This window comes from Channa argus, chromosome 9, assembly GCF_033026475.1.
Source record: "Channa argus isolate prfri chromosome 9, Channa argus male v1.0, whole genome shotgun sequence".
NCBI lineage: Eukaryota > Metazoa > Chordata > Actinopteri > Anabantiformes > Channidae > Channa > Channa argus.
This window is the reverse complement of record NC_090205.1, coordinates 18834057-18978235: the sequence shown is the minus strand read 5'-3', so window position 1 is coordinate 18978235 and position 144179 is coordinate 18834057. Positions and strand designations below refer to the sequence as shown.

The 144179-nt window shown below is 39.0% G+C and overlaps 1 protein-coding gene across 4 annotated transcripts; it reads right to left on the bottom strand.

Moving 5' to 3' along the window:
• Positions 1-44944: 44944 nt before the first annotated feature.
• Positions 44945-136129, bottom strand: epha3 (eph receptor A3). Of its 4 annotated transcripts, none has more exons than XM_067516009.1 (18): positions 135933-136128; positions 128676-128740; positions 120052-120712; positions 86998-87153; positions 83833-84192; positions 78702-78826; positions 73943-74105; positions 73307-73412; positions 72778-72842; positions 71389-71514; positions 68048-68233; positions 64558-64619; positions 62545-62754; positions 60714-60863; positions 60033-60226; positions 54989-55144; positions 50443-50560; positions 44945-48821 (listed from the first exon to the last, which is right to left on the bottom strand). In XM_067516009.1, exons 1-17 carry the CDS (start codon positions 136024-136026, stop codon positions 50479-50481), a joined length of 2961 nt encoding a protein of 986 aa, XP_067372110.1. In that variant the 5' UTR covers positions 136027-136128; the 3' UTR covers positions 44945-48821; positions 50443-50478. The 4 variants fall into 4 exon arrangements, with proteins under 4 accessions (XP_067372110.1, XP_067372111.1, XP_067372109.1 ...); XM_067516010.1 differs by having other exon boundaries at positions 50443-50557; XM_067516008.1 differs by lacking the exon at positions 50443-50560.
• Between the last annotated feature and the right edge of the window lie 8050 nt (positions 136130-144179).

The following is a 144179-nucleotide window of genomic DNA, read 5'->3' as shown; positions in this document are numbered from 1 at the left end:
AAAAACACAAGGGGACAAATTTAGAATAATCACTGTGTAAGGAAAATGCCATTACATTTCATTACCAATCCTATTCAGAGAAGATTCCCCCCACACGCTCACTGAATATATTCAAGGTTATGTTCCTACATCTATCGTGGGGGCAGGTTAGCACAATAATAAATCAGCTCCCTGGTTGGTATTGTATTGTGTATTATTGTTGAATATTGTTGACCATAGCTAGGCAGTTAACGCCTCTGATCCATGAAGAGTGCCGGTGTGTGTCACAGTGATGGATATAGTCATTACCATGTCCTCCTTGTCTCTTTTTCTGTCCTTCTGGTCTGTGGCTTGTTCTACTTCCTATATTCTTTGAAACATCTTCTGTGTCACAAATAAACCCCTGTTCCAGGTGGTGCAACATACACTGAAAAAAGTAAATGTGAGATGATGCAAATGTACCATAGATAAATCTATGTTATTAACAGTAAATAATCCAGTTGTATGTTTACCTAAATATATCTAAGTTAGAAGTGAATCTGCATTTGTTCAGAACACATGCCATTGTGCTTTTTTCCTTAACAAAATGTTTTACATAATCCCAGACAATAGTTGTATGGACACAACAAGCAACCATGTTGATTTTATGCCGTTTAAATAAAACTACCTCCCCAGTGGGTGGGGCAGGATAGTATTCCATCTATCCTGCCCCACCCACTGCTCATCACCTGGATCCTGTGGATTCAGTGAATTAGAAGCTGAAAGATACCAATTTACATCGTCTTTGCCCACTTGACCCTCATTGGAGATGGTATCTTTCAGCCTCAGATTCACTGAACACACCTGATCCAGGTAATGAGCAGTGGGCAGAGGAGCTTGACAATCAGGATTGAGAATCCTGTGCCAAGATGAAGATGTGAACCAAAAATGTCCTCTTAGGTTCATAATCTCAAGGTCATCTTGCAAGCAAAAAATACAGACGTCAATGAAGGTAGTTACAATAATGTCTGTCTTAGAAGTTTTGCAGTTGTTAATGTTAAATTGCATTTTCTCATTTCACCCTACTCCTTTTTTTAATGCTGGTATTTACTTTATTTCATGTGGTGTGAATTCAGGACGAAGTGCAATTTGAAGGTACTGTGACTATTGAGGAGTCATGCAAAAAGTTGCCTTAATTGTTTGAAATAGATTTTGCTGGTTATTATTAGCAGAGTAGATACATGAATAAATGTAAAATCTCTGAAGTGTGTGCACAGAATTTTAACTAATGGGAAAGTGGTATCAGTAGATACAGACTGATGCTGAACATGTGGAGTAGTTTGTTGTAACATTCACTCTTAAGAAGTAAAAAATATATTTTACAAATTACATGATATTTTCTAATGGTTATGTTTTCTTTTAAATAGTTTGGAAAATAACATTTGAGTTTTAATTAAATTTACCAACATTATGCGCTTCCCCTCGATTGTTTTAGTTTTAGTTTTGTAATTACAGTGTACAGATCCACTGTAGCTGTTATATTTCAGCTGTTTTTCTTCTGTTCTGATAATTTGTAGTATAGAAACATGCCACTTTATTCACCTAAATAGCATCTCTTTACCTTTTTTCTATTTTTTGTTTTATATTTACGATAAAATGCATTAGGGGTTGATGCCAAAAAAGTTTTTTCCTTATAGCCATTAAGAAAAAAGCAACTCAAACCATTTATTTTACTGTTGACTGTTTTCAGCTGTTTATATAGATTTTTACTTATTGACTTTGTCTTAAGCCGCAATATCTTGTAAGGCTTAGGCTACACACGCTGACAAAAATTTAAATTATACATGTAGCCTCAATGTGTTTTCCGTGTTGTTTCGGATAATTGTGAAGCCCACAATCGTACATGTGGAATCAGTTTTTAACATTTCTTTCATGACACCCGTGTATCTGATGATTGCCTGTTTCTAACTCTCTAACAGACTACCGTTGTTTGAACTTTCACACCACGGGAAGGAATACCACATCAGAAGGTGTAAAAGCACCTCAGTTCACTCCCTGAAGGCTTTCTACTGACCTCAGTTTTCTAGGTGTTCTGATGCATTTATTGTCTAACACGTTTGGGAGCCCTGTAAATTAGTTTCCTCTCTATTACACAGAGGGAGCTTAGTAGACAGTGCACTGAAAAGTAGTATTGACCAAGAGGCGCTCCACTGCTAATGATCTCTACAGGGACAAAGAGGCCACACACACACACACACACACACACACACACACACACACACACAGACACATAGATGAGGAATCTTTGAGAAGCCAAAAATTATGATTGTTCTCTAGTACAAGGGTTCCCTTAAAGGCTCGATCATGAAGTCATGTGAACGACTATATTTAGGAAAGCAGAGAAAGAGTTACAGTAGCTCACAGCGGCCCTCAGAGGAGCCGTTACGCACCCTTCCAAAAAATAACAGCCACATGCATCAAACAAAGGCTCATAAGGTGAGCAGGGAAGCCTAGAGCTGGAGTTGGGCCAATGCCAAACATAACTAAAACAAAAAGCCTCAAGCTCACAGACACTATGTTTTTAGTATATAATTTGATGGTTAGAATGGGTTCACATATTGTGATAATCATCAGCATAATTATATAATTTTAGGGGACTGCTTTGCAAATTTGTGTAAACTTGTAGCAATGTTTAAAACAATTTGAAAATCAAATGAGGACAAAAAAACAAACCTGCAGAAGAGGTGCATTCGGTGCAATTCATTTTTTATATATATTTTTTGCCTTCAATTTTACTTTGTGGCCACAGGACATTGTTTTAAAATCAGAACTTCCAAGAGCAGTTAATTTCCAGGGGCTGAAAATGATTTTCCTTTTGCGCTCTCTTTGCACTCATCAGCTTCACTCTGATTTGGTAATTAAATCCAGGCTCATTGTGTTAAAGACACCCTTGCAATTAATTGTTAACTGAGTACTACTAATATTACATGAAAGATTCCAACATTACTGTTTTTGCTACAATGCAGCAAAGAGCAAACTACCCAAAAACTAGGGAGCAATATCTTTTATGCCATTTTGTAATGAGGTGGGTCTCATCCATATGTGTATGCTGCAGTGATTTTAATTGAAAATGGAAATTTCTCTCTGTAGGTCCTGATTATCATAGCAGGTGGAGAGCAATTAAAATAAATGAATGGTGATGTGCCTGTGTCCATGTGTTAAAAAATGCTGGAGGCATCTTACCAAACCTTTCTACACACATACACATCTTAGAGTCTCTTTCCACTCTAACCACAGATTTTATTTAACATTTGGCCCACATGCAAATGGAGGTAATGATTTTCAACTTTTTGGTGTGTGCTCATCTGTGTGCATGTGTGTCTTGGGTAGGGAAAGATGGTTTACATTTGGCTTCTGAGTACTGAACAGCTGAGAATGCAGGAAAGCCAGAGCAAGTGCTGTGTAGAGCGCCTGTCAACTACCACATAGAAAACTGAAACACTCGTGTTGTACATCATCATCATCACAGACACATAAATGCACAACCCTACAAATATTTAAAAGATGGTAGGATGCAGGAAAGGTTTTATAGAGTTTTATGGGGAAAAAAAAATTATATTTAAAAAAATAATAATTTGTGATATAGTTTTCAACCTAAAAAAAGGTCAATTCCGACTTGCATGCAATGTTCTGTGAAATACAGATATATTACATTCTTAAAGTAGATGAACGGATGAACACATCTACTCAGATTATGGTACACACAGTAATAAAATAAAATAAAATAAAACTTGTGTGATGTGGAAAAGAAATAGCACATAATTTCAGTGAATGATTATAAAGACCCCAAAACCCAAATGGAGTCACGCAAACGGCAGTGCCACTCATGCCAATGTTAACAATGGTATTCTTCAGGATCCTTAGACAGGATGGGAAATAAAAATTGCTGCCAAGAGTTATGGTGATGCCCTTCAAATTAAATCCAAAGATAACAAGTGTGTGTGTGTGTGTGTGTGTGTGTGTGTGTGTGTGTGTGTGTGTGTGTGTGTGTGTGTACACATCAGCTTCCGCGGTGTTAGAAGTTCGGCATAAGAAAACATTACCTCACGATTTTCTTATCACAGCGTAGACTTTGTTATGTCGATTTTTGCTACCACGCAGATCATCACTGTTGATGATAAAATTGACAAACACATCAGGTCAGACCAGCTGTTACAAACTAATGTTAACAATACAAGGACTAAAATAAAACACACTGCAAGTCAGTGAGAAAAGGGGCTTCAATGCAACATTGCTGTTTGTAAAGCCAAAAATTGTTCACGAGCCAACAGGACACTGGAATGCAAGATTACATTGAGCTGAGTCTTTCTATAGTTGCAACCCAAGTGAGACATGTTCTCTTGTAGAACCATCAGCTGATCTCATATCTGCTTCATACTCTCTAAAATTTTTATTTATGTCATTTCAAAATAATTTGTCAGATCAACTGCTCTGAATCAAGACCTTTGAAGCAAAATGCTATTGGAAAATAAGATGTGCCAAGGTCATTAGTTTTTTAATGTGTAAACACATGTTTAATCAACATTTGGTTGCTTGTCATCTGCTCTGCTGTATACAGTTTATTTTTACCATGTAAACTGAGCATTTCTGGCACAAACATACATTAGTTCAATCTGATTTCATTTTGAGTTTGCAGTTGCAGTTTGTGACCGGCTAGGCTGCCACTGAAAACTTTTAACAAAAGTTTTAGCAATTTAGCCAACGGGTGACAGCAGCTGGCTGTCTGTGCAGAACCAGACCAAATATGCAAGTAGTAATTTGCACAAAATTAGACTTGGTCGAGATTTAAACACATAAACCATCTCATCATCAGACTACCACAGCAATTAAAACAAAAGAAATCAATGTTTTTCATAACTTTATCATAACTGACAAAGAGAAGCAGTGTGTTTCAATGAACAGACAAAAACAATTTGCAGAAGTTGGGTGAGGCAGTAAACCTGTGTAGTCACAGAAGTGTGTATCCTGCAAGAGAATGTCAGTGGTTCAAATTAGAATGATTCTCTAAAAATACCCATAACGCATCAGCACTGATAATTATAATTCAGATTCCTCATGGAAAGTTTACATATGCTGAAAATGCTCAATGAAGTTTATAAAGAGAAAAAGGCCAAATGACAAAAGAGGCCCAACAGAACAAGACCATGAGCGAAGCAATGATGCACAAAAATGTTGGGGAGTTAGGAACAGATCTCAGAGGTGTGACAGGAAACGCAGCAATGGTGTCATGATATGCCCCAGCTGGGCGTCGTCTTTAGCTCCAGCCCCCATTGATGGATGATGAGACACCAGTGGGAGGCAGGGAATTGGAATCGGTGTCTGGAGCAGCCTCCTTTGTCATAAATTAAAACAGGACAGGAAGGATTGAATAGAACAAGTTGGTGTGCGTGTGTGTGTGTGTGTGCCATGTATTAACCACAATCTGAGGACTAAAACCTGTTTACACACTCACATTGTTGATAATGTTAAGGTAAAAAAAAAAAAAAAAGAAGGTTAAAATTATTATTTAGGCAATTTCAGTTATTAAAGATATATAGTTGAGGACCAACAGAGTGAATATACAGTAGTTGATAAAATATATCCTCACAAGATTGGTATCAAAAAACTTGTGTGTGTTTAAGTGTAAGACGTAGCGTAGCCGTCTGAACGAACAAGTCTGTGTGTATGCATTTGTGCGTGCTTGTCCATGCATGACTATCCAAATGTATTGACTAGCATGTGTTTGGAAGCTCATATTGCATCCAGATGTCACGGCAAATCAATTCAAGTCAAAGACAGACAAATGTGTTTCATAAGGCTCACAAACCCAGGGCAGGTGCGGCCCCTTCCACAGCTTTCAACAATGTGCTAGCACTTGGTAAGATGAGTGGAAAAAGGAATGCACAGAATCATGGTTAAAGTGAAATAGCAGCCTTATATTGGACAAAAGGAAAACGCTACAGCCAGTGCAGCACATCTGTTACAATCGCAAATATTTTCTGAATACAATTTTTATTTAGATATTATCAAACACAGTAATGTCAGTAAATTACGTCAAGTCTTAACATAAAATTCAATAAATTAAACTTTTAGGAAATTTATGTCATTTTTAGGCGACTGAATTTTTTTGGACATACACATATTAAACTTTTATTCGAAGCTGTTTATTGTATTCCTATGGCTTCCAGAGATTTCCAGCTATCATGGCTGGTAGTGTTTAACTGTAGGTTAAACAATTATTAAAAACATTTAATTTATTAGTTACTTTATTGTGTGTGCGTGTGTGTGTGCACGTGTGTGTGTGTGTGAGAGTGTGTGTGTGTGTGTGTTGCCAGCTAAGCTTGACCCCGTAGACCTAAGTATGAATACAGCTGTATATCTGACAATGTTCAAATGTTAATAAACCACCACTAACAATAAGTAAGTGCAGCTCTTCAGTTAAAACAAATACACTGAGAAAAAAGTAAATGATATTTGCAGTAAATGCAATAAATATATGGCATATAAACTGGTTCACCATTGATAAAATGCAAACATTTTAGTTTTTTACTGTTCACTCTCTGGCCACTTCATTATGTACACCTCTACAATCTAATGCAACCTAATTCTGCAGCTCGGTCATGAATTCTGCTTTTATAAGTTTAGAATTTGTCAATTTTTAAGCTGCAACTGTTAAAAATGTGATAATTCTCCCGTGTGTTTATTATTCAGGTGGTTAAGAGGTAGCTCCAATGTTTGGCCCCCTCATTTATTTTAAATGGGGTAGCCAAATTAGTGTATTAGTAGACTATGTAACTCGCATTTATGCAAGCATCCATCTTAAGTGTCACAATGTTACTGTATATTTACATTTTTTCCTTTTTTTAATTGCTTGGACTAAGAGCAGTTATATATATTGACACATTTGTTTTCTTTAGAGAAACTCATGGAAAGTCTCAAAGAACCAAGTTTATATATGATAGGAGAAGTTTGACGTAGAAGTGATTTATGCACCTTGCTTCACTCTACCTCTAAATCAAACTCATGTGCAATGAGTCCCTCAAAGGTCCTCATTACCAGCATGAACTTACTGTATGACCCACATACAAACTGGACACACTTGCACACACACTCGCTCATGGAGGTACACTGTGAAATGACACATTTATAAAAAACATTCTACCATCTGTAACAGTTTCAAAATGTCAAGTATGTCAAGCCTCCAGTGCCAAATCCTCTGTCATTCTACTACAATGTCATTTATTGTCCCAAATTTCTATGACAAATAGTTATAGCAAAGGTAAAGTGAAAGGTGGGAAAATAATTGCAAAATATCTCTGCAGGAGTAAAGAAGAGTAACAGAGAGATACGCGGTCAACTCTCTGGTTTGGATTAGGCTGGAAAGAAAATATACTCGAGGTGCACTAAAACAATAAATTACTCTCTGTGCTCCTCATTCATAACGAAGGATTATGATCCCCATTCCATACATCAGCCAAAGCGCATTTTGCACACATCCACAACCATAAGGAAATTCAGAGGGCTGAGGAAACATTGTACTGTACAGATATGCAAAGTTGTGAATGACCGCCAAAAACCAATAATTCACTCTGTGACTGGGAACACATCCAAATAGGGTTGTGTTTGCGAGTGCCTATGTGCATGATGCTGTGGTATGTGGCATATAACACTCAATCCACCATGTATACTAATATGATCATTACTCTGTCAGATGTAAATGCACCTTGGAGGGCTGAGAGAGAGGCAAAGGGATGATGTTAAGGTGAACACATGTTGACAATGACATGTTTTATTTTGCTGCACCATTTTTGAATCTCCTTTAGACGTGCTCTAAAGGATTAACAGGATATTAAAGTATGGAACCTAAAAGCTATGCAGTAGTACGCATGCTGTAACTATATGCACTATTTTGCTACAATTAGTTTATTTCCGTTACTTACTATGATCTCATCCCTTCCCAAGGAATTTCCGTCCATCCATTATCTGTAACCGCTTATCTTATTTGGGGGGAGTCTACCCCAGGTGTCATCAGGCGAGAGGCGGGATGCACCCTGGATAGGTTGCCAGTCTATCGCAGGGCCACAGAGAGACACACACAGATAGAAAACCATTTGCACTTATATTCACACCTATGGACAATTAACCTAACATGAATGTTTTTGGGGTGTGGGAGAAAAGCAGAATACCCAGAGGAAAACCACTGTAAGCACGGGCGGAACATGTGAAGTCCACACAGAAAGGCCACGGCCACAAACCTTCTCCCATCATTGTGCCGCCCATTTCACAAGGAATTTAAAATGTAAAATTGTTAATAACCAATAAATACATAGATCTTTGAAGGCCTTACAGACAAGCTAAGAAACATCAAATTCAAGCCTACCTCCTAAGTGATTTCTACATTCTGTCTTCTTCCACTGTCTTTAAAATTAGCCCCTTGCTGAGATAAATCAAGACAAACTGTTGTTACTTTCAAGATTGTGACCATTTTTCAACCGTGGTGACAAAATGTGCGACCACGTGTAAACGTGTGTGAATTGCGCAAGCTATCTAAAGGTCATTCAGATACCGGTACTTTTTACCGGGAAACTGATCCAAGTGAGTGTCGTAATAGCTGATCAGCCAGGGTGAAACATTTAGTGTGCAGTGATTAATGAACAATGACGTAATATTCCTTCAGGTTTAACATAATGTTTATATTTTAGGCTCAGTACATACGGGTGTCTCCATATTTGATGGTAACACTGGTGATCTTGGGAAATGTGATTTTTATGTCCAGCATGTTTAATCAACTTGACTGTTATTCATCACTCATCCAGCCACAATACTTTCCATTGAAGTCATGGCCAGCGCAATGTTCCACATCCCACTTAAAAGAACAAATTTACAGCCTCTTTGTACAAAGTGGACATAATATATCAGCAGGGGTTGCATTTGTTTTCAGTAAGTGCCAAGTGCCAAGTCAGTACTTTGTTGCCTTAATGGCTGCAGAGACTGTTTGTTTTGATTAAAATGTTCTACACCCTCAGACATTTCAGTCCACACTCATGCTCACTCAAAACTTGGCTGTGCCAATTGTTGTTTTTTCAAAATTATGTACCAAGAGAGTGAGTAAAGTGATGAAACTAAAGCAAACATAAAGTTTTGCCCAGTAAAACTAAAACAAGTTAACAAATGAAGAACAGAAATTATCCTGCAGAGCTGAGGGAAATTATGTGAGTCCATCATTCAGAGCATTTAATTAATTGTTAATATAGGTTTATTGATCAACTTTGATTAGGTCTAGGTGCTATTTGGATTGATTGGTGCCCATCAATGGTCAAATAGTCCCATATTATATGTAATAAAAAAAGGTTTAGCGTTTCTTTAATATTTAAATTATGCAATTTTACAAAATAACTTTTATAGTATTTTAAATGAGATCAAATATACTCAGTTGATAGCTCATTAGGTACACAGAGCTAAAAGTCAGTCTAATAAAGCCTCTCTTCATGCAAGTTAAATTCCTCAGTTTTGTGGAAAACAGTTAAATATACTGTGTACCGCTGAACTGTCTCATCTAAAACTGTTTAAAATAAAACAATGTCATCTTCATGAAGGAGGATATGATGTGGGACTCGGACAGATAAACTTATTTAAAGGATGTATTTCCCTGTAGGCGTCTCTAATGAATGGACAACTGAGTGAAAATTCATTATTATTTGTTAAGTTAAACATAATGAAGGACATAAAAAAAAAAAAAACAGTTACTGATCTTTGTCTGCCTCTCTCTGATTTGACTCACTGCTGTAAGTTTCCTAATCCTAATCTGATAGGGAATGACTGGGGGGGGGGGGGGGGGGGCAGCTGACATTCAATTTATTTTCTCTTTAAGGTGTTTAAGATTGTTCAACAATAGCTTTAGTATTTTTATTTAATTTTTACACACAGAGCTCTTAGTGTTTTACAAGCACATCTCCGTGTTCGGCCATAAGACACAGAGGAGACTGAATAAACTGCATTTTCAGACCCAGACCTATTGTTAGCATTTTTACTTGCACTTACTTCCACCAGCGCACCCAAATAATTATTCACTCGCACGTTCTAAATTTTAGTCACAGTGAAGTGATGCACCGTAGAGCCCTGAGTGCCACTGTTGAACCGACAGGAGTGACCCTAAAATGTGATCAGCAGCTCTCATTTAGTTTCCATTTGAGTGTCATTAATTAGCACAGTGTAATACTGCCAGCGTTTAATTAGCAGAGCTGTGGCTGGCAATTCACTGTGATGACCAAACACTAAAATATTTTGCCAGAATTATGCGTGTTCAACGAAAGCCAACCAAACACTAAGAGAAAAGCAAGCTTAGGTTCATGTCCATTGCAAAAAAAAAAACAATCAGTTCTAATTAGAGGCTAAGTAAGTGGGGTAATGTGGTCATATTTACTACTACAACAAACAAGGCACATTTGAAACATTGGACTTCTAAATGAACAAAACTAGATGAAGCTTGAGAAACTAGAGGACTAAGTATAAATATAGAGGAAGCACACTGTTTTTTTCATCCCCTTCTTTGGACCCTCACATGGACAGACGATGTGTCAATAGAAGAAAGCACCTTTTTTGTGTCACGAACATGATGGTGATAGCAAATCATACAGTCTCAGAGACCTGTAACACATCATTCTCAGCTTGCCTTTAGACCACATGCTCCCACACTAATTTTCTCCACCTGCTCCTTTTGCTCTCATCCACAACTCACACAGAGAAAGAAACACAAACGTAAAAGGTGAAAATAGGTGTGATTGGAGACAGGCAAGGAGACTACAGTGAGTGTAGACAATGGCTACTTTCAAAACAAGAAATTAGTAAAAAGCAAGAAAATAATAGATAAAACAATGACTGGAGGGTGTGAAACAAGGCTAGAAAAATAAAAAAAAAATGTGTTTGGTCTATTAAAGCCAATCAATTTCTAGCATGATGTCATTTTTTCATCTGTGTTCCTAAAGTCTATTAAAAATTGTACCCTGGCAACCAAAGAAGCGACTGAAATACAAATGTTGTTAGTGTCCTTTCATCACAGCCACTCTCTTTCTGAGCATACATCTTTCTTTTGCTACTAGTGCATCTCCCATAGAACAAAACCATATGTATATTCCATCTGCATAAGTGCATGTTGCACAAATTGTTTGCTTCCAGTTGATACACAGACAAAACTGTACCTGTATTGTCTTTCTATTCTATTATGTTTTTAACTACTAATTATCTTCTTGGGGTTCTGTTATGTGATGACCTCACTGTGCATGGGGGTAAGACAGGTTCACATATTTATCACAAACAAGTGGTGAAGCTCAGATTATACACAGATCAGGTTCAGTGTTGCAAATGCTTTAATATTGTTAGAGATATAAAACATAATATATTTATTATACCTCTATACAGTAGTTACCACATCACCACTGACCACACACAATTATTTTATAATTATTTTCATTCAGTCTGGCATAGTGCATCTGAATTCTAATGAGCACCAGGGGGTAGTGTAGGGCCATAATATGCTCTGTTAAGAATAATCAATATTTTGATCATGATATCAATGTATGTATGTAATGATAGTGTAGAAAATAAAAAAGAAGTGCATGAAGAAGTCCTTCTTTGTGTAATCACACTGAGCCAGATACAGCTCAAGCATCACAGCTCTTCTATCTGAACCAGTCAAGTTGGTGGCGTTGGGCATTTTGTCTTTTTGCAAGTATAGATTTTATTTCCCTATTCTTGACTTATTCTATATAATACTGACAAAACTTTTACTTTATGTAGATTACAAAACTACCACGAAACATGTAGGTGGGTGTATCAACAAGACTTAAGCAGGTAGTGTCAAATGTTGGACGTTCCAGATACATAGCATTAGTTTTTCTGCCTGATCTAGCTAGTTATTATGATTGTATTATGAGGTATCATAAGGAAACTAGTGTTGGATATTTGCCATTTATGCTGCAATTGTTGCCAACTGATTTAAGAACTTTTCAGATCTGTTTAGTGACTTTTAGAGTAGACTAAGTGTTTATGTGTTCTCCCCAGTGGATGTGACTACTGCACAGTATGCGGGAGGGCAACAGCATATTCAATTCACCAGTCAGTAATGAGAATATGAATGACCAATCAGGACTACTTACTGATAGGGTGTAAGTCCATTGAAGTGGAATTTGAATCTTTATTTATATTTTTGGTTGATGCATTAATCATGTCATGATGTTAGCGATTGGCAAATTCGTGTGTGACTTCACCGCGCAACTGTTTCAATGGTTTTAGATCCTTTCCATTGAAAATAGTTTAACTGCTTACTGTATACTGTATAATGTTTGTACAGCTTTTACATTTTCTTGTTCTTTGTAATTAACCAGTGCCATTATAGCCTAATTAACTTTCAATCAGAAACTGATCATTAGATAGCTTAACACACAGGGTCCACGTTGATCCTGAATGCTGTTGCTAACTGTGCTGTATGTGGAACAACATGACTATCGACATTACACATTTCGAGCTCTTCATTAGCGCTTCTACTGTATGTGGTTATGAGTTCTTTTCCTTTGTCTTGCTTTCTTTTCTTTTTTTTTTCTCTCTCCAATGAACAGACAAGATAGTCTATCAGTAGATGAGATGAATAGTCTGGGACAGTAATATAGATGGTGGCTTTGACCTGCACTGGCTCCACAAACTCGTTCCAAATCAATCTACCGTTCCATCACTGTAACCCAGATGTCCATCCTTCTTCTTTCTCCCTCTCTATCTCTTGCCAATCTCCATTCATCAGTCTTTCTATCTCCATTCTCTCCTCTCATCTTTTCTTACAAAATTACTACAGTCAGACCATCTTGACAGTCAGAAAAAGTTTGTCTTTGTGTGCAGTACTTTAGAGAAGAAAGGAATACATGAGAATGAATTGGACTTTCAAAAGAATTTTGCCCTGAAACCTTTTGTTCAGTGGCTCTCATGCAGTATTCATATACTTGATGAACTCTCCCTGGCTTTTCCATCGTTTCTTTTTTCTTTTTCTTTTTTTGAACTAATTTGGGACAAAGTTAATGACCTTGAGGCATTAAAAAACCAGTGTGTCTCACACCTGCCGTTTCTGTGCTGAGTGTGCATATGCATGTGTTCGAGGTTGAAAAAGAGAATTTTTTTTTTTTACTCTATTGCAAAATCAACCATAACTGTAGAAGCCACAGTTAGAGGCATCACAACACAAACACCTGATATTACTATTTGTACATCTTCAGTAAGAACTAATGGGCTTGGAGCGGAGAGTCACAGGAATTAAGGGAAAAAAAGAAAATACTTAGAGACAGAGTGAGACACGTAGCATTTTGGATTAGTTGACATTAAGAAAAAGACTTGAGTAATACTAGGCTTATTCTTAGATAATAAAAAAATACACGATTGAATGATGAACAACTGATTAAAACACAAATACAAAGTTTGTCATACATTTGTGGTGACCCACCAAACACTATCAACACTTACTGAACTGCCACAAATGTATTAGCTTTTTTTTTTTTTACCATTTAAAATGGATAAAAACTTGTTTTATTATAGAGCTGTGGGCTGTTTGATTGACCTTGGTGTTCAGAACCTAGGTTGAGGTAGGGATCATTTTATAAAAAACAAAAGCCAAACACTACAACACAACCTCCTGGAGTTTCAAACCTCCATAATATTCAGAAAGTTAACCAATCACCAATCAGTTTTTAGCATCTCCAAAACTATAGCCCCCAAGAAATAAAACTACAAATGCTGCAGAGCGTTGTTGTATCGTTACCTACAATATAAAACTCACTCACCCTCTCTTTGAAATCCTTATTACATTTTCTAGCTCTACAGGGTTTGGAGATCTTTGTCCTGCTGTTATTCCAGAGATGTCTGAACCTGATTCCAACCATCTACTTGCAGTGGTCTCACCTCCACTGTCAAACAGTGACGTTTAGTGCGTGAATGCCAATGACAAATGTGGTCTTCAATGGCCTCTACAAAACTGAATTTGGATAAACAACAATGTTAGGTGTGTTACAAAAACCCACCACACATATCGTAACACACTAAGCAAATTACACAAAATAATGTTAAAAACGTCTGGGTTTGGAGGGTTGATATGTTGTTATTAGTAATGTTAGAAATCTCTGTGGACTCTGAAATGGGGTTTTCTTGTTTCTGGACCACAACACAAAAGTACTGGTTTCACCTCAGCTTTATAGAAGAAAATAAAGATAATAAAGACTCTCATCTCTTAACAACTTTAACAGATATGAGCTGCTGGTTGCTGGTTAAAAAGAGCAAGGAGGGATATTTTGATTGAATGGAAAGTGTTTGTAAGGAAAGAATTACAATGACTATAAAACCATGACATTATGCACTGAAATTGAAAACAAACAAACAAACAAAAAAAAAAAAAACAGGGTCTTAAATCAACTTAGGGAAAAAAAGTACATAGAATTTCTAATTTCTTCATTGCTATACTTGGTGACTTGTGTGCTATAGTGACCAAAAAGTGTCTGATAAAGTGCAATAGAAACACATGCGCACATGACTTCAATGTCTCATATTTGCGAATGATGAAAACATCTTTGCAAAGCCATGAGAAAACTGTAAACTTCAGCAAATTAATCAACAAAAATAATTATGAATATCATATTTCATTCATTTGAGGTTAGACTGATGTTCTTTTAATTACCTTGTCTGGATGCCTCCTCGTCTCCTGAAATAACTTAATGGCACCCAACTGTATAAAATAGCACACCAACTGTTCAATGTACTTAGTCCTAATATTCACATAACAGTTTTGAATAAGTATTTACTAATTATTTAACAATTAGACAATTTCCCTGAAATTTATATTTGCCAATAACAGTTGCACTGAGTTCTAACTGAATATACCAAAATTATTTATGAAACCGAAAAAACTATTTGAAACAAAACCGACGTTTTACATAATTTGCATGGTTTGCAGCTCATCCTACAGGTGGACAACAGTAACATGCTTGTATTTATTATTGCAATTTTTTTATTGAAGGCCCTGACCAATGATATACATCAGTATGTGACTCTCCTCTGTAACAATAGTGACTTTTACACCCAAGATATATCAACATTCTTTGTAATTATTAAAACTATCACGGAAGTAATATGGCAGCATTGTGGTATTTTGTCAGGAGAAACACAAGATCATGGGAAATCCCATATTGTTCCTTTTGTAATCCCCTGTGTGCTTTCTGACTGGGTATTAGAGTCTTAGAGATGTGAACCGATGATTGTATTTGCACAGTGTAGATCACACTGCCCATCTACAACCAAAGAAACCCAGGGATTAATTTCACCTCCAACTTGACACTGACAGCTGTAGAAATAAGATGTGGTTGTTTTCTTTCTTTTGTTCCTTTTTTCTTGAAAATCAAAGTTCAGTGTTTCAGCTGATTATACAGTATAACAGCAAGAATAGGTGGACAAGAACCCTGTTGGACATCAGACAAGAACAAAGCCAAAACATTACATGAGGGTCACAAAATCTAAGAAAGACCAGAGAAGGAGAAGAGGACTAGGGCACAGGAAACAAATCCATGATTATGTTTTAAATATATCAGTTCATAAGGTATCTTTGTGTTAGGTCGTAACAGATTTGTTTCTTTGTTGCTTTCTTACAGAGTGAGTAGGTTAAGCACTGTAGAACCAGAACAAAGACTCACAACACACATCTGTCCTCGCAACTCTGCATGCAGTAGACCTCCTCCAGCTGTCTGCATAAAACACTTTCTAGTGTACACACAAACACACACACACACACACACACACACACACACACACCAGAAACAACCAAATATGCAAAACTGCATGCACGCAGAAAGCGCACAGCCATAGTTTCTTGTGAATGTTGCTGTGAGCACGAACATTAAGATGTTGTAATTTTTGGGATAATTAGTTGGCCTGTCAGTTTTATGGCTGTACCTTGCTAGCACTGAGATTAGTCCTCTGAGACCTCCTGCTCTGCTGCACACACAGCACTGTGCCATTCTCCGTGTGTGTGTGTACGTGTGCGTGAGAGAGGAGAAAAAAAAAACAGCAATTGGAAAAGAGAAAAAGGGAGGCAGGGTGAATGCCACAGAGAGGGAATTACAATTTAATTAGCAAAACCTCATTCAACTTTATCTCTTCCATCAGTGATTCAGAACTGCTATCACCATTAATGAGATTAATTTTCTCTCACTCATATTTTCTAATGTGTCACATTGCACATACAGTGAGTTTAAATTCATAAATGTCATTTATATTCAAACAGCCTTTGTAATCACCATAATCATAGCTTTTCTGAATAGTTATTTCAGAGACAGTGAGGAACTCTGATTGTATTCTGAGCCTAAAGATTAAGAAAGAAATTTTTCCACTTCTAATGTGGGTCATCCCATTGTGGCACCAGGTCATACATGTCTAGCTTTTCTTGCATCCCCAGCTTTTCCTGAGAGAAAAGACCAATGCAACATAGTTATATGATTAAAAAAAAAAACGTGATGCAGACAACAAAAATGTTTTTCTTCTTCATAACTCCTTGTTATAATAATAATTTTAAAATCAGACCATTGTTGATGTTGTTCATGCACGTCTACTAGAAACATGCCACGCAGCGCCATCCTGCTTTCTGCAAGGATCTGACTTTGCCTTTGGCTAAATATTACCAAACAAAATAAATAATCAGCCAATTGACTTAGCCTGATAAATTCAGTGAAACAAGGAGAAAGAAGGAAGACAGAGAGACAATCCATTAATTTTTTAGCACAATGACTGCAGCTTGTGGACATTTTAAATACAGCATTTACTGGCTGCAGTGCATTAGCTCATCAATTCATTTCCTCAGACGTACTTAAATACACTATCAACACACTGGCACAGTGCAATTATTCACGACTTGAAACAGGGGAAGACATGTAATTGAATTATGTGCCATATCAAACAAACTCTGGAAAAATAAACCTGTTTCTGTACTCCCTACTTTACATCCAGCCTTTTGGCAAGCAGCCTGCATGTAACTGAAATGATGCTGATACTCTTGGACAAGCAGAGATGTTGCCAACAGGGCTTTTGGTCTTAATAACCTTCTGGTGGTTTCACAGCTAGCACAGTTGTAGGAAAAACCTGATGCTAAGTGGTAAAAATGTCATTCATCAGGCTTACTTTAATCTCATTCTTGTGAAGTATATTTGATGGATCGTGGCAGGCAAAATCATTTACAGCTTTTATTTAATGCAAAAATAGCTCCTTGGAACTCTCTTACCAATAAGTATGATACAGTAATTAGATTTAAACAGCCTAAAATACATACAATCCAAATCATCACAGGAACCAGACTGATGTTGTAAAGTAACCATTCAAGTTAAAGTGCATGGACCAGTGGTCTTATTTCTATTACCCACACTCAAGTCAGACTGAGAAAAAGGACAATTTTGATTGTATTAATGTGGATTTTAGCTGTTCACATAATCAGAAGTATATGTTTCATCTTACACAGGCATAGCACAACACTTTCCTCTCACTCTGTCTCTCACACACAAATGTCACTTGCACTAAGTTCCAAACTGTAAATTGAAGCGTAACCGACTAAATTATTTACTACCAGGTTACAGTAATCAAATACATATTTCAGTTATCCACAAAAGAGAGCCCAAAGAAGTTTCAAAGTTAAATAAATAAGAACTATATGATGTGTAAGTATTCCTAATGAGAACTGTTTGAGGAAACATACTGCATGCCTATCAATGACAAGCTATTTGGTTTTATACACACGTGACTCACTAGGTTGAACATTCTTGTTATTCCCAATGTAAAATTTTGCTTGGTGAAAATTTGTGCAGGGATTTTTAATGAAAATTAGATCATTTTACATGGACATTACACAATTCAATGTAAAATTGCCAATCAGATTTAAGCACAATTATAACTTCTCCTGTTTAACTGTGTTCATCTTCAGAAAACCAGGCACAGAACAGTTGCTGTCCACTTGTTACATGTGACACTATACCTATATGTGAGGAGGCTATACCTGGTCAGCTATCAGCTGAGACATTACATTTCACTAAAAATAGAGATAACAGCTGCTTGGTATCAGTAAAACTACTAATGCTTGTTACCTTTGACATCTAATATTATGAGCTGTTTTGGCATTAAGTTATACCAAGTGCCCCTGCTGGAGCTGCAGTGCAGGTGAAGTTTTCTCCCATGTAAAATATTAAATTCCCATTTATCCTTTTTACATTTAAAACAACTGCCAGCTAGCACTACACAGCTAACCAGAGTTAGCTCACTTTATCACTACAAGCTGGCATCCTCATGTAGAAAATGATGGTAAATGGTAAACATGGTCCGTGTAAATAGCGGTTTTATCCAAAGCGCTATGCAATGTAGCTTCACCCATTCACACACACACACACACACACACACACACAAACACACACTCACATACCGATGACAGCAGCTGCCATGCAAGATGCTTACATGACCCACCGGGAGCAACTTGGAGTTAAGTGAAATTGCCCAGTGACAATTTGACATGTAGGAGGGACGTCCCACTGACCCTGTGGTCCGTGTTGCCCTACAGCAGCCACACATCCCTCCACATTTTCATATACATGATGTCAAACTCATGTTACCATATCCCATAGGTTCTCTATTGGATTGAGATCTGGTGACTGTGGAGGTCATTTGAGTACGGAGACCTCATTGCCATTAGAATGATGTAAGTGACTCTGAATGTGGTTGCTGATTCCAGAAGGGCTGGTCTGAATATTTCAGAAACTGCTGATCTACTTGGGTTTTCACACACACAACTATCTTTAGAGTTTACAGACAATGGTCTGAAAAAGAGGAAATACCCAGTGAGTGCCCACTGTCTAGGTGAAAATAATTTGATGCGATTATGGAACGGGGTCCAACCCAGTACTAGCTTAAAAAGTGGAGTGGGACTGTAGTAGCCCATGTCTGCCAGTGTAATGAAAGAATAAGAATGATTGCTAGACAGTCTGATACAACTGACATAATTTTGAGTAAGGGGCAGCCCTAGTATACCATATACTATAATTTCCTCCAGTTATATCCTCTTAAATCTCTAAAGCCCATTAGTCAATAACTTCATCATCTATCTTTTGACCAAATAGATGACATTGAATATAGATGCATATTTAAAGGCTTTTTGCTTCCTTCCCCATAATTAATGAGTGCAGGCTTTATGCACAGTACTTCACTTTCCACACTCAAAGTGTGAAAGTGGAAACTATAAACACTTAAGACAGAGCGAGCAAGGGAGAAATAAGAGCCTCTGAGAATGCGTTATCCTCACTAGGGGCCCATTCATTTTTAGTTTGATCAGGCCAGGAAGAAAATTGAAAATGTGATTCAATATTATGAAAAAGATAAGAGGAGATCTTAATAGAATTTCCCTGGCTTTATATTTATATTATACTCAAGTTCAAGCCCTAGAGTGTAATGAATTTACCACAGATTGCTTGTTTTTTAGTTAATGGGAAAAATCTAATTTAAGGTCATCCAGAAATCACAATTAATTGTTTAATTATTTTGTTATAAACATAAGAACTTGATTAGAAAACTCTAAAATATTCTGTTAGGATTAGAAATCAACAAATTAATTTGTGATTCAAAAACATGGACCAGATGGAATCAACACCAATCACACTCGTCACAATCAACGCTGTCGACTGACCTGACGGCCCGATGACCTCCATGGAACAGGCTGTATCTAGCAGACAACGGTTTGCTGTTTGAGACTGCAGGCTAAAAGGTATTACCCTATCCAACACACACACACACACACACACACACACACACACACACACACACACACACATTTCCCCTGGCTCTGTCCTGGGGAGCATATGGCAGACCTTGAAGTTCAAGGACACCAGGGTTTCACAGATTTAGGAGATTCATCACTGACAAACACACATTCAGCTCAGCCTTAGCCTGTGGAAAACACACATACACACATGCACACCACAGACACACATATATCCAGACACTACACGTATGATGGAAAAGTCAGACAGAGGCAGGAATAGCCAACAGCTCTACAAAGATTAGTTTCTGTCTGATGATTGGCGGTACATGACAATGGCTTGACAAAACGGTCACTAAAAAGAACTGAACCCAGAGACACATATGTGCACGAACACAGACACACCATTTCTTTCATTGACCTTGTGCACTGTGTATTAATATAAGAATACAGAACTGACAAAAGCCTGATTAAAAACCCTGAAAACTGTGTAAATCTGTGTTTATTGTTCCCCTTGGTGAATGTGAACTTTTTTATTGCTTTGTTGATGTGAGTTGGATTAAATTGAATCCATCCACACTTACTGAAATATACAGACATCCTTTACATTACATGGAACTTTGATGCAGAGACTCAAATGCAGCTTATGTGACATATAGTCAACAACAACAAGCACTGAACAGCTCCTCTTATTTCTCAGCAGCCAGGCCTTGGTGTCTCAGTGTGACATGTTTGAATAATCCTAGTTGTGCTTGAATAAGCACAGCTCCTATCAACCCTCCCATGAGTCTGATGGATGTTATCTGTTGGCTCGAGCATTTGTCACAACAAAAGAAGGATACAAACACAATAGCTATGGCACCATACATTACATCTACTGTTTCACGTACCAGTGTATTTTTTTTTTCATAGTTCTGTAGTTTTAGTCTATTTACATAATGTGTACATGTAGTATGTATGTCTGTGTATTCAGTGTTTATAGTCGTACTCAGATGCATTTGAAATAAAGTATATTAACATCTCTGCTACTCTACTCTAATCAAAGAATTGCATTTGATGTGACTGGTCTGAGTGGACACATTATTATCACACTAACCTCATCAGCAAAGTCAGCATGATCACAGACATACAGATACTAGATAACTGTATGGCTATGTATAGATATTCCTCTAAGGTTTGAGAACTTTGCCTAATCACTGAACTTGCACTTTATGTTGCATGTAGTGACATGTCAGACTGAGAATAAGTGGAAAAATAACTGGAATATTTCTACTTATTTATATTAAGAATATCAATCCACATAAACTCTCATTTGAGAAATGTATCTCAAAATGTTTTTTTATATTTGATGTACTCCTCACAATAGACCAAAAACCTATAGAAAGGAACCATCAGTACCTAAATAAAATTATTGTAATACATTTTTTGGTCATTACCTGTCTGTAATTTCTTCATAGTCAGTCTGCCGGGGGGAAACATTTATGTCCACAATCATAAGATGCACTTATGCCAGATGATTAAATGCAGCTATTTTAATCCACTCAAGTCAGTTTGAAGCACTAACAAAACAATGTAATTTGTTTAATGTGTGTTAATTCACAAAAATCTATCGATCGATTTTTTGTAAATTAAACTATTATAGAACAAATAGAACAAGAACTGCTTGGCTGCTGCTGCTGTTGACCACAGCCTGCTACTCCAGTTAGCAAACAACAGGATTGCTGACCTTTCTGATGATTTGGAGAAACAGGACTCTTTGCTGTCCAGCCACGGGGCAGCCCAAACAGACCGCCTCTCCAGGCCTCCAGGACACGGCTATGTGGGATCCCTACACCTGTCCGCGGCCTTCTTCCTGCTCGACGCCGAACCATGTGTCACCCTGAGCCGAGGCGGTGGTCCTTGGGCTAAGAGACACTTACTAAGGGCACTTCACTCACCGGCGTGGGCCTCTCCAACCGCTATGCAGTCTTATCCAGCGATGCCTCAATCCACTCAGCCGATGATTTTCTCCTTTGGCTCCACCAGATCTGCAACCTCCACCGTCGTCGGACAGTGCAGCCTGTCCGCCTGACGACACGGCTAGCGTTCAGATCACCCAACCCCTCACCGTGAAGCCGACCCAGCGGCCCTCATCGCGGCCATCGGCCTTGTCCGCACGGCGCAGGATCCTCCGGGAGGCCGTGCTTAGGCGCTCTGGAGGACCCTCAACCTCGGAGACAACTGAGATTCCCCCTCCTAGGCCTGGGGAAAGTGCCCCGATGCGGAACTCCCCATCTCCCGCGCAAAAAGTTCCGGACTTCATGTCCCGGAACACCAGAACAGAGAGCTGAAATACTGACACAAGTGGAAAATCTGTTGAATGATAGCTATAGTCTCTAAGCTGCACCAATTATTTTTGACTCAAGAAAAATGACACATGCTTGGACTATATAAAACTCAATGCAGTGATAAGCAAAGACTATTATCCTCTTCCCAGAGATGATGCATGCACTCACAGAGACAAATGGTCCCTTCCAATCCCCTTTTCCATACCAGGATGCATTCAACTACCTGAGACTTGTACTCCAATTACTCTTTAAACTGACGCTTCATGTTCTGGCATTGGTGATGTGTTATCTCAGACGCAAGAACATCAGGAGAAAATGATTGCATATGTCCTCACAAAAGCAGAGAGAAAATAGTCAACATTTTTTGCCACTACCTTTACAAGCAGCCTTTTGTGATCCTCACAGACCAAAAACCACTTCTGGGTCACAGAAAAATCCCTATTGACAATGAAAGTACTGATCATCCTTGATCCTTTTGAATGGACTGTGATTCACAGACAAGGTCATTGTCACCTTAATGCAGATGTCATGTCATGCCCCCTTGCTAACAAAGACTCTACAGAACAGAACATTGCCTGTACAGTTGTTGACAGTCCTGATGTCAAACAGACACTTGAGTCATGTACATGCATCTTGTACACTTAGCTCCGTGCATCATCACAGCTCCTGCAGTACTGATTCCACACCACTTTCTTCTAAACACACTACACGACAGCCTCACAACCATAACTTTAAGTCTGTCTCCTTCACATTTACATTACAACTTCCTGTGGAGGATTTAAAAAGAAAAAAAAAACAGCAGTAAGACCTTCTACTGTCAGAAGTCATTGACTGGAAAGCTAAAGCTCAAAAACCACCATCCTGGAGGATGAAAAGAGTAATTTGGCAAAAGTATCACAGACATATCTTCTACAATGGCTTGATTTGTCATAAAGATTTGGACCCATTGTCAAAGTCTACTTATTGTCCCTCAGAATTTTACAGACACTGTCTTACAGCTGTTGCATGGAAATCCAGAAACTGGTCATCTGTCTACAGTTAAGATCCCAAAATGTGCTCAGAAACTGTATTACTGGGCATTCATGTCATGTGGCATTAAGCTGTGGTGTAAGCAGTGTACTCCATGTGATGCTAGACAGAGTTCCAAATCCCACCACAGAGCTGCAAGGAAAACAATTGTCGCTACTCATCCAGAAGGTGGCAGCTGACATATTGGAACTCCCAATGACAAGTCGTGGCAACATACAGTATATTTGTGTTTCAAGATGAACGTAAATCTCTAAACGATTTCAGATCAGAGCTCCACTGCGGTTGCAAAATGCTTGTTCGGGAACTTTATTTGTGAGCATGGCATTCCTGAATCCGTCCACACAGATCAGGGACTTCAGTTTTAATCTGACCTCAGCAAACACCTTAGTCAACATTTGGGCATCGTGAAAACCAGAACCTGTCCATATCATGTACAATGTGATGGTATGGTTGAACAATTCAACACAACACTTATTAAACAGTCGCTTCTTCAGCAGCCTGGTGAATGGGATGACTGTCTCAATCAAGTTGCTTTGGCCTATAACACAAGTCCTCACTCCACAGCAGGTTTCAGGTAATTTTTTCTTGCACACAAATGGGAAGTCAGGATGCCTGCCAACCTATTGTTACCTAACAACACACAATCTGGTTCTACTCCAGCTGACAACGTCATGCAGTTGACAAAGAAATGAAATGGAAAAAAGATTGTGCTCACAATTGTCAGAAACACCAGTATGTTAAACGCACACCCTGCATTTCTGGAGACCTAGTATGGCTCAGTGACCCCCCCCCCCCCCCCCCCCACACACACACACACACACACACACACACACACACACACACACACTTCAAAACAAAATCTTCTCACTGTAAAGGCCCCTATGAAATCTTGGAGTGCCTTCGCTCTGATGTGGATTCTCCAGGCGTTACATACAGGATTCGTTACCTGCTGGATCAGTCTGACAAGTCCATGATTGTTCACTACATCGCCTTAGGCCCTACAATACTCCTGTGCCAAATAATGGACAAGACACTCCTCATGTGGACTCCCCAGTGCAGCATCATCTCCCTTTCCAGACTGACTTGTCAGGTGCTTTGCCCTTTGGAGCATCAAAGCCTGCAGCCTCTAAGAACTGCACCCTATCTGCACCCAGCAGTGCTCCTGTAATGGCCCCTCAGAGCTGTATTCCAAAGCGCCGGCCCCAATCCCCATCTCAGTCACCCTTACCACCTCCTTATTTCTTAACTTTATCCTGAAACATTGGTGCCTAACACTAACACAGTTGTGTTTCTGTGTAAAGTCAACCAAACCGTGATGTTTTCACAACTATAACAGAGAATTTAAATGTGAGAGGTCAGATAAATTGGCACAATTGTTCCCATGGCTTCAAATAGTGGCAATCCTGGGCCGTCCAATAGTAATTTCAGAGGGTACCTATGGCAACAATATTAGATGCCAATGGACTCAAAAAGTGTCAATACTGGACGCTCATTATTTGACTCTGTGGGATGAGAAAATATTGGTTAAGACATAAAGTTATAATTACTGTAGTTTAAGGATGAGGGTTGGAGTAGGGTATTTAGTCTTAGACAGGAACTAACCCGTTGTGTCAGTTAGCATCCTCGAAAAAAGATATGTGTGTGTGTGTGTCTGTGTGCACTGTATAGAAGGACTAATTAGCCTGATTGTTCTACATGTTTTATGAGATAGGCACACACACACCTTACTCCCCACGAAGTCCCATCTGTTGTGCACACACACACACACACTCTCACACACACACTTACATACACACCACTATAAAACTGCTGCTGATGCAAAACAGATATTGATGGCATCACTCACTGATTTAAGCTTCCTGTATTGCACTACTGGCTGCACAGCTGACATATTGAAGAAGTGGGAATGAACAGAAAAAAGAACAAAGAAAAATATTTGAACCTTAAACAAATGCTATGATTGGTAAGAATCTTTCAAAAAAAAGGATGTCATACAATTATAATTTAGATTGCATTCATGAGGAAGTATATATTTGGGTTGATGTCTAGACCTTGCACATTTACTTTAGGTTGAGGGCCATTATTCAGCTATAATTGAACTTAATCATGTACAATACCTAATTATTTACTCTTATCTAAAGGTGATTATTTCACAGTAAACTGTGTGGTTTCACAAATCTAATTCTGTATGTTCCTAAACAAATACAGGGCATCAATTTCCTTAGGTCCAAACATACAATCATGTTATTCTCTCTTTTATATCTTTGAGTCAGTCCCAGAGGTTCATGACCCTTCTATGAGGCTTTTATTCTATTTCCTCCCTGGTCAATGTTGATAGATTTAAAGTCCTCACAATATAAATGGAAGGAAGCCAGCAACATCTGAGTCTTGAATAACTACTGAGATGTTTAAGTATAGTAAACCCACTCAATTGTTATTTGTTTTCCTTTCTTGTATATTGTAGCATAAAGTACTTCCAAACACTCAGAAAATATGCCTTGTATAAGAGGGTATTTGGTAAAGGCCTTTGTTAAGGAGCAAATGGATCATATGCCTGAAAAGGGTGCAGAGAGACCTGGTAAATATGTTAGCAATACTGCCTATGTGAGGTTTACCTTTCAAAACATCTTACCATTTCAGGCATAGGGAGGGAGAGAAAGAAAAATACAAACACACAAAGAGTACATTTACACATTTTTTTAATGGAACAGATGGTCTACACGTGACATATAGTCACATAAGCTGCATTACCGGATATTTTGTAAGCAAGTCAGTGGAACCATACAGCTGCCACACAGACGTTATGTTGCAGGGAGACAAAACTTTACCTACAAGTTCTGGTTTAATGTAACAGATTTTAACCAACTTAAATGTTTGCAAGACCTCACTCCACTACTTCCTTTTGCTAATTTGTTTTAATGATCACTCTGCACTAGCGCATCATACCTCAGATAACAGTGTTCCCGCACTGTACAATATCAAAACTCCCCAGCAAAACAAAAAGAAGAATTGGAGTCATATCCCACCTTTCTGAGAGATACAGAACTGTGAGTCTGTGGTATAACACAGCTTGTGTGGCAAGCTCTTTCTCACTTGGCTAACCTTGAATGAAGCCTCAGATGAGAAGAAAATGCTATTTTCACCTCAGCCCAGGGCCAGAAGTGGATTCGGTATGAGCTGCTATGTGTGTGTGTGTGTGTGTGTGTGTGTGTGTGTGTGTGTGTAGGTGTGTGTGTGTGTGTGTGTGTGTGCGTGCGCACGCATGTGTGTGTTTTCTATTTTCAGTCAAAGATTGCTTTGACACAACCATGATCACCTAATTACTAAGTTACTAATTTATTAGCAATGTAATCAAAGGCTATCAATTTAAAGCAGTCTATTAATTACATAAATGAGGAAAAAAATGCTGATAGATCCCCAAATGGGAACAATGCATGGGTCCATAACATTTTAAATGAGGGGGGGGGGCTCATAATCTTAGTACATTACCACAGGAGACCAGTGTGGGAGTTTATTGTGAAATGGGTAACCCTTTACACACAATGCTTCCTTTTACAGGCCAGTTTCAGTTTACTTATTGAGTAAATTGTAAAAAGTAATTTATTGGAATGTACTATTCTCATTCCAATTAAACTTGCACTGTTACCAACATGAACCTACCTGGGAATTACTCCATTTAACTCAATCACAATCTTTTTCTAACCCTAACCACTTGAACTTGCTTTTGTTTTACTCTGAGATACAGTAACACACCTTAGTGTGTAAAATAGTTTTCATGATGAGAAAGGTCCAGGATGCCCCCCATCACCGTGGTGCTAAAGTATGTCACCTGCTGGCATACAGGCACTATTTCCCCATATTTAAAAAGAAGCCTGGAAATCATCCCAGAAGTATTTTAAGAGAGACTTCATGCTCTAGGAGCACTGCTACTTAATGAACTCCTCTGATAAGTGGTATGAGAGGGTAGGGACAAAACCTATATGCCTGATTGGTTTGGAGTACTTGCTTTATTAATACATGAGGTGATTAATTTTATTTTTTTGGCTTAAAATGTGTACATGTGTGTTAATTTTTAATATTAGGGAGTGTACATACCAAACCACAGCAGAAAGTCATTTTACAAGCTCATTCCTCTGTTAATCAAACACTCAACTCTTGCTTTTCTCTCTCTCTTTTTTTTTTTACTTCTGTAAATCAGCCTCCATCGTCTCTTTCCCTGCTCTGTCTTTCTCTCTCTCAGTGGAATTAAGGGCGCTAAACTACTTTCTCTTTGTCCTATGCCCTTTCAGGTCATATCCTCCCTGTCCCTGACCTGTAGAGTCGGAGCAGCCTTGGGAAAGCGTCGGCAAACTGATTTACCGATCTAGTGGACAGTAGAGCTGCAGAGAGGTCAGCAGGAGCTTGTATTGCTTCACTATCCCATGAACTAGGCCTGTGCTGTGTGTTAGTGGTGATTTAGTGATTGCCTGCTCTGGATCTGAAGAGCAATGTCAAAGGACATGTGGGAGACATGCAGAAATCTGAGAAGTGTTTTGCAACAGAATTATGTCTCTGTTTGCTGCTCCATCATCTTGGACAGGCTGGGGAAGGGAGGAAGATTGTAGTTCAGTTAGCTGGAGATTTCTGTGCAATGAGGACCACATACCTCACAGTGCAATGGTATTACAAAATCTCTCTAGTAATCCAGATTAGAATATTTTTGCTTGCTTGTTTATTAATGGTTACAATATACGTTTTAAAAAAATATAACCTTTCAACTCTATTAAAACTAGGATTATATCGTTCGGTGTTTGCAGACTTCCTGTATGTACATGTACTTTATGAACCCAGGGCACAGTTTATATGTTTATATAACTGAAGTTTAATTCTTTTCTACAGGCTAAGGTTTGGGAAAAAAGAAGGGGAACATATATATTAACATGATACTTTACTGGTCCCTGCAGGGAGATTATTTCTCTCTCTTGCCCCCCTTTTTACAAGATAGTTCAGAGGTCAGGGTCGGCTACAAAGCTTCACCACTGAGAAGAAAATTTGAGGCCCATAACAGAGCTGAGGAGGATTTCTGACACCCATGTAGGTAGTATTTGTTTGTTGAAAGACATAAAATTAATAGGTTATTGGAATGAAAAATACTGAGTGGAATATCTTTGATGTGGGCCATAATGAACTGTTCTGTGTAAAGTGTGTTTCAGAATAAATTAAAACTGAATTTAAACATACAGTATAGTCTAAAGCAATAATTATATGCAGTGTTTTCTCCTTGACAGTAGACCGTTTTTGGTCTGTCCTCAATACATAAAAAAGCTTATACTTTGTTTTACCTTGTGTACTGCACATATACTCCACATGCAAAATTAACTACACACTACAGCTGGTTTAATGGCAGTCCACAACCAGCCGGCTGAAACAGGTTTCCAGAAACAGTCCGGGAAGATATGAATAGTACGATCTACAATGGAGTTTTATGTCAAATTGGAATACACAAAGAACAGATAGAGGGAGTTGTGGATTAAGATAAAAACACCATTTTCCTGGATTAGCTTGACACTTTGTGTTCCTCCGGTATGTTATCAGAGTGTAGTTTTAACCATGTGGGCATGTTTATTTATCTGGCAGAGGTGTTTAAACGCACTGTGTGCCGACAGAGACACGTTTCCTCTTAATCACTTGGTTACTCTTGATTTTCAAAGAGCCAATTACCGTCATCCATCTGTCTGCCATTATATTTTTAGTATCTCATGAACCTGGCATCTCACTCCTCCACTTATTCACTGGGCTATGTTTAACTGGCTGATTGAAGTAGTGTTGATTTTAAAAAAATCTAATATCAACACTACTTGTATGATTAGGTGGAGTGGTTTCCGCTGCCTCCTCACAGATAGAAGGTTGTGGGTTTGCATCCTCGATAATCTTTGTACTTTCTATGTGGAGTTTGCACGTTCTCCCAGGCCTTTATGGGTTTCCTCCAAGTACTCTGGTTTCCTTCCACAGTCCAAAGACAGGGGTGTTAGATTAGTCACTCTAAATTGCCCATAAGTGTGAATGTGAGTGTGAATGGTCGTCTGCCTGTGTATGATTCTCTGTGTTGGCCCTGAGATGGACTGGCGACCTGCCCAGGTTGTACGCCACCTCTCGCCCAATGACAGCTGGGATAAGCTCTAGCCTCCCGTGACCCTACACAGGATAAGCACTCACAGATAATGGATAGATGATCGATTGATTAGTTGATTAACTATTCTTTCTATTATCTAACAATGCAATACGGATAATGGAAGTGTTGGAGGATCTTTGAAACTTTGAAATTTCATGCAACACTCAGTTTTAGATCTTTATCTAAACTGTTTACACTGATTCATTTTTATAAAAATTTTTAATACCCCATGTAGGGTAATATTGCATATTTTGAGTTTAACATCATCATTAGTGGAATTATATCATCCTTTTAGTTACCCAGTAAAATCTTGAAACAAACAGTTTACAGTAAAGTCATGGAAGCATGAATCCGCAAGCATAATCCAGAGTATTATGAGGTGGTTATTAACAAAAAAATGTCTAAAAATGCTGTACAAAAGTGGTGTTTCTGTGCTGCCTTGATCCCCTCCATCATGGTGGTCCTTCATTTATTGCCTCTATTAATCATATGGCAGTCATTATTTCAGCCATAGCAAGAACACACGGACTTGTCCCATAACAAACATGAGCCTTTTTTGACATGTTTGGAAACAATGTCAAATCACCTAATGACAGCACACACTAAACACACAGCTGAACACATGACATGTTTTCAGTTATGTTCATGTTTAGGGCTTTACTCAAACAAACATCATCAATTTTATTCCACTAATGCTTAGTTTTATCCATGTGAGGGGAAACTCTCACGTACCATATAAACATTCATACAACAAGGTCCCATTCAAAATGTGATCCACACTATTTACAAAAAAAAAAAACTAAAACCAAAAAGACACTGTCATATTGTTTGAAATATTGCATAAAATTACAGTGAGAATATTTACTCATTTACCACCATTAGCTAACTTAAACTAAATAACAGTAATTACTCTTCCTTTGTGATGGTACTTTGATTCAAAAAATTTGCATAAAGACAAACAACGGTGTTAGTTGTGCTCTGATGGTCAGTGTGGCCTGCAAACATTTCAGAGCCACTGTTTAAGCCCATACTCAAGAGTTCTTAAGAACCTCTATTAAATATACTAAAATATAAATATACTAAAGACACCACAATATACTAAAATAATAACCACATTGAATTGAATTATAATACACAAATCAAAACTGCAACAGGATTATGATTTGTGGTGTTATAATGAGGACATGTTGACTTTTTATGTAAATGGCAAGTTATCGTGACTGAATGTATCAATAAAATTCTTCAGTGACTATGTATTTTTGTCAGCAAATATACCCATTAAAGCAACATGGAGTTTGCATAACTGTAGTGTTTTGTAACTGTAAACTTTTTATGGTTAATTTTAAAAACTCACAGATGCTGTTTGAATAAGATTATGATCTGGATTAATAAAGAACATAGTAAAAGTTGCTTAACACACAACTAAACATGATCTCTTTATCTATATCATAAGTGCTTTTGCTCCCTAAACCAAACACACAAAAAAAAACATGGCTGGAATCAAGCACCTAATGTAGCACTTCTTTCATTCCAAAAATATACTGCATTAGAACGTTCCCTATGAAAACGTCATCACTTTTGCAGTTTACATAGGGGGTTTACATACATACACACAGTTTACATGAATACTTTTTGGATGGGTGGATGTATAATATACTCATACTGTATTTCATTAGCTGATTTCCTAGTTTGTCGGCTTTTGAATCTATGACACTTAATACTGACAAGCTAAATGCTTACATTGTTTTCATTATGATTATACTTACAATATACTAGTCATGGAGACATTTTTGGGCAATAAAAATATGATAATACGATGGTGAGAGACTTAAAAAAAGAAATCACCTTGAAACCTTTTTTTTAACTTCATGTCACAAGTGGAGCCGTTAAAGTCCCCAACTGTCATGAATTCAATACTGAAGACAGATTAAAAATCATACCACAGAAAGCCTCCATCTGTTCTCTGTGCATGCACGTGCTTACATTCATTGGGTGTTTGTTGTGGGAAAGCGTTAAAGTCAATGCATTAATTATTGATGATGCTTTCTTTTTTTTCACTGTTTCCATAGGCTTTTCAGGTCCTGTTGAAAGTGAGTCAAAATACATTTCTGTTTTGTTCTTTTAATTAATTAAATTGAGTAAAGACTGGAATGTGACTGTTTGATATATTTGTAAGTTCTTTGACTAAAAGATTGCACTCAATGATTTCACTTTTCCTTTACAATGTGCTCTCAAACTTTCCACCCGGATCCCATCAGTGTCTCTCACATACAAAATAGCCTCAGCTTCACAACTACACATATACAAGCCTTGAACATCAATAACATATCTGCAAATCCTCCAAGAAACCCCAACAGACTAACTCTTCACACATTAGAGCAGCAGACACCATGCCAGCCGCATCAGCCACCACGGTCTGTTATAGTTATACAGCTTAGGTTATGAAGTACAGTATAAACAGCTCTATCCGTCCACCAGACCTTCTGAAATGCAACAGTTGCTTTGACCAATCTGTAATAAGCATACTCAGGCCTAAGGCACACATTAAACATTAACACTGGGTCTATACAGGCCTGTAATCCAGCACTTTATTCCTTCATGTGAGCCAAGAGTGCATTTCATGCAGCCTAAACAGACTTGAACAAAACATATTTTGCTTTCTTCTGAACAGAGCCACAGATTGTGCTGCTCACGACAATACAAAGCATCTGTTCACTGAACACTTTGTCTAGTACTTTAACATTGTGATTACTGATAAAGTGCACAATGGTTTTCTAATTAAACATGTAATACAACAAAGATATAAATGGCCTTTGTGTGAGAATGTGAAAATTTCAGTAAGTTAGTTCATCGGCTGCTTTGCCCCAAAGAACCAAATGTCCCATATTATAACAAGTGTTTGCAACATACAGTATTAAGCATCTGGATGGACATGTGGGATCAAGCTGCAGGGAAAGCAGAGGTATTTTCCGATTTTTATTCTATTTTCTTCTGACAAGCTGAAATTAAACAATAGAACCAAATGGTGTAAGATAAGTCATAAAACTATACTATACTTTATCTCAAGAACTTCAAATTTTGGCCACTCTCTCTCAGTGACTGGTTGGTCAAGATCCAGTCACACTTCTCATAGTGCTGCTCATTGTACTGAGATCACACATTCATCAGTTAACCATACACATCTCTTTTCAGCAGACAGAGACTGCTGTGGGAATGTGCAGGCAGATGACTATAAGCCCTTTAAGTGTGTGAGTGTGTGTGCTTCATAGAATGTGTCTGGATTGACTTTTATTCAACTTTTCTACCTTGGTGATAAAATCATTCACACATACACACACACACAACCCTGGTCCTGTTTAAAGTAAAGAATTAGGCTGCACTGCTCAGTGGTTTGCAGTTTAACTCTGGTATTAATTGAAAGCTGGATAATCTGCTTTATCTGGAGCAGAGTTCCTTTATAAGCTTCCAAATATCCCTTCACGTGAATCGTACCGGATGTTGTGATGAATTTCAATACTGCTACAGAAAATTTTCGGTAAAAGTTTTCTGACTTTAAATGAAGGAGTTGTGATTGGGGTGCTTTGAGTGATTTACTGTAACAGTGGAGGTGAGGGAAGGGTGAGGGTCAAGACTTGGACTTTTCCACTGGAGGCAGTAATTTACATGTCATCCCACAATAACCGTTAACTTTTTTTTCTTTTGATCACAAGACTTTCTGACTTTAACAGTGTATATTCTGTTATCTAAACTTGAAACATACCTAAAAAGCACATTCTCTCCCTATATGACTCACTGTTGTAATTATCACACGGATTGTTCAAAGCAAATACCAAACAATTTTTATCAGTTAGCATTTGAGGACTTGCATTTCTTTAATTTTCCTCCTTCTATGCTGTTTCCTCGAGTGTTTTCTTCTTTCTTGTCTCAAGTAGCAATTTGTCTAAATCCCATTCAGTACTGGGATACGTATATTTAGAAATTGGAATATACTTTTCAATTCAATAAGCTTGTGTATAATAACACCAATCCACTGATTCTACCGCAGGCTAGTTTTAGACTTTAGAAAACCACTCTGAAGGGAATCAGATAGGCCACTGGTGCTGGTTTAGAAATTATTTGGCTGTAAGTAGGATCATAAAACCAAAGAGCATTCCCTGTCAAATAACTGACTGCAGTGAATATACAGAATGCACCAATAAAAGTCGCAATATTAAAACTAAATAAACAATGACTGAAAGCAAACAGACAAAGTGAAATCGAGGTGAGGTCAGGTGACGTTCAAAGTAAACAAAACAATGTAGAAACATGTATACAAATTAAAGTAACAGAGGTAAAGAAGGATCATGAACAATGTTGGGAAAGAGTAAATATACTGTAACAATAGATTAAATTGAAGCATAATCTTTAGACCTAACATGTAAGTAAACACACCAGATGTGGGAATATTGATTTGAAGTGCAAAAACAAAACAAAACAATAACAAAAGTCAGCCAAATTTGTAAGTCAGGGACAGTAACCATGAAATGTGACTTCCAAATGCACAGTACAGACTAAATATTTGTTTTGGAATACAGTAAGTATGGCGATTATTTTTCCTTTTGGTGTCTGATTCAGAGTAGAGGGAGAGTGACAGAGCACTAACCGTCCCCTGATTGGTATTCAAACCCCCGTTACATACTGTATGACACTGAGAGGCCAAACATGCTTGATGGAATAGTAATTAGGAGCCCTACATTTTCCTGAGCAATGTGACGCCAGAGTCATTAGCACCTATGGCTGTGATGAATGATTCATAAGCCTTAGCAGTTATGAATATATTTGTTCACATTTTGTATGTATATATTAAAATTATGGAACATTCCAGTGAGATGTTGTTTGTGAACATTTCATTTTAAGTTTCTGCTCAGTCAGTGCTAACAGCTGTAGCCTGGAATCTTCTAACTTAAACAAACATGTAAATTAAGGAACAGACTTTTTCAAATGTACCTGTTCATTTTACAAGCACTAGAATACATTTAAACATTGTGACACCCATGCAACTGATGTATATGGGGCATTTAGCAGAAACCTAGTTTGAAACTCCCATCCCTGGTTAGGCCTTTAAATCACAGTAATTCTCTAGACTCATACTGTTGACACACAATGCAACTTTTGGCAATTAACTACAAATATCCATTATTTGCATATGCTTTAGAAGAGTCTTTGTTAGTCTCTGGATCAGTAAAAGTATTGTAGAAACAGTGACTTTAAGCCCAGTGGGGGGAAATTTAAAGTATAATAATCCCCATGCAACGGATGTAAACTGAGCCTAAAGACAATGTAAATACAGACTTCTCAGTGTTTCCGAAAGTGTAATTTATCTCACACACAAATGTGCCCACACACACTTTTATGGTGACATATGTTTGCATACTGTACGTACTGTACGCCTCTCTCACAGGCACACGCAAACAGTGGTGCAGGTGCAGCTCTTTTGACTGATGAGACTGTAAGTGTTTCCAACGAGCGAGCTGCTCCGTGACAGCTGTCTCTACACACACAGTTAACATGAAACTCTCCGTACCGCTCTCCCTTCCCTTTGTTCTTCTCCCTCTTCTCTCCATCCCACTTTGGCTGGCACTTCTCTCGCTCTTTCTCTTTCCACTGTGGCTTAGCCATGTTGGACTCAGTCTTTCATACTGGGCAGTGAAGTGCCAACTACGGTAACAAGAATAAAACTCCAAGTCATCTAAAAGAACTTAACTCTGCTCCATAGTCCAACTATATAGGGCGGTGAATGAAAAGCAATCTGTAGTGGTTTTGGGGTTCAGACCAGCAAAGGGAAGCAGCTGCAGCTATGCCAGTGCCAGGACTGCATTTCTATCTCTACACATTGACAGAAAGTTCAACAATTACCCCAGAGCCCAGCCTCAAAATATGATTAGCATGGACCCAGATGATAATGGCTTTTACATGCAATTACGCCAAAGGGGGAATTACCCAGTGTATGGGAATAATGTAGCTGGGGAATGAGAAAATTGCTTGTTAATGTCTGTTGTTGTTGGCTGAACCATTGGAAATTTGTTTATTATAACGTTTTATATTCAGACAGCCTCTGTCTGCAGTAAATCATATGATGGATATTCATGAAAAAAGTTATGTCTTTTCATTAAATTAGTGGCATGGAAGGTTTTATGGTTTTTTTTGGGGCAGTCACAATATGGATGATACACATTGTTTAAACAGATGTAACTCCTGCATTGACTGAACCAAAAGATATTCATGTAGCTGCACATCACTTAGTATCTGCGTATGCACAAAACTTTCTCCTCATTAGTGGGGAAGGATAAAGCGTAGGTATCAAAATGCAAACTTTTCTTTAACCTCAAAGAAATATTCAGCACAGAAATGCTAAAATTATTTATTTAGCATGTCTAAATTGAGAAACACAGTTTAACATTTGCAATTAATGATCATCGCCCAACACGAGGTGAACAAGCAGTTATTAATAATATGTTAGGTTTTTATTTTATTTCAATGTCAGCTTTTAAGACTGCTGCTCCTGGCCCTTGAAACTAATTGTTTATTGGTGTCTTTTAATGTTACGAAACATAATTTATTTTATTCGAAATCTTGTCAGTGTAGGATTTTGAAAATAAGAAATTTATGAAGGGATGGAAACAAACTCACAAAACAACCATCAGCAATAATAATAATCCATCCATCCATTATCTGTAACCAATTTTCACATTCAGGGTTGCTGAGGGCCGGAGCCAATCCATGCTGTTACCCGAGAGGTGGGGTACACCGAGGGACAGTCCATCTCAGGATCAACACAGAGACACATATACAGACAGACAAACTGCACACCTTTAGGCCAAAGACAGCCTGTGGATACAATAATAATAATAATAATAAAAATAAAAATAAAAATAATAATAATAATAATAATAATAATAATAATAATAATAATAATAATAATAATAATAACAATAAAAATGATAATGATAATAATACTAATAATGATGATGATGATGATGATAATAATAATAATAATAATAATGATAATGATGATAATAATAATATAGGTAGTAGGAGCAGTCATAATGTTTTAACATAGAAAAACATGTCGAATAAAGATGTTTGACCAATCTACCTCATATCCACTTGGCAAGTCAATTTATAAGCTTTTAACTATTTAATCTTTTTCATAACTATCTCTCCCAGAACTCTCTGATTCATTTCCTTTGTTTGGAGCCGAACGGGTATGAAGAGCCGTGACTGCTTCCCCACAAGGACTGCTTTTTCGCTGGGAATCAGCTGCCTCGTCTGGCGGTGTTGGGTAACCCTGAGTCAGAGCTCTGTGGCTTGTCTTGGTGTAAACAGATGGTCTCGGCCCTGACGAGTAGTTTCTGATCTCACCCAGATAGGGATTCAGGCTGTCAGATGAGATTTCCAAGCCTTACAGAGGTGAGACGACTGAAGTGGTTTGAAATACGTGTAGTGTAAATAAAGGCCCAGGTCCGATTTCCTAGCGGAGGTTCTTTACATAATCACCACTGAACTGTGTGAGGAGTGAGAAGCCCTAACATAGGAAATCACACTTTCTGCATAATATTTGGTGCGTCTTGCCGCCATTTTTTCGCTATCGTCATGTTGGAATCAACATGCTCACGATGAGAAGTCTTAAAAACTTACACATGGGTTCATTGTATCTTATTAATTTCAAACACATCTGAAGTTTCTTAAGTCTTCATAAATCTTCTTTCCTAAACCAAGCGTAAGCCAGTAATTAATTTTTACAGCTTTTATCTCTTTAAAATAAAACAGTGTGTCATCACATGGTTTCACCAGTGAATTATACTTCCATCCTGACATGACACGTTGTGAAACCATTATTCAAGACTAAAGAATCCAATATGCAAAAAAACATCTATGTTCCTAAAAATAAATGCAATTATCGGTAGCAGAATGAGTTAAATCCTCATTCTTAGATGTGTCTAGTGACCTATAGAACAGAGTTACACCCCACACTGGAAACAGCGACATATCTTCATTGTTATTGTTCATGGTGATTTTACTGTCTCCTACAGTGCAGGGCCCGGCCTTAATGAGAACCAAATATCCTGTAACCTTTGCTCAAACTGTCCACTATCCTCTACATTCCCCATACATGACAATATTCTTCCTTCTTATGATGTCAGGTGAGAACACTGCATATTATTTAGATGAGGACTGAGGGAGGAAGAAACTCTTTCCAAGTGGGATGAAGTGATCATCCCTTTAGGTACTCTGCTCCTAAAGCCTACAAGCTTGACGAGGACCATGGTAACCGAACAAAGCTGCTTAATACAATGAAAATATTCCTCAATCTCTCCACCTTTCAGATGGGAGACGGGAAAGGAGGGGAGATTTGGAGGGTTTGTGTGGATTGGAGTTGATCAGACTGGACCTATACAAGGATCTCGCCTCACATTTTCCATCTGAAGAGGCTGAGGCACTAGCAGACCATCACATCATTACAAGGGCTTTGATAGCCATAACTCTGTTATAAAGGAAAGTAGGCAAGGTGCCCCGTGTGTGTGTGTGTCTGTTGGCCCGTGTGTCAACTGCCAGTCTGCAGAATTTCAGTTTGCCAATGTGCGGTCGAAACTGAAATATAAGATATTTTTAACATCGAACATTTGTCTCACATTATTGTGACGTACTCTTCTCTCGCTCTGTTACACTAGTTTCTGTCTTACTACTGTTGTTTCTCATTAACTTGTTGAAATAGTGTACAGCTCACAGTAATTATATACTGTTTTGTGTAAGTCAAGTGCTTTATCTGGTTTTATATATTTACCATGACCCTGTTGTTGCAGAACATCTTGTCTCACATATAAATATTGTATTTTACATGTTTCATAATACTTTGCAATACTACTACTACTGTTATTTATTATTATTATTATTGTGTGTGATTGTTGAGATATTGCCTTTATTAACATATGTTTTCACCTTTACTTATCACCTTTTGAAAAGATTGTCTAATGTCCCGTCTCTGTCATTTCCCCTTATCTCTTTACAGCAGAGGTGGTAATATTAAATTAAGTCAAATGCTGGATGCACACTAAGCGGGAGTTCATATGAAGATTCGTAGAAACAGAATTATTCTTGGCTTTTGGGCTTGTCAGTTCCAAACATGGCTGATCAAAACATATTTCATCTAATTCATAAAACCCTACATATATATACAGTACAGTAGATATAATCCATCCAGGCTTTTACTGCCCAAATGTTAGGTTCGTTCCTAAAGTGACCTGCTATAATATTGTATTAACAACATAATGCCTCCATTAGGACAAAGTGTCATCTTACCAAATCAATACAGACATGTCTGACAGTCCCCATGAGCCTGTCTGTCTGTCTGTCTGTCTATCTGTCCCCTGCTAACTGTTCATGTCATTAGTGAATTACAGCAGCCACTTCCCTGAACTGTTTACACGGCTGTAACTGGAGAGGAAGTCGGAACCAGAGAGCATGAAAACCCAGCCGATGCTGCCGAGCTTGTTAATGTCGTTTTCCCTTTTATGACAATCATCTGAAGTGGAAAGGTTTTATCATTTTTCATCATATCTGTAAGCTCCATTCGGTTCCGAAAGGCCCACAAAAGTCTTTCACGTACACAGGTTCACATGTCGACATGGATGGGAAAAAAAGTCGCACAAAAATGTCTGACTGCACATGCTCAAGTTAAATTAGAACTACACAATAAAAGCAAAGATTTCCACACACTCACCTTCCTACAGCCCACACACAAACAAAAAGGTCCCCACAAACGAGGGGTGAGATCTAAAGAGATTTAACAAAGTTTGACAGTCAACAGCCCTATTAAAGCAGACCCTGCTGCAACCAAACACTGTGGTAATTGTAAATGTCAGGCGGAATTAACACAAAAATAAATAGCTTCACTTTCCCTATATGTGTGTTTCAGAGGGAACAAGGGAGAAACATTACAGCAGGGGCCTGTGACAGCCTTACACAAATCAGTCATCAAATAGCTTCATTGCATGTCTTCCATATACGTTTGATCTTCAATGTGGATTTGAACCATGCTCATGAACATCAAGTTTTACATTTTGGCTGTATAAACAGCTTACACATACTGTGTGTGAACCATATAACATTTATGAGTTTTCAACAGCATGCATTCACCATGCTGTTTAGATTTGTATGCATTTTTCCACATTCTCTTCCTCAGTGTGATCACACTGTAGAGGAAATGACTGTCGATGAAAGGAACATCCCAGGGTTGGGTCTTCCTCTGCATTCCTGCAGGACAAGTGGGGCATGACTGACTAAGTGGTTGGCTGGATGACAGATGGACTGTGGTAAAACCTGAACTGGCTTACTTCTAGAAAGGCTGGAAAGAACTTGTCAAGTCTACTGTGCTGACATGCAAACACACAAGAGGAAATAGAAATAAAGGGAATAAGGCAAAAAAAACAAACAAACAAACAGAATGTGAGAGAGATAGAAATCCTGCTTTCTGCACTATGTGGAAGCATTCATGCATGGATGCCTTGAGGATCTCTGCTTGTGTCAGCTTGTGTCATTTGTTGTTTTCACTGTGTTTTGTCCCAGTTGCCCAGGCACAGATCTGGTGATGTGTTCACTGGTTAGGTCATGGTTCCTGGCCTGAGTCCTTCTAGAGTGGATATGGATTAGCTTATGATTGTTCTGGGAAGAGCTACCCACACAGCAGCTCTATCTACAACATGCAGAGATGAAGAATTTCACCACTCTGCCATCACAGTCATGTCACCAGCCTCTGCATTCCTCTACAACTACCGTGGCATGACTCAGTGGAGTTTGTTGGACGGACCGTTGCAACTTGTATATTTCAAGAGAGTGGTCTTATTTTCACTTCTGTTCCACTTGATTAAATTATGTTTTGAGGAATATTAGACTGAAATGCCAGTGAGGTCACGGAGGCAGAAAACAAGCAAACAAACAAATAATTAAAAATTAAGTCAATCAACATGATTTTAAAGTACGGTTGTGTCATTTTGATGGACAAAGATTTTCATAAAGTGATGTTAGATTTGATTACATATTTATTTTGCTAACCATCAAACCTCAGCTGCTTCTGGAAATGGCGTTAAAATAAAAAAGGTGTGTCATTTGTTTTAGTGAGTGTTTTATTTACGGTATCTACAGGTTTTCACTTTTACCATCTTTTTATAAAATTTAAAGCACACTTTGATTTCAGTCATGCTATATATTACTACTAGTCACAAACAATTTGTCAAAGAAGGATGAGTTATACCACTCTAACACAAAAAAATGACCTATTCACAAAAATATGTGAACCTGAAAATACATACGGCCATTCCTTAACCAATGCAACAGCTGGTGAGAGCTGGCTCCTGAATCTTCTGGAACTTAGCTGTTTAAGTCAAAAGTGGCATTAACATGTGGCCTTGCAATTCACAGAGGTCAAGCTGTGCGAGATGCAATGAAAAGTGCTAGAATCACCAGTAGTCAAAGACAAACCTTGTCAGAAAAGTATCCCTGTGCCCATGGCCCTCGACCCCAATCATAAAACTCACAGACACAGAGGAAACCCACCAGTAAATCACCCTGTCACTGGGTCTCACACACTGGGTTTGATCCTGGTGATATATAGCTTTAATATGTGAATGGAATGTGAAAGTGTGTGTGCATCCCTAGAAACATGGTCAACTAAACAATAACAAGAAGATATCTGACTTTTGGGTCCAAGAGCAAATGCAAGGGTTTCCTATTAACATCAGTGTATGTGCTTCAATAGACACATGATTCCTTGTTTATATGTATCACTTGAGAAATTCAAGAGTCAACAACAGGGTGTCTATAGATTTACTAGCTCCAACTCCCAAATTTCTCCCCAAATCTCATCCTCAAAATTTTGTAAAAACTGGAAATGAAGTAAACAATGTTGTGTTGTTCAAAAGTAAAGATTATCACACTCAACTGTGTGAAATCCATGCATGTGAATGATGCAAAGATTGTGGCAGCAGTGGAAATCAGGCTCTTATTTAGCATTGTGACCTCATCATGTAATCATCTTGCCTGCTGCTATAGGATGAGAGCGAGGGAGGCAAGGAAAAGCAGAGCATTAGATGCCTCTTTACACCTGTTAAATTATTACTAAGAATCTGTTGATGTCTGTAAATTGATATGAATGCTAAGCACATCAGTACTTGATGCCAATGAAGAAGAATTGATATGTAGAGGTGAGAAGGTGAGAGAAACAGATGAAGAACTAAAGAAGTGAAAACTAAACAAACTATAGTGGAGTGACAACAAACTAAGAAAGAACAGGGGAAAGAATAGTAAAAGGTGAATGGAGAATGACAGAGATGATGCAGAGCGAGTAGGAGAGTGGAGGGATGACAGAGTGCTGACATCAGAGAGCCAGCAGTCCCTCCACATCAATCAGCTATCATGGAAAATCAATTTTCACCGGTATAGACAACGGTGTCAACAGGCAGGACAAGCAGCTCTATAGCCTCGCTTTAGCCATTAACATTAAGAGACAGAGGGATAACAGCGGGCCTCTTCAGGTATCTTTACAGTCAATCTAATCTGGGCTGTACTCCAGACTCGGTTTTCCAGGAATTGTTGCAAATTATGATGTAAAGAGAAGTTTGGGGTTATTAATTTTGGGGGTAAACAAAATGCAACCTGCGTTGAGACATAGTGGACTGGGATACTTAGGATGCACAGCAAGAAAGTCATTGCTCTGAGCCTGCTGAATGGCTGGGTCTTGGGAAGGCTTTCTCCAGTTTCCTCCCACAGTCCAAAGATATGTGGACTAGGTGATTAATTGGTGATCCTTGTGATAAATTTTGAACCTGTGATGATAGACTTCCATCTGTCCAAGATGTACCCCACTACTTGCTCAAGGACCCCTGCAACTTCTAGCAGGATTGCGGTAAGATAATGGATAGATGGCAAAACACAACCCAATTTACTAATATGGAGCATAACCAAAAAAAAGTATTTAGGCAATAAATTAGTATTTATCCATCCATTATCTTAACCGCTCATGGAGGTTGGAGCCTGGCTGTCATTCTTTAGGTACACCAGTCTATCTCAGGGCTAACAGAGGAAGAAGTACACAGACAGAACAACTATTCACACCTTTATGTGTAATTTCGAGTCAACATTTAACCAAACACGCAGGTGTTTGGAGTGTAGGAGAAAACTAGAATACTTAAATGAAAGGGAGAACCTGTTACGTCCACAGGAAAAGGCTGTAGCCAGCCAGGGATTTGAAACAGGGAGCTTTTAGCTGTAAAGCAGCAGTAATAACCGCTCTGCCACCGTGCTGCCCTAAACCTTTAAGGTATTGCCATAAATGTGTTTAATATATTAAAAGGGAATTTGGCAGGATTATTAGTGGCCATGGAGTTTGTTCAGATTATATGTAATGTGAAGTAACTGGTCATTAGACCAGGCAACATTAAACACATTAAAGTAAAGGTTTTTTGGCTGTAGAAAACTTTCTTCACTGTAGTCAGTTTTTTTTTGTAGACTTCCTGGATTCATTGCGCATGTGACACAGTAAGTACAAGGCCTCTTGTTTTGTCTCTACAACCATGAAACAGAGACAAACAAAAGGCCACAGCGAACACAAAAGGATGCTGTGAGAGGCTTTTTACCTCTCCTGAATTGGTGGCAAACAGAAACACAGTTTTCTTTACAAGTTTACTACATGTGAGGTAGCTCAGTGACAGGGATTTTATCTGGGGTCTAGCTTGATCAAACCTTTCCTTTCCACTTAAAAGACAAATACGCTGTAGTTGTCTCTCCAACATACCACCCCCGGTGAGGTGGCTGTGATGATATCCGTGCTTTCCTTGGTGATGGCACCATTTGTTAAAGTGACAGACGTGGTTTGAGAACTGCAGTCCTGGGACCTGCGTATTTGTGTCTGTGCTGGGATGATAACACTGTGTGTCAAGAAACCGTCAGTGTGTGCTGAGGTTCCATTGAAAGCACAGACAAGCACAAAGCCAACAACCCATTCTTATACGTGTGCATGCAAACATGTGTGTGGTATGGACAGAATTGTGACAGCTTAGTGCTCCCTGCAGTGTACATGTAAGATCCTCTTTTTGTCAGCACTGTTATGCTTTGTGTGTGTTCTTGCAATTCTGTACAACACCACAGGTTCAAACCCTTAATTCTTTCACTACTACTTCATCTACTGCTGTTGAAATATAAACACCGTGCACAACAAAGGCAATTAACACGCGACATTCTAGTCTTTTATCAGTGAACTTTGAACCCAGTAAGCAATATTATGAGGATAACATCCTCACAGCAGGGCTCAGGGGTTTGGCTGAGCAGAGTGTTATTAGTTTACAACATGGAGTCAGGCCCTGCAAAGCAGCTGCACACAGCTGGAGACCAGTTTTTACCAAGAACCGAGAGGAAAGAGAGGAGAGAAAGAGAGGCCACAGCAATGGCTTCAAAAGGAGGATACATCTCTACAGAAAGAGGATGGGATATGGGCCAGGATGCTGCTCTTTCAGGTGCATTTCATCAGCTGGATTTCAGTGACTAAACAAGCGTTAAATATACAGACAGCAGAAACTGTCTAATAAGTGAAAGATTTTTTTTTCAAGAACTGACTAGAATTGGATAAATTATTGCAATTTATTTCAATATTTCTGCTGTCAAAAATGCATAAGCCAGTATTATGAATCAATGAGCAAGCAGTTGTCAGACATTTAAACAGTAGATGAGGCCAAAAAAGTTTGAAGATTAAATGAATTACATGTGCTTGTGCTGTTTTGCAGTATGCATGCGATGGGATGAGGTGTGGTGGCGTATAATCTCCAGTCAAATCATGCTCAAGCTGAAAACCACAGTATCCAAATTGCAAGTGATGATTCTGTGACATCAAAGCCCAAATAAAAACAGTTGCAGCTGCTGAAAATGTGGAGGAAAGAACAATGTCTCATTACCAAACTATATTTTTGATGGCTGTGTATTCCCCCAGTTTAACTTGGGATATTAATTTTACACATGACAATGTTGTTTTCTCATTATCATTATTCTTCAAGTGGAACCATGCTTTTTGTATCAGCAGCAGCTATAGGGGAATGCATTTCAGCAGTGCACTGCCAAGCAAGCAGGATGATGAATGGTGCTTGTTAACCTTCTCTTGTGTTACTGAATTAGCTTTTGACATTGTCCAAACTTAATGGACACAACTGATAAAGGGATTATACTTTTAGCACACCTGCCCTCTGTCCTCCTCTTACTGCCTTCATCTTCCCTCTCCACCTCCTCCACTTCCGCCCTTTCTGTCTTTCCCATAACCCCAGTGGTTTTAGGACCATGAAGGTTTTATAGAAAAAACACGAGCAAACTGGTGGTGTTGTCAAGCATACTGTCTTCATTGTTTCCTGACTTGGGGAGGGTAATGTCCTGTTTTCTCTCTGTGCACATATGCCTGGGAACATCTGGATAATGTCAGCCTTTCAACACTGAGCAGGGCTCTCATCAGTCTTTCCTATGTCTGATACGTCTCATCTCCCACAGTCACCAAAAAGAGAAAAACTGAAAATCTTCTTCAATAAAATCATACAACAAATCGACTCTAACCATGCGTGATTGGAAACAAAATGTTTTATTAGAAATAAGGCGCGGCAAGATATTAGAAACAGAGGCTGAGGTGGCTAATCTTGCACTGGTCAACAGATGTGTGTGTAGTAGCTCTAGTATTTAGTGAAAGTACCAACAATGTAAAATACAATCATGTACACACACTGTAAATATAGTACGTACTATATCATACAGTTATTAAAAAATATCATAGCAATGAAAAATGAATAGCTAGGAAACTGAAAACATTTGATTTGGCATAAGACAATTAGGAACTAAAATAATATTTTAATATTCTACAAAGATTTTTGCTGATGATTAGAGAGCAAAAGCAGCCTCCCTACCAATATTAAAATCACATAAATGTATCAAATTGAGTTGTATAAAAAAAAAATGATTTTGCAATTTTCAAGCATGCCCCTGGGTTTGTATTCAAGAAAAAATTAACAAACAAAAAAACATAAATAACCTCTCTCTTGTACCGCCTGCTAAAAATGACCAACAGATACATATTACTGCTTGGCAGCTTCTAGCAGCTGTAGCTTCACCGTCAGGTAGTATTTACGTCGTCAAAAGTTCGTTCTGTAAGGAGGTAGCTTGGGGTGGTGTCACACAGGAGACCGGAGCTTGACTCTGGTGTGAAACAACTGCAATTGTTCTTGTTACAACCACTCAACTGATGCATGTGAGATGTGACGTGATGTTACAGAAGTATTGAGTTCGTTGTGTGCTGCCAATGGGTTATGAGATTGTATGCTTTAAAGTTGGAGGACTTGTCATCTAAATGCATTAAACCTAAACGTTTGTTTATGTGATAGTTGATATTATACATATATTTTTTTACACACTGATGTATATGTTACAACATATTGAGAATCAATGATTTTTTACTTTTTATATTTAATGCCTAACTGTGCATGTAGAATTTTATAGGAATCGTTATATTTAATCCAGTTTTTATTTACTGATTCTCAGAGTGGACATCAGGAGGTGTGCTGAGGTCCATTCTGGACTATGAATGACCTTTCTATAGACTGTTGATTGCTCTGTGATCTGAAACATCTGTCCTGTACACTATATATGTCGGTGAATGACTGCCGGCTTTTATCTTGAAAAGGGCAAGACGTACCAAAGACTGATCTATGAAATGTCAAAAAAAAAAAAAAAAGATTCATTTTGCATTATAGGTGTTTGATGTCCACTTGTGATCTTTCAGACATATGGGAATATGTTTACACTTAAAAGAAAAGCCAACATTATTTGTTGGTTTGTGACATCGTTGAGCTATTAAAATTAAAAACACAGGAGCAGTTCTGTCATCATCCATTTTTTGGAAAATATTTTGCGAATATTTATTATAAAAATATAAATGTTTCCACTACAAATCATTTTACATTAGTAGACAAGGCCATCTACATTTGCACACATAAACTCTCACACAGACACAGGAGTCAGTCTTGAGACAAAAAATGAGGGATCTGGATATTGGGTGCATAACAGTATTGCTCTCTCGGATGCTCCAGGTTTATAAAGTCAGTCAAAAACCAAAACACAAATAGTACTGACACATAATTTACCGTATGTTACAAAATAACCCTCAACATTGCGCTGTGTAATGTTAAATAAATAATAATGTAATCATAATTGCCTTTTTATTGTAGAAAAAAGCTGACAATTATAATTAAAAATAAGATAAAATATAATACAGATGATTTTTGTCTCTTTTTTCAATTAAAAATGTTGCACAATTTTTATTTTATCTTTTATACATACAAACATTTTTACAAAGAGGGATGGCCATGTACATAGAGTGGGATCTGTAGCGCTAGATGCATCATTACGATGGTTTACATTATGTACATGCAAATTATGACACATAGCAGCAACAGCAGCATCCACAGGTAGACCATGTAATAGAGGACTGACTGACACACCGTACAGGGCTGGATTTCCCAAAAGCACCAGAGTCATCCCCCGTCCATTAGATAAGCTTAGTCTATGGCCAAGGCAATGCCATTTGCATTCAAAGTGCTCAAATATTGTGTTAAGTGCTTGGAAGAAGCTTAAAGATACATATTACCCATCCAACAGCACTAAGTTTCACTAAAGGTGGAACTTTGGTAAGATGTTCTTCATTGTACAAACGTCACCTGAGGTGCCTTTAAGAAATCACGCCCTGGACATAAGATGTACTAGGATACTATCTCTGAAAACAACTGTTTAGTAGAGGCAGTTGCATCTCTTTCAAGGTGTTTTTCCACACCTACGTTTAGGGCAGTGACGTTAAACTCAGTTCCCCAATGAGAACACAGAAACAAGACTTGAAAACACATTCAAACTAAATCTTTTTTGCTTGGTGATCCCACCCTAAACCAACCTCAAATACAGGAGGCACTCCGCTTTTTGCATTAAACACAACAGGATGTATGGTATAATAACTAATTTTAAACTCCAACAAACCCAACAAACCCCTTTTATTTAAAATGTCCAATCAAACAAAAAAAAAAGAAAGAAAATAATCATCCTTAACTTTTGTTAATAAGGCCTTAATTCAAAACAAGACAAACACACTTAATGTTGACAACACTGTCAGAGCAAAGTTGATCTAAATTGATTGAACAGAGTATATTTCCTTAAAAGGAAGTGACACCTGGTGTTGTGTAGGACTGATGTGTAGGACCCAACATGTCTTACCTAAAGAATAAAGGAAAGTACAAACACATAGTATCGTGTTTTAAACACAAGAACTGATGCAGGCTTGAATGACACTGCTTCATCCTATTTGAGTTTTCTTTTTAGTGATGGGTATCTTGCTGTTTTCCCTTATTGTTGCTTGCTTGTTAAAGATTAAAAGAACAAAGACGGTATACATCCTGAGATTTCACACAAAGGGCGTTGGGCTGAGGAAACAGCACTGTACCTGTACAATATCTGTTCATAAGCACAAAGAACGTAGAAGTCGCCTTAAAGAAAATCCTGTGTGTTTGTGTGTTATGGCCCCTGTACCCTCATAGAGCGACCATACACTATACTGTACATGTGACAGAATCATGGCTTCCATACAATGAGACTATTTTGATGATTATCATATTTATTGCTTTATGTGACATGTCTACTGAATGAAAATGCTATAGGTTAGAGCTACAGAGTAAAATGGCTCGGTTATCACCTAGGTGCATCCATACCAGCTCACATTCTCTCATGGACAGAGACTGTAAATGTACGTAGTTACAGCAAAAATCTTACGCCTCAGAATTCATTAGTCCATGACCTGGTCCTCACCCAGGTGAGCTGCTGCTGTCTGCCATGCTCTTCTACTAAAGGCATCTCAGTCGTTTCACTGCCTCGTTCCACAGGCTGGTGGGATGAGACTGTGAGCGTGCCCACAAAGGGAAGGCTTTGCTATCCAGCTCAGCCAGTCATGGAGAGCTTCAGCTTTATGTTAGTCCAGTCCTTGCCTTGTTACCCAGTCTCACTGACCAGGTTTTGCTGACCTTGGCTCTCCTCTGCTCTGTCTACCCTCCTATTAGTCTGTAAGGCATCTCAACTTGAACATAGAGGGATGGAGGGTTGTCAGCCAGGTAACTAGCTGGCAGAGTTGCATTGAACTCTTCCTGTTTCTCTGTCAGGACTTGATATCGTCATTCAACGAAACAATGTAAGCCCTCATTTGTCTCAGATTTCTTTCTTCCAGTTGTGATAAGCAGACACTGTGCTAGAGTGCCATTAGCCACACACTCTCTTAACACAGACAGACAGACAAACAGGTAGGTTCATCATTTAAACAGGTACTGGGCCATTCTTGGTGTGGGAATCTAGGGCTTTGAGGCTGCTCACGATCTTCTTCTGTGGTCCAACGATAGTCACTCCAACTTTTTTCAGATCCCTAGTTTGTAAAGAAAAGTGAGAGAGAAGGAGAGGGCGAGGGGGAAAATGTGACACCAAAAGGACAAGACAGAGGGAGAAACATGGGGAGAAAGAGTGTACAGTGTGCATTAGTGATTGAGGATTTGACACCCAGCTGACCTTTAATGACACACTCACTGTGCTGCTCCTTTCACATACCCCATAGCTGTCATTCAGAAAAGGACCACATTTCCCAGAAGGCCACTGGGCTGCCATGTCTCTGAAGGTATTTTGTGTGTGTAGTAGGGTGGGCTAACAAGCAGGGAAGTGGGCCTGTGGGGCTAAAGTGACAGCTGCTATGATGACCCTGTCAGTGCAGGAAACAATGGCAAGCAAAGGCTACAGTTGCAGAAAGGACCTAATTTCCTGCATTGCATTGAACTGGATTTCTCTGACAGAATAAGGGGAGAGGAGCAGCACGAGATCATGTGTAGGATATAATATTCTGGTCCGAATATACCTGCTTAGTTGTGAAAAGCTTTTAAGGGATACGTTTCTGTACATGCATTCAAGTAAGGAAAGCCTTTTTCGATTATGAGACTATTTCCAACAAGAGCAGGAGCGTCAGTTTCACATTTACTATGCATCATACACAAGTACACACAGTAGTTAGTCAGCAAAATGTCCTTATAAAGGCCTGTTTCTTAAACATACAGTGCCAACAATACATAAGGTTCATTATACAAAGCAATACACACAGCATTGTTGATACAGTACACACGAAGTCATAGAACATATTAAGAATTTCTTTCTCCATCCACTCTCAGTCATAACGTATTAGTAGAAGCAGTGGAGTAGCAGTTGGATCGGCATTTCTACAACACTTTCAGACTTTAAAAAAAGTTTATGTGTTATTCAAAACTATCACAATTAGTATTTTGTTTTTATTATTGTTTGCAAGCAGGAGTTTTAGTTTGCCAAAGCAGCCAAAACAGCAGACATTTAGAATTACCGGGACCATCCAGAAATTCACAGACATTGCTTCACTTTGTGCTAGTATATAAAGGGATGGTTAATCAAATCCAGTATCTAAATAGAAATCATATTGTGATTATGTATTTCAAAAAAATAAACAAAACTTGAGGAATTAAATTTTCTTTTGTGACTTCTATAGTTTTATCTTACATTGGCATAGAGACACAGGCTGTGTTCAAAATCGACCCCCATTCACTCATTCCCTACTCGTTGTATAAAAAAATTAGTTCACTCATTACTGAGCAGTCTATTGGCATTTCGGACACTAACTACTGTCACATTGTGTCACTATAAACAGCTGTTTTAGACGTGGCTGTAATTTTTTCATTTCTAAAATGGGAGCATTGCAATGTTAGCAGAAAGTAGTGTAGATGCCCTGTGCACTGCTTTTAGTGTTGCATTGTGTGATCCTTTGAGTGCACACTCCAAATTCAGACACTAGTCAAAAATGGCAAACACACTATATAATGAGAAGGGGGTGATTTCGGGCACAGCCATAGTTACTGAGTTATCAGAGAATATTAACTATCCCTTTAGAAGTTTGACAAGTGAAAGCCCATCAGTGGTTCCGGAGGAAGGTTACTGGTCACAGGCACAGGGCCTTAACTTCCTCATCCTCCACCCACCATCCAGAGCCTGAGCAGGCGGAGAGGAGCTGAGCGTTAGAGAGTGGTGATCCCCATGGATGGCTCCCATTCTGGGCAAGTGGCCGGTGTGACATGGACCTCCGTCAGAACCACTCTACTGAGACACAGCCAGGCCCAGCAACAGTAGGACATCATCAATATGTGCTTTCTTTAGAATAGTACCAAATGCACAGTTGAGATGTAATAATTCCATATTAATTATATCTACCTACTTTAAATATTGTAAACTAAGCACACTTTACCATACCATGTATAGAGATGACGTTCATTTGAAGACATGGAGGAAATGTTATGACCTCAAATCCCCCAGTTATTGTCACTACTGGCAAAATAAATAAACTTCAGCTAAAATCTACCAGACAATAAATAATATAGATGGATCACTCTGCAAATAGAACACAATAGATTTTTGTTAGTGGCAATTTGCTGGGCATGGTACTAGAGGTCATAACTAAGCCTTATTTTGATTTACTATTATTATATATTATTATGACCCTGTCCCTTTAGAATATAACTATTAATCATCCGAAGACCTTCAATCCAGTTTTCTTGGAGTATAGAAAAAAAAAAAAACAATTATCCTGAAGGCTGCCAAAAAGTGCAATGACATTTGGAAAGCAAGCAAAATGCCACAGCACCAGCCAACAACACAACAATGTTATATTACAACACAATATGTTATTGAGGTCATGTGTATTAAAAAGCCATATTATGCAGAATTATTGCATAATATTCCAGGGATCCACTGGAACAGTTTTGAATGGGCAGTACCTATTCTTCAGCTTTGTGTCAACACAGATCTAACACACCCAGTTTGACACAGTCCCCCTCACCCCCCAATTCCACGCTGTTCTTGCAGATGTCTGCTGGTGAGGCAGATCTTTTATGAACCAATGGGATTGCTGTGAATCACAGATAAGTTACAGTTTAAAAGATAAAAAAACTATAATACGGCTTCTTTACCAATTTTCTGTAACTTTGCAAAAATGGGATTTAGCAAATGTTCCTACTTTGTAGTAGAGATTTTGGTGTTTGGAACCTTTTAAACAATGGGAACTTTACTGGTATTAGACACCTGAAATCCTGATGCACAATGAGAGTCAAGGCAATTTTCTTGTCATTTTCTCAAATGTTCTACATGATGAGTGGCAGTTATTATAAATGTGCTTTTCCCTCATCTTAATCAGGCAGATTAGATCAAGATGAGATAATGTCATTCTAATCTGACATAATGTGGAGTCCAATAAACTACTACAACATGAAACACATCAGCGGTGATTACAAATCACAAACAACATATAGAAAAACCAACCATCATGTGAAAAGCTGTTGAAAGTTTCTTTCTACAGTGTAGTGCTGACTCCAAAGTTATCATTGTAGTAGAGCCAGATGCAAGTGGGCACTCTAGCTTGTTCTATGAAGGACTGAAGGTTTCTCTTATTTTCAACAATCTCAATGTATTTGAACTATTTTTCATTCATGTTAAATTTACATTTGATTAACAGTAAATTATACTGTAATATTTATTTTACATTCAAATCGCAGTGATTGTAGTAGTTCAATGCCAGATGAGCCCCTCTGTTTTCATTGGTTGCTCAGCTCATGCATAGGAGAAGGATCAAACCTCTCTGAAGTATTTCTTTCTGCAGTTTAGTTACAGATTAATTACATTTTCTGCAACTCTTCTCTTAACAGCATCAACAAAAAATAAACATTATGGCCTTCATGATAAAATGGTACAATTTCTCAAAGGACTGGTGTTTCAAACTGACTTAACGTTAGTTAGATGTACAGTTATTGATAAACTGGCAACTGGGCCTTTAGTGTACAAGTGTTTCTAAAAAACTGTTTAAGTGTTGTCACTTCACAATGCTTCACAATGACAGTTTAGGGCAAGTTCATCACTTCCTCAATCAAACACCTGAAATGAACTTCGCATGCACTCCGTCCTGATGAAAATAACAGTCCAAACGCTGCAGTATTTCTGTAGGTCTATTCTAACTCGTCTTGAAAAAGGACTTCAATTACTCCAGCAGATGAGTCAGCACACCGCAGCCAAGTATGATTACTGTTCCTCAGAGGTCAGAGCATTGCCAAGCCTTGTGCTGAATATCAAGGACTAGATTAAGACTGTACAGATCAATAGACCAATCTATATTGAGCAGTGCATAGTCTCATCCAAGGCGTCTAGTCTGGTAGCTGAGCTAGAAACGGGTGCCTCAGCCTCAGCCTTCAGTGGATTAACACCGCACTGATTAAATTTAGAAACTAGCTACAAGGAAAACAAAAAGCAGAAATGATATCTTCAGTGTAAGGTTACTCTGCTGGAGAAATGTATTTTGTCAATATCTAATATGGATTTACACCTATTCTGCAGCATTAGCTTTTCTTGATTTGTATCATGTTGACTAAAGAGAACATGCAGTATCATTTCCTATATGTATTCATTTCTAAAATGGTGGGAAAATGTCCAGAGAGCAATAAATATATACAGTTCAGTAGTCATACGTGTTGTGTGAGAGATAGACACATAGAGTGGAGATAAATTATTAAAAAAATAAGATGCAACAGAGTGAGATATAAATTAACATTAGAAAGCTTTATTGTTGCTAGAATAAAAAAGAAACCCGTCCGCTATAGCAATACTCTGCAGATAAACCTACACTTAAACCCCTTCGGTATAAAGTTTTACTTGGCACTTTCCTAACAGCACAGTTGTCTTATAAAAAAAATGCAAGAAATTAAGTTCTAATAGGTTTCACTTAAAACTCTTTGCAATTTAATGCTGCCTCAGGAAGCTGCCTTTGGTGAGGACTTAATGTCCCATATTCTTTGTGACACATTTAAGAGTCACTTCTGAACAACTATTGACATTAACTCCACAATTTATATTTATTTAAAGCCTACTAGTATATTCAAATACTGTAGCTGACATCTAACCTATCCTTTCCAACAGTGACCGACAGTTTGGTAAGAAGTTAATACTGGCTGCAGCATTGACCCCCCCCACACCCACCCCCACACCCACCCTTCCTTCCTGCCATCACCACGTTAAAAGTCTGCTTTGATCACAATAATTAGAAATGTCCAATTATTTACTCGGTCACATTCCACATCAATTAAAGCAGCAGCAGGCCCACAGCGCAACCTAAGCTGCGAGAAGAGAGAAAAGGTTTGCAGTTTCAAATGGCTTTAAAGAGAAACAACAAAATGTACAAAAAAATACAAAGTTCCCAGTAAAGAGAATAGTGATCTGTAAGCACAAATGAGGTATCTTCATCACTATCTCCCAGGGAGTTACTACTGTTCTTCCCAATACTTTTCCTTCTGACAGTACAGGACTCCAGCCCTCCACTATCTTAAAACCCTTTGTCAGCTTGAGGATTGTGTCAGCAGCTACAGACAAAAAAAAATCTCTGTTTATGCTGTTATCTATGTCTTACTGAGAGACTATGATTCTCGCACAGAACCCTATTTCGTGATAAATACCCAGCATCTATGTATCACTGTACACAAAAATGTCAGCTCAAACTCTATCAACAAAAAGGAAAAGAAAATAGCATTTCTACACAAATAAATTGTCTGGGTGAAATTTGTGGCTTACGTTGTTAACAGTTTTACACCAAAGATGTGTAAACATGTCTCTTGCCTAAGTCACTGCTGACGTTAGAATCCACAATCATATAATTACATTTATGAAATCTGACTTGCCTGAAGATAAAATAAGCTATAAAACAAAAGTTATGATTCCAGGAGCAGACATTGTAGAAAAAAAAACCTTACAATAGATTGACAGTGGACAGTTCAGTATCTACTGTAGGACACCTGCATTTACAAAAAGTGCCTATTCATTATGTGTAGTCCTTGTTTCAACACACACACACCACACAGAGTTTGATGGAATAATTACCAGATGTAACCATAGGAACACAGGTCATTATCATCATACTCAGCTTACATATACAATAATGTATGTCCTCCAGTGGAAGCTCTCCAAATGTGATTTCCATAGATTTGGCTTGTAGACAAACTTTGCTCATTGTTTTCTTTGGTTCCACATTTTGAAGAGTGTCCTACATTTGCAAACTGTAACTGTTATGCCTTTATTTTCCCCTTCTTTCCTCTCAAGTTTTGTCTTGGTGAATCTCTCCTTTCAAGCCAACCCTCAACAGTTTCTCTTTCTTGTTCCCTCCAAAAACACACAACTCTCTTTTTTCTGTTTCTCTCTCTCTTTTCATCCTCTCACCTTCTCCATGTGTGTTTCTACTTGTTACACTTGAAGCGTTGCTAAAGTCCTGTCAGTATCACTTTCCACGAGTCTCATCTGGACACCTTTGGTAATGGCTCTATGCCTTTTTTTTACTGAGACACAGTAAACACTGTGTGTGTGTGTGTGTTTGTGAGATCTTTACTGAGAGCCTCTTCAGATGCCTGAGCCTTGCCATGGGTACTGGTGCCCTCTAAACACTGATGACTTGAATAGGCAGTGAAGCCTACTGAGTCTGTCTGTGTGTTGTTGTCTTACTCTGTGGAAGTTTTGGCCAGGGTGTCACAGGAGCTGTAGCTGACACCGGAGAAGGCCTCCTTGCAAGGCAAGGTCCTCATTCCATCCATCCAGTCACCCATAGTCCCCATGGAGGGAGCCTGTGAACTGCTCCTGTCTAACAACAAGTTGGCTGGCCTGGGAAAAAAAAGGGTAAGAGTAACTTAAATAAATGGTCAAAGGATAAAACAGTTTGAGTAATGACCTCCAACATTGTCATAGCAAATGAAAATGAAGTTGAGCGCAGACTGTAGGTTCAGAAACTCAAGGTCATTAGCACTAACCAAAACTCAAAATGACAGGCTAATCTTACTGCTACTGCAGTTGCCATTTGTTTTTCAATCAACCAGCACCTGAGGAAGGGAAATATCAATACCACTATATGAATCTATGGACAGAGTTTTTTTATAAGTAGCAGTTTTGAAAAACTATTTACAATTAACAGTGCAATAGGATCACTGACAGAACAATAATGTACAGAGAACTGACAGCAAATATGTACACTTACTGCAAGGAGTTCAGAAAGTAGAACCAGTGATAAATGGAACGTAGCAAATCAACGACATTTCTGCAAATTTGTTATGGTCTGATTTATATCTTTATAAATAACTCTGTATGTTATACATCTTAATTTGTGTACATGATGTCCATACTGTGCATGTATGGCTGTACAGAACTTATTAAAGCGCATTTGAAAGTCTGCTGAGCAGCATCTGGGACAACACACACACACACACACACACACACACACACACACACACACACACACACACACACACACAGGCCCGGTGTGTGCTTATACAGTGAACCTGCACATTGCCTTTGGGGCTTTGAATACAGGTGGGGGTGGGGATCAAATTGTGACAAAAAATATTTCCGTAATGTATTTAACATATTCAAGAGCAAGATTACTAACAAAAGCTCCATCAGTTTCTGTCTAATTTCATTAACGTTTCCTGCAGTACGTGTACCATGTGGCAAAATTCAACATTAGATTTGATTAGACTTGATGGTTTCAATTGGATCAAATCAAATTAAATGTACCGCGTTGAGCTTTAGAGTGCTCAGTCAACAGTGGAGGGTGAAGGAAAGGCTGCAGGCACTGTTCTGACTGGCTCTGATTGATGGGGGAAGAGGAAGGACAAATGAGGTACAAAGACATACAGAGACCAACAGAGGAATAATATAGCTGGAGAGCAGAGTTAAGCTAAAAGTGAAAAAAAACTATTTTCTTTATCAGTGTCTAACATCTTTACATATCTATTTGTTTACTGATGGATTTTACAAATATGGTTCCCTTGGATGGACTGAAACCTGATCACATAAAGGCAGGACATGGAAAACCAGGTAAAAACACACTAGGCCAAATGGTGACTTAGTTTGAAACAATAGCACAAGGAAGATCACTTGGTGTGTTTATTGCTGGATTTGTGAGTGGCATTTAAACTGGGTTGTGAAGGCAGTCATTTTCTTTTTTGTTTTGTTTCTGCACCTGTCTTGAAGATCAGACAAAAGCACCTGTATCAACACTCACACACAGTAACACACCTAACACACACGTGTACACAATCACACAAGGGAATAGAGCTTTGCAAACAAAGCAGGATGGGACAGGGCAGAAAAAAGAGTAGTTCTCCCTTAGGGGAAACTATTCATAGCCTTGTAAATAAACTCATTATAACATCAGGAAGTCCACCCCTGCCTGATTAATTTGGATTGGCAGGGATGTTTGAAGCCACTGTGTATGTTTATGTTAGTAAAAATCTGGGAAATATTACCCAAGGTTAGGCCACCTTCGAGAATTAGGAACGTTAACTGCATTCCGGTGAAATGGGCTTCAGTCAAGGTTACAAAGTCTTTGTTCTTCTTTCCATTTTCATTTGATAATGTTAAAGACCAAATATGAAGTTTGTATTATTTGTACTGCCAAGAAGCCTCTTATTTTTTTAAACATAACATAGGGTGTTAATGTAAATTTTTTGTTGCCATTCTTAGATTTTCTGTTGTTTTTCTGCTGTAAAGTACCTTTTATGCTGATGCAATACATTTTGGTTAAAAAATTACAATGTTAAAAAAATGCCACATTTCCTGCTGTCGTCAGGCAAAAATGTCAAAAACATCACACTAAGCTAACAGACAGGAGAAAAGTGAGATGATGTTTCAAACAGATACAGGTAAAAAAAAAAAAACAGAAAGAAAATGATTCATTTGAGGTGGTGGAGTGGGTGTTGTTACAATGATTGAGTCTTTTCCTGTCAGATCAGAGGGCTGTCAAAATGCTGAAGCCCCCCAGGACCCCCTGGAGAGACCGGTTTGTAGGAAAAGGAGGGGATTGAGGGCTGGAGGGTGGGGTGGTTCGTATGAGAGAGGAAAAAAATCTCCCTGAGAATCTCCCTGAGAGAAAAGACGAAATGTTCTCCTTTTCTACGAACACACATGAAAAAAAGAACAATAAGCAGCAGCTGAGTTTTTTATATTCATTTGTTATAAAATCAAGTTGTACCAAACATTCTCTCTATTTAAACATCTTAGATTTTAACTTTTGGCCTGTCAGTGTAAGAATGTTCAACTTTTAGTTTTTTTACAGTAATATTGATTCTTTTCTCTCCTCTCGTGTACCCACTTTCTACTTTGTCTTCTCTGATCTTCGCTCCCCCTTCATCTCCTGCCTCGTTTTCCCCTCTCCTCTGAGAGGTAAACTGCAAATGACCTTATTTCCCCTCCCTTATCGTTGTCTTTGTTTCCTTTGTTGTTACATTTTCAGCAACATCTCACTGCAACATAGGAGACAAGATGATTGGAGAGGAAACAGAGAAACAGAGGGATGCGATGAAGGGGGAGACTGAGAGAAAGGAAAGCATCTGTGTGCTGGCACAGAGGGGCTTTCAAAAGCCCTTGTAGACTCAACAGCATATAGCAATGCAGAAAACACTCTCTCAAACAGAAGGAAGTATAAATATGCCGGAGAGAGTAAAGTCTACCCTTCTTCTCATTTTCACAGTCTTTCTTTTGACCTCCAAAGAACCAGGGCTGTGTAGTCTCTTGTTTTTAGAGTTCTCAAGGGAGCAGTGAGGTGGATGAGGGGAAGAGGTTGAACAGATACATGTGGGTAGGACAGTGTGGGAGGAATTCACCTTCACCGTGTTACTGGGGCAATTCCCAGGACGTCCCTGGAAGAGGACCAATATATGAGGCCAGTATTTGCTCTTTTAATTGAAATGTGTTAGAGCCTAGCTCTGTTGTACAGGATGTACACTACATATATTGGTTTGTTCAATAATAGTCAGGTGGGCTGAGGGAAGCTGACCTGACCTAAATTGATTCAGATTTGCGAGTGACTTTTTAAAATTGATTCCATTTAAGAATGTGTGAGTTTTTACTCTGAAGCCTGTATTTCTATAGTTTATATGAGTTTCAGTGGGATTCAGTGGGAAAGAGATTTATTGAAACGGTAAGTGAGCTCATGTTTGAATCAATTTTCCAGCCCAGCCCTAACTCCTGAAAATGAACCCATATTCTCTAGATAGAGGCTTGCTAAATATGAATTACAGAGAGAGGGTAACCTTATTAGATTATTAGATTTGATTTGCTGTTGCATGTTCACAGAGGTTTGTCATTGTTCATTTTGTCTTGCATGAGGAAAAACGTTTGCATGTGAAAAATCTGAATTAACTACACATGTAGTGCCGTGCATTACTGGCCACTGCACAATTACAACACTCAGTACATCCATAAATCTCCTCTTTGGTCTTCCTCTAGACCTCCTGCCTGGCAGCTCCAACCTCAGCATCCTTCTACAGATATATTCACAACAACACTCAGAAGGAGTACCGGCTATATTTGATCACTTCTGTTGCAGCCATTGTCGTGCTGTGTTCAACACTAGGAAGTACTTTGTTTAGTTTGAAGACAAAAAAAAAAAAAACTCATGTCATAGGTTTTAGACACTCTCTAAATCCAATCAGATAGACAGTGGCCTCTAAGCCTAAATAAGCCACTGTTGGCCCATAATTAGTCTTTAACAGTCAAGCATGGCCCACTAACCCCAGTCTGTCTTTATCCACATACAGTGACAATTAATTCTGACCGAGTGCCACCCCAAATGTCTCCGGATGCTCTACTCTAGTACTTTGGTCTAGGCTTTGTGGAGAAAGGGGTGCTCCATTAGCCAGCCAGGACAGCCCTGAGACAAACGAGGTGTGTGGAGCCGAGTGCAGCTGCTCCCGCTGTGCAACGGCTGCCACCACACACACACACACACACACACACACACACACACACACACACAGATACACACATCGTTCCCATAAATCACCACCGCCGCCTCTGTCGGCCAGCCTGTGCTCGCCCAGTGTTAAAAGCCAATCAGGAAAATTACATGCAAACTCCAAGGGACCTATTTTCACTTTCTTAAGAAATCATTAGTCAATGTTATGAGCTTTGACGTCTCCATAATACCACGGCTGTCTGCTGGAGACCCAACGCCCCTCCATGCCCAGAACTGACAACTGTGCAAAGGCTATAGCTCTTTGGGAAAAACCAGTGGTCCCAACAAAAAGTAGAAGTGCAACAAAGGGTAAAAACAATAAAAATATTGGGGTCAATATGTGATTACACTACATGAGAAAGACAAATATTTATTTTAATTGTTTCATTATCTTAAAGTAAATAAGAGAGAAAGATGAAGTTATATTTTTCATGTAACAGAGGAAGCAGGAAGCCAGTGTTTGTGTCGAGCTCCTGTACTGTCTGGTTCCAAAAACAAACAGACGTGCACCAAGGGAGACAGAAATGTAAATCTAATACAAAATGTTCCAATATTTTCCTTTTATTTATCCTCCATTGATTAACAATGGTGGAATATGCTCGCTTCCTCACTGCAGAACAGAAAGACAATAACTATGACCTTCATAGACCCACAGAAAACTGTAAGAATGGCTGGGTCATTTCTGATCGAGATGGCAACTACAATACTAAAATAAATTCAGAACACAACAAAAATGAATAAAAATGACAGTAGGTTTACCTGGATGTGGTGTTGGCTGTGATTTTAAGACTACCAGGGTTACGGATTAGTTTGTCTAGGATGCTGACTATCTGTTCAAACTTAGGTCGGTTGTTCCTTTCCTTCTGCCAGCAGTCCAACATCAGCTGGTAGAGCGTAGCTGGGCAGTCCATGGGTGGGGGGAGGCGATAACCCTCATCTACAGCTTTTATCACCTTGGTGTAAGAAAGAAAATAAAAGATTGGAGAAATGTACTTTAGTACTAAGTTCTTATGCCATTGATAAAGATTCTTCATTTTTGTGCTTTAATGCAAATAAACCTCATAAATGGAATAGAAGCCTACGGCCTCATAATATAAACATTAATCTGGAACAACACACATTTTCACTGTTTAGGTTGTAATATTTTGAACATTTAACACAACGAACACTACTTCTTTAAACCTACTGAAGTTACCTTGGTGGAGCCAACATCATGTTCTGTTGGGCTACAGCACCCACTGCATTTGTGAAACCACATTCCCTTGTTTCCATGCTGTGCGTTTCAAGTCTATTCATATCACTCTAAACATCAACATTATCTGAATTAGTGGGAGTTGCTGGCACATTCTCATACTACAGAATCAGCTCTGCTGCCATGATCGGTGTGACATAGACGCTCGGGCTAAAAAAAGTTTAACTTGGCAACTTGTCAGTACTTACATCCTGGTTGGACATCTCCCAGTACGGCCGTTCTCCATATGACATCACTTCCCAGAGCACAATGCCATAACTCCAAGCATCACTGGAGGAAGTAAACTTCCTATATGCGATAGCCTCTGGTGCTGTCCACCGGATTGGGATTTTTCCTCCCTGAGAAACAGAAAGTAAGTCAGTCAATCAATACATCAATACCTGATAACCATCTTTCTTTGTGATATTACCATTTAGCTTAACAGATACTTTATGGGACACACTATACCAAAGAATAAAATACTTAATACAAATTATATTAGGGCTCTGGGTGCAAGGACTGCAAGTCTATTGAATCCACTCATCCACTCATCCCCAATTAGCTAATCCAGTACAATTGTACTGTATATACACACTTATGTCCCATTCCAAAGCCTACATGCCTTGAAAGATTCAGACAATGCTATTCTGAAATATTTGAATCCATATGGTTTAGAATGAGCACAGTGATCTCAGATCCAGAACTGTTTCTAAACTAAACAAAGTTTAGAAATTATTATCTCCAGCGTCCTGTGCTGGAACTGCAGTGAGACCTGCTGTCTTACGAATTTACTGAACCACATAAAAAGTTATTCTTCAATCAGAATTTTAGTGGAAAATGTTTGTGTCCCACAATTAATTCTCCCACATGGACAACGTTAGACACTCGGCCAGTACAGTTTTAATCAAAAGCTATAATTAACACGAGCAAAATTGCACTGAAATTGAAGTCGATGACCACAGACACTGGTTAAGTCAATCAGTTCTTGCCGGGTGCACACTACCCTCCAAAAAACACACTTCGGTACTTCTTGCACACACATGCACCCGAGACACCACACACCACCCGAGAGTATAGACGTGGGGGCTGGATGTGAATGTACTAGTTTGCATGGAGAGCTGTACTGTAACATGGCAGAGTTTATTATTCTGTTATTACTTTAGATTATGTATTTATCAGAAACAGAAAGCACACACACACACACACACACACACACATGTTTATTTGACAAGCAAATCTCAGCCAGCAAATTATACTGTGTTTAAAGGGGCTGCACGCATGGGCTCGATGTCAGGATATGATGAAAACAATGAAAATGACCACCTTTAATGCTTTGAAAGCAACACATCAGCCCGGCTATTCTAGAACTTTACATTTTTTTCTTTCCTATTGTGTTATACAAGAGTTTTACAATTATAGTGACCTTTAACAAGTTCTTTAAAGCCTCAAAATACAATTTGGATCTCACACGAACATGCACAACGCACAATGTAATCCATTCCTTCAGGGCACGTGTTGCTTGGACTGGGCCTCTATGACTTTTCAGCAGGTGTGTGTTTGTCATTTCTGTGCTGTGATCCAGGGAGGCAAAGCTTTGTGGATTTATGTTGGTTTTATCACAACTGCTTTTAATTTATTTTTTCCTCTTCTTTGTTGTGAAGAATGACTGAAGGATGCAGTATGGTTCCTGAGATTACTTCAGCAAGCAGGATGTGTCTTTGTGTTTGTGATTTGTGCACTCTATTTGTGACCACAATATATCAGTGTGCATTATAACAACAACCTGTACATCAGTGTTCCCATTCAACTTTTAAAAAGAGAACAGAAAATGTCATTTGTACAGCTTGAGTAGAGGGGAAAGTAATTTATTAAATACAAAATATTCAACTTCTGTTACTGAGTGCATTTTAAGTTACACATCCCATTACAAAAAATTATTATTAATAATAATTAATAAAAAAATGTGCCTCGGGACCCTGCCCAACATATTTGTGCCAGCTGTCATTTATGTCCTTGGTTTGTGTGTGTGCTTTGCCTCACCCTGGTTGTGTAAGCAGCCTCCGGGTCGTCCTCCAGGACTCGTGACAGGCCAAAGTCTGACACTTTACACACCAGATTGCTGTTGACCAGGATGTTTCGAGCTGCCAGGTCTCTGTGAACGTAGCCCATGTCTGACAGATACTTCATGCCTGAGGCGATGCCACGCAGCATACCAACCAACTGGATGCCTGTAAACTGGGCATCATGCTTCTAAAAGGAAAAAAAAAAGAAAAAAAAAAGGAAAAAAAAAGAAGCAAGAAAGAAAGTTCTGTTAATGCCACTATTTTAATATGTACTATAGAGAACATAAAGTACATGTGCCTTTTTTGACCATTTGCATAACATTTTTCAAACAGTCCGGCATTGTACTCACTAGTATTGATATATTTTATCACATATTGTATAATAGTTCATTTAACAATCTACAGCGAGTCCTTGATTTTCACTGGTTACAACCTGGACAATATCAGTATTGAATGTATTTCACTGTAACTAATTATGTTTTAGAGTCAGTGTAAATGCACTTTTCTGTGATAAGTAAACCATCTGTAGGAAAAACAAACAAATTAAGAACACCTAAAATGTACAACTCATTGATTAAAACTTTCCAAATTCGAAGGGTATCTTTGTAAAACTGTCAAAGGTCATAATTCCATGGAGAAGTTGTTCATGTGCACCAACAATGTGTATCAGCTGGGTTTTTGCAGCTTTACAAATAGTTTGCAAAGTGGTAAAATGCCGTGTTCAACGAAACACACTAGATGAAATATAAACAGAAATTTTTTTTTTTCTGTTTGCGTTGGCAAGCAGGAGTGTTTACGCTGGGTTACACTGGCAAGTGTTTATGAGTAAACCTATATGTGCACAATGATCCGCTGCTGATGTCTGGTTGAGGCAGATATATAAACAGAGAAGACATAAGTACAGCAGAAGCTTAGAATGACAAAATACCATTAGAAAGCAGAGAGTGTTGAACAAAACATGAGCTTATAGTTGGCACTGAACTTCATTTACAATATGCATAGTTCAATATGCAGACTACAGTCATTACTCTGTACTAGTTGGGTCTGTGTTTGTCCAGAACTATGTCATTTGTGAGATGAGTGGTAAGATGAGTGTGTTTTTCTTTAAAATCACCTGGTCCCACGTCAACCCCTATATTGTCGGGAGCAATTAGTGGCCAAACCACCTGGCTTATTCACTTCAGAGCTTTTCAAATTCAAAACACGGGCATAAATTGCAACACATGAGCTATAAATCTGCATATGTGTATTGACAGCTTCTGGGAAAAAGTCATGAATTACTCGTTTGTTTTCATCACAGAAATTCATACAATGTTCACTTCTACTTTACTTCTTGACCCCATCATGGCCTAGAATATTTTAAAGGGAAACTAGAGAATAAATATGGTTCCTTCTTCTAAAAAATTTGATTATTTCTTTTTTTCAAGAGGACTTTTGGAACTCCCCTCATATGTCCGGATGCTGTGCAGACACATATGGAAAAGGGCATCAATACACATGCTTTCATGCTGGTGTTATGGCTTTGGTGGTTTTCAGTGAGGCCGTTCTATTTCTCTTTTAGAGACAGAGGCACGGCAAAAATCAAATTCAGTTCTGGCTGAAAGAGCAGATACAGTTCATTAAGCCTGGTGATTTGATAAGCCCTGCATGGAGAGTACATCTGAAAAGATAAGAACTGCTGAAATCAACAAATACAGGTAGAGTATCTACTGGACTCTACTGAGTTTACTTAAAACTTTTTTTTTGTGAATGTGATTTACTTGATGATGTTCAGAGACATTCTGAAAGTAGAAGACAGCCAGCATTAAAAAACACTTATTTCACTCCTACTCAGATAAGAGTCTCAGAGTTCCTTAGTGTGTTCTCCGTAAACCTCAGTTACCATCAAGCATGTATCCCCCCGAGCTGCCTAAGGGTCTGTACCACTACAATACATTACGACCCATTCTGGACTCCAAAACTGTAGGTGTTTGTCTGTTTTATTACTTACTCTCAGGAAGCTGTCCAGGGATCCATTCTCCATGTATTCTGTCACAATCATGACGGGTTTACCTGCGACAGAAGAGAGTTCAACTTTTGGTTACGCTGTATCAGTTGTATTACTTTCAAAATGAAAGCTTTAACATCAGTTTGCTACACAAAAGAAAAAGCAACCAAACAGAAGACTATATATTGATTTCTGATTTATTCTCTGAGGCTCTCAAATTCATAGTGAGACAATAGGGAGAGCTGTGACTTGACTTAAAGCAGACACAGAGTTCGTGTTTATGTGTCTGATAGGGACCAGGTTGAACTTACTTCCTTTCCTGTCTGTCTTACACACACACACACACACACACACACACACACACACAATGAAATGATCCTAGTTATAGTTGTAGAGTCCTGGCAGGTCAGTTGTCAAAGTGTGACATCTTTATTTCTGTGGAAAAACTGGCTATAAATCCACACTGCCTGCTATCATCTGTACCTGATCAGACTATGGCCAACACAAGGTTTATTACTAGGGACAATAAGAGAAGAATTCTCTTTAAGAAACCTTTAAATCAGCCATTGTTAAATGAATGGCATTGGTGTCAGGACTCATTTGTGCCCCATATGGCTTTATTTTACTCTTGACTTACCACCAGTCATACGTTTCAACTCCATTTATTCTGATTAATGTGTCCTCCTCATTTGCCCCTCAATCGCCTTCTTACATTCTCAACCCACCTTGTCTCTACCATCCCTGCCTCTTTTTGCCTTTACCTTCTCTTCCTGTTGTATGTATTAATATAAACCTTTAAATCAGCCATCTCACATCTGGTGAGACTTTTTTGTTTTTACGGATATAACTGGGGCTGAATGGAGAGGATGGAAACACTTAATAAAATGAAATAAAGAAATCAATTCCTTCTCACTGAAAGAAAACTTTCTATTAATAATGATGGAAGTTGGCTGACTCAATATATTTCATTAAATCAGCAGACCTGAACAATGAAAATCTGGTCTGAATTTTAATTCAAAATGTTCCTGATGCTGACACTAATTATTTGGCACATCCAACAGCTCTGAGTAATCAGCTGAGACAGAAGGTGTGCTTGAGTCAGAGTTGCAGGGTTTTAAAATAAACTTTTACTTTCAGTTTATGAATATCTTGAAACATTAATTTTAACAACTGACAATTTTTCCCTATGAAGATTTTCTGACGCAGTCAAAGTTTTTTTTTTTTTTTGCTCAATGCAGTCTCTCTCTTACATTTACAGTACAGAAATCGCTCATCATTTAAACACAGTCACAGATACAGTTAAACACCCACACCCTCATTCCTAAAAGGCCATGATGGATCACTCTGTTTCCCTGTGAAACACTTTTATAGTTGCAAATGATAAAACACACAAACACACACACACACACACACACATAAAACTCACACATACACTCTCTCTCTCCTGTTCTCCGCCGTGGTTCCTTCCCTATTTCCCAGTTTTCAACATTGGGAGGAAAGAAAAAGGCCCCCACGCCCCTTTGTTCTGTGAACATTAATATGACTGTGGATGTGTGAGTGCATGAGAGACAACTACATGCAAATGTTTTTGTGTGTGTGTGTGTGTGTGTAGATGTGATTGTGTATCTACAAATATGCAGCCTGTGGATCAGCCAAAAGCAGCAGCAAGGTAAATGGGGTGTGAAAGTCTTAGGATTATTAAGAATTAAGAGGGGCAGAGTAATAAATCACCCTACAGCAGGATGTGTGTGTGTGTGTGTGTGTGTGTAGGTATTTGTAAGAACACATCAATTGGACCTCCTAATACAAGACACTGCTCTCATGTTAGACCAACCAACATACACAGGCTGAGGGTATTCTGTCAAATGTCACGTACACACATACTGTACACACACAAGCACACACACACACACACACACGCACACACCCACACACACACACACACACACCCACACACATGCAAACAGTACTGATTATTGGGCTTCCTCTATTAGTCTTAAAAGCAGCAAATGAAACCGCAGCCCTGTGTTATTGTAGCATTCCTCACTAGCTGGGCATTAAGCAGTAGAAGGGTGTAAGATGTATTGGACAAACAGTCTCTGTGATGAAGGACTGCACACATGAAAACTCCAAGGCTGAATAGCAAAGACCAAGGAACAGAGCTGAAGTTTCTGAGTGAGTGTAAATTCTTCGCAATGCCTTTTCACACCTATTTTCATTTTTTTGTCGACTTGTAAATATTTTAGATTTAGATGTTTAGATTTAGACATAAGACTAAAACTTTTATCTTTCTGCCCCTATTCTCCCTCTGTCTCCCATTAAGGGGGGTCCACCATATCCGAAAGAAGCACTGGCTCCCTTAGAAGACCTCCCCACACTACAGACACAAACTCTTTCATTGAGTGGAACCTAGTAAACCTCTACAGATCCTAATTCATGTCTACAATAAATAAATTGTCTCCAATCAATCTTTTGATGGCATAGTATCTTGGTCATTTCCTAAAATTCCTTCAATGCAATATCTCATATTTGTTTTTGTCCAAACTGATAGTTTCAGTTGCTAAACTCCTGTCTACAATGTAAAGTATAAATAGTATGCTAAATCATACTATACTACATCACTGTTTTGGAGTTGTTGGGCAAACTGTTGCAGCAGAAAGAAGAGAAATACAGAATAAAAGACAATTAATGTCCATGAATTCATTACATTTTGATTCTTTAGCAGTAGCAGTAGTGTTTATTGTAATCAGAAGTGATCTTCTCTTATCTTATTTCTAAAGTCATGCCACAAAGCACCAAAATGAAATTTAAGGGGCAGACAGAAATTAAAGGTATTGGGAGGCAAAAAAGTAATTACACAGAATAGTTGAGATAATAAAAGGAGAACTAAAAGGAGACAAAATGCCTGAACCTAATCTCAAGAAAAATAGCAGGGGGAATATTTGTATTTCATTCTACTTCTCAGAATAACCAGGACTAGTTAACAAGCCTAGTGCCGCAGGGAGAGCTAGACACCAGGCCTGTTTCTTAATGCTCTAAGTTCAGACTCATTATTTCCCTTTTTTCTGCAGTAATTCCTTTTTAAAGAGGCCTTCTGTGTGCTAATGACAGTCTTATAAAGTGGCCCGGGGGGAGAGAGTCCAAGATATGGATTTATGGATTTATGCCCGCTTTGGACACAGGCTTTGATCAGAGCACATTGATCTGCAGAGATTTACACCAAGGTAACTCAATAAAACTCCTGCGCTCTTTTACACAAGTGTCAGCCACATTAGAGCCATTTGTCAAAGACAATTGCAAATCCCGAATCGGTAAAAGTCTCTCTGGAGAGATTGGATCCTTGATGGAATCTAAATGCAAATCATATCTCAGTTATGTGCTTCCTTATTCCATTCTTGTTCTTAACATTTACGTGTTTGACATTAGTGTCAGTAGTTTTCTTAAAACATAATACACAAAGTGTTTTTCTGCAGTGTGCCATGCGTGTGCTTACTGCGTGTGACCACCCCCTCAAGCCTGATGATGTTGGGGTGGTCAAACTGCCCCATGATTGATGCTTCAGCAAGAAAGTCCCGCCTTTGTTTGTCTGTGTATCCCCCCTTAAGAGTCTTGATGGCCACACAGATCTCCTTCTTACTGGGAAGCTTCAGACGACCACTGCACACCTCACCAAATTCACCTAGAGGAAATAGCAAAGAAGATGCAGCAAAACAATTTTAAAAGTCTGAAACAATGGCCGTAAAACAGATTGTGCTGTCCTGTGATGACAAATGTATGGTAAAAATCTGATGTATCACCATTTTGATATGAAAGGCCTGAAATCTTATGTTGAATTCTTCTGAATTATTTAAGTTGAACAGTCACTAACAAAATATCCTCAGCTTTATCAAACATGTTACATTTGAAATCCTGTCATTAAGTTCAACCAAAAATGCAAGCCAACCACTTGGACCATCTTTGCTTCCGTCACTAACTTCTGAGTAAACTTTCTTAGCTGTCTATTATTTGAAATCCTCTAAATCTATTTTCATCAAGAGCCCACTAAACCAGGAGAAAAGGGAAACTATGTTCAAGCTGTCATTCATTTCTTAAAGGACATTTGTAACCACTTAAATCATAATTAGGTAGGTTCATTCAACACTAAGAGCCAAAGATGAAACTGCAGATCAAACAGGAATTTACTGCTGAACGCCCATTAATCAGGAAATGTATTCATTGGTTTTGGACACAAATCAATGCATAATTATGTGTTCTGACCACACACTAAATAATGACACCATGTGCAGTAATAAACTTTGAAATTAATCCAGCTGAGTCCATCGTCCAAAAAAACAACTCCAATCTGAACAGACAGCACAGTGACCTTTCAACTTTCCTGCAATGTCAAATTAAAACGCAGCATGACTCAACATCCACTCTTGGAAAGATCAATTAGAATTTCTTGCTTGTGAGGGGATGTGTGTGTTTGCTTCAGCCTTTACTTTGTGTGTGTTCACAAGGTACTGTAAGCTTTGTAGGCAGGCCGGACACTTCAAAGGCAGCCAGCCATGTTACAGCTGGTGACAGGGAGTTGGCTGGAAAGACAAAGATGAGTGGACTGTGTGTATTTGGGCATAAGCTGTGTGTGAGTTACTCCATAATGTACATGCAGATTGGTTGTGCTCATGTGGGGTGATGTCAAATTTAAGATGTGCAGATCTCTCTCCCTGTCCAGAATAATCATTCCCCATTGCAGCTTTAAATCAGAGAAGCATGGGTCAAACCTTGGACTGGAAGAAATAGGAAAAAGGGTCTGGATGAGGTTAAACTACAATAATTACGACCTGTCTAAATACCTACAACATGCCTGTACTTTCCTGCTGTGCTCAGGTTTTTCTGGCCCTCAGCAGTGGACAGACGAGCCAGGCCAGGGCACCTTTATGTGGTCGGTCAGAGAAAGAAGATCTCGGTCTAATAAGGCTTGATTAGGAACACTCAGTCTTTTCCTGTTCTGAGCAGAGCTAGATATTCTACTTTGATGTTAAAGTCGGACCCATGTAAGCAGCGTGCAGCATGTGTTCTGTTTTTTAGCACACAATCACCAATTGGCAGCAAGATCAAAGTCTTGTTAACATGTTTAATGAAGACAGATGGGGATTGAAGCAGGGATGGAGAAAAGGAGGTATGTTGCTTATATGACTTCATAAAAATCACACAGATGGGTGGTACTCTGCGGTCAAGCTGACCAACAAAAATGGTTACACTATGGCTTAAGGTTTAATATTCACCTATGGTGTTCAACTCACATTTTCAAGTAAATTCAGAGAGAAAGTCCGACTCCTTGTTCTACATAATGCAACTCTTCTCATACAGTTTTTCATACTGATCTTCTGCAAGCATCAACATGCTCTCAGTGTTTACTCTTCATAGATAACTCAATATTATCTGGCCACTAAAATCCTGTTTTTATTTTAATCATGAAAAAATGTCTTAGCAATTACTGCCAACCTTATAGTTCACCTGTGCTATCTGTTCAGTACATAGACAAACTAAAGTAAATGGATAGATAGATTTTTTTTGCACTGGGCATAAAAATAATGCATAATAACTGTGCAAATTCTACTAGATGTGAGTTTTCAACTTATATAGGTTAAGGTAGGTTAAGAGTGATGCTTCACTGAGACTTCTAATGTGAAGCTGGCAATTACACTCAGTTAGCAATCTATTGGATATGCCTAGTGCATTAATTGATCACATTAGCACCAAATCAGGAGTCAAGAACTAAATGTAGTATTGACCAATTCCACAGTGAGTACAAATTGAACAAGAATATTTCATATCTCAAAAAAACACTGACTTATCCATATCTGATTTCTAATAAAAAAAGAAGCCAACAACTACCCATGGATCACTGCAGCATTATAGAGATTAATATGCTTCTTCTCTACTTTGTACTATGAAAAATGCAGTGTGGATGGTGGGGTGGCATAGTCGAGTGTGGAGTCAGGTATTAGACTTTGGGGCCGTACTGACAGCTTTACAACGTGAGGGCTGAAGGGACTCTCGAGATTGGCCTGCAGTTATGTGCTGTGGGCTTTAGCCTCTATCTATCCTGCCTGCACTCGACATGAATCACAATGCATTACCCCTGGACTCAACAGCTTATTCTATCACAGAGTATGTGAGGAAAGGAAAGGAAAGAGGATGTTTGTTTTACGCCTGGAATCATTAGACTTATTTTAGGATTAAAGCATCAGGCAAAGACTGGAATGGGGACAGAAGTTAATGATGGAGGGAAAGAGGAAAAGGGAAAAAGAAGCACCACTGAACAACTCATCATTTCACCATCTCTCCTGCCAACTTAGAGGAAGAGAGGAAAGAAGGGACCACAAGCTGGGGCATTAAATGCTTGCTCATTACCAGCTCAGAAGTATATGGCACAAGATTAAACTAGCTGGCTGCCACGAAAATGTAGATATATAGGAGCTCTACATGGGCTGCAAGTGGTTGTGCACTTGGTGTGCTGTTGATCTTCAAACAGATCGTGAAGAGTAAGAAAATAAAGAGACATTTCTGACATGAGAGTGAGAAAAATGTACTCAAGGAACGAAAGAAACCAATTCATTCTGTTTGCGTTATCATTGCAATTTCTAGCTGGACTGGGCAAACATGGACATGACCCAACTAAACTAGTGATTTGATCATTATGTTTTTCAGTAAGGCAATGATTAATTGCTACAACCTACAGTAAGAGAGTTTACTAAGTATTCACAATGACAATAGCCTAAAATAACCTACTGTATATGGTGAGTGTGCAGCAAAAGCTGGTATTCAGCTTTTTTTGTCTAGTCTCACCTGCTCCCACCACTTTGTCAATAGCGATGCAGGAAGCATCCAGCTCCCTGGCAAACTCATGTACAGCCTGGCTGGGGTCCTCGTATGTATGGGGGTCCACATAGGTCCTGACACCTGGGAGACGCACTGCAGTAGCAAAGAGAAGAGTTCATTAATTAATGATGACTTCTTGTATCATCTTGTATCTTTATTTTGATACGTCCTCTGCAATAGTCAATAACTTTAAACATGGTCAGGACCTGTGTAAGTGTCTAACGACCACTGAACAGCAGCCTTTTGCTCTTTGAAACACCCAAAAAAAAAAACAAAAACAAAAAAAAAACGAGGCTCTCCAATCTTCAATAAGAGTTGTGGTGAAGAATTTCCTTTGCTCCTGGCTTTCACCCAGGAGTCAGTTAATCATGTGTTAGAATAACAACACATCTGAGATGCTACTGAGATGAAAAATATAGCATGTCTCCAAGTAATATTGCTTTTATGTGTGAAAATAAATCTCATTTAGGGAATTGATGGCCAGATGCATATGCAGCTAATTTATGATACACAAACAAAAACTAATTACTAAGAAACTAGGAAAGATTTGTCTGTGTAAGCCTCTTATTAGCTGTATGTAAACTTAAGAATACATTTATAAACAAAAGAAAACTTTGAGCATTGTTTTGACAGTTTTTAAAATGTGAACCTTTGCTTTAGGCAATAAAGTTGTGTTTTATTAGGCAGTGAAATTTATGTCCTGAGTTTGACCCATCTGAACTAGTCATTAAGGAGTGGGTAGATGCTGTTTACTGCCTGGGGTGTTCTTGGTCTGATGTCTAGGTCAAGGTTAAAGGTAGCACGATTCCTAATAAATAACACTTTGTATATAAATAAGGTAGGCAACAAAGAGGGAACGGGGTGGCACAAAGAATACGGGACTGAAGCAGGGAAGCGGTTTTACACATTAATCCAATTTAACATTAAAAATGTACTTTAAGTTACATAACACCGGTCAAACATGAACTAATGTCAAGGACCTTTTTTCTTAAATGAACTATATAACTTTAAGCTGCAAAAGTGAAGTCTGAGCTTGTTTTTTCTGTAGGACGTCTTTAATACAGGTTTGCAAACAGGCCGAGAAGCCTCCTTTTCCGCATGTTTTTGGTCTGATCACTTGCCTCTCATATGGCCAAACGAAGCAAAGTAACAGAAAAACCATGTCAAGCTTGGAAATATCGTCTCTAAAAAAAAAAAATGGTTTTAGTGGTGTGAAAATGCTCCTAGAAAGATATGTAACCACCACACTGTCTTTAACCAAAGTGCGTGTACCTAGTTGTCTTTCTACTTGATGAAAAGTAAATTGTAGAGAGGACAGATTCAACCAGGCCTGTGGAAACAGAGTCCAGTACTTACAGTGCCCGTTGCCAAAGTGCAGTCTTTTCTCATCAGGATGTTTGGATTTGCTGTGGCAACAAAACCTGCCAATCCAAACAGAGAAAGGTCAGAAGTAGTGCCACATCTCCCAATAAGACTTTACCCGTTGGCCCAGCCTAGAGGCTAGTCAGTACTGTGTGTGTGTGTGTGTGTGTGTGTGTGTAATGACAGCTCTTATAAGCCAAGAGAGGATCAGTAAGTCTTATAATGAGCCGTGGATTTATTCTCTCTCTGAACAGTACGGACTGCCAACTTCACCACACACACAGGCACACACACAATTCTTCCTATAAACACACACACAAATATAGCACTTACAAGAACTACAGAAGATATATAGAGGGAAATGACGTAATAGCTGAAACATCAAAATTTATAGTGTGTGGTGGTAACCGGAAAGTGAGCATTTTGAAAATATACACACGATCCGCTTTCAGCCAGTGGTACAGAGGAAAACGACTATGACTAACTCTAATTTAGAATGAAGCCAAGAGACTGGTGGACTGACCTGCCAATCAGGACATAAAGCAGCACAGTGAGCAGGATGATGGCCACGGCACAGGAAATGGCAATCAGAACAACCTGGCTGCTCTCACTGGAGATCGAAAAGGCTGCTGAAAGAACAAAAGCAAAAACCTAATGAGGAAACAAACTTATTAAGGTGCAGACATCCGTTACCTGCCAACCCTATTTCATTATCTTTGGTTTACTATCAATAACAATATCAGTTTGATTTAATTATATTCCGTTTCCATGTAAATGTTTGATTTTCAAGTTCAATTTATTATTTTAATTTAATATTCTAGGTTTTGATAACCAATACTGCTATAAAATTAAATTGGTAAGGTACCATAGATATTGTTGTGTGCCAGTAAGTTCCTAGATGTTTAGATTTGGCCAGTTTTCTGGAAAAATTGATAGGGTAGCCTTTAAAACATCTATTAGATCACTGGACACAAAGACTCTTTAAATCCCTGCAGGACAAAAACTAGCATGCATACTTGTGTGGTTCCAATCAAAATGGTAACATAATCTTAACCTTCATAAGCCTGTGCACAATCAGCAAACCCAATAAATCAGTTTGAATGTTTTCAAATACTGCAGTAGAGGAGTTACTAAAGCATCGACTCTGTCCTGAGCTTACAGTCAGGGCTGGTCTCAAACTGGAAACTGGGGCTGCTGGCTCCGTATCCGGCAGCAGTGCGGGCTCTGATCTGCAGAAGGTAGGCAGTGCTTGGCTTCAGACCATTCAGAGTCACATTACAACCTCGAGCACGAAGGATGGTGTAGCTGGTCTCCTGCTCCTCCTGTAAGACAAGAAGGACAAAGGAAGAGAAGGACAGAACAGGGATGAAATGTGTGACTCCCCAGTTCATACACACACAAACATCCCAGACTGTTTGGCAGCTTTCTTGCCAATCTCATGAATTATGCCCTGATATTTTACGACTTCTCTCCTACTGATATCCACTGATAAAACAACAGGGGGATTTACACACCAGGTCTGCATTTGGCACATTGTTTCCAGATGTGGAAGGAAGAAAAATGGCAGGGCAAAGATGAGAGGGCAGTGCATGGAAGAGGAAAAACAGAAAGTAGCCCTTTATGTTTAACAGATTTCCACAATAAGAATAATAAAGAGGTGACTAACACATTTTAAACATGTTTTATCTATTCCTCATTTATGTATTAAGATGTGTTGAGAGAGATGTTATAAATTAAGCAAAAATAGAATCAAATTAGATTTATGAGAAGTTAATTAATAAGACAATATAGTATTGTATCATAGAGAAGTGATATATATACATATCCACGTGTCTTTTTGATTTACATCTACTATAATGCATAAACAATTGTTTTTTGTTTTTTTTTTGTCTATTCGGCTTATCCCGTGAGTTCAGGGTCGCCACAGCAGATCATTGTCCGCATGTTGATCTGTCACAGTTTTTACGCCGGATGCTCTTCCTGATGCAACCCTCCCCAATTTTTACCGGGCTAGGACCAGCACTGCACAGCTGGTGAGGGGAATGGGCTGTTAGGGGTTCAGTGTCTTGTCCAGAGACACTATGACATAGAGCCGGGACCGGGGATCGAACCACCGATCCTTTGGTCCGTGGACGACTGCTTTACCAACTTACAAAAACAATGTATTCTGCTTTTTTGTAATTGTGAGATTATTAAATAAGAATGATACTAAGGGAATTCCAAATGCACATTTCACACATCACACTGCTTTTTTAATTTAAATGTGCAGCACCAATTTGAAAACGCTCCACTTCATTGGGGCAATGTGAACCACTGCTGAGCCTATCCATGCTTTAGAAAGGCCTGTAATCATACCATTTCTATGCTCACTGAAACAAACCGTCACATACAGAGAACATGGGATGAGACTGATTGTAAATCTTAATGACAACCTATTAGGAATGAATCCAACCATACTGGAAATGAGCACAATGTTTTGCACCATATCCAAGCTCATAAAAATCATTTACATGTCCTGGAAGAGTCAAATCTTCATTTTATAAAACTAAGAGGTTTCTTTGGTAATGGCACTGACATAAATACATACATGCACACAAACACACATGCAAGCAGTGCCCAAAAGGAGCTTCACGCCCATGAATGGAGTGGATCCGAGCTTTATGATGCACAAAGCTTTATAAACTGAGGAGGTAACTGATACACCACACATGCACTGGGAAAACTCTTCATCCTCCATAAATCTACTTGGAGCTTGTCACCATTCAGCACTCATGGACATCATGAAAAATCCTCTGAAAAATTACACACAGGTGTGGCAGAGGAATCTTTGTGTGTAGAAAGACATTCAGGTCAGATACCTCTCCTCTGTGCACACTGCAGCCTGACATGCTGTGTGTTTGTGGAGCATTCACTGTGTGTTTCTGTGTGTGTGTCACCAGAACACTGCTAGAATTTAATATGGCCTCTGTGCTGTGTTCTGCTTTGATAAAATAAACAAAGCTGAAGCAAATTATAGCTTGTATAACAAACACACAGTCACCAATGCACACGCATACAGACCCAAAAACAGGAGATGTACAGCAGAATTCTCTTAAATACAGTTTTTCAGCTGGCATTCCTTCCATCTAAGACTAAATAAACAGCCCAAATTAAAGTGAATTTGAAGCTCTCTCTTTGCTCTTTAGATTATGATGATAGAACATGCAAAAACAATCAGCAAAGTAGATTCCCACAAATTTTATTTTCACAAAGTGCACTTGGAAACACTTAGTGGCTGAAGAGTGGCCTTTAGCCTGTTAAAGTGACAGGAAGATCATACAGTTAGCCTGGGATTTCCAAAGATGAAACACCTCTCCTCCTCTGGGAAGCTTTCTAGATGGCAATTCCCAAGAATATCGACAAACATTCCCAAGAAGTCCAAATTATAGAAAAGTAAGTCAGTATCATTTGGACTTTAGACAACTGGGCCTATATGGTTTTACTTGGTGTTGGTAGAGTTTGCTGTTTGCTGCACTTATTTTGTGTCTTTTTTCCCAATCTTCAAAACTTTGGTCATTCTATGCTGCAGTTTGGGCATTAGCACGGATGTTTCAGTGAGTCCACCAGTTTATGTATTTGCATGTAGCAATAGACACAAAAAATAATCTATTCTAAACACTATAAAAATAAATTTTTCTTTAACTGACTTTGTGTGTAGAAACATCTTTAATTTTACATGTGAAGAGAAATTAGAGCCCTTAGTAAATTAATATACTATTGTATTACAGTATGATGTACACAGTGTACGTCTGCTTTACACTTGTGTAAATACAGACAGAGAAATCCACAAACATGGAAACCCAGAAAGTCTGACTAATGTAGAAAATCCGAACATCTCGGTCTTGCTAAAAGCTCACTCTTTGAATCTCTGTTGTTTCATCGTCCTGTTTATGCATGTATGCAATTACATCTGTGTGTGTATGTGCAAGTGTCTTTCTTTCTCATAAGTGAGTCATGGTGTGGTCATGTTTTGGGGAATTTGCACTTAAACTTTTTTCCCCAGGCTGGCGGTAGTCAGACTCTTACTGACACACCAAGAGGCCTCTATCCTGGGTTATTATGGTGGTCTCCTCTGGTTGTCCCTGTTTATTCTTCTGCATGGAAGAGCCCTTTGTCTGGGGTTTGAAATCCCTCGGTATGTATGGCTTCTGTGGCGAATCTTCTGGGAACTCTGGGAGTTTGTGTGAATGTGTGCGTCTGTGTGTGTCCCAGTAATTCCTGAGAGACAATGATTAACAGGGATCAGTGCAAAGGCCCCGAGAGTTTGTCACACTGATTCCTCCTTAGAGTCCTCCTTTACAGTTTCCCCTTTCCTCTTTGAAGGAATATGCATTTGTAATGAGTGAACAGGCGCTTGTGATTGGAACGCCACAGTTGAGAATTAAACCTGCAGTGAGCTCTGACCCAGTATCAGTCATTAACTTGTCCCCTCACTGTTTTACAGCACGGTTTTAACATCTTAGGTAAGGATAGCTGAGCAGGGAACAGAGTTTAGCGAGGAAACAGCTACTGTCTGCCTACTAATCAAGAGATTAGGGGCCACTGTTGGCATTCAAGCAAACTGTGATCTGGGACACACAAATACACACACACTTATAAACACACCGAATCTGCCGGAGTGATTAAACGTGCATCCACGGCTAATTTCACCATCAAATGTCAGCCATAGCACTGCACTGGTGGTGAAAGCCAGTGTAATTCGTTCTGCACTAATTTCCCTCACAGAGGAATAAGCAACCCCACAAATGCATTTACTGTCCGCCATAAAACTTGTCTCCATTAAGAAGCAGAGAGAAGAGGATGGTAGGATGAGTAATAGAAGAAGAGATGGAAAGAGAAGATAAGATGTGAAGAGGAGCTGGGAGCAGAGGGATGGAGGCCGAAAGACAAACATAAAGAAAGAGAGCAGAGGATAGACATAAAGAGCAAAGGGAGAATTTTATATATTGTACATCCGGCTCATGCGCATTACATACAAACAAGTTAGCAAACTTTTATGCATAAATCGAAGGTGCTTTACCATTTCAAACCCCACAAAGCCCAGAAACCTTTGCATTTATGCTTATTTATTGTTTTAAGTTTAATTAAAAACATATGGGCTTTTGGCTTGTCCCTGCAGGGGTCGCCACAGCGGAACATGTTTTCCACATGTGGGCGACTGTGGCGCAGTAAGGTAGAGCTCACAGTTGTTGGTTCAATCCCCGGCTCCTCCAGTCACATGTCAAAGTGTCCTTGAGCAAGACACTGAACCCCAACTTAGTTGCTCCCGGTGAGTGTTGGCCAGCTGCATAGCAGCTCCTCCATCAGGGTGAATGAGTGTGTGTGTGATTGTGAGTGTGAATGGATGAATAAGAAGCAGTGCAAAGTGCTTTGAGTGCCACTAGGTAGAAAAGCGCTATATAAGTGCAGAACATTTACACTGATTTGCCAGTTTTTGTTTTGTTTTGTTTTGTTTTTTTACACTGGATGCCCTTTGTGCCGGAAATGTCCCATTTTTATCTGGGCTTAGAACCGGCATCAAGGTAGCCCTTGATGCCTGGGCAGGGCCACATTTGATGGAGTGGAATTGGATCCTGCAGCCTTCTGCATCCCAACCCAATGCTCTACCCATAAAGCCACCAGGCCCCTATAGTTAAAAATGTATAAAGTTCTCAAATAATAATAATAACAATAATAATAATAATAATAATAATAATAATAATAATGACATTATATTCCCTAATCTGCCAGATATTGCATTTGCTAAGAAGGTGATTTATAGTTGCAGAATTGATCTTTCCATTAAGCATTGGAAGGGACATAGCTTTGAATACAATTTCTATGCAGTTCACAATGCTGCCTTTCTCAAAGGCACAAACAGCAAAGTGATATACACTGACCTTCTCGTAGTATTTGATCTCATAGTCGAGGATAATTCCATTAGGTCTTTCTGGCTCCTGCCAGGACAGTGAGACACTGTTTCGAGATGTCTTCTCTTTTTTGATCAACGTTACTGGAGATGGAGCTGAGTTGGAAACACAGACAAAGAAAAAGTGAAACAGAGAAACAAAGTTATTAGTCATTGTCTTATCCCACAATGGTCTTGCTGGTAGTTTATGTCCGTTTCCTAAAGCCCCATGGGGCTTGAAATACCGTGTTAAACAAGTTAATCTGCACTAATACAAAACCAGGCCTAAAACACACATCTAATCTGAGTTAACCTTCAGTAGAGCAATACAAATTATCCAGGCAAAAGGACTCAACTTTGAGTCGTCAAGCTAAAATCTAATTCATTCCATTGTTTCAATAAATCTACTATTGAATGAGAGGTGGTTATAAAAAGGGTGTATGCTTGGTCTTTACTGGGACAAATTCTCTGGAGCAAACATAATGATGGTGGTTTCCAGAATGAATGAAGAAAAATACAGTGGTTACTACTGTATAAGCAGCAACAAGCACCACAGCTGAAAAAAACATAGAAAAGTCTGCCAATTTAAATTCCATAAGTAATTTCTGGGAGGAAACATCTAAAAATATTACATTAGTCCCTAAACTGGTCACCAGAGTGCAATGGTTTGTCCATTACTGTAGCGTGGCTTCTATACTTCCACTGGATTTTGTAAAACTGTTGTAATTTAAAACTGAAACCCTGTAAATGGTCTCCTTCCTCTTCCTGCTTTACTCATGCCTCTAGTTTGGTGCATACTCCCTCACCAATCCTCCTTGCCGATCCTTCACCCATGGATCGCCTTGCCGCAGGCAGTTCACATGGTCCCAATCTAGTAATTCAGCACATCCCTCCCTCCATCAAGCCCTGCTCCCCTCCCTCATTCGGTCTCTCCCTTCACTCCCTTTCTCATTTCCCTTTTTTACTGCTCTCTAATTGCCAAGCAGCTCTGGGGCCAGCCCGGCATCTGAAGCATCGACTTTTAATTTTATTAGACCACAGGAAAAAACATGTTTGTCTTTGAAATGTTCGAGCCTTTCTTGATTGTGATTATATGGCTGCAGAAAGCGTGTGTGTATGTGTGTGTTTGTTTGTGTCTTTCCATGCATATACTGGGGTGTATTTCCACGGGAAGTTATTTTTTCTCCTGTAATGAATCCAGATGGGGAGAATCTGTTTCTATACCCCACGCTCCTCCTCTCCTTCTCTCTCTCTCTCTGGTTCTGATAGCCGGGTGAGGCTGCGCTTTTTATTGACTCTGTGGTTTATGGTGGTAATGATTTACTGTGTCTGGGACGCTTGGAGGCAGCTTCAAGTTCCTCTCCTCCTCCTCTCCCTTCTTCTAGCCTCCCTCTAGCTCTCTGTGCATGTCTATTGCCAAGCATTTAATTTGCTGTCACTCTTTGTTGCTGTCTGTGCTATAACTGTAAAACTGATACAGCATACCAGCCCCATAATGGCCTTAAAAACTGGCCTTCAGCGTCATTCACCTGTGATGTGAGGGACACAGTGCAGCTGCTGAAACATATCTATTTATCATGTACAACACTGGGGGCCTATTGGCTGTAGTGCTCTGGAATTTAGTGCAGAGAAAGGCTGTCCAGTGGTTCAGCAGGGATTTACATCCTTTGAAAACTTCATTTGAGAGAAAAATAAAAATAAAATGCCTAATTCATTAATCATATCACAATTCACCGAGTAGGATCTTGTCAGATGTAATCAGAGATAAGTCAATGCTAAAAATTAAAGAAACTCTCTGCACAGCTGTGGATCCCCACCATGTAACGTGTCCGTACCATAATCACACAAATAAGCAGGTAAAATGGGGATTTGTGTTTATTGTGTGCGTTTGTGCTTCCTCCTAAACCCGTTCTGCTAAATTCAGCAGCAGTTCAGATTGTTGATATTAGACTGCTCAAAATGTAGATCACAGTTACTCTATTGTTAGCATAGTTATGACAAAGAGTGGAAAGCAAACGAGGCGAGAGAAGGAGAGTTTTCTGACAGCACCTTGACAGCAAAGCCAGGACACACTGCGCCTTCCCAGGGAAACACTTAATCCAGCTTTTAACAGCTTTGGCATCTCTGCGTGTGTGTATGTGTGTATGTGAGAGAAAGTGCCCAGACGGGTGGGGCTAGTGCACTGACATACCTAATCCTTGTAAACTCTCAGGGCTGATGGAGAGTTTGCAGCTGCAGGCTGAGATATTTGTTAGAGAGAGAAGACTGCAAGTGTGTGTGTGTGTGTGTGTGTGTGTGTGTGTGTGTGTGTGTGTGTGTGTGTGTGTGTGTGTGTGTTAGTGTGTGGCAAAGAAGATGGGTATAGTGTAAGTGTGTGTAAATCTGATTGCATGTGTGTGCTCGACATCTGATATGGAAAGATCAAGATCCATCTCTTCTAATGATCGCTTAAACATTAAAGACAGTTTTCAATATTCTGAGCACACAAACTTGCTAGTGTGATAAGCCCTCTTCAAATCTAATATATATTCAGATTGCAGAGACAATCCCCCTGAACAACCATACACATGCTTACAACACAACAGTGGCCTTCACAGCTTTCCTAACAGGGATTGTGTTTTTCATTTAAAATGTCCTAAAACACCCTCCTATGACAACATACGTGGACACACACACACACACACACACACACACACACTTCTTATCCTGGTCCTTTACACAACAGCCCATTTGTGACAACATAGAGCAAACACAGGTGACATCTGCGTGTCCACAGCGTGTACATACAACCTTGCAAATGATCTTCCCTAGAAAGTTAAGTACAATTAAGCATATTCATCTTATGCTGTTCAGTTACATCAGAACAAACCAGACAGACTATTTTCTTATTTAATATCATTAGTTAACACTATTTGTTGTCCTTTGGATAACTGTCTTCCTTATGCTTTTCTTGATTTCTAGGAATGTGAGTTGCTGACTTACCGTGACTCACTGATTCCACCTGAAAAGAACCAGTGCACCCATAATAACCTGCACAACCTGCTTTGCCTATATTCTTGAAACAAGGCAGAAACTGATGTCTGGATTCAAATCAAAACAAACAAAGTGACTGAAGTACTACACGTCCCGTTACATCAAGTTTCATACACATGCTGATCAAGCTGTTTTAACTCTGCGTCTTGCCATCTGCCTATCATCACTGATGTGATGGATTCTGTTAGTCTGGCCTTGTTGAATGACAACTTATGAGAGAAACGCCCATCTGTTCACTCTGGTTAAAAAACATCTTCCAAGTGTTCAAACACCTTCCAGTATTTAAAACCAAAAAAGTCCTATGGAGAAATGTGGAAACACATTAAGAGGAAGAGGGGGGTTGGCTGTGGGTTAGGTTTGAAAAGTGAGAAGAGCAGAAATAAAAGATCCTGTGTCCAGATGAGGAGAGAACGGGAACAGAAAATGAAAGACAGAGATCCTGATTGAGAGGAAAGGAGAAAAATGCGGCGTTGTTGACACAAAAAACATAAAAGAATACAAAGGAAACTGTGTGAGAGAATGGTCAGTCAGAGACAACAGAACAAACTGATGAACTACAGAGAGACCTTTGTGCATTCCTTCCTAGAGTCATGGATTTCTGAGGTTTGGCACTTTCTTGTGCAGCTAGATTTACTTTACTCTTGGAATTTCTTTCCCTTGCCTTCTTATTCTTCCAAAGGCGAGATATGTGTAAGATATTTGTATAAAAGATTGATGTGAGTTTTAGAAGGCCATCCTCACATTAAAAGTGTCTGTTTAAAGGATGAGATTTTTCTTTCTCTCTTTTTTTTTATTGTATAGAAGGAAGACATTCAATCCTGGTCGTTAAACAGGAGAAATGCGGCCTGGGATCGGCTTGTAAATGTCCAGGGCTGATGGTTGCACTGCATATGTTTGAAGCACATAAACTATTGGCAAGTGTATTATATGATAAGGACATTTAAAGGGAAAGGGAAAGAATGTGCAGTTTAGAAAAGGGTACATGCATGTTATCCTTGTTAGCTAAGCTTAACTACAAAGCCAGCATAAGGTTTAGAAGATAGAGATGCTCAGTGAATTAAGTGGAGTTAAATTAATGAGGTGACTCCTTTTGATATGACACTTCGTAAACTGTACTAAACAAGGCTTGCAGTGATTACAAAAACAAGCATTAGTTGATCGTTGATTAGTTGACCACCGTGAATCACTAACTCTAAAACCTATTTGAAACAACATGTTCCTTAGCAGAGACCTAGTGAAGTAACACCTGTTTTTTCTGAGTTCTAGTTTAAATATTATAGTTTATTGGATTATATTTGTCCCCCAGGTTGTAGGAGAAACGAGCTGTGTTTGCCACTAGGTACCTGAAAATAATTTTATATTCATATGTATGAGTTTTACTGTGAATACAGATCACAAAGTGTGTACTGTATGTGAATGACTAATATAGGATAAAATGCCTGGAACAAACTAACAGATCAATGAGTCCAGAACTTGCTGACATCCAGCCTACAACCCGTGGTTATTTATGTATCTGTGCCATAGATCTCTATTGTTTAAGAAATAAATCAGCCAGGCACACTGCTCCACTGGGTGACATGTTTCTTCATTCCAAATTGTGGAGAAATGTTTGACAAATGTGGCCCCAGAAGCTCAGATTTGCTCTAACTTTGTCCAGCCGTCTGAAGTGAGCCAGTTAACTGTGCGTGCATGAGAGCTCCCAGTGGAATTATCTCAATTGAGAGCTTGTAAATATTGAATAAATGAAGAAACATGTCACCCACTGAAGTGGTGACACTGATGTGTTTTTAATCATTTTTGAATAACAACTGTGGCACAGGCAAATAAGTGTCTGATGGATCGTGGACTGACGGACACTAAACGTGACAAGAGTCACAGTTGGTTTTAACGTCTGTATGAGGCGTGTTGAAAATATGTCCGATTAAAGAAATGACTGACGTTATCCTATGTCATAAGTCACAGTTTGCTTCACCTTTGGATGCTGGTTTGTGTTTTTTCCTGATACAGACTTTCAACTACCAGGGCATCAAAAAGGTTTTTGTTCATTGACCCAGCTTAACCCTGGGAGGGCAACTACTGTGACATCTTACCAGCTTGGTTGGTGGTGATAGTGACAGCGGCGTACTGCCTCATGTTGGGTGCCAGTGATGACACGCCGTTCTGTGCTTCAATCTCAAAAGTGTAGTTAGTGTGGGCTAACAGGTCTCCCACAGTCACCGTGGTGTTGTGGAGACCTGTGGCTCTTGGCAGGAAGCGAACGTTGCTCCGACAGGGCTCGCAACGCTGCGTGCCGCCGTTACTGCCGTTAGCAGTGACAACACGGCAACGTTTGCAGACGACAGTGAAGGTGATGTCCCTGCGCCCTCCAGTGTCCTCAGGCCAGCTCCAGTCCAGGATAACTGAAGTCTCATTGATAGAAGAGATCACATTTCGAGGAGCTGAAGGAGGACCTGATAGACAGACAGGAGAGCGATGAGGAGAGATGGGACAAATGTGTAGGGGGGGAGGAAACCACCAGAGTAACAACCTACAGATTTGCATTCAAGAAAATGGTTATAAGGAATGTTAATATTAGTAATATCACGTTAGGTTATAGTACTACAAAAATATGAGTTTTATGATAGACTATTCCAGTAAGAAAACTGTAAAATAAATACTATGACAAACTCAAGTTGACATAAAAAAGTTAAAAAGTCTTATTACAAACAGATCACACTGAATATTTCCAGATTTTCATATCAAAGCCATGACTGTTATTACATGGAGGACACAACAAAACTGCCAAATAACTCTGCTGAGAGCATGAGCAGGAGGAGGAGGGAAAGAGATTGAAATGGGCTCAGTGAATTGTGTCTTGGGATAAAATGCTTTGCTTGGTTTGTTTGACTTAAGAGGAATTTACTTCATTCTCAAACTATGCATAACTCCGTAATCTGCGTTATCGTCAGTGTTTGTGCAAGTGAGAGAAATTAAAAGAAAAATAAAGCAGAAAAACAGGAAATTACAAAAATGTGTCATACATCTCCACATCTTGATTAAAGGCTTGATTAAAGAGGTGTTTAATACTGTAAGAAATCTAGCATGAGCCAGACATTTAAAACAATTTTGTTACATTAGCTAAGACAGTTTGACTTTAACTTTTACTTTAACAACCAGTGTCTACAAGTGAAACTAGCCACCACTGCTAATAGTTGTAGGCTCCAGGAACTATTGTCAAAAACCGATAACATAAAGCAAATATTCCATGCAGATTAGAAGAAAGGGAAAATATTATCAATTACAAGGAGTAATAAGACCAAAAATTACACACAATATACATTTTCCTGATTTTACTTCAAAATATCATGTCAGATAGAACAGGCATCCCCAAACAATTTGTCAAGATCTCTGACTAGGTTTCCTTGCTTTCATTCTTAGGTGGACACAAAGAAATGTTTAGAACAAAATATAGTGTTAGCTTATGAAACGTTACGTATTATTAAACATTTTTATATGTGGAACCTAATCTCTGAATTCCTTAGCAATAACATTGTATTTTCTTTGATCTGACCTTGACAGTCGTCTGGCTTGCCTACACAGCACAATCCGATGACTTGATCAAAGTTCAGGAACTGTTATTCACATCAGATATTACCTGCACAGGGGTGCACATGCCCACATGCAGACAATCAAATACTAATTTTAAATGTCACAATAATACATAGACCTTAAGGTTAACACAGGACACGAATTATGGTGTATAGGAATGAATGATGTGTATGTAATCCTGCTCACAAAGAGGGTTATGGCACTGACAACTTTCTTTAAGTCTTTTCCAGCCCCTAGTGATCACTGCAGGTGTCAGCAAAGGCCGAAACTTGAAAGTTAAGTTACGGTGATGTAAAGATGAGCAAGATGGAAAGTGCTTTGGGACTAGGAGAAAAGAAGCCATTTCAATTTGTTGGAAACCAAATTCTTGGACATACAATCACAGCTGTTACATAAATAACTTGTGTCGAATACATAAGGAAATATGTTACCATCACATGTTTGTCTCTATTTTTATATGTTTAGTGCCGTCGTGTTGCTTTCCTCAGTGTTTTTTAACCAACATTTTCTAATTTCCAGAGTCAACTCTAAACAACCTCCATCGCACTGCTAACTGTAAAATTCCCCTTCTGAGATAATCATGATCATTATCTTCTAACAACTTATCTATTCATTCACAGCCCTCACATTGCTCAATCTGTCCCAATGAGGTGAAATTTGCCTAGCTGACAAGATGGTGTTGAGATAATCGCAACAGGGACCTGCCGTGACAGTCTTTCTAATTAGGATTCTGTCTACGGCTGTGGGCGTTGATTTGTATTTTCTACTCCACAAGGTAACATAGTATTTTTCTTTTCTCCCTGGCCGCTTTAGTAACGGATGTATCCATAATCTGACATCAGGGAATGCAGTGATTTATGGTTTTATGGGGAATGCATTTTGGAGGACTTGCAAAGGCCTGTGCATCTGCAGTCCATCTGAATCAAATGGATGCACAAGAGAATCGTGTAGTGAACGCAAAAGGTGATAAAAAGTTTTTGCGCAGCCGTGGCTTCAGTGTCCTGTAAATAAATGAGACGTTAATCCTCTTTATCTCTTAGTTTCCTGTTGAATTGGGGAAATTGCACACTATAATAACAATCTGTAATTGCATTATGTGCAGGAATCCAATTGTAAATGAGTTCCCACATACAAAGGAAATACACTGTATACACTGTTAGACTGTTTTCATTAGAACCAGTAACAGTACAGGTATTTTTGTTTAGATACAGTTCTAAAGTTTCTAGATTTAACTACAGATAGACAGACAGTGTGTATATAAAATACCTTAATGTCCAATAGCACGTGTGCAACATAATATGCTGTGATTCATAGTACTTGGCATGAGCAATTAACATTTCCCTAAAACGGATTGAGTGTAAAAAGCATCTGAAAGCATTTAGAGCACACTGGGACACTAAAAGTCATTGACAGCCAAACTAATGGGGATTAACAGCTCTTTAAGGCAAGGTTAGGACAGACTCCATTGCATATTTTATGGGCTAATGACAATAATCCCCTCACGCCACATCCGGTTTCTCTAGTCAGAGATCTGAACAATAACAGTAGCTCTATCATATGAGGGTCCCTCTGACTCCACATACGATATAACATCCTAAGATCGAGCTATTCTTATAAAGTTAAACATGCAAAGGAATATGCACACACACACACACAAAGACACTTACGGGTACAGGCCATGGAGGCGGGGTCTCCCTCAGCACGGAAGTAGTTTTTCTCACAGCCACAGTGCAGTGAGCCTTCATGGTGAGCGAAGCTATGAGGTGGACACTTTAAACACTCTGTGTTTCCCAGCATAGATTTGTAGAAGCCTGCCCTACACACTGGAGACAAAAGAACAGACACAGATACATGAGCCTCATGCTGAACCAGCACATTGACAGCCATCTCATAGCTGCAGTTTTTTTTTTTTTTACTTTTTTTTAGAGCACCTATAACAACAGAGCAACATGAAATTAAATATTGGGAGTATGTACTGGAATGGACTCTCTCTCTGTCTCACATACACACAAAAACATAAATTATGACAAGAGGAGTGAATGTAAATCTGCTGTTAATTGAACAAGAATCTATTGACAGCTGGTTAAACAAAAAAAGAACAAAAAACCTGGAAATGTGTTTGTCCCTACATTTCTCTGGCTTCTCTGGTTCATCTCTCAGAAGGCACAACATGAATAATGCAAATTGTCCCCTCATAAAAGGGTTGTTCACCTTAAATATCTGGGGTATTAAATCTGCAGTCAGCAGCTCTTTTAACTCCTACTCAATGCAAATCTGTTGCAACCTGTGCAAGGAGGCTGACACGCCACCCGTGTAGAGTATATGACACGTATGTTTTTGCATCTTCGTAGGAAGGAAGATCAAGAGGAGGTTCTTTTATTTTCTATTTAGTTCATTATTCTCAAATCCTCTTTTTTTCTTTAATGGGCTGAAACCCATTGTCTTTGCTAGATGGTGGAGAGGCAGTGCAGTGTCTCAGGATGTAGAACAGTCGTACACCAATTGCAGGGTCAGTGTTTTGATTTCCAGATTCTTCTGATGTTTATATGTCAGACTATCCAAGTTTGTCCCAGTGGGTCAGATGAACACAGCTCTGCCATCATTTGTGTTTGTAAGATGTTTAGTCTGGTAGGTAAAATACCTCTATATACTACTGTATATAAGTGCAGACCACTTAATGGTGGGTTGCCCTGCATATGCTGTAAGTCTGTTTACTGACTATAGACTTTGATTTAGCATCAATAGTATTTTCATTTCATAAACTACAGATAACACAAAAGTAAAAACTAAATTTTACAAACATAGATGTTTCTGTGCTTGAAACAACATCAAATGTGTTTCTGATACTGCATTTAGTTACTGTTCAAAGGCTCCTTGTTGAAATTATATTTTATACAATAGTAAAGTAACAACTTAATACTATACATTACTTATGATCCTAAATAGGACATGGATCACAATAATGGCATCAGACCAATATTTTTATTAAATTCAAATATGCCCTTCAATAGTAATGACACTGTTGTACACATACACACAAATCATTCTCACTCTCTCTCTCTCTCTCTCTCTCTCTCTCTCTCTCACACACACACACACATACTAGATTCAAAAAAAAGGGCTCACAGCAACAGCAGCGAGCCAGCAGCAGAATGTGTGGGCTCAGCAGAACAGCTCTGACAGATCCCAGTGGTGGACAACATGCTTCTGCAAAAGCCAACACTGCTGATCCTACTGCCATATCCATCACTGACACTGGCACACCAAGGTCTCCATGCTGCACTAAATACTCCACAACATCCAATCAAGAGTGTGTCTGTGTGTGTGTGTATGTCCCTCTGTCTGTCTGTGCATGCGTGTATGAGAGTAATAGCATGTGAAGCAGGTTTAACCAGCCCTATTATGATCCCACTGATGTAATGACAACCACAACGCTCACTGACACACACAAAACAGACCACCCTGATTGGAAGGCCCAGCAGGAAATTAGACATGACAGCAGTGCCTCCAGCCAATCAGGTAACAGAAGCAACAAGATAACCGCAGAGTCAGCAGGAATACAGGTAGACAACTTACAACTTACAAGTGTGGATAAACAGACAAAAGTTAAAGCAGATAAATCTCAGCAGTGGGAGACTCAGCCTTCATTTGATCCCTCTATCTATATATAACCTATGACAGAGCACACATGTCCTTAACGGTTCACCTCTGAAAAATACCAAAGACGCACTTATTCTGTTCACTGGATAGTTAAACCACTGGGCTCAAGTCCAACTAGATCTGTTTTCATCCAGCTACCAAAGAGTATGAACTAATGTCTGGTATTGTTCTTATTGACGATTGGGAAGATAGATATGAACAGTGGATTAAAGGAAAGGAGTTATTAGTGGGCACGTTTTGTTAGTCTTCATAGTCAGATGTCACAGATGTCTTTTGTTCTTTTGTTCAGTCAAATTACGTATTAATTTATAGAAATGTTCAGAGTCATAAGCTTAAGCATAAAAGTCTATTGTATATAAAAACACTTAATGATCATCTTTAACTTTAACATTTTTTAAGAACATTACTCCTACAGGAAGAACTGGTGCACAGGGGTTAGTCCATCCTTCTGAAAAGTTAAACTGCATTTTGCAATGAAGAAAAATGCAAGTGGAGAGTTTTTGAGCACAAAAGCAGAAGAAAGTATTTGACTATATCATATACTTGTATCAAGTGCAGAAAGATCAATTTGTTGAAAATACATAGAATGTTGTTTAAACATGGTTTTCCACATAGGCTGGATGGAGTCCTATACTTGGATGAATGATTCTTGTAAGTCAACACTCCACAAACAGCCTCATTTCCACTTTAAAGTTAAAAATATACAGGGACTTTTCAGTGTGTAACACAGCCGTGAAACTTATTAGGGACACAGTGGAGCTTGTAAACTTTCAATGTAAAATTAATAACCAAAGCTGCACTTACTGCATAGGCTTTTCATATGACAGTATAGTGATATGCCATATTTTCATGACCACAATCCTAAAAATATTTTTATAACAGTTGGAAAAGGATAATAAAGGTCCTGTTTCTTGCCGGTGTGTCTGCTAGGATAAAAGAGCAACCCCGACTGAGGCTGATGGTAAAATCAGATTTAGCACACTGGAGGTTAACTCCTCATCTAGAGGAGAATCAGGATGTGTTACACTGACATTCACCAGCAGTGCATGTGCAAGGGCATGTGTGGATGGAGTATGATATCATGTGTAGTAGCATCTGTGTGTGTGCAATTGTCTGCCCCAGGAGAGGAAACACAGCACGTCTTCACATGACACACTACAGTATGTGTAATTAATTAGGAGGTACGTGCGTAGGAGCGCACACACACACACACACACACACACACACACACACACACACACACACAATTACAATAGCGTGACTGCCTTGAGAAACAGAGAGAAAATAAATATTTGCAGAAGAGAAAATATGAAGGTTATCCCCCATGAACCATCTTTTATTTATTTTCAAATCAATAACAGCAGCAGAAACAGCATGTAAGGAGTGTATCGCTGTCGCTCTAAGTAGCCTTCTGTGTGACACACACACGCACACACACGCACACACACACACACACACACACACACACACACACACAAATATAATAGAAAACTAATTTTCATCCATAGGGCTACAACACAATGTTGTGCTACTTTTTTACATAATGGCATCTGAAATACAATCCCTTGATTCACTTTTAAGGAGCTGCACACACACAAACACATGCAACTGCAGCAGCCACATGATATGATGGCTATGAAATAACCAGGGCTGCGATTCTTGCTCGATCAATAGTCTAGGTCACAGAACACTGGTATCAATAATTAACATGACTACTGGATGCAAGTGGTTGCATGTGGTCGCTCTTATGTCTACATGTTGGTTGAAATCCCAACCTGACCTTCAATTTTGATTATATGCAGCTTTTAATGGGAAGAATTTCAAATATTCGGGGATAGAAATGGCAGAAAATCTAGGAACAGCATGATGAATTTATCTCATCACTATTTTTAATTGAAGCAACAATAATTCACAAGTTGAGTAGTTACTTTTAGATGGAACCTGGCATCAATTAACAACGTGTATCTTAAACTTTGTTTGACAGAGTGACAGATATGGAGGAGCTCTTCTTAGATTCTTCAGTATAAATCAGAAAACCATCAACTGTTTAAACTCAGCTATTTCTCATGACTTCTCGTGTTCTCTTAAAGCCTAATATCGTCCCTTAATTTTAAATTGATTGGCATCACACCAAGAAAACGGGAAAGTACCTCTGCCTCTGACCTTTGTCTTTCCACAGATTCAGTCTTGGTATTTCTCTTACTTAGTCACATAAACACACACACGCCAGCAAGGTTCAGTCTCGCTGCAAACAGAGCCTGAGCAAAAAGCAGACCAAACAATTGATTTCCTGTTTCCATACCACCTCCTCCACTTTTCTTTTCTAATCCAACAAGATCGCTATAACTTTCACTCCCACTCTCCTTCTCTTCCATCTCCCTCCGGCTTCATCTCCCCTTCATCCTGCCCTCCCTCCTCTAGTTCTTTTCTGTGGCTTCCCCTTCTTTTTCACTTTCCCCATCCTTCTTTACTTAATTGGAATAGCTCTCTTTGAAATGGAAAAGTTATTTACTTTGACAGCTTAGGCATTTGGCTGGCGGTCTCATCCGGAGCCACTTGTAATGTTACTGGAAACATGGCAACAGTAAACATGGTGCCCCCTGCCATGAAATCCCCTTTTTATGCCAATGCATGAAAAGTTCAAAGTCTTCTATTAAGCCATGGTACTTTTTGATGAGAAAATGTGACTGTCTACTAATTCTGTCACATTTTTGTCCTAAATATTGCAGGCATGTTGCTGACCAGTGAGACAATACCTACCATAACTTCAACAGTTACAAGGATTATTGTTATTATTTCCATCCTTCTGAAAATCAGTGGGGAATTTATGTTTTGTGTGTGCGGCCATTTTTCAACCTGATGTTCAAATTTAATTTTGGCGCACAATATATGGGATGAGCAATTACATTACACCAATATGATCATCTGTATGTTATAAATGTATCTCTAACCCCAAGATAACTAACATAACAAATGCACATGTCATGGGAAGAGAAAGACATGTTGAGATAGTGAAGGTTCTAATTCATGACTACATATACAAAGTGACACAGACATCTATTATACAGAATTACAATCAATTTGTTGCAGTTAATTCGTCCATAACCCAATAAAAAGAACTCACTGTTGTCAGAAAAATAAATGAAAGCAATCATCTTAACTGATAGGTCGTATCTTGGGGCAAACTGCTTGGCATTCCATCTCTCTTATGTTCAATTATTGTGTCATTTGCCACGATAATCACATTAGGAACATACTGGAGTTTATTCATGTGTCATTATAGCAAATCATGTGCTTTTGCCTGCCAGTCTTAGCTGAGAAGTGATTCTGTACATGTGTAAGCTTCCAGAGCCTCCAGAGCCAGTATCCATCAACTGGTGGACATATTAAATGTCCAGACCAAACCTTTAAAGTAATTTAGTTTCATTGACTGTGATGAGAGTTGCCAAAGTGAATCAGAATACGAAAAAGGCCTGTAAAGGCCCTCAGCTCTTTACGGCGAGTACTGCTGATGATTTTACATTGTGGCTGTTTCAGCGCTGTGCTGGCACAGCATAAGTCAGACAAAGAATCAGGTAGGATTTACCTGCACGTTCAGCAGTATTTAGTGGTTTCTCTGCTGATTTTTAGAGATCAGCATGTTAGTATAGCGCCCAGTAATGATTTAGATTCATCACTTCTAGATGAAAAATAGTAAAATGGGCAAACTCTCTAGATGAAGGCTGGATAATGAAGGAGAGAAAATGATGTAATCTCCCAAATCTATGCACTGTTTTACAGAATGAGCTCATCACTGGCACATTTGAAAAAAGACCTGCCTGACACATTTCTTGCCTGCCGTTACATAAATACAATACTAAAAGCATAGCAATTTTCAACACAGCATTACAGAACCTTTGATTACAGATATTTCTTAGTTGTAAAAAACATCAAATGTATGAAATGAGGACAACTAGCAACTGTGTTCATCTAGTTCACATCTAACTGGGCCACTGGATCAATGTCTAGCTTTAACACTGCCATGGCCTCATCAGCTGCATTTTCAGCAGCCATAGAAATGATGCACTTGGCTTCATCAGCAGTATACAGCCAGACAGAAGTTTGTGATGATCCCTGCAGGCTAATGGCCTGGGAAGACCCTACTATTCAAGTCTGTACGTCTGCACACAGAAAGAGTGTCCCCTGCTGCCTAGATGAGCTGTGTGTGCATGTGCATGAGTGTGTCCTTCAGTGTCCAAAATACTAATCATTATAGCACACAACCCCCAGCAGTTTTTGTTTGAGAAAGAAAACGTTACTGTGTGTGTATGTGTGTGTGTGTGTGTGTGTGTAAGAGCCCACACAAACTGGCAGAGAAAAGCTTAATTAAGTGATCAGATCCAATGCTTATTTGCATAATAAAGCAGCCTGATGAGCAGGATGAGATGAGGACGAAAGGAAGTAGAGAAAGATAGAAGGAATGAGAGAAGAGAATGAGGTAAATAGGAGGATGCTGCACAAGGTTAAAAGGTGTACATTACTGACATGTTGTGGTTAGAAAACAGAACACGAAATCCATATGTGTAAGTTGAAACCACACAAGACATGTTAACAGACCAAATACTGTGTGTGTTTATGCCTTAAGTTGTTATATCCAATATTTTCCCAAAACATGCTGATACACCATAATTACAGTTCGGAAGTTAAACGTAATTATTTTCAATAGATGAAGAATATGTTAATGATTAATGTTATGCAATCATCAAACAAGCATCGTAGCCAAAGTGCATTAACGACACTAAATTAGGTTTTAATAGCAGCAAAATATCGGCTTTCATATATCAGTCCAGCCCTGATAATCCACCGGGAGCTGAGGAGGTAAAGGTGCAGAGCTGGAATGAAGTGCTGAAAAAATTGTCGGTCATGTCTCTAATAAAATATACGAGTGAACAGTGCTGATCAATAACCAGACTGAGATTTGGCTGAATGAAGTCAGTCCTGTCTCACTGCAACTGGGCGGTTTTCAGCTGGTGAGGGCAGGCAGGCAAATGTGGGGGTGATCCACCCAAAGTGTGGATGAGTTTGGGAGCTGGTCTTTTTTTTCTGTTGCCATTGGATTTTGGCCTCCATCACTTCCAGCAAACTCAAATGACCTGAATAACTGCACAGTGATTTCCCTGATTGCTCAGCCTAAAAGCACCTGCCAATTCAGTCTTGCTGTTGCCTCACATACACACACTTTGCTCTCTCCTATATCCCCATTTCTAAGTTGTACATTATTAATATTATTCCTATTAAGCTAGTGTTCAATTACCTGTATATATTTTTGTTCAATATTTTGGAGTAATTCTGATATGGTCCTTTCAAAAACAAAGGCATATTTTTTACTATATATTCACAAAAGCTTTGTTTAGTTCAAGGGACAATTAACAGATCAGCACATCCAATGTCATAAAGAATATTTGTGGAGACATCAATGGGGAAAACCACTGTTTTGTTTTGTTTTCTTGTTTTCATATGCAATACAGAGATCGTAATGTTGTGGAAAAAAACATTAGATAAGGGCTTCATCTGATTACAAAAAACTTTCATTAGTTTAAAGACGTTCGAATATATATATTTGTCTCAAACTCATTTAAAGTTTAAACTTTAAAAAGGTTACTTGTGCCTATATAGTACAGAATTTGATCCTGGCAATATGGAAAGATACCACACGTGGTGCTTTTCCTTAAAACTAAATAAATTGAGCGTGAGAAGAAAACTTTATGTTTAAGTGTGTGTGTGTGTGTGTGTGTGTGTGTGTGTGTGTGTGTGTGTGTGTGTGTGTGTGTGTGTGTGTGTGTGTGCATGTGTATGCACACACAAAGAAGCTGCTGAAATGTGAAGGACAATTAACTGGGGCAAATAGGCCAAGCACTGTATAGGCCCACACAGAGAGAGGCATAGATCAACTCCCTGCTGTATCCATCAAGGATGCAATAAATGTTTTCTACAACCTCCACACTCCAGAGATTAGCCAGGTCAGTAAGAAAATCCAGGACAAGCAGCATGTCAGCACAAACACACTGTCTGAACACACCAACAAACACATGCACGCACACACTGGGTAATAATAAGATGAGTACTTTATGTCTGTGTGTAGGGAGACGCCGAAAAGAGAGAGAAAGCAGGAACTCATATTTTGACATTTTAAGATCATTTGAAGAATTCTCCACAGACCTCTTCTTTCACTGTTGTACATTTGTGTTCTTCAGTACCTTACACACATGCAGTCTCACAAAGTAACACACCTGCACACACTTAGAAAAAACCTATTTGACCTGACCCATCACACACTGCTAATGTTTCCAAAATTACTGCACAAACCCAATACACTAGTCTTGGAGTGTCTTTGTGTCCATATGTGTTTGTAGGTCTTGTGTGGTTTTTGGAGATGACACTGACCTCTTAATGCCCTCTCGCTTGCCCAAACCCAGACACACACATATTCCATTGTTACACTACCTGGAAACACACCCTGCACCACTGAAATCATCCTTTACGTGACCGTTGTGCTGCTTTGAATACAACTGATAACCAGCTATTTACACCAAGCTCACATTCACATAAACAACGCTAGCTGTCGTCATCTTGGTGATTTAGCTAGCCACACCATTGTACCATAATCCCCTGTGTGTCAATAGTAGCCAGTGGCAACCATGTTGCCATGTCCACAACAATCAAACCGAAAAATTGAGGGATGTAGAGCTCAGGCAGACCAGATTACTTCTAAACACATAAAAATGTGAATGTATATCTATTTCATGTACTGTACATAATTTATCACAGCATATTTTCATGATGTTATAAGTCTAATAACATTATGTTTTTGCAGTAAAAGTTGGCATGGTCTCTTTTTGATGATCTTTTTGTCTGTAGGTGAATCTCAACTAAGCAAAATGTCTAGTGACGCTTTTTTCTGAACATCAGTTGCAGAACTGTAGTTATATGGCTTTTAACTGCTAGTTGCAATGTCAGCACTCTGCATCTGACAGAGGAAAGGACAGATGAATAGCTCTATACTTAATGGATTGATGAATGAATGGATGAGAAAGCTGTAGCAAAGAGGGTGTTAGTGGATGGCAACAGTACAATTGTAGGAAGTTACTCCAATTGCATGTGCATCTTTCTACATGAAGTAAATATGGGGTGTTTATATGAATCTGTGGCCAGTTCCAGTCCAAATGAAAGATGAACGTCACCAGAGCAGTTTTATTGAGCAGTGCCACAGAGTACACGCTCTCTAATTTGAGAGGAAAATAGGTCATCTACAATGCTGCTGGACACAAACACACACACACACACACACAGAGCGATGCTGACCCATTTCACTCAATTCACTCAGTCGGTAAGACTTAAACAAAGAAATTGTGATTGATGCAAGATGCCAAATAAACAGAAATAATTCTAATATTCTAAAGCTCTGATATTTCTGATAATATTAAATAAGTAAATATTGAATATTAAATGTTTCATATATTAATAGTACTATTGCAGACCATCAGAAACTTTTAACAAGAATTAAGTCTAAAGCAATCTACATCAGTGTGCAAAGCATCTTGATGTATCATCATTTATAAATAAACTCATTGATTTCATCTCTTTTAAATATGGCTTCCTTGTTCTAACGCCAGCTTGAAGTCCCTCCAGTGTTTAACAAAATTCTAATTTATAGGTGCCCATATGGTTGCTGACATTGAGCCTCATTCGGTGAGATGCTGCTTTGTCTGTTAAGGTCTGGTTGGAAAGCTGTTATAAAGCCCTCTAGGGAAAAACACTTTCCCTGGTGAAGCACCTGAGGACAGCTGAAGGACACACACACATACATGTATATGCATATACTGACAGATAACCTACAGTACACAGAAGCCTCAGAATGTGGCTGCTGCCATATGCTAAAGAGCCCCCAGGCTCCTCTCACTTCAGACAACATGCCATTCTGGCTTTTATATTGGCCACAAAGTTGCTCTCACTGGAATCTGTACAAACACAGACAGACCAGAGAATGGATGCACTGAAGAACTGCATACTAAAAGGAAACATAAGCATTTAGTTGAAACTGATCAATCCTTTTCACTGATTTCAATGTTTTATAGCACCATCATAGGAAGATGACACTTCACTCAGTTTTCCTAACATACTACTGAATAATACATCTAATATAATACAACATGCTATTGTTGACTTTTCCTATTCAATATTGTTTGGAATACAGCTGGATTTATTTTGAAACCAGTAACAGTATCATTGGTGTTGTGAAACCGGACATTTTACTATCATGTTTAAATACATTGACGCGGAGCACTCATCAAACTAAACTGTCAGACAATATAATTGCCAAAAGTATTCGCTCACCTGGCTTTAGACCCACATGAACTTTAGTGACATCCCATTCTTAATCCATAGGGTTTAGGTCAGGACTCTGTGCAGGCCAGTTAAGTTTTTCCACACCAAACTCACTCATCCATGTCTTTATGGACCTTGCTTTGTGCACCTGAATTCATTTATTTGGATGGGTGAGCGAATACTTTTGGCAATTTGGTGTATATATATATATATATATATATATATATATATATATATATATATATATATATATGTATATGTATGTATATGTATGTGTATATATATATATATATATATATATATATATATATATATATATATATATATATATATATATATATATATATATATATATATATATATATATATATATGTGTGTACTATTATATTCTACTGTTGTACCGCCCACTTGCAGATTATCCCTCTATTATACACACCAAATACTATGTTGTATTTAAAAATGTGTCATAGTCCTCACCATGAAAGCAAACATCACTCTATGAATCTCTAACAGAGGCAGGAAGGTCACATTTTATTTGTGACATGTCCTCTGTGTTGTCCGTACCTGGGGTGGCTAATAGGATTCCCCTGCACACCATAGGGGATAAAATGAGAGGAAATTTGATAAAGATTTCCTGTAACTAAATAAAAATCCCAATCATAACACCATACCAATGTTGCAGCATCATTCGCTTGCAACCTTTTTACATTCAAATTGACCTTATTCGATTTTTTGCTATGATATTGCTAATCTGTGACATTTTTTTTTGAGGCATCAAACAACACAGACATAAGCTTGAAACAAAAGCAACTAATTCAACTTTTAGCAGATGGCACTGTAGTTGAAGTTAGCTAGGTTAACACAACTAACTTACTGCCCTGTCACTACGTGTTTGTTATACAGATAATGCAGCTGAATGACTTTTATTTTTGAGTAACAGAAAGTTTCTTTTACTTTCTAGTGGTTCTACTCATTGCTTCAGCTAAAGTGTGTTGCTAGTTGGATCTATATTAGCTGACAGTATCTTTTTAGTGATTATGTATCTTATACTGTAAGTATTGGTTTTGAGCTATCAGGGGTATTTCTCTCTGTTGTAGCCTGGGACAGTGTCTAGTCAGGTCCTTCTGGAAAGAATTAAGTGGCTAGAGAAAATAGAAGAATTCATAACTGAGATTCCTAGTTCACAATCCACTGGTGAGGGCTGGTATGCAATTCTTTGAGGAAATAGCAAAATGTGGTCTCCTCAGACAACAGGAACTATTTGTGCGTGACGGGGTTATGGTAGAGCTAAACTGCTATGCATGTGTGTGTCCAACATGCGTGTATGCATCTGCATGCAAATAAGTGTATGTGTGTGTGTCTGTGTGTATGTGTGCAGTAAGATTCCTGGGGCAGGTGTCTCAGCAGTGGTTGGGGCAGAGCAGCACTAAATCACTCCTCAACTGACACACCTCACCACAGGGTGTCCCGCCATGTGTTACTGCTGAGACAGCGAGACAGGGGCAGTGAGAGAGACCCAGGGTTAGTGGTTACAGGGTCAAAATGACACAGGGAGAGAGAGAGAGAGAGAGAGAGAGACAGAGAGAGATAAACCTCTCTGTAAATCATCATCTTTTAATTCAAGTGCTATGCCTGTGTGACTTTTACATAAACATTGGATATACATGCTATGTCCCTGTAATTGTGTCTCTGTCTGTGTTACTCTGGGTATGTGTGTACTCATTCCTACCAATGTAAATGTGTGTGTATGTGTGTGTTATTGCGTGAGACAAATGACAGACCAACGCAGGTGAGCTACAGACAGGGCCAGACATCCTGGCACGTTCCAAGTACAAGACTCTCGCCTTACCCCCTTTCCTCCCCAACTCTCCTATGGCTCCTCCACTCCCTCTACTATTATTATTACTTTTTGTCTAATGTGTCTCAAACACACACACACAAACACATACACAACCACACAATAAACTGTAGTTATGTAAATGGGTATCATTATATTTTTTAACTTGTATGATCTTAAATTTTAACGCCATAGTGTTTCACAAGAATGTGTGTTGCATATAATTCGTATGAATGTGTTTAAGATTTGCAGAAATGCACACCTGCTGCCACAAACCCACATGTGCACACATACAGTATACTGTGTACACACACTGGACAGAATCCTGCTGAGTGTTTGAACAACATGTTGTCTACATAGTTTGTGTGCATTAATGAGTCATAACTGACACAAGCATGGATGGTATTCCAATAGGTCTATTCATAACAAACTTCCTCTGCTAATCTTAGAGCACACACACTTACACACAAATCACTCACGTGTACTAGAGCCCTATACAGTAACACTAGAGACCAATTAAAAATAAGAAAAATGTGTACAAAAAGGCATATTGCATACATGAAGACTATTTATAACAGGAAAATTGTCTTTATTCTTAGCATCTGGAATCTAATCCATACAAAATAAAGCACAATTTAAAACCGTTTCATGTCGGCGTATTACCTTTGCCCAGAATTTACTTATACTTTTTAAACTTTTTGCTATTTGGTAGTGCTGGGGTTGAGATATTTGGAGAAATGCAGCTTCAGCAGAAGAATGTTTCCAGTGAGGAAACCTGCAGAGCCAAAGTTAGTGGGAGTCTGTGATGCCCCAGCTCATCAAAGTGGGAAGGAAATGTTAAAAAACCCGATTCTAGTCATTGTCTTTCCACAGCAATGCTCGCAGGTTTTACTGAGGTTACTGTTACGTAAATATAGTATGCTCTGCCCTCAGTCTTACATGGCCTAACACACACACACACACACACACACACACACACACACACACACACACACACACACACACACACACACACACACACACACACAAACACACACATAGCATGTTCCAACTAAAGTACCATCTCATATATTTGCGGTGACTGTTTCTGTTATTCTTGGATCTTGCAAAGGATGTGTGCAGGATATGTGTGTGTACTATCATCAGATTTAGCCTGGTTCCTAAAGATTGTGGCAGTATAACAAACTGTAGACTCTTTGCTATGTCACTGGTACATGTGCACACACACACACATACCCAGCAGACATTTTACCATCAATAAAAAAAAATACTTCTCTGGGTAGAATAAAAACCATATCTAACTCACATTGTCAAGCTGATATAAGGCCTTTTAACAGAAAGCAGACGCCGACCAGTTTGTGTCATCCACAGCTTCCTCCCTGACCACAGCTAGTGAAACTTTACTCAGCACTCTGTAAAACCTGCAATGAAACGCCTGCCCCATCTTAAAAAGCCTGAGAATTTTAGAGTTTTCATGATAGTCTAACTGCTGTTTCAGAAGCTTTACTCACACCTTAAGAAAGAGGGTATTTCTATTTCACTGATTTCAAAGCAAACTATAAAACCAACTTTCCCCCACAGTTTTACAAAGTTTCACGGACCTTTTTTAGGATTGTGGCAACTCAAAATGTCTAATTTAGCTGCAGTATTTCTACAAAGATGCAATGATGTATAACATCTAGCCATTTTTTTTGGCCAATTTTTTTGTGTTGTTTGTATATATAAACCAATGGCAACATGTTCCAGAGAGACAATAAAATCCCTGTTCAAAATGTTCTCTCTGTAATGTGCTCTCACAGAGCAAGCAAACACTTCTATATCACTTTTTGATTTATCCTACACTGTTAACACATCCATTGTTTTTTAACGTTCTTTTTGCACTTGCAATTGATCTGGATGCCTGTGTCACTCTTTTACTCATCCGGCCTATTGTGCAGTTCTAAACTGTTGGTGTCCCCCACACCATTGTACATGTTACCAGTTTATTCTTACTTATGTACAGAACATCAAATCAGAGGAGTGTTTTACATGGTCTTTAATAGTAATTTCTGTAGACATGCCACCACTTTCTGACGTTCTGTGAGTTGCTTGCATATCAACCTAGCGTCCCTGAAGCAAATTCTATACAATAACTTAGAATGTGGATATTTCCTCTCTGCTGTATGTGCATCTATCAGTTGCCTTTGTTACACCATGAAGCATCAGCAGCCTCTCATCAGCAGCGTTGGTGCACTGTACATGTGAGGCATTCGGGGACAGTCCGGACTGTAGGTCAAATCAGGTGAAAAGTTAAGGTTATTGGAAAAAGTTGCAAAGTTGCACAGAATTCAGAGATACCAATAATAAAAAATAATTCGTTCTTGATCAGGAAAACTCTCCTTTCTTTTTAGCTTTACTTTATAGTTGGATTTTTAGTTAATGTTATGGGAAATGTCAGGAGCAAAATCAGCTCTCACTGCTGTCATTCATCAAAGAGGAACATAGACATTCATAATATGGTTGCTAAAGACCCCAGTAAAGAATGTGCTGCCATGGCCCATTTAAACTTAAACAACAATTTCAATGTTTTTGTCTTATTATTATACTATTAACCAGCATTATTAAGGAGAGAATTATGTTTCCTTTTCTATTTGAGAAATTGTTTGCAATTAGTGTAATGGTGAATACTTGGAAAAACAAAAATCTAAGACTGTCTCTCTTTCTTCATCTTTCACACACACAGATACACACACATACATGCCCCAGTGTCCCCCTTCATACTGGGGCCAGTGACAGGCTGAAAGGCGAGAGTGATGGATGGGCAGGGCTTAATCACCTTTAATCAGCTCCGTCCTTGAATAATGATGAACACACACACAAAACGCAGCGAGAGAAAGAAGCTTTGAGAAAAGATGTGTGTCACATACTCTTTGTTGAATTCATAAGTAGCGGCAGATGCCGTCCTTCCTCTTCTCCTTTCACTCCATACATTCACTTAGTCAGTGCAGCAAATTCACATTTTATAAGCTACTGGCTACTGTGTTTTTACTGCTTGACTAACACATCCTCATCTTTGTTTTTTTATCATACAACACAATATAGTGACAAGACATAACGTTTCATTTTAATTAGCCATTGTTATAGAGGGGTGTTGTTTTGTCATGTGAATTTCTAGAAATTCCATGGAAAACTGACACAGAAATATCCTGCAACTCTTAGTGCCAGACACTGTGAACGCTAAAACATGCTCTCAACTCTCCCCAGGTGTGAAAACCTGCTACTCATAAGTAAAATACACTGCTCAGTACACAAACTTGAAAAAAAAACAAAATCTGTTCATCTACATCGCACTACTGTGTACCCCAAAATACACAGATTTGAGTAGGAAAAACACCTTCGTTGACGCTGATGAAGGTAGTATTTATAGTGTAAATAAATCATAAATAAACAGCATTTTCTAATATTTTCGTATGACTTCAGAGCAGCATTAACCCCAAACACAGCCCATCCTCGGAGCCCCAGGCTGCGTGTGGTTAACAGCTAAAGGGCAGTGCTTTCAGGGAGGCCAAAGGCTGAAGTATGGGGGGCCTTGCGGGGTGGGTGAACCCCAGGACAATGCCATTACAGTTGGGAAGAAGACTGCATGAATAACCTGAGGAAATCATGGGGCCAACAGGAATGTTCTCCCGCTGAGTGCACACATGGCATTTCACTCTGCAGCAGCATGATAACCCCCACTGTCCCCAAGAACAGCTATCCAGAGCAGTCCATCATTAAAACAAACCCAGTGAAGCATTAACCCCAAACATGTATAACATAGCATAGTTACATATGCACAAAATATGAAAGCTGCACAGACTTCATGATCTTCACAGAGATTTTTGAGTTCATCAAGTATGTGCAGCCACAACTGACTTTGGTTTCTTTTTAAATGACGGATTTTTTGTAAAACCTCACAACATTGTTTTAATGTATCCTTTGAAAATCTCTGTAATAGTTAACATTTATATCAGTAAATATCTATGGCATTATAGTTATATAACTCTAATAGAATATATATATATATATATATATATATATATATATATATATATATATATATATATATATATATATATATATATATATATATATATATATATATATATATATATATGTATATAGAAAAACTAAACTGAACTGAACCTAAACTGAATAACCTTGAGTGTGTAGCATACTCTGAGACTGACGGCAGCTACAGGTTTCCATATTTCACTGGAAAATATTCTTGCACCTCAAGCATTTGACACTTGGTCATACTGTAGCATGTTTTAAAACCACCACTGTAACAAAAAAAAAAAAAGGAAATTATTAGCTATTGGATTTCATTTGACCTCTTACAAAGAATTCACGAGGATTCAAAAATGTGCTATATCAATAAACTCTAATGTAAAATAATTGTGCTGACTGTGGGTATAGAGACACTGCCGGCATAGATGGAATTCATTTTACTTATGTTCTAAAATATCAAAAATACTAGCTGTAGTATGTCAAAAATACACTGAATTTATGAAAACATATTCCAATGTTAACCAGATGTTAAAAATCTAGTGCAATTAACTGAAAGCAAAGTGTGCTCCATCTAACTCAACAGGCTTCTTCATCTTTCCCATGGACTGGAAGCATCTAACATGCCAGTAAAACCCTTCTTTCCTTTCCTTATTGTTTTTATAGGCCCATAAATAGTCCAGCTAAATTAATGAGGCCACAGAGATGGTGATGGAGGAGTGAGGGGATAAAGGAATGGGGAGATGAAGGGAGTGATAGATGGGATCATTATAAGACAGCACATCTCACTTAACAGAACTGTTCCCTTTGAAAGTTGCATGTTTTAGCATGTGCCAATTCAGCTCTCAGCTTGCTTGAACGTACAAACACACACACACACGCATTCACAGACACACAAAAAATACTGTACAGAGTAGAACAAATCCCTTAGAAGTATCACGTTCATACACACACACTCCAAATGAATACAGATGAACATTGAGTACACACACTGAAAATATAAAAAGCTTGACCTGTGATCTTTGCTAAGTTTCACACACACACACACACACACACACACACACACACACACACACACACACACACACACACACACACACACACACACACACACACACACACAGACACACAAACACACACACACACACAGAGCAGAGTCATAATTAGCTCAACTCCAGCTATGAGAAATGAAGATAAAGTCTATTCTTTCCCCACCTGGGGACAATTTACTGAGTATCTCAGTTAAGCTGAGCACACTGGTAATTAACACTGAGCTCCACTCAGTTAGCTGGCTGAAATCAGAGCTCTGCATTATCACATTGTTTTATGTGAAAGACTTTAAGAGCCCATTTTTCTGCGAGCCAGATTGAGCATGAGCCATTCTTCAATGCAGCATATTCACGCTGCAGTGTAAAGGGAACTTAAAACTCATGTCGAATGAAAGACAGATAACCATAAACCTAGAATGCACTTCAGGAGTGCTATTCTGAACATCTCATCTCCTCTTTGTTTTATTTAAAAGCATAATTCCAATGGCTTGCCATAGGAAGGAGTCCTAAAACCTGCAATTCAGTCATCATTTTTGCACTTCTGCCTCCCTTGCCTCAATTTCTATAGGTTTTGAATGGGTTTTTTGGTTAAATGCATGGTTAAATTGATCTTTACTAGCTTTATCAGGTCAGTATAAGAAGAAAGGCTTTTGTAGACTGACCGGCAAGATGGCTGCAGGTTTTGAAGGTCTATTGGTCTATTGACAGGTCCTGGTCTCTTGTATGCTTATAAACTTTGCAAAGCCTAATTATGTTAATTCAGCTTGGCTGGTTGGCAACGTCATTCCCCCGCTGTATTTAAACAACAAAACCTCTAAATCAGAGGATCTGAGCAACAAACAAACAAATCACTAAATGGTAAAGGCAAGCATTCGCTACAGGACGAGGCTGGCGAGCTGTCTACTCGAGATGTCAGTGGCAGCGTGGGCATCAACCTGAGAGAATATTAAAGTATTTTAATCTGGTGATTGGTGTTTCTGACCACAATCTCACTCTTGTGGGCAGAAAGCTTACAAAGAAGACATTCTAGTGTCAGAAAAAAGAGTTTGTATGTTTAGATTTTTTCAGTATTTCAGTATAAGGAGTGTCAAGGAATTCAAAGTTTCAGAGACAATAAGATTTTTCAAACCATCCAGTATGAAGGATGTCTTTAGTAAGAAAACTTTTATGCTAAAAGAGCTAAGACACACATTAATCACCACAGTAACCAACGTTCTCAATCTCTTATTCATGCAATTATAGACCAATCAGTATCCTACCTACAGAGGTTAAAGTCGCAGAGTAACTCATTGCTCAATAAATAATCGCACATCTGAACACCAGTTCCTTTGCTCTTTGTTAGAGTTTTTTAATTGTTTCCAACATTAAATGTAATGTTTGCCTGTGTGTGTAATGTAATGTATGTTTGTGATGTGTCTATGTACTGATGATGTCATTAGTGACACCATATAGCTTTGATAGATGCCTTTGTAGTTTACCTTTAAAATTTGTTGACCAGTGGTAAGGAAACAATGCAATGCTATATTATCATTATGTGCTGAATTGCATTTCAAATTGGCCTAAACTTATAAGGAGTTGTTTTTCTGCATTGAACTCTCTATCTGTTTCCAATAAATACTTTGAACAAGGAAGAGCCCGATGGAGTTGGCTGAGTTCGGGTGAAGTGTTTAAGTCACTAAGACCCCGCCGGGCTCCTCTTGTACAAGTAAAAGACAAAAGTCGACTCTTGGGTGTTATTTCACTGTTGTTGAACTGTATTTCCAGGTGTAATCAGCGCTGCAGCACATTAAAAATATTCAAATGTAATTATTCATGGTCTGTCATCTCTTCCACTCAGCCAGTTTGTAAATATTAGAAATACCTGATATCAACTAACAAGAGGAGCATTACGAGGGGACAGCATTGTTCCTCTCCGAAAAAGTGCATTCAGTCAGTGTGCATTTTCAGCTGCCGCTGCAACTGAGTGAGCATCAGAGAACTGACCCACTGCCCCTCATACAATCTGTTAAAAAAAAATCTAAGAAACTAATTCATTAATAGTCAACCATAAGCATTGCCACCATAAGCATTAAGATAATCAGTGTGGGTGCTCTGTCCTGACTTAGCGTCCTACTACTGCTCACTATGCCATCTTGTCATTTCAATATATGTTTTAGACGTTATAATATTTTTAAATGTTTGTGATACCTTTTAGGCATTGCTTTGTTGTATTTTATTCTCGGTCTACTCACTGCATTTGTCACCATATTGTTTTATTTGATTTTTTAGTAATTGTTGTTATCGCCTGTTCAGGGACTGCAGATTACAAATAGCCTTTTGGCTAATACACTGTCCCTGCTAAATAAACCAAATAAATAAATAGAAGAGCTAAGTGTGCAAAACCAAATTACAAACTGAAGATTTGTGGTGGTCATGCGGCCGTGGTGTAGTTTATTTATAGTCTAACAATAACTATAATAATTCAATTGCAATTGAATTATATTTGTGCGATACTTAATTTAATAATTTCTTAAGATGTGAATTCAAGTCACCTACTCTGCTGGTTTGAAAGCTATATAATAAAACGTTTCATGTGTAACAAGTGTAAAGAAATCAGAAATGTTTTTTGGTTTCTTACCACTGGATAGCTCTATGCATGGAGATGTGGGGGAAGGTGTTTAAAAGAAAAGGTGTGTATACCAGTGGCTAATGTATGGCATTGTAATTAACACCTTATTTTGTTGATAATGAGATGCAGTGCAATCTATCAGTGATCAAGCAGTCATGTCTGTCTCTTCCACACTTTCAGTCTCTCAACTACTGCATTTTTGTATTGAGGGTGTATGTGTCACTCAGCAGGACATTAGCATGGTAAGTACGTGCAGATGGCAGTCACAGCCAGTAACCTTTCAGGAGCCATTTACATGTAAATCGATGGATTAATTGGCTAAAGCTCATTAGAGTTGGGGTCTCATCAATATCACATACCTCAATTACCCTTGCCATTGAGCTGTCATCTCCAACCCACACGTCCCCCAGAGAGCCAGTTGTGAGAGCCAGTTGTGAAGTCGAGACCTCTTTATTCTGAACTCGCAATGCACTCCAAAGATTATTATTTGTTATTTTATTAAAAACGTTTTCCATTCTCAGTATTCTAAGTATTCTAAGTGTCATTCTCAGTATATCACTAAACAGATGTGATTTCCGACTTGTTAAGTTGAATGCCGATGTTCATTCACCAATGTTTAGTCAGTAAATGTTCAAAGAGGCTTTTAGCAGCTTTCTGCATTGGGATAAAAAGCCTAAAATGCTTTTGCAGAATTTTGTCAAAATATCAAACTGCTAAAAAAATTATCTTTCGTCCACTGGTAATACAAAACCAGTCATTAAAAGCAAGGAATCAGGATCCTACGTGGAGGTCTTGCATTAATCAGTGAGATTTCTCCAACATTGCTTGAGGCTTGGTACTTTGGCATCGGCTCCAGGTGCTAAAATTGAACACTTAATAGTGAAAGACCAGCGAAGCGGAAGAAATGGAAAAAATTGGTCGGCTGTATCGCCAGACGAGGGCCATGCTACCTTCACCTTGACAAATGCCTAGTGCCATCCATTTGAACAGGTAGAGATGAAGGGAAATGAATCCGAGGAGGTGGGAAATCTGTGGATGATGAGTACAGTAATCTTGTTGGACACTGCTGTCTGCCATTTTTCTCTGCTCATCTTCACACTGCTTCTAACCTTCCATGCATATTTGTGTGTGTGTATATGTGTGAGACAGAGAGACATTGTGAAAGTAAGAGGGGGTGGTGTTGTGGGAATGAGTGTAATTTGTGAGAAAGGTCAGTGCTCATCTCCACAGTATCCCTCAACCTTTAAAGGTTGAATCCTTTGTCCTGGTGTAAGTGACACTTTATTCCAGACTCTACAAGAGCAGGGATTTAGACAAAGACAGATTGAGAGGCCTCTAGTTGGAGAGCAGCAGCGCTGAACGGTTTTGGCAGCACAAATGCTTGTTGACACACAGAGGTGCCATTGGTAAACATGGTGCTAAGGGAGTGACATGGTTTGGACTAAACTAAACTATAATACTGCAAAAGCCATAACGGCATCATATATTACTAATATTGTGAATCGTTATCACAGCATTTATAAACATTTTTTGAGCATGTATCACCCAAAATATTTTTGCATTTGACCAAAATGGCATGTTTTACACATTTTGCCCAGTATTTCTAAATATCCTGACACCATATTTAAGTATTGTGTTATTATAGTTGTACAATCTGTAGAGGAGCAACTTTTTTTTTGTCCTTTCGGCTCATCCTGTGAGTTCAGGGTCACCACAGCGGATCATTGTCCGCATGTTGATTTGGCACAGTTTTTATGTTGCCCTTCCTGATGCAATAATTCCCTAAAAAGAGGTCTATTGTTACCTAACGGTAAGAGCATTTGAGGCAGCAGAATCAATTTTACACCTAGTAGTCTCTGTAAAGTGTTTGGGTTGGATCCAGGAAATTGGTAGTGGGAGATATATAATAAATCACAACTAAACAAAGAAAATAACAACTGTATTCAATAGAAAATGGTTCTTATCTTGATTGCTTGACATGGTCAATGAAGAACATACCGATAAACACAAAGGTGCAAAAACACACACACACAGCTGGAGGCCTCTGACGTTCTCCATTATGGTCTAAACTTGCTGTCTATATGCTTGGTTGCTTTAGGCATGCTTTGTTGTGTTTGGCATTCAGCATGCAGGGACAGCTAAAGGCCTGGTCACTGAGGCCTGACTGCCTTTAATCAGCATACACAAACTGACAAACAGTCATACGCATACACGACCATAGCGCATGACTCACATGCAAATGATTCACTTCTTTTATCACGGACGCACACCTTCGCACACATGAACACACTTGAACACGCAAGAGGGCAAATCATTCCATCTGACACTATTCGTAAGTCAACCTCTGTGGCTGAAGGTAAAATGTCACCGCTCCCCCTGCTTCTTGAGTTGGATAAGGATGGATAGAGTGTGTAATAAATGAGTACAAGAACCTTTCCCTATATCTCCATCGATGGTGGAGTTTGGAGAGTCAGGGATGCATGAAGTCTGACTATGGATCACTTCAGAAAGACAGAGATGGCCATGACATCAGTGAGTGTTAAACAGGGACAAGAGGTGAAGCAAAAAATTAAGAAGAGCTACAACACTTTTTGTGTGCGTTCATGCAAAGTCAGAGACTGTTTTTTTTTTCCACATCAGTGAATGGTATTTGCTAATAACAGATAACTTTATTTTCTTGCAGTTAAATAAGATACTGTCACCGTTTTTTCTCTTCAGCTGTTGTAGCTGCCCCACTAACTTTTGGCTATGAACTTGAGTCCCTCCCAGTTGATTCTGTGTCGTATCCTAGATACATTTTACCAAGATATCCAGATCGTCATGTGGCTCTTCTCAGTAAAACTCTTTTTCTCTTTCTCTTTATAGCACTCGGTCACTGAGGTTGAGGCCGAAATTCATTAAAACAAAGGTTATTCCAGCTGCTTGCCTCCACAGCCTCATTTCTGCAGGCGCACTTTCAAGTTTGCACTGAAGGCTGAGGTCACCGCAAAAATGTACCTGGAACTCAAAGAGCAAACTTTAAAGTGGCCGCCTAGTATCTGGTGCAACGGGTGCTCACATTATTCCCTCAATACAAAAACTGAACATTTTTCAATTCCAACACCGTGTGATTCACCAGTGCGGGAGCAGTCACACTTTTTTCCTCAGAGAGAGGCATATATATATATATATATATATATATATATATATATATATATATATATATATATATATATATATATATATATATATAGGAAATACCTATGGCATTATCTGTAAATCTAGAAACGTCTGAAGTTTTGATTTGAAGAAGGTAAATACATGCACTGACAAACCTATTTTACCCTCAACATTAGTATACTGTACATACTGTGTGTGTGTCAGTGAGATGTGGTTCCTGCTGTGGTAAGCACTTTCCCTCACTTCTGATTTACTAATGACCTGCATATATTGACAGACATGTCTCTCACAGTTATGTTGTGCGCTCGTTTTCTCTTTCTCACACATAGAGAGATCCCAGAGGAGTTGGAACTCCTCACTTCCTGCAAACCTCATAAAGACGGAAGACACAGCAAGGTCAACAACACACACACAGAGTGAGTAAGTAAACCATGGATCGGCTCAGTACAGATTAGTTCCAAGCTTTTTTACTATGATTTAATCGATTGTATGTCTGTATAAGGACACAATTGAGTAAAATTTCATAAAACTCAGAGTTACTGTAATTCAAATATACAGTATATGAATGTTTTAGAACACTGTCGTTGCTCTGAAATTTTGTATGAAAATCCAGCAGCTGAAACATTAACAACACTATCACCCTAAAGTCTTCCGACTAGCATATCAAGACCCAACTGTCACAATTTTTGAGTGACAGATTGGACCTGATTATGTTGTATTTATAGGTTTTATATACAGTATTTTTGGCATTAGAGCAAGTGGAGAGAAAGTTGTGAAACTGAAATGATTAACAATCAGTGACTTGGAGATTTCTGCAACAACAAAGTTACTGGACAGTTGAGTAACTGTCTGGATGGTAAGTGTCTATCTAACAGTAACCACTGGATTTCACCATTATAAACAGACGTTACTGTCAGTGCTCGGCTGTCATTAGAAAGTGCAGCGTTTGTTGTAATGGAAATGTTACTCTGACATCTGTGATGTCGCAGCACAGCAAGATCAGACAGCTGCTAGAAGACAGACATTTAAGTGGTGAGGCTTGGGCTTTTCAAACTGTAATGACACTAAGAAGCCTCTCGTCACCGAACACAGTCAAACGATGCATCTGACAACCATGCACAGAGTCACTACACATGCCTACAGGACGTGTTCAAATAATTATGGCAGTTGACAGTCACACCCCTCAACATGTGATCTAATAGCTTCAACACCAAGGACAGCAGATCTCAATAGTTTAAAACAGGTGTATTTAAGAGGATTCAAGAGGATAGAAACTGCATGACTTGCAGTAAGCAGAGGTTAGGGGTATTATGATTAGCCTTTCTAACAGGCCATTACTATACAGTCCTACTCATAAATTAAAATATTCTGGAAAATGCATCTTAAACAATAAAGACAAATTAAGTAAAATAATAAATCACAAAATAGCTCAATCCAACAAAACACAGCAATATAAAAAATATTGGCACTGTCAACATATTTGAGATCTGCCTAAAGTGGTCCAGTGATATTACGGTCAGGATACTTTGAAAGCCACTTTAGAATTTTCCCTTTTTTCCTGCTGTAGTCACCAAGGAGTCATCTCAGCTTTGTATCGGAAAGTCCAACTGCATCCCATGCGCCACTTCAGAGCTGATTAATGCAAATTGTCCCTCACTGTTTTCTGTAAGCAGCATTCATCTTGCCATCATTTTTTTTTTGTTTACCAAATTCCTGGTGCTGCTGTAGCCCAAACATCCCCAACACATCAGAGACCCTCTATGCTTCACAGTAGGGATGGTCTTCTTTTCTTTACAGCTGTTGTTGATTCTTCTCCAAACACATTTTTGTTTTGAATTACGTTATAATAATGTTATATAATGTAATACTCTGTTCGGTTTTGTTCTCATTACTTTAAATGACTTTTATTCAGAAATGTTGAGGGTTTTCTATCTACTGTTTAACGCAATCTAAGCAGGTTGTAAATTACACTGGTACAGTAAAGGCATTTGTTTTGGCATCTTTAGCATTTTATCAAGTACCACCTACTTTTTTTTCATCCTAATTTTCTGGCAGATGTGTCTCAAATATTTGTGGGTCTACCTGAATGTGACTTGGTAGCAACAGCCACCCCTAATTTCTTTATCAGGCTTTGAATACAACTCATTGGCATTTTAAAGGGAAGTGTGGGAGTTTGCAAACTGAGTGATTACTTCCATAAAAGGAATGTGTTAAACACTGCCAAAGGAAAAAGCAAATATTTATTGACTGTTGTGAATGTCGCTGATAGTTATTTAATCTCGTGACCTGTTTGTCATCAAGTTATGATGTAAAATCTATTTATCAGCCAACTTAGCGTAACATCTGAAAGCAATGCACAAAGGAAATTGATTAGTGCAGTGATGCGGAAAAAAGCATACGCACACACACACAGACACACACGCACAAACACACAAACACACAAACACACACACCAGAGTCTGTGGTTGTAGAGCTGATAGCAGTGATGTCACAAATCACAAAACAGGCAATCTGCGCCAAAGAGTTTTCAGCAGGGGTCTATATTCCAGTGACAGCTTGCTTTCTTTCTCTCCTGCCTCTCCTCCCTCTCCCATTTCCATCTCCAGCTTGCTCCCTCTCATCTATCTGGAATGATGGAGTGACTCCCTGTTCAACTAATTTCTTTTCCTCCCTTGGTACTGTACATTACATGTGTATCCAAACATTTACATCCAGTGTGTCTGTCAAACAGAAGGTTCCCTGTGGTGTCCAACCCTCTGTCCTCGTCTATCCTCTCACACACACTCAGACACTCTAATGTCAGAAATTCTGCACTGATCATCCTTTGGTGTTAAGCCACACAAGTAGATTGGATGTAGAAAATTGGAGAAGCACTCAAACACAAATACACATATTCAGTTTCTTACTTTTGGTATGCACAGAAAGTTTAAGTGTCATAGACACACACTTACCCATACACACATGCACACTCACACGGTTACAATGATTACTGTGAAGTGGCCCAGGGCCTCCATAACAAATCATCTATCTATCCCTCCAATTCTGTTTTAGGGTAAGGGATATTTGCATGTGTGTGCATTTGAGTGTGTTTGTCTCTCTGTGTTAAGTTGAATTCCTGAGCTCGTGGTTACCAACAGCTTTGAAGTCTCAATAGCACCAGGACCCCGGGGTGACAAGCTTACCCACCACCCCCAACCTGCACTGGAAGGCCCATAAAGAGAAAAGCAAACAGGCAACAATACCCAAATGAGCAAACCTTTCCTGCATCTTTGGATACAGCCTCCTCCTTGGCCTTGTGAGCCCGAAACACACACACACACACACAGAGGCATAGATCTGCAGTGTTGAAATGCCCATTCTTTCCCTTTCTGATGCTTGATTTAAACCTCAGCAGGTCGTCTTGACCATGTCTATATGAAGCTAAACACACACACACACACACACACACATACAATTCTGTATACATCCTTTATTATATTAGCATATATGACCATTTACATGATCATTGATGAGTTGAATTGCTCAGTGAGTAATTCTAGCCTTTGGATACACCTGAATGTGTCTTTGATTAATGCTTTGCTCATCGTCCTGTCTCTCTCACTCTCTCTCTTTCTGTCATTCATACTATTCCTCTTGCTACAAGCTCCTCACCATTTGTTTTGCACAACAAGGCTTCATGAGACCGAAAGAAACAGTTTTGAAGGAGTTCAAATACTGGGCAGCATTGGAAACAGTATAAATTCTTTATTTCCTGTTTTCAGCCATAACACAGTTGTTCACAAGTCTATAAAATAGTGTTAACAGTGTAAGGTCCACTGCAAATTGATACCTGAGGTGATGTGTTTCTCCTGTCACATGAAATCCCAAAGGATATTTCTACTAACAACATGCATTCATTGTCTTTAATAAACTAATATTGAATGAATAATGTATATTCAACCGACATATCATTGCATTTTTGTGTTTCTCTAAGGTGCTCAGTTGCCACTGTTTAGGTAGGACTTTATATTTTACTGATTTTTATGTGGGTAAGCTTGTGTGTTGCTGACAAAGTATTTATTTAATAAAAAATAAAATTGGGGGGGTGGGGACTTTTATATTTAGAGGATTTTCTGTGGTGTAATGTTAACACCATGAATCAAGGCGCCTTCCCACTGGAGCACTCCAGAGTCCAAGCCTTGTCCTTTCTTCCAGCTTTCCCTCACATTTTCAGCTCCAGAAAGGCTACATGCCAGGCAGCACACAGTGAAAAAGGCAGCAGCACAGAAAACCTTCACACTAAACTAAACTGACAAGAGAGGAGGAGACTGATGCAATGGAACACTAGTTTTAGAGCAGAGCTATGTACAGTATAGTATACCATTTCATCCACCCAAACAAACACACACTCACACACATACTGTAAGTCAGCATGAACTGGTGAGATTGTCTGAACTGGTAAACACTTGTGTGGCAGAAGTATATCAGTAACACCTGCTCAAAAACATCTGTGGAGGTGCCCAACAGTGACAGGCTATTGTACATCTTCCAGACGGTGCAACTCGCATCATGAATGGGTGAAACTATGATGTATATCAGTGTGCAGCTGGGAAAAGGAACAATGGTTTGAAGGATGCAGAAAACTGGATAATAAAGTCCACAACACAGATGCACACTCAGAATGTACAGTTTGAAAGACAGTTTGTAAAATAAAGAAGAAAGAAAGAAAGTGGGTGAATTATGTTAACATGTAGCTGGATCTGAAAAAGTGCATTTGCCATTTATACGATGTGCTAGTGGTGGTGGTGGTGTGTGTGTGTGTGTGTGTGTGTGTGTGTGTGTGTGTGTGTGTGTGTGTGTGTAGAGCTGACATGTTTTTGTGGAGAGCCACACAGTTATGTAATGTCCAACACAAACAAACACAGTCCTTCCAAAGGACAAGAGGGGAGCCAATAGCTCCATTAATTCACAGCACTCAACAGTCTGGCAGAAAAAAACATACAAAAACGTAGCACAAACAATATGAGTCAGAAAAATAAGAAAGAAAAAATAACCACAACTGTTGTTAACTATTAGCTGACCTGAATGGGTGTTTTATAAAAAGTATCCTTAAGTAAAAATGCAATTGTTTAACACTGAGGCTGATAAACTTAAAACTCAACTTCAATTCAACTTCTTTATCTACTAACAGCATTATTATTTGTGATGGAAACAAAGACTTTTTGATCACTAGGGGGCAGACAGATCAAAACAACTGACAAAAACACATCTAGCAGAAACAGAGCAGCACTAAGATTCCACTGGGATTTAATTTTTCCCTACTCGATAAATACAATTACAAATTTTACTGGTATTTTAGCTTTGGTTTTGTCTGACCACTCCTGAGAAAAGTATGTGGGTCTTTTTTGAAAGCTAAAAGCTAAATGTGTTTTCTCACAATGCTTACTGGACCCCAATCATGTTGTATCAGCCCTAGGGACCAGCAATACTAAATCGACAGCAATTTGAACATGAGATAGAAACTCAGTGGGATTGGCAGCATTAGCTCCCCTCATGCTATTTTAGGCAGAAAATTGATTCACAGTTGCTTAAAATCAAATGAGAAAATAGATGGTGAATAATTTCAGAGAGCTAAACCTGAGTATTGAATTGGTCAAGTTTATGTAGGCTTGCGTGACAGAGTCAATAAAAAGTTGTATAATGTGAGTCCAGCTTGTCTGCTTGAAAACCAAGCATGTCCGTGCATGAGGGCAGCAGCTAAATTACTTAAGAGAGGGAATGGAGACTGATCTAAAACATTCGACATGAGATAGACAGAGGGCTTTGAACTGACAGCCAAGACCATCAACCACAAGGGTGAGTGGAGAAGGAGGGAAGAAGAAAAGAGGGAAACTTCACTGTTACATGGAAATGCTGAAGTTTATCAATCACCAACAACAATTTCAATATCAGTGCAAAATGCCTAAAAATCATTAGAATTTCCATTTGATTTGCAGTGTGTCATTCAATCTTAACCACACACAACAATTACCTCTATTCTTTTATTTCTATTTAAACAACAAGCAATATAAGTAACACTAGCAAAACAGAGTCAAGCTGATGTGTCCCCGTGTCTTTGTTTACAGGTTCACTGCATATATGAGACTGTAATAAGTATTATGAAGGTGGCAAGTTTGAGGATTGTGTGTCTTAACAAATCCAGAAAGAATGTAAACCCAGGTCTCTCCTTAAATATACAACAGAACAGCTGCTTGAATTTGCAGCACACACACACACACACACACACACACACACTTATATACATTTTTTCCTGGAGATTTATCTTACCTTGATATTATAACAACTTACCTAACTCTAACCCTTAATCTTAACCTTAAGATAACGTTACCTTAACCATAATCCAAGTCTTTACTGTAAAATGCTAAAAATTGCAGTGATTTATTTTATGGGGACTTGCTTTTTCTCCTCAAAAAAAGTTGAGTCCCCTCAACATGACTGTGTAAACAGATTTATGTCCCTACAACATGTGTAATACAAGCCCCCCCCCCACACACACACTCACCCAAACTTGACAGACAGACACCCGTTTACTGTTTTAGGGACAAATTAGAGTTAAAAGAATTTCACACTGATGGTAGATAGGAGTTAGTTCACCTGCTCCAGTCTGTTCTAATGACAGATGAAAGACTGACTTAGCGAGATTAGATCTGGCCTCATATTCTCTGTGGAAAGGCTGAAGTCTGCTCACAAAACATAGAGTAATCCAGACGATGACTGACACGTCCATTCACATCGCACCACTCACTGTGTTTCTCCCTGACAAACCATCCGTCGACATCTTCTGCTATCTTCTAATAAGGATGATGAAACATCAAAATAAGTCTAGAACAAAACAGAAAAAGCTGCATGCTGTGATATTTGTAATGGTACACATACCCTGTGGCTGTCAGAAACACACATGCACACACACAAACACACACAGACAATGGCTGCTCACACATAGTGACCCACTGCCAAAGCCAGACAGATTTAATTTGTTCATTTTAAGGCGCCACAGAAAAAACATCCTTGCTTTTAAAAATATGTCTGGCTCTACACACACACACACACACAACCTTGCAAGATGGTGGAATCAGCTACTAAAGTGTACTCCATTAAAGCCCTGAAAATCTCAATGCAGTTTGAGTAAACGAACATGGACACAAAAACACAAAATCACATAAACACTCATCCACACTGTACAGAGGCATAAGTAAATAGAGTACGCTGCATCGAGGCAACCCTGTCAAACAAAACACAGCATGAACTATTCTGCGAAGGTCCCCTATCCACATCTGACTCAGAGCTACCAGTCAAAGCCAACAATGCTCAATCCCAACACCTCTCTCACTACTCTTGGCATCTTAAATCTACCTAAATGCTACTTCCTGACGGCATGTTTGTTCAATCACTTGAATATCCATTTGTGGTTTATTTTAGTGAAAGTACAACATAGACGATCGCTCCTCAGCACATCCTTGACTGGGGAAGTTTTATTTTACAATAATTTTTGTTAGTGGCACTTATGTCTGTGTTACACTTTCCTTTCACCGGATGATTCTGGGGCTCAATATGTCAGCTCCTAAACATCTTAACTTAAACATCTGTTTCTGTATGTTTTCTTCTAGCTGTAGCACAGTAAATATGTTTTTGTCTTTCTTGCTATCTGTCTATATGGTGACCTAACCCCATGGAGTCATCTATCTGTTAACAACAAGGGCCTGCAGAGCAAGCTGCATGTTGGGGCCCCCCAACGGCTGCACGCAGGCCTGTGGGGGCCTGTTGGTGCAGCTGTCCCACTTCAGGGTAACATAAGACCTTATTAGAGTCCATTAGACCTCTCTGAAACTAATAAGAGATTGTCAAATACATCCAAACATTCACACAATTCTCAGAGAGACAGGAAGTGAAAGGAGGGTGGTAGGAAGGGGGTCAGGGGTCTGCCATTTGTCGACCTAATGTCCCGTTCTCGTATTGTATCTCGTATTGTATAGCAATAGAAAATTGTGCAGATTGAAAACCTATGTACTGTATACAATTCAATTACAATAACATAGTTAAAACTGTTAATTTATATGACTTTAAAACATTTAGAAACGTATTGTAACTTGTAAGTAAAGGATTATAATAAGTCTAGCACATTTACATGTCATTCTAATCTTTGATGCATTTCACATTTTCTCCAACATGTTTATGTTATGTACAAACAAGGTTTTGCCGTGACAGCTGCCACAAAAGTGTCTCCTCACATCTGGACAGTAAGACAGGCTCATGTGGAGTCCCCAGCCCCAGAAAAAGCTTCCCTTGGCCCTGACAGCAGGGGCTTGACCTAGGAGACTGCCTTTGATCTTTAATTAACACTGGGCACAGCTCTGCACAGAAGAGAGTTGATGAACATAGGAGCATTTGGGAGCAGCTACAATAACTACGTGTCTAGGAGAGCTAAAGACTACATGCTTCTTTAATCATTCTTCCAACACTGATTTAATTTTAAAGTTATTGTGGAACAGCCGCAGTGCAGAGGTGGCTGCTTTCAAACGGCTGTGTTGGACTTCTTAAGCAGAGTGAGAAGCTCTCTGAGATTCGGGAAAGAGGAGAGCGCATATAACGCCAAAGACCACAGCAGCCTGCCACAGCAAAGAGAAAATGGGATTCATGGCACATGCAGCTGGTGTAGCTCTCTCCTTTCCCAAAGCCACTGTGAGCCGTTTTCGCTTTGACCCGCTCTAAAAAAATGTACAGGAATGCAAACGAATGGAGCATGAAGTAAAGACAAACACACACACATACATATATATACACACACACACACACATAGATACACAGACATATATATACATACACACACACACACATATATATTTAGTATGTATATATGTAGTATGGGACCTCATTCTCTATGCATTGTACTATTTGAATATAAAATTACTTTGAAGTGTCACTTTTCTCCCATAATGTTATAAAAACTTGAGGCAATAAACTTTTCATTAAATGTCAAAATACTTTTTGCTTAAATTATGTAGTTGTACTTGATCTTACGTTCAAATGGAAAATAAACGTCTACATAAAATGGGTTTGTGAAATACTTTGGTATACTGAGGATTTTAAACAAACTGGCACACTGTTTCTAATTTCTATATACATTCTGGGATTTGTTGATATGTATTCGTTGGTTGCTTGATCCTTAAAGAGAAATAAACGTTGCCATTTCAAAGAGCAGAATGCCAGTCCGTAGACACAGCACAGCTCAGTACAACCAGAAGCCACTTATTCTTCCAGTGATTTCAATTATGCTAACATTTTCATTATTTCCAACATCCAACTGGCAAAAGATCCCCAACAAGTCAAGTGTGATGATAATGTTAGCAGACAGAAAGACAGTCAGGATGAGCTGAAAATTAAAGGCAGCCAGAGTGCAACTAAAGACTTCTGGGTGACACTGAGAATCTCCAGACTCCAGCGTCTACCGACTCAAGCCTCCAGTAACACCCACGATCATCACCACAACTATGCCATTATTCACCATCCACTCCAGCCCACTCCTTTCTTCTAGATTATCAGTCCTGTCTTTGCTTCTCTGGTTAAGCTCTTCCCATGGCTAATGATGTGTCACAGAGAAGACTATGACTGAACACTGCAACCTATACCTCAAAGTGCTGGATAATGCATCACACAAATATATGGAAAAATGTATAAAACTAAAGACTTATTGACAGACGTGAGGATTTTTGGAGGCATAGTTCCCACATACTGTACACACACACACACACACACACACACACACAAAGACTGGGCATTTGACACTTCTTGGCTGGCAGCTATGAAGTGTGACAGTCCTCACATTAAACATGTCACTTTTGCAGCATTACAATATTCAGTAATAAAGATATAAATTTCCCTAGGAGATAGGTGCAAAATGGGGATAACCAAGGAAAGGTAAACCTCAGAGCAGATAAAAAATGTAGAACTAAAATGCAAAACAAAAATGAGATGTCTTACTTTGGCAGGTGTTGCTTCTCTCCTCGTGTCCTGGGTCACAAAGACACTTCCCAATAGGCACGAGCCACTCTCCCTCTGTGCTACAGTACATTCGTGGAGGTTCCTCCTCTTTGGAGTTATTGACACATGAGCCTTTGACCTCCACCAATGACTGGGAGTCTATGGGCACCGTATCAGGGAAGGAGGCCAGATTCCTCACAGTATGTGGGCACTTTTTAAAGTAAACCCTCACTGAAACTAAAGCTACACAGGCGCCCACATCCTGGAACGCCAGGTAGAAGCCCTTCTTGGTCATGGGACCAACCTCGCGCACTTCAGTATTGAGCTTGAGGATGCGATCGCCAAGGTCCATTTGGGTGAAGCTCTCATCGGCGGCAATGGTGTCGATCTTAGAGAACTGGTGTTCTCTGAAGTGGCTGCCTTCATCGTCATCTGTCTCCAGGTAGAGGAGGTTGAAGGTCTCCTTGCAGGTGCCCAGGACCAGTGGGATGGAGTTGCAGTCTCTCAGGGTGAACTTCAGCTCCACATAGATCTTCTGGGCTGACTGACGAGGGATCCAGTTGGTGCGTAGCCAGTTGTTCTGGCTGTACTCCATCACATTGCAGACCTGGAAGGTCCTGATGGGAGTGTAGTGCTCATCCACCCCACTGATCTCTTCCCACTGAAATAGATGTAGAGAAGGAGAGGTGTAGGAGAGAGACAAAGAGTAGGAGCAACAGACGAGGGAAAGAAATAGAAAGAACCAAATACAGCAGAAATAAAGATGGCACATTAAAGGGATAAAGGAGTGAGAAGAAGGAGAGAGGCACAGCAAGAGATTGTCAGAGAAGCAGGCAGAGTTGTATGAGCCAAGTAGGAAATATAAGATATGAGAGCAGGGTGAATGCACAGGAAAAATTGAGGGTTATAATAAAGACGGTGAATAAAATCATAGGTATTCAAAAGAAGAGGGGTTTGGGTAAAAAGCAAGACGAGCAAAGAAGTTAGAGTAAAGTAGAAGAAGGAATAGGAAAGAGGGGATTCAGAGTGAGAGAAAGAGGGATATGAGGAAAGGAGGGGAGGATAGCAGAGAGAAAAAAAAAGTTAAATCCACCCTGTAAGCATTTAGAGATTAATTATTTAGATTCTTATTCACTCTTACTGAATATTAAGCATCTAAATAAACTTAAGGGTGGGGAAAAAAATTCACACTACCAGATCTCTTGTAAATTACTCTAACTAATTAACAGCAAACTTGCTGCATTAGCCAAATTTTCTAGATTTGGGCTCTGTGAAAATATCTCGGAGAAAAACCATGAAGTGTGATATCCCATTTCAGTCCGACTGAATCTGTGTGAAGCTGCTTAATTGCTGTTAAATATTAACAAAATCTCATAGTGTTTTACTTTCCCCACCCTTTAAACTAACATGTTTTTCTCTACAAGTGAGATCTTTTCAAGCTGCAGTCTTGGTTATTTGCATCACAGAACTACTGCTACTAAAGGAAACGTGCTGAATCGACTATGAAACAAAAGAAACTACGGAGTACAGACAGATGTGAGTGTATACCAGGAACGTTCGTGTCTATCTTACATTTTCCCTCCACTGGGAGAAAGCAATGAGAGAGGAGAGGAGAAAAAGAAAGCGGGGTCATTCCTTTTGAATCCAACACAGCGGGAAGACTCATTGATCATGCGCTTTGCCTTCGCTGTCCAGGCAAATCAACACTGAATAAGCGCGATGATGAATGGACGAACACCTGAAACACTGGGCTCATTGTGGTTAAAATGACAGTCATTAGAATGAATGGGCGTAAACGTGTAAATGGATGTTTTTTCAATTTTTTTTTTTCCTCATGAAATTCAGCATCAACGCAAGCTTGAATGAGAAGTGCTTTGTAGACAGAGAGACGGAGAGAGAGCATGGAAGACTTTCTGGGTTAGTGGAAACTGAATTATCGCTCCTTTCACACAAGCATTAATGGAAACATAAACCCACACACACACTTCTGTACATTCACATAAAGCTCATGTGAAGTGTTTAAAGTCCTATAGTGGGCAGACACAGCAGGTGCTTTCAGCCTAACAGGGAAATTAATGACGAGCTAAGAAAGTCTAGCTTCTCTATTACATGTTGTGTGTGCATTTGTCTGCATGTGTGTGTGTGTGTGTGTGTGTGTGTGTGTGTGTGAGGGGGTGTAAAGCATATCTATGCATCTGGTGTTCAAGCAGCTCTCAGGCTGAAGGATGGCCACTTGCTTTTCATCTCACAGTAAAGTTAATGAAACACCCTCGAGAGAGAGAGAGAAAAAGAGAGACGGGGTGGGGGGGATGTAAAAAGACAGCCTTGAAAAACAGCAAAAGGAAGAAGGAGGAAGAGACAAAGTGAAAAGAAAACTGAAGGGAAAGATTTCAATGGTGTTTAGTCTCCCCCATCTTGCTTTCCTTGGCATCACCTCATTCGTCAGAGTGTAGCTCTCTACAGGTCTAACAATAACAGGGGGAAGTAGACAGAATTGAGTGGGGATAAGTGTAGAGAGGTGAAGATAAACTTAACATTTCACCTCACTCTACTCACAAGTTTAACAGCGTGACTTTAAATAGAAGAATAAAAATGATGTGATGACATGCAGAAATGTATGCTGACAGACTTTGACACAGCAGAAAGGAAAGACGCGGCCTGATTAGTGATTCTGTTGTCATTACATTTAATAACACAATGTACTCACTTGAATATAATGAAAAGAAAGTATCCTGCTTTGCTTCAGCTTTAAATATATACTTTTCTCTGCCACAGTAAACAACATTTCTTATAGTATTAAACAACAATGAAGGATCTAGCATTTTTGTAGAGATGCTGTCATTGCTTTTTTTTTTTAATTCTCAGCAAAAATATTAGCAGCTAAAAAGTACAGAAATAAGAACGTACACATTTTGTCCAAAAGGTCATGACAAGAGGTGAGATGTGGCAATGAAGGTCTTGGAATGAATGTGTGACACCATGGTGTTAGGACACTACAGCACATCTGTAGTTATTGTAAAGTGAAGTGTATTCTTTGAATTACTATAATCAGAACAATGAGGTAACTTTAATTGGTTTTACTGTATATCAGTGGCTTTCAGCTCGTCCCTTCAGGGGTCACCACAGCAGAACGTGTGGATTTGGCATGAGCTTTTATGCCGAATGCCGTTCCTGCCGCATCCCTCCCATTTTTATATACAGGCTCAGGACCTTGGTGGCAGGGTGGGGCCACACTTGGTGGGGTGGGATTCGAAGCCAAAGCATTCTGCATCCCATCCCAATGCCGTAATTCTGAGCATGTAAAGGTACAAAATGTTTAAACAGTAAATGGTTGTGTCATTGGGGTATCACGGACAATCTTTGTGGTTTTCTTTCTGCCTCACTGGTGGAGGGCACAATATGGGCGTGTGTGTTTGTGTGTGTGTGCGGGCTCTGCATAGACAATAAATACAGCATAGTCTGATTAAGCAAATGTGTGAGTTTGTGAGTACGATCGATTTTTCACTAACTTTCTTGTCTCCTGTGAGCATGTTGTATGTCTGCATTTGTGTTTGTGGGTGTACAGTATCTGTACCATACCGTCCAAGCAAATGTTTATGTGAGCTGCAGCATCATGTAAACTGTGCTAAACCTAAAACTATTCATGATGACTTTGACTTCAGGGAGGGGAGGGGAGGAATTCTGCTAAACACAAACACACATTGGTTTCAAAATCAAACCTGGGTGTGTTTATGTTTGCATGTACAGTAAATACAGTATGTGTTAAGTTTTCTATGTTCTGTTCCAGAGAACATAGCACACTTTGGCTGAGATCACAAAGTAAATGAGACCTCCTCTGTGAGGTGATGATCCCATGTGGTGTTACCCTGCTTCTCCTCCTCATTCCCTTAACATGAGATAATACAGTTTAACTCCTTCAATCTTAAATCTATCTGTCCTTTACATGAAAAAGTAAAAAAATTTCATCAACACAGTTATTCCTCTCCAGATCCAAAAATTATATCATTAGGAAAAATTGACTTGCTCTAGTGCTTACTGTATGTGGAAGTATTACTTGTTTAGAATGAAACATAAATAAATACTACAATAGACTTATACAGTATGAAGACATAAAAAACAGACAGACAGGAGGAACAGTACAGGATAATTCTGCAAAGCATACTGGGTTTCCTAAATTTAGATTTGAAAAATCCAAAACCATGGTTTTTTTTGGCATCACTTCCTGATTTCCCTGAAATGTGGAGGCTCTACCACAAGCGCAGTCAATTCCCATGGTGAATGTCTAGATCTGTTTGTATGTTCAACAGTATAAACAAAGGACTAAAGTGAGCAGCCACCCTTTTGTTTCTCCCCAGGGGCCATTGGTCCCCTCTCGCTACTCTCTAATTGATATATAACAATACTAAGGACCTGCAGCAGTTCTTGTGACCTCTGACCCCTGACCCCTGATGGTCACAGCTGGGACACAGTTTGGTGTGATCTTGCCCCTAGGTTTCTCTGATCTGTGCTGTAGGTAGGTGAGTCAGCTAACAGTAAAATGTAAAACGGTAAAATGGAGTGCAGTAACTTGATCTGGTCGAGACATTAAAACTACGGCAACAGGCACGTCTCAGAGTCAAAGAGTCAGCGCGCCAGTTCATCCACTTCAAAGACACACAGGTCAATGAGACTTAATGGACCAGTAGGTGAACAAGTATTGGGTAACGATGCTTTAAGACTTAGACAAGATTTGTGTTAGAAAACAAGCATGAGAGTGGGCATCATGACTTCCAAGGCTTTACAATAATGTATTTATTTTTTATTTGCAGGCAGCATCCGAATATTCCTTTTTCATAATGTCAATTTTAACACATTATATTACATTATGATTGTGTTTCTACAGGATAACAAAGTGCATTAATATATTGTTTATACTGAGCATAATACAGAGCTGGGAAAGCATGGATCTGAAAAGCTGGATCGTCCACAACAAGTGCGGTGCCAGCTTATGGCTTAGGCTCCACAGGGGTCATGGGGGTCACAGACATGACAACTGCAGCATATCAGTCAGGGAACACTTCGCCAGCCGGTGTTACTAAAGGGAAACTTGAATACACACCACCTCATTCTCCCTCTTTTTTTGAAAAGCCCTGCTAATCCCTGTTTATGATTTGCTCAAGGACACGTCAGCAAATGATGCTGGAAACAACAGAGGAAACTGATCGTCTCTGCACTTAAACAAGGTTGGATAAGTAACACAATCATTTTTATGGTTCTTTGTGTTCATTGGCCAACTTGTAGCCAGTTGCATTTGTTAGTAAATCATTTTACTTCTATTCTTTGTTTTAATCTCTTACAAAAAAACCTATATGTGCATTATATTCGTATATTGTGTGGTGTTTGTTACACAATTTTGTTAGTAAGACATTTTTATTTATTATTTATGACTTGGCAACATTGAGGTAAATTACAAGTGTTCCAGGTCGATTCAATTTACAACTAGGATGCATTTCTTTTACTAATGAGTGTATCTATTATAAGTTGGAATATATTGTTGTGTATTTTCATTCAACAGGTTTTCTGAGCTATATCTACAGTAACCTTACCAAGAAATCTATAACTTTATAAAACTATAGTTTATACATTGTTTTCTTCTACCTCCTCACTGGCCCCTTGCCTTGCCCCTGCTAATCCTCGTTTATGGATAGGCTTTTCTCTATACTCTCTCGATTTCTGGGGGGCAGAGGGAGAAGTTTATGCTGGTCAGGCTGATTTTACAGATGGGGTAGTAGAATAGCACACAGGAGCTTGAAGAGCCCTTGGGCAACTAAAGACGTTGAAACAACACTCTGTACTCAGAGAGCAAAGGAGAAAGAATGAAAGCTGAGTGCGTGAAGTGCTGGACCTAGTCCAAAATATAAAAAGTGATGCCATAACACCCCCCCCAACACCTCCTTTTCAAGACCTGAGTGCTGGAATGTGTGTGTCTGCTAAATATTTCTCATTATTCCTGACAATATAGTCCACACATTGTAACCTACAGCTTTTTTTGTGTGAAGTTTCTTTAATATGACACAAAGTTTTTAGAGGATCAAAGACAATCCTGAGGAGAGTAGGCTAAGTCTAAATTTGTAAAAACTATTATTATTATTATTATTATTATTATTATTATTATTATTATTATTATTATAGAATTTTTTTAAACAACTACTCCTATATATGAAATAACAGGAATAGAAGTTAATTCAATATAAGCAAAAATAGATTTCACCTACATTTTGTAGGACTATATCCACACACTGTAGGACTATATCCACACTTAAATTTACTATATTAAAATGTTACATTGTAAATCAAAAATAATCTTACTGTGTGTAAGCAAAAATAATCAATGCACCACAGTCCTCATAAAAGCAGCAATGCAGTTGTTTCCTCTGTCAATTCCTATGAAAAATTAGAGTTCACTTTGTATGTGCCCATTAACTCTGTTTTGTATGCAGAGCCAGCATCTGGGTTTTTGGTTTGTTACTGAAGAATGCTTTCAAAGCACGCAAGAATGTAATCTTTAACACTCTTTAGTCTTGCAAAGGGCTCAGCCCCCTGGACACTGCTCAGCAATCAGTCTGCCTCCCAGACAGATAACAGTATATCTGGATCACACACAGACATCAACACACACACACACACACACACACACACACAGACACACACACACACACACACACACACACTTGTCAGTCCAGTGAGGAATGAAAATTCTGCACAGGGTAAGCTCTTAAAATGTTCTGATTGGAACAGTTGTGTCTCGATAGGGCAAGAGCCGCAGCTTTTTCATCGATGTGAATGACTGTTTTTGCGTGTGTGTGTGGGCTCAGTGCCACTGCCACAATATGAGAAATCATTTGTGAGCAGGAGTGTCCCAGGGCAGGCTGCTTATCGGACCGCAGTCAGTGGATGACGTGAGTAATTACAGATTATTCACCTTGAGGACTTGATCATCAGCAATATCTCTCTCCGTGTCGCTCCCTCATCCTTTCCCGTCCTTTTTTTCCTCCTCTTCTCCCTATTTGTTCGTCTCTGCATCCCTTCTGCCTCTCTCCTATCCGCTTCCTTCCTCTCTGGAGTTGTTCACATTTAAGAATGACATTGGCTCTCGAGCCTGCAGCATTTTTATGAACTGTATAATCACACACTTCTCGTCTGAACTTATTCAGAACAAATAACTTGAAATAAAGCAGAGCTCGCTGCATAGACTGAATAACCTCCAGCACACATTCCAGTGCTGTTCAGTGCTGGATCAAGTCCCTGATATCGGTATGCATTTTCCTACTTGCTCACACATGAACAACTTCTATCAACGCAACATTAATCTCTCCCGTGAAATGCAATTGTCCTGTAGCCTCAATTGTCTCTGGACTAAACACATTTTAAAGAGCTTGCAGTTTTTCCTTTGGATCATTTGTACAATGTGGCTCAACCCCATGAAAAAATTGTGAGCATTTTGACAGTGCCAGTGCTGTATATGGCCGAGGGAAACAAGGTTTGGCAGCTCCACGGAACAAATGACTGGATTACCTTAAGCCACTGCCAAGGAGTAATTCTAACACTTAATAAAGAAAAAACAGGGGTGTGTTTGTGTTTCTGTATATGTGCGTGTGTGTGCACGCGTGTGTGTGTGTGTGTGTGTGTGTCAGTGGGCAAGCCCTGAGGCACAGTAGTCTAACTAGTTAGTCAAATAAACACTGAGTGAGAGCCCACTAGAGGGATTTTGGTAGCACAGAAAGGCTGATAGATGAGGCTACACAGATTGTGTGGGGCAAAAATGCTGCAGCGCTGCTGGTTAGTTTCAATGAAAGCTGTATTATTCTTGTGGTAGGAAAAGAGTTTTTGCACACAAAAAAACACAAAATTATGAGACAGTTTAAACATATTTTTGCCATAACAGTTTGTGGATTGAATAGAACTAACATAAGATCAAATGTTCCATTATAATTACTCATTTTGAAGAGCTTATGAACTTGTAAAATGTTTGTTGCATGACCAGTATTAAAGTATGTATTAATTGTATTAAATAATGTGTGACAGACAGAATAAGATGGTGCTTGTTATTAAGAAAAAATGGATTAACAAGTGAAATCTCAACAAAGGAATTACAACATGTACGTGCAACAAAAGTAAAATGCTATATCTGTTGTTGAAGTGATATTTACTGAAAAAGGGGCTAAGCTTATCAACATCCTCATGTGGATGCTTTTGTGTCTACAACCTAAAATCCTTTAATGCCTTAATCTTTCTTTAAACACACACATGCACATACTCACATACTGAAAATACACACCCACACATTCATGCAGTACATTTTCTTTAAACATCTTGACCATATGGCAAGCTCTGGATGCTTAACCTGTAACCAGAGAAATGGAGAACGGACCAAAAAAAAAAAAAAAAAAGGCCTAAAGAAAAGTGGGTTAATCTGCACTTGGCTCATGGGTCAACATGACAGTGAGAACCACAGGGGTCTGAAGATCCTGATTTTATGTGGAGTAGGCTGAGCCCCACATCCAGTTCGTTTTGATTGATCTGTCTTCTAAATATAAGCATATTTAAACATGATGCTGGATAATATAGATCTAGATGATACTCACCCCATGTGATGGGTAGGAAATCCATCCTAGTTCCCCCTGACTTGCTCTAGAGTCTAACAGGTTGACTGTGGCAAGGAAGAGAAAGAGAGAGAGAAAACAAAGAGAACATATAAGTGTCTAGTACTTGTTAGCCCCAATTAGCCCTTATCTAATCCCTCAGGAGGCATCACCAACCTCATGCACTGAGTGTGGCTCTATTTACTCAGCTGCCACACACACACACACACACACACACACAAACACTGGCACACACGCACACACACACAATACCTTGTAAAAGTGGGAGGTGGCTGTCATCAAAGCAGAAGTTAACTGAGTAAACTGGACACATTACAGATCTTTTAAAAAGACATTGATCTAACTTGATAACATTTCAAAAACCACAACAAGAGCGATTTGGTAAAAACTCATGCTTTTGGAACAGCCGACCCTCATTCCTCCCAGTCACACATATAACCATGGCGAGTGAACTGCAAACCATCAAATCAAACTTACACTTTCAGAAGTGGTCAGAACTTGAGTGGGCCAAAGTGAAAACAGAATCTTACCATTTGTAATCACTGTAAATGCAATTTTATTTGCCTCCTGCCAAGAATGTATTTTTTTTTTAAACATAAACCGAGCAGGAGACAAGAAAATCGATGTTGAACAGAAAGAATTTGACAGCGAACAAATAAGTCAAGGAACCCCATTAATGCGCTAATGCAAGTTAGGGCTTTGAGTTAGCAAAATGGATTTCATATGGTGAACTTTATGGCAGCCATGTCAGTACTGAAGGTGAAACGCAGCATAATTTTAGTGTCATGACTTTCTGGTAATTGCACTTTCACTGCCCGGCTCCTCAGGCAAAATGTTTAAATCTGAAGTGCAAAGTGCCGGTGATGTTTGTTCACGTGCAAACAGATTGAGTAAATCAACATACAGTACCTTCCTCATCTTCAGAAAAATAATCAGTTACATTTTCTATTCTTAGAATAAACACATGGCTCCGGTGTCAGTCATTGTCATAAAGTCCAACTGTCAGTATGAACCGTGCCATATGGAGTGAAGAATGTGGAGGCAGCCTTATGGTGTGGATTCCCCACTTTAGAAGCTGCCACAGAAGTTTGTCACTAGAGTGTGATTAAGAACACAAGCATGAGACAACAAGCTACTACAACTTGGGAGTACTTTCACTTCTAAGAAACTGCTTATGTAGAAACAAACTACTGAAAATGAGCTGAAAGTATTTATCACTCAAATACTTTTACCTCGTTTTGCTTAACAATAGGATTATGTTTCTCAAACAGGTAACTGGCAAACACTATAAGGTACCCTAACATGATACATGGAATCGATCCACTCCGCTACACCCACCCTCCCTCTCCCTCCTCCAGTATGCTCTTCTACCATCTGCTATGCTGAGCAACACAGCGCTTCAGGTATTACTTGTCATCAAATTACAAATAATTACGTTACAGCAAAATGTACGAATCAAGCAGATCGTCATAAAAATCATACAAAATCCTCTTGTTGGTTAGAAGGACAATAATACATACAACTTTTCAAAATCAATACAATTTACTGCTGCCACTGCTGTTCTGTGAGTTTCACTTCAGCTTAGGAATTGGCAGAAATGTTTTGGAACCTATTTCTACAAATGAAGAAGAAGTTGCATACTGGAGCTTTAAGTATACTGGAGCTTGTGATGTTTTGTAACTACACAAATATATACATTTTTGTGTTTCCAATAACCTACAAAAGAATGTAGAGAACAAATAATAAGCAAACAGAATGAATAAGAGCAATAAAGTTTCACTCCTTTGATGGATGCTCCCTTTAAGTCAGAATCTCTAACTGACTCATTGTGTTTCCCCTGATCCTGCTGAGACCAAATTAGTCCACAGTTCATGTAGACGCACACATACACACACTCAAATACAAACAAGTGCACACTACACCCAAGACAGCACATTCAGTACATACTCAGCAAAGTGAAGCAGCAGTGTAGACAGACCCTGCAGCTGTAGCTCTACCCACTGTGAAACACAACAATCTCCCTGTGTTCTCCCATTCAAAGCTTCAATAAATAAGAGTGTACATGTGTCTCAAGACAGTCGAAACGAGTACCTGTGGGTCATGAAGGACCACTGTGGCACTGGGAAAACTGTTTTAAGGAAGACAATGCACCACTATACAAGTCACATACATTAAATTTGCAGAGAGAAGAGATTTTGATGCTCCATGAACTAATTTTTGTTTCACACTAGAATAAAAGTTGGGATGAGAATCATAATTTTCTCCAGGCAAGTTTGATATCTATCATTTAGTGTGACAACACAAAAAGAGCCTGAAAGGAAAGTGGAGAATAGATGACACACACAGAGTGGGACATTACCAAATTCCTGGCTCACCTGAGCTGTAGCCATTGCTAAGCCGCTCAGCCCGTTGAGTGGCAGGAGACACATTCCTATTAGAGTCTAATGAAGATATCTGTTCGTGTCAGATAATAGCAGCTCAGCGTCCAGGGCCATTGCTTCCAATTTACATTTCTCAACGAGCCGAGCCCACCACTCAAATTGAGCCGAGCGGGGGAATTTGAGAGCAGAAAATTAGATGGCTCTCATATCGCAGAAGGAAAAAAGCCCCCTCCAGCTGCACTTGGCTGGGTAAATCAGCACCCCAACATGCATACGTACACACTCATAAAAACATACACAATCACAGGTTTGCAGTTACTTGTTTATATGTACCAAGATGCCCCAAAACAATGCATGCACATCAACTTGCACACACATGCATAAGCTCTTTTAGAAGCTCACAAAAACATACGTTTTCCTACACATGCGCTCTGAAGTGAGCATAAAATAAGAGCCCAGACAAACATTTGCTGACGCTCTTTCTTACTCTTGCGCTCTCACACATGCATACACAGTCCGTTAGGAAGCTAGTGCCAGCCAAGCATATAGCCCCTGCCCCATCAGGGAGTGTCTCTAAAGGGGAACTAAGAGTATTAATAGCAAACTGAGCCGGCCTGTCTAGGAGGGAGCAAATCATCACAGAGGTAGAAACAGGTGAATCAATATATAACACATGCCCACCAAACACCCACACACAAACTGACCCCAACTCAACGGAAGTAGACGAAACAACACCACAGGCAACAAGGATATCTTCCAAGTTTCTATGATAAACTGATGGGAATACGTACTGTAGATTTGGGGGGGGATACTATTTAGATAGTAAAACATTACTGTACAGTTACTTAGTATTGCTTAAAATAGCAAATGTAATATTAAAATAAAACATTGCAACAAAGATCAGTATTTTAATGTCTCTGGTCTCATAATTCAACAGCTAAGTAAACCTTTATAACAGTCCAGCACAAACTTTAGATCAGTAGTCCCATAAATTCTGCTTACTGCCTGCCACCAACTAACTCCCTTTACTCCCAGTTAAAACATGATGAAAGAAACTGGTTCCCAGCAGATGTGTATGGAAAAGTAATCCTCAGATACAGTCACAATCACAGATGGGGGTGTGCAATCAACACATGGTCTGATCAAAGTCTCCCATTTGAACAAAGTCACTCTATTCAGAGTAGAATGGACACATGTTCATAATATCTCCCAAATAATGGGGAGGAAAGCGGAGAAGGATTTGTCTTTGCAGCTTGGCTCAGTGCATGTGGAGGTTGGCAGGCCGCAGTGCGGGCAAAGCAAGGCGACTTGTGTCTGTGTTAAAGGGTGAAGTGTTCACCTCCCATTATGAATTATTCAAGTGCAGAGTCGCTCTGTCTGATGTTGCTGCTGCTTGCCCAGCCCCTCTGCCCCCATTCCTCATTTCTGTTTTTCTTTCTTTCTCTTTCTTCTATCATTAGGTTTTATATTTATGCCTTGTTGATAAGGCATAAATTCAGACATAAAGGTGCACAGCACCCCTGCACAGACACTGTTTGACTGAACTGTGAATCTGTGACTGTGAAGCAGTATTGAGGGTTCCACTGTGATCGTCAGCTCATTGTTTGGTTAAGACATACATCAAAATATAAGCTTGGAGTTTATGCAGAGAAATTGGGTTATTTTTATAATAGGGTCATGTGTAAGCACATTTCCAGCACCTCTGAAACAAACCATCGCTCACAAACGTCTATCAGTCCCAGCGGGACTACTGCGCCGGGCTCTCCGGACCAAGCCTACCTACAGCGGCTAAAAATACCCGAGGCCTCCCGACGCCCTGCAGCGGGACAACGTGTCACCCCGCAAAGGGCCACGCTGAGCCACAGCAAGGGCAACTAACGACTTTTTAAAAATGTATCATTTCGATAATATGTGGTAAAACACTTATATCTCATATCTCAAATCTGTGCCTCTCAGTGAAGTTCTCCAAGATGTTCACTGTTTTTCCCTCAACTTCTCCTTAAGTTTTTAAACAAGATCATTACGACCTAATAAAAGCAGTGAACGCTAAAAAAATAAAAAATAAAATAAAAAGTTGGGCCGTGGGTTAAAATAATTTTATGTCCTAATAGTCAAGTCGACATCATCCGATAAAAGTTTTTATCATGAAAATAGGAGACTTATTGTGTAAAAAATTTATGTATTTATAAAAACATAAATCTACGAGAGGTCATGTGGAGCCTTTTCATTAGCTTTGTATTTTGCACAGAACACCACGCTTTTCAAGTTCACTTTTCAGCAGCATCCTTTTTTTCCTTCTTTCACAATCTTCTTTCACACCCTACTGCGCGCTCACCGGCCAGATTTGATTAGCAGCAGATCGATTTTGCTTTTTTTATTCACTTGTATCCAGACTGACACACTGCAAAAAGCATAAGATAAAATTAAAAACAGGGACAGGTTGTTCTGATTTGTAATATTTTATATGCGTCTAATTGGGAAAATTGATATAATGACAGACAAAGACACAAAGGCTGCTACCTGCTTTTGTTTATTCTGATTATAAACCCGCGCGTTGCGTTTACATCCACAAATTCAGTGTCCCCCCCTCCCCTTCCCCTTCATATTTGCGGCGTATAAGTCTGTATGAATGTATCCAGCCTACAGTAGACGGAGCGTCTGGCAGTTGTATGTGTCAGAAAGTTTAACTTTGTTATCCGATTTGTTCTCCATGTTGTCACTTCCTGCTGTTCCGACTAACTTGCGAACAGGTGAGAGGATTTAACTCTTTTTGCCTCTTACTGTGTTTTCTCTCTCTCTCTCTCACCCACACACACCCTCAGCGAGTCTCTCTCGGACACACTCTCAAACACAGCTGTACACCAGTGTGCTTCTGTATATTTTGACAGGGTGAAGTGGATTTCATGTGGTTTTGTTTCTTTTTAAAATGGTCAACGCGCTGATATTAATAAGCATTACATTTCAATAAACTGCCTTAATCGGGACTGTTAAAGATGGATAAAGTTTCTCAGTGGAAACGTCAACTTTGCAGTAGGCCTACTTGACCTTAGCTCAGCCACTTACTTTTCACTTTTCTTTCACATTCCCTTGCATAATTCAAACCTATTGATCTCATGTGCAGCAGCAGGATCATCACCCGTGTGGCACATTCAGCTACGTGGCGCATAAACTCCAAAAAACAACAAACGCGACGCATTTGAGTCAGCACCGTTGCTCCAAATTCAACCGGCCTTTTCGCTCAGGAGATTAAATCTGGTTTTGGTTTTCAACTTTCAGTATAACTTTTATTTTTTGACAAAATAACGATGAGGTTTTGAAGGAAACATGTTCCGAAAAGAAAAGAAAACTGTGCGTTTTCTGGTTCGTTATTGGTCATTTCAATTACCAGAGTCACCATCACGGTGGATGAAAAATAAACTAAACGGAAACCACTCGATCGATGGTTTATTTGGGTTATGGGTTAGTTTATGTTCTGGGCAGCTTCCCCTTTAGGGGGTTTCTAGATTAGGGCTCCTATTTTGACACGGCCTAGAACAAAACTTTCCAAACATCCCCCAGCATCATGAAGGCTTAATTTAGCCTACTTACTTTCTTTTACAGTTCTCTACATGGGCTGCAGAAGGATCAGAAGATGACTTGGTGCCTCGGGTACTTCACTTGTCTGTCTCTCAACATTTAATTATCGCAGAACAGATTACGCCTCCTAAAGGCTTGTTCACATTCGCTTAGTTACTTTAATGACACTATCATTCAAACCTGTGTTGATAGCTTCCTTAGTAATCTCACGTGATGCATCATTTTATATTTATATTTTGCATTTATTCACAGGGAGAAGCACAGTGCTTGCTTTAGGCACTGTGACCCAAAACCTTCACCCAAATGTCCCCCACCTCTCCCACCCCTGCGCTGACCTTTTGAGTCACGGCACCTTCAGCTTCGGGTGTGCCTTTTCCTTTTTCTTTTGACCCCGCTACAAATCACCCTGAGCTTTACTTGTATTAATATAGGGCATAAAATGCGCCCGTGTCGTAAGAAAGTTTGAGGTTATATAGAGATTTATTCTTTCTCTTGTTCTCAGCGAAGTTTCACTTGTCGGGAGAAGTGACTCTGCCGAGAGTGACCTGATCTTTTTTCTGCCAGGTTTTAAAAATAAAAGACGTGCTGAAACACACTGGAAATAAGTGGGAACGGCCATTTGCATCGTCGTCATTTTTCACTCATTTAACGAAACGTGGTATTTAAATAGGCCTATATTACTACTGCGAAATACGACCATTAAATGACATTATGCCCTCAGTCCAATGAAGGTACAAATCACCTGCTTTGGTTTAATCCGGATCTAAAACATAAAACAACAACAACGTTTTTGTGCTCATTTTGTGTTTATTGCCTCCTAATCGGTGCGACTGGGAGCACAACTGGGGCGTCTACCCCAAAAGGAACCAACAGATCAACATGAACCTCTCATGGACACAAACCGGAGTCCCTCTCACCCACTCATCCCGTGATTACTCCGCGATTTGAGCTTTGTTCACTTCAAAGCCATTTGAACAATAATTCACCCCGAGTTGACGAGATTGACTGAAAAGCGACTACACTGGCTGCGTGTTGTGCGTTTATTCTCAAGTTTGATGTGTAGTTGTCGTCTGTTGGGGGTCGGATGCTGACTCCTGTTGTCCCCAGTGTCGCCTCCCTGCACTTTAAATTCTCTTCTCATTGTTGTCAATAATTTGGATAATAGCAAGTCCGCGACAAGCCCACAATACTCGCCACGATATGTGCCGTAGCGCAAGCACACACACACACACACACGTATAACCACACACACACATGTCCGTAAGGATGATAGTTCCCTTACCTTCATTCGGGGGATAGATGATGGGAAACACAGGAATAACGCAGGACAATAAAAGAGGTAAAATGAAAAGGAGTGATCGCGGATTGCAATCCATGGCGGCGGATCAGAGGTACATAACTCCATGAAGCCACTGACTGATCTGAGAGCCTCTTCTCTCCACTCAGCTTTCTCCCTCTCTCTTGCTCCGTCTCCCTCCGGTTGGAGCAGTTTTCCGCTGGGTCCTACAGAGTCTGATAGACAGCAAAACACACTTCAGTTCACCACAGGTCAGTTTGAATCCACTGCCACCGCGTTTTCTTTGCATGAATGACAGACTCAGATATTTTTTACAGTATGTCCCATGTTCCTGTAACCTACAATTTTACTCCAATCACACGCTGTGTCTTCCGCTTTATTTTTTTTAGGTAGTTAAATAAACAAACGTTATGTGATTTCATTATTAACAGGAAATGTGAGATGGGAACATATAGGAGTAATAGCCTTCATTTGAGCCTGTAAAGAAACTGAACCCTTCAGACCTTTTTTGTTTTACAGAAAGTAAGTGTAAATCAAAAACACTAAAAAAAAAAATCACCTTTTAAATAGAAATAACACTGTAAAGGCAAAAGTACCTGATTTTTTAAAATAAAACTGCTGAGACTGGGCTGATTTTTGAGGTTATTCAAATGACATTAGCAATGACATTTTCCCACAAGTGAGAAGAATAGATTATAAATACTATGTGTTTTTTAAGTTTGGCTGTTTCACCTCAAGACTTATTAAAAACTATAGAAAAGGGTCAGATGTAATCATATCTCTATCTGCATGCTTAAATTGTTCATTTGTAAACCACTCTACACATCATTTACATCCAGAAACAGTCAGACATTAAAATAATAAACAAACATCTTGTTTACCCTTTTTTCCAAGTAATAATGACTGAAGGTCAATGTTTTGTGCACCACTGTGTGACTGGATATATGATGTGCTTCCATCTGCGTTTGCTGTGTGCATTTTTATGGGGTTGCCATTAGGGGCCCTGAACACCACAATACTTGGTCTGCACTGAAAGGAAGGCTGAGGTGCAGTGTAACGTGAAAGCCCTCACCAACACGCCAGCTGCTGTGGTGGGGGGTCAGGATCTGAAGGCTGGGAAGGGATCTGATGTGTGAGAAAAGTTAAAAGATACTGCGCGTACACACACACACATACACAGACCACGCACACACACACACACACACACACACAGAGCACAGTGAGGCCACTCAGAGGGATCTTTAAAATAATCAAATCAAATTACTTTTTTCTATAAATGTAATTTAATATGTCCCTTTTAGAAAAGATTACATATATATGGCAATGGTTGAGTTTTTATTCCACATCTTTTAAGTCTGAGGGTGATATCAATAGTTAAACTGGCAGTTTAACTAATGTTCATGTCACTTTGTCTCTTAAGCTTCCTTTTAGCAGAATAGGAAGCATTGCTATAGTATTGAAAGTGTACAATTGTTGTCACATTTCATTTAGTTTTTTAAACAATGCATTTATTGTAGATATATTTGAGCAAATGACTTGACAGCAGTCTACTCTGAATGATTTATGAGTTTCAGGTTGTCGGTGGATACAGAGAAGAATGATGCCTGGAGGTCTCCGGCCACATTATTAAGTGGCTGTGGTATGTGGAGTTACAGCAGGTTTTAGATATGCCAGCCTTTGTCATACATCATCTTCTCCAACCCACTAATTCACTTATTAGACACTGAAATAGATTGATACCAGAGGCCACACAGCTACAGTAACAATCAATTCAAAGACCTGTGGTTGTTGACTCTTCGTTTAGTATTTAGTTTCAATGGCGAAATTTCTGAGCAACGATTGGAATAATTTCTATAACTGTATTACAATAACAATGGATAATTGACAAAATTATGGGTATAGTGGAAGTTGGAAATGAAAGCATTTAGAAAGTATGTGTGTAATAATATTACACTTAGCATGTACTTTTACTGTACCACAAGAAAACAAAGTGCCGTATTGAAAGGAAAATTAAAATGAATGCTGATGTAAAAATGAATGTCAACTTAAAATGTTAAACTTAAAATCAACAAATAAAAAAATAATTACAAACATTTTTGATAATTAGTGAATGTTATGATTAAAATAAAGCATGTAAAAATATTTCATGCTGACAATCAAACATAATAAGTAGTACCTGCTTTCATTTGGTTGTCTAAAAGGCACTGTAACTGTGTTTTTAGTCAACGAACCTGCAAGTTAGTTCAGACTAATAGCTGAGAATCTGTTTCTGATTGTGGTGAATTGGAAAAACGCAATGGGTCCCTCCCATCTATCCACTCCAACATTTTTTCCCTCTTCTCAATGAGCGCTTGTCCATTCTTGATCCCCTGCCATTGGGACAATCTAGAATGCGATGGAGGAAAATATTGATTCAAAGCCACAATTGTAAGTCATGATGTGTCCTGACATGGCAGTATAGTGCTGCAAACTCACAGAGCAGATGCAGTTTAGGAGCAGCTTTGGTCTGGCCTCCTTACACAGTAACTTACCAACAAACAGATAAGCTGACTGTGTTTACTGCTTGCTGTCAGTACCCTCTTCCTCCCTGTGGTTCTCAGGCAGCACATTCCTCCATACTCACAGCACACAGAAGAAGAAGCAGCCAGCAGGCTGCTGGCATGTAACATTATCCCCCCACAGCAAACACAGTACCAGGGCAGCTTTCTAACTATTGCCAGCACCACCACTCTTCATCAGTTCCCTTGTACTTTTTATTTTCTTACAGCACTACAGGAGAATCTAAAAACAAATAGAATTGCAAAAGCCTGGCAATAATTAGATTAAAGTCCAATTACAGATGTTTTTAATGTATATTATTTATTATAACCATGCTACTACTCCCTCTGTTATTTATCCATCCAGTAGGAAAAGGAATACTACTACATGTCAGACATGTCCACTAATGAAATGAACTGCAATGTTACTTTGTATGTTTCAGGAATTAATTGATGCTGTCTAATAGATTAAAAGCAGTGGAAATTGGTGCCTCTGCTTATAAACACTTTTATTTTAACAGTCACAGCCGATTTCAAGTTTCTGAATTAGCATCTGAAAGAGGGATTGCATGTAAAATCCATATTAATATCAGAAATACATAAGGTGTTTATTATGTAATGACAAATGTGTTTAGCTCAGTGTCTGTTTTAAATAAAGAAATCAGTTGTGTCCTTCTGTTTCCTGTATTTGCACCAATGATTAAGTGGGTTATGGTTCTTGAGGCAAAGTTTCGTAGTCACCCTCTGGGAGGCAAGTGGGAGGCTGATGTGATAGGACTGACTGACCTGCCATAACAGTGTCCTGTGAGACAGAACTGGGCCTTTTTCCCACTACAAACAACTTTGTTTCCACATCCATCCACAATAGGGCTAGCGGGGATAAGAGTATAAAGGATGCTGGGTGTAAATTTTGGGGTTTGCTGTTATGTGTTTGTGTTTATAGATGTGATGGAAGATGGGATTATTGCCCAGTGTTGAAAGTATTTGACAGCAGTGTAAGCAGATGGTTGTGTTGTTTCCTGAGAAAAGTAACAACAAAACAGGACCAAGTACACCTGCTTTGAATGTTATTACCACATTAAATAGCAGATTTACATTTATTTTTGCGCCCATACATGTGGATTAGTAGGGTCATTTTTTTGGTTTTGATCAGTAGGCTGTTATCATCAGCTCAGTATATTATTATTACGTTGTTGCTCATTATATAACCAACTGTGACTATTTCTCTTGTCATATGGCTGCTAGTGATCAGCTAATTATAATATATATCCTGTCCTGTAAGTTAAATTTGTTCATATTGGAGCGAAATTGTGGGTGTGATAACAACCGATAACAGCCACCTAACTCTGTGATAAAGCCCCAAATGGATGTGTAGTGGGAATAGAAAGGTCATAAAAGCAGAGACATTATGAATTTACTCATATCAACAGTGGGTGATGACAGATGTGTAAGTATACACAGCAATTGCTTACCTGAGAACACATTCAGTCACTAAGGACTTGAGCTAAAGAATGTCCTGAAACAAAACAGTCTGACATGAGGCTTTATTTACTGGAGGATAACTAAACAAGCCTAAACCATAAGAGCTGGTAATTAGAGAGGGAGGAAACAACATTCGGGTTAGTTGATGGCATTGAGGTTTTGTCACAAGGAGACAAAAATGCAAACAAGCAGTTTGAAACCTTCCCACTTCTTTGCCTTGGTCTCTCTAGACTCAAAATCAGAAGTTATTTTTTAATCAACAAATGTGACAACTCAATCATTTTGATGACTGAAAAACAAACTTTGGAAGCAGAAGATTTGATCAATAAACTGAATGTAAAAATAAAGGCATTTTGAAACTTAATTAGATAAAGCAAATAATTTATTGTATTTTCTGGAAAGAAATTATGTCCTAAAAAAGAAGATGTCAGATATAGAATCAGCTTTCATCAATCTTTGAAGGACAGTGTCTCAATCCCTCTGTTGTTCCTGCCAGCACTGTCTTGGATACTTTTCCTCCTCCATCTGCTATAGGATTAGTTTCATGCATGTGAGTGCATGCACATACACATGCTATTTCAGGTTTTAGAACAATGTCTGCCAAATAATACCTTGGCAGAAATGCACCTGACATCCCAAATAAAGGGCCTTTTAAATCTTTTATTCATAGACTTTTATTTGTGTAAAGGCCCACATGCAGCGTCCAAACTAGTTGTTGGTAAAGTTGCACACAGAGGATCACTGGTCAAAAACATGGATGTGAAAATGTATTCATCAAATAAATTGAAAGTGTATTTATGATTTCATTACTACATATGATTTATTTTTTTTCTACTTGGTTCAAATACTTGAAGCAACTGTGTCTCGCAGGAGGTAGAGCGGTCGTCCACCAATTCCCCAGTTGGTGGTTAATTCCCCAGCTCCTCCGGTCGCATGTCAAAGTGTCCTTGAGCAAGACACTGAAACCCAACTCAGTTGCTCCCGGTGAGTGTTGGCCTGCTGCATAGCAGCTCCCTCATGTGTGTGTGGGATTGTGAGCATAAATGGGTGAATAAGAAGCAGTGTAAAGCACTTTGAGTATCAATAAGTATAAAAGTGCTATAAGTGCAGACCAGTTACCATTTCATGTGAACTGTAAATATCAGTGGTATCCCCACGTACTATATTTGAGAATACCTCTATGCTTCTAGCTAAAAAAAAAATACATAATTTTTATGACATCATCTGGAGTTTTTGTTCAGATGATGTCATTTAGAAAGCTCTGTAGAACTAGTTTGATTTCAACCCTCTCAGTACAACCAATCAGATAACATACAACATATCATCATCTCCTTCAGATGTTGTCATTTGGAGGCTTTCAGCTAGAAAAACAGAGACGTTCAATGCCATTCATTCACATGAACTCCCAAAACTAACCATTATCAAACCATGTCTGTAATAATAGAATGAAGGCCACTGTAATAATTTGTGTATGTGCTTGTCTGTTGATTTCTTTTGAGTCCAGCAGTCTATTGTCATGCTGTTGCAGAGACAGTTACTAAACTAAAATATTCAGGAGAAAAGCACCTTAATTTCCTCTAGATTGTTGGTGCAGATTTTAGATACACATTTATATGTATAGGTAGACACACATGTGTGTAGTAGGTAACACACAACATACACATAGAACATGTAAATGTACAGGCAAATATCCAAACACATTTCCTCACCATTCATGTTCACACAAACAAACCATGGTGTACTGTGACAGACACTGTGACTTTTGTGTTTACTTCTGCTGCTGCGGGAGAGGAAGACAAGACAAAACGGAAGAAGCTGTGGAGCCAGGAAGCGCACGCACGCACACACACACACACACACCTGTTGTCTGCTCCCTAAATGAAGTGTTTTTCATTAACCATTGCTGCTGTTAAAGTTACAGTACTTGAGTGGCAGTCAAGCAGTTGGGCAGAAAAAAGCTAGTTCGAGCACTGAGTGACGGTAAGCAGCTTTACATACGTACTAATTATATCAGAGTGATATAATTATTTCAACACCTACTCATTAAATTACACTTTCTCAGCCTACACAGATCATTTTCATTAAGGGTATGGTTGGTTTATTTGTCAAGGGAAAATGTATAGGGCTTTGACAAAAAGGCATGGAGCTACAGAACAACATGAGGATTAATGTGCTCTGCTGATGGATGATGTGAAACATGTTTTCTTTGAAACCCGTTTTAAGCTAAAGCCAAAACAGAGCAAGAAAGCAACAAACATCTTAACAGTTGTGTCTTTGCCATTTTTAACTATCTTTATATGGATTTATGTGTTTCCATCGTTTGCTTCTAGTCTCCAATGTGGAGCTTTAGCAGGTGAAAACCAAGGCATGGGTGTGGTGCATATCTCCATATTTGTTACCTGATAGAACTCTGATAGGAAGAGCTGGAGCTGAAACAGCAGATTCCCTTAGCTAAATCCCTATGAAGAGCCCCAGTGGAATATCATTTTGTTTGTGGCAACACTCTTATATATGCTATAGAGCATAAAATGCAGATTTCAAGTTCATTGGAAACACAGCTAAATGCTTTTTGTAATATAGCTAGACTATTCATTAGTCAAACATCACGAGGCAAACCTTTTAACCACATGGCATTTTAACTACTGTAAACTCGTCATGAAATGCTTTCCTTGATGTGTAATGTCTTTAGAGGAGGCCTGTTAGAATCACAGAACTTTTCTCATAATGACTGCAACATGAGTTACTTAAAATCATTTTTCAACACTGTCAGCCAAAACACCGTGAACCCATACTTTTAGACATATTTAGCACTTCTTTATGTGCAGTAATAAACATGCGTCTACAAGGAGAGTGTTGAGCACTAAAACATTTTATTTAAACTACTAGAAAGTGCCCTTGTTCAGGGATAAGAAAAACAAACGCTCAAAAAACTTACAACAAATCTGTTTGAGGAAAGCGATGTTGAGCTGCTGATGTGAGCAAGTGAACAATTATGTGTGCTTCTTGGACTGGGTATGATTATGTTAGCTCAGTTGAAAATAATCACATCAACTTATAATGAGAGGTTGTCACATTAGTGATTATACATTGCTGACGACGCTCAACTCACTTGCTCATCAAATAAACATGCACACCAGGACAAAAACCACCATGTATAAGGAATAGCTCAATGTATCAACAGTTTTAATATCGCTAGAGAGTCTACTGGGTATGTTCTTACCTTTCTTCAGCTAAACAAAGCACACAGACTATTACAGTAATGCATGATTTAAAGGATAAATTAAGCATTGTAATATTTCAGTCACATTATTACCTCTCCTCACATTTAGTGTCTGTCAGTCTGCATCTAATTTTGTTTAAATCTGTCCGTACCATTGACCGGGGATTAACTGTTAGCATCAGACCATTGTGGGGAAGAGCACTAACTAACGCGAGTCTCTCCATTTACCAGTCAGTCTACATTTCATTATCTATGGTCATAATCTCTAGGTGATGAATGAAACAATAGGATCATGAATACAAGACTCTGAAATGAGTTTCCTTGGTGTGGTGGTCGGGTTTAGCCTTAGATATAGGGTGCGGAGTTCGAACATCCTGAAGGAGCTTGGAGTAGACTCACTGCTCCTTAATGTCAAAAGGAGTCATTTGAAGTGGTTTGAGCATTCTATAAGAATGCCTCCCAGGGCACCTTCCATAGGAAATCTTCCAGGCATGGCCGTCTGGTAGGACACCCCATGGTAGACGCAGAACATTCTGGAAAGATTGTATATCTCATATACCCTGGAATCGCCTTGGAAATGGTTGCTGGAAATGGTTGCTAGGGGAAGAAAATCTGGAAAGTCTTACTAAACCTGCTGCCACTGTGACCCAATTCTGGATAAGCAGAAGATAATAGATGGATAGATGGAAGGGGATTCTTTACAATACTATTAATTTAAAAATTGACCAAAATTTTTATTTTGAGTTTCTTAGCTGAAAATATTGGAGAAAAAAAATCAATTAACCTTTTCATTCTAGGACTTTCACCCAGTTTGGCTGCAAGATGATGCAGATCAACACACAGTGATAGAACAGTTTAAAATATTTACTATAACAAACTAACCCAGTTATTATGACTGCTGTTTACACAGTTTATGAGTTAATGAAACAAGCAGTATGTATTAAAACGAGGCGATGACTATCACTGCTCATCAGAACCAACCTTCTTCCCGTT

Excerpts from the sequence above, each read along its gene's own strand:
- epha3 (XM_067516008.1), bottom strand. The coding sequence starts at position 136,026 with ATGGATTGCAATCCGCGATCACTCCTTTTCATTTTACCTCTTTTATTG. Across the intron at positions 84,193-86,997 it reads CGCCTCCATGGCCTGTACCC|GTCCTCCTTCAGCTCCTCGA; the intron begins GTAAGTGTCTTT and ends TCTGTCTATCAG. Across the intron at positions 62,755-64,557 it reads CCCTGGACAGCTTCCTGAGA|AAGCATGATGCCCAGTTTAC; the intron begins GTAAGTAATAAA and ends TTTTCCTTTTAG.